This window comes from Mytilus californianus, unplaced genomic scaffold (assembly GCF_021869535.1).
Source record: "Mytilus californianus isolate M0D057914Y unplaced genomic scaffold, xbMytCali1.0.p SCAF_2, whole genome shotgun sequence".
NCBI classification, from domain to species: Eukaryota; Metazoa; Mollusca; class Bivalvia; order Mytilida; family Mytilidae; genus Mytilus; species Mytilus californianus.
This window is the reverse complement of record NW_026262668.1, coordinates 125434326-125555304: the sequence shown is the minus strand read 5'-3', so window position 1 is coordinate 125555304 and position 120979 is coordinate 125434326. Positions and strand designations below refer to the sequence as shown.

General features: G+C 32.4%; 2 protein-coding genes across 4 annotated transcripts; both read left to right on the top strand.

Annotated features, from left to right (window-relative positions):
• The first annotated feature begins 1965 nt into the window (after positions 1–1965).
• LOC127727798 (SCO-spondin-like) lies at positions 1966–28064 on the top strand. The gene is made up of 20 exons (XM_052234913.1): positions 1966–2226; positions 3567–3720; positions 4876–5022; positions 5524–5707; positions 6093–6142; positions 7138–7302; positions 8199–8345; positions 13483–13726; positions 14799–14845; positions 15351–15426; positions 17258–17419; positions 18043–18095; positions 20288–20455; positions 21306–21461; positions 21921–22073; positions 23209–23411; positions 24061–24165; positions 25064–25124; positions 25823–26119; positions 27997–28064. Exons 1-19 carry the CDS (start codon positions 2224–2226, stop codon positions 26113–26115), a joined length of 2571 nt encoding a protein of 856 aa, XP_052090873.1. The 5' UTR covers positions 1966–2223; the 3' UTR covers positions 26116–26119; positions 27997–28064.
• A 33440-nt stretch (positions 28065–61504) lies between these two features.
• On the top strand, positions 61505–120016 carry LOC127730919 (caspase-3-like). Of its 3 annotated transcripts, none has more exons than XM_052239540.1 (9): positions 61505–61622; positions 84426–84567; positions 88001–88181; positions 91363–91469; positions 94785–94958; positions 106894–107113; positions 112994–113185; positions 114657–114766; positions 117479–120016. In XM_052239540.1, the coding sequence occupies exons 2-9, from the start codon at positions 84433–84435 to the stop codon at positions 117611–117613; spliced, it is 1254 nt and encodes a 417-aa protein (XP_052095500.1). In that variant the 5' UTR covers positions 61505–61622; positions 84426–84432; the 3' UTR covers positions 117614–120016. The 3 variants fall into 3 exon arrangements, with proteins under 3 accessions (XP_052095500.1, XP_052095498.1, XP_052095501.1); XM_052239538.1 differs by lacking the exon at positions 61505–61622 and adding an exon at positions 73973–75521; XM_052239541.1 differs by lacking the exon at positions 61505–61622 and adding an exon at positions 73973–75526.
• The last annotated feature ends 963 nt before the right edge of the window (positions 120017–120979 follow it).

The window sequence follows — 120979 nt, the reverse complement described above, 5'->3', positions numbered from 1 at the left end:
TGTTTTAAATCTAGATTTTCTACAAATTATCTTAATTTCAACAGGCAATTTGATGAATTTTATTTCAAAATTTCAGTCATTTTATAAAATGACTAGGTATTTTAGTCATTTTATTTAATGCCTGTCAAGGTTAGGCATTTTATAAAATTGCCTGAAAATTCGGTCACCAAAATTTCGAAAATGCCTGCAACATAATATAAAGATTTACAATACACTCTCGTATATCCTAAACATCATAACTTTTTTCTGATATTTCACTGCAGTTCAAAGAATGACTCTATACCAACTTAACTATTACTTGAAGGAAGAATCAGTTGACCTGCGACCAATTATTTTTTTCTCTCACAAAGTGCTTTTGTATATAGATTTTCGAGGATTTTGCGACGTAGATATAATGCATGAAATTATAGAATCAATGACAGTTTATTTGTTTTTATTACTTTTTATATTGTGATTGCGACTCTTCGGTATTTTAAAAGCAAACATGAATAGTCTTCAATAACCTTGTCCTGGGGTTAAATGTCGATATGGAACAAGCTATAATGTAATTCATATGGTTTGATCCCCACTTCTAAAAGTTAAAGCAATGTTCAACAATAAAGAAAAAAAAGAATGAAAATATTTTTCAGATTTATTCATGATCGTCTAATTTATTTTTGAGTATATGAATATTTTAGGTACAAACGATAATTAAGAGTCCTATCGTTAAAACTTCCGGCTCTTTCATGACGGGTCACGGTTTATGAAAGAAAATATAAAAAAGAAGGCATTCGAAGCTTTTTTAAATGACTTTATTTCATTATTGTTTATACAGCATTGTGATCACCTTTTTTACAAGCAATTGCTGTGTGAGTGCTTAGTCTTTGTTATTTGATAAGAACATGTTTGAATCTTATTTTCCTAATTTACATGCTTTACTAGGTGTGTTTATTCACTTGATAAATCCTGAGCGCGATTAGAGGAAAAACCTTGACTGTTCTCGAAAAACCCGAACAAAAAAACAATGATTTATTCCCGTAGAGTACGTTTTGATTGTATTACAAGTATGTTAGTAAATTGTCCGTACGTATAAGGATAGATATATTTTATAAATGCATTTCCTTTGCGTTTTGCATTCGTATTTGCATAAGAGGGATTATATTCATTGTTTTGAAATAAATCATTTTCATTCTATATTTGACTTTAACGAGGGTCTTGATAGGGATTACAGAAAAGATAATAATGGTCAAAAGTGCAGAATAAAGCGCCAAAAAAATACAAAATAGAGCAAAATAAGCATCAAAAAAATAAAAGAATAGAGAACGATAGTGTGTTAAAATATAAAAAATAGAGAATGATGGACAAAAAATATCTGAAAGAAAAGAGAAAAATGTCCAAAAAAAAAAAAAAGGATTATAGAATGGTAGGGACCCCCACCCATTCTTTTATAACTCAAAATAATTGATGGTTATCAATAAATTTTTATCCATGTCTTACCAGAAAAGGAACTCTGTTTACCAATATTTGAAATCTTATTCACTGGAAAAACATAGACACTTTACCTACTTCACACTTGAAAAGAACAGGATATCTTACCTGCTGTAACCATAAAAAAAAAAACGATAATGTTGTTGTTTTTTGACAAAACTCTGCATGCACTCTTTTTCCTGCTAATATTTGAGCATAAGATTTATAATACTTCAAAATTTCGTCTTTCTAATCGCTAAAATTTGAACATAAGATTTATAATACTTCAAAATTTCGTCTTTCTAATCACATGCTTAAAAAATATAGAAGTAGAAAGATTAAACAATTATTTGAGAAAATTTTCAATAGTACTCAGACAAGTATAGCTAACTAAGTGCAGATATTCTGAATCTTGTTATTAACTTCCGTTTGATCAAAATTGAAACGTGATCAAGTTTATAAACATATTTGATATAATGTTCATAATGAAATGTTTTCTTCTTCGCAGAAATCTGTGAACATACAGAAAAAATTGACGTACATAGTCCCTATGTTGATGTATTTTCATCTGACTCTGCACCTGGAAGTAATCCAGAAAATGGGTTGCTCGGATCAGGATTATCCTGGATACCTAATTCTCCAGATAGTACCATTTCATTCAGCATCAAGAGTGTCAATGATACAGCTGAATTCCATAATTTGGTTTTCAAAGTGAAGAATGCTGAGAAGGTGCTTGTTAGTTTATTCGATGCTGATGGTTTAAATATCACGTCCGAAATGGTATGTACAGTATTAAAAGTCTAAAAGTTCTTCTGTACGTTTATCAACAATAAAATTATCTTTATTGAGAGTTTTATCATTCTAATAGCATATAGGGTGAATTTGACAAAAAACAATCAGAGCATACCCTACACATGCCCATCTATTATCATTTTCTACTATAGATTTTTTTTTTTTTTACTATTTTAGATTATTTTTTTTACTATTTTAGATTATTTTCCTTTATCTAACGTGTTTATGCTCACATCAACACAATTTTATCGAAGAAGCAGTTCGTACGTACAGCCCCTCTACTCATATTTTCGTCTATGATAAAAGTGTGTTTGTATGACCAGAAACTCGTTAAATAAATAAAACAAGCTGAAATAATAACATCTTTTCAGAAAAATCTGTAACACAGGAGATCACGAGGTACTGTGCACACAGCTCGCAAAACGATACCCTTTTACAGCTTACAGGCCATGATTTGGGGATAGCCCAAAATTTTCTAATAAAAAGCAAAATAGAAGGTGAACAATGACATTATATGATTAAGACTCTGTGAAGTGAGAACTTTCCATTAGATTCTGAGTGGTGGTTTAGGAGGAACTGGAAAGCGGATACACAGGAATTCTTTTATCAGTTTTCCGGTTTGTGCAGCTCTGTCCATTTATTGGCATCAATTTCTACCACGTCTTTTGCATAATCAAAGGTTCAGTTTGGCAAAAGAGAAACTAGAGTAATAGGAAATAGGAAATATAAACTAAGTGTAATAATAAAGTAATGTATGATGAAATGCGACATATTCACGGCATTTATTATTATAATATTTCCAGGCTGAAACATGGCATTGTATTGTAGATAAATGTATATATATATAACAGAATAGCGTTCCAATGTCCCTTACCCCTCCCCATCCCTTGCGTTGCATATATGTGATCTGCCCAGCGGATATAACAAACAAAAATGTGTTTGAGAACGCGCTTGCAATGTATTTTTCTACAGAATTTACATTGCTAAGGGATATAACCTCCTGTAAAAATAATTGATCTCGTCCAAGACATTGCCGCTGATATAAACCTTCTATATAATTTTCATTACAAGAAATGTAGGCTCACAATACAATTTTCCGTTTAATCTTCCAAGGAGCATTACTCTGTACAAATAATTGTTTATCACTGACAGTATTGTTGCAGAAATCTTGAGAACTCTATAATATTCACTGTTTGTACATTATCTGTCAGTTATAGAGGATCCGATAATTATATATAATTCCTGGTTGGTTGTTGTCTTGGAACTATATAAATAGTGGTTGAAATTTCATTATTGGTGTATTTGTATATATATCTTGCTTCTTAAAGGTCAACGTAACAAGTGAAGATGTTGGTACAGAAATAAGTCAGGACTTCGATGGGATGCCTGGAGATACAATTGTCTTGAGAATATATCAAAAACCAAATACAACCAGTGATGTAGAATTGTATGATCTATCTGTGGAAACCTGTTTAAAACCAGGTAAACTTTAGTGTCTTAAATGGGGTTGGTGTTAATTGATAACAGTAGTTATAATAAGGATTCCTGATTTTACATTCTTACACCAAGCTATGTTTCCATTGTAACTATCAGTAACAAGATCGTATAGGGTAACAAGCTTCGCCCAATAATTAATACTTGGTGATTTGTTAAAAATATCCAGTGGGTAACGACCAAGTCCCCCCTCATATATTATGAAGTCATGTGTGGATTTGTTTTATTAATTTTCCACCTTTTTCCATACTTTGGTAATAAATGGACTTGGTATTATTTAACATCTACATTAAGGTCTGCAGTTAAAGATTTTAAAACTTGAAAAACTTTCAATGAAATTAGATAGAAGCTTCTAAACAAGAGATTACATCCTGAGCAAGTTTTTAATTTTTTCGTCTGCATTTTTCTGTGCTTTACTAATATTTTTGGCAGTCAACATTACACTTTTACACAGATATCAATATAGTCACAAGCAAGATACAACATGGTTCAATGGAACCCTTTAGGCTGTTTTAGTGTATTTTATTGAACTTTTGTCCAAGTTTTCTCATTCATGTAACAGTGGCAGTCATGTTTGTAGTCAGTTGGGGGTCATCAGTCAAAATTATGAAAGGGCATGTATCATTTATCAGTAAGGTAGGTCTCAGTTTGACCATCCATGACAGGATTATACAGCCGGTTTCTTTTATAGTTTTTGTTTGGTAAATTAGTATTCTTAAAGAGGATGCTAAATTTAGTATTTAAGTTTGGCATCTTTATTGACCATAAAGGATTTTTTTCTCGGAAATCTTAATATAATTGTAACTTGCATGTAAGCCCTTATTTCAACCTGATACTGACGGACGGAATTAATATGGATGAACTCACAGACACAGGCACTTGTCTCTGATATTTTAAAGTATATACGTATGATTACTCAGAGACAAGTACGTGCTTGTGCTCACAGACCAGGACAACAATACATCATCCTAGATGGTCTGAACGGGGTTTACAGATAGAAAATAATAGGCTAAAAGTATAAAGAATAAAGAAAAATAAGGCAAAAAAATACAAAGAGTAGGAATAATGGGATGCTATTGAAAATATAAAGAAAAGAGAATAATGCACAAAAAAATATTTTAGTTAATTTTTTATTTTGTACAGCGTTCCTATTATCAACAATATCACCTGTGACAAGTGTTACTGGTACCTCAATATCAACTGAAATTGGTGCTGCTCCTCCGATATTTACACTGCCCTTTATTACCACACAACCTGCTTCAACAGTAACTACACCATCGTCAATAACAGGTATATAGTATTTCTTTATTCTTTACAAAATAAACTTTATATCTAAAATTTTTTTGTGGAATTATACAGCAACTCCACCACGCAATACAAGATATCTAAATGTCTACAATAGACAATAGTCTATTAATAAACATGATAAAGTTATGATATGAGTGTTTCTAATGATATTGGTTTTTGTTTTGCCTATACATTCACATAGTGATTTGGGTCATAATATATACACAAATACTAATGATTGATATTTTATCCAAAGCCAGTCCAACATTGATGTATCACTGTGTTCTAGTTAGAGAAAAGATTCATTACCTATGTCAAGTCAGCATAACATATACATGTTGACAACTATGTTTTGAGAAATTACTACTTATACATGTATGTATGTATATATGTTAAGTCGTCAGTCAAATAGGTTGACAGCTAAATTGGCACTGGAGCCATTACCTCCAATATGTATATATTTAGTCATCGACATTTGTTGAAAACTATGTTTGGTCATTTCAGTTCCAGCTCCATTATGTGTATTCAGTCAGCAGGCATTTATTGACAACTTTGGATATGCACAAATCAGTTTGATCGGTTATGTGGAGAAAGATGGTCAGCCTGGACTTACCAGTGATAATGAAAAGATTTATGTAAATGATACAATAGAAGCAGGAGTCACTGTCTTTGTTGGTTGTAGTAACTGGTTAGTATAAAATTAAACTATTATGTCCTGTCTTTATGTCCATAGTAACTTATAAGTTAGTCAAAGACAAAAAGAACAGCTGTCTTTGCTTGGAGTAACTGATGCTGGATGGGTGTGGAACAGAAAAAAATATGGCTTGGTTTTACAATTTGAGAGAAATAAATATATGAATGCCAATTACAAAAATACAAAATAAAATTGGTGCATCTTTTTACAATTTAAACAACTATACACAAAACTTTGCCAAATTTCAAAAGTTATTTAGTATTCTGTCAGCAGTCAATTTGGTTACTTTAAATTATAAAGTTTGATATTATTACTGATACATTTTGATATTTGAAATTTTGTTGTTGAAATTACATGTTTCTTTTTTGTTGTATTATAGCACTTGTGAAAGCAATGGTAACATCCTTTGTCAGATTGGAACTTGTGAAAGTATGTATACTTCTTTTACAATCAGTTTTATCAGCTAGTGAAATATTACAAATTAATTATGTTTTTCTGTGTAGTGCGGAAGTTTCCTGTATTTCGTTGCACAATGGTCCATCATGATTAAAGACCTTTATATAGTATATGAAAGTCCTATAATTTAGGCTTCCAAATATTTTCGCATTCATTGAAAATGATGTCAGTAATGTTGATAAATTCATGAAGATTTTTGACATTTTTAGAATTTTGAAATAATGATGTTATTAAATATATTAGGATGTAAACACTTTGTGTTCAGTTGGCTTTTTTATCTTTTGTTGCGATATATAAACTTTAAGTAGACAAAATTACCACTGCAGTATCTGCATTATACTGATGAATTTAAGGAAATATACACAGGTAAAGCTTTCTTGAAGAATTAATTTTTTATGGTTCTTCATGTTTGGTTTCACTTGGTAATTTTATCACTCAGGATTCTTTTTATTATTTTTATATCAATTTGAGTGGTTTTAGGAAAAATTAGATATACAGATTTTGTGGTGTTTACAGATTCAGCATAGAAAATTTGTATGTCGTTAAACACTTAAAATTTGTGGTTACCTTTTACAGTAACATGAGATCCACAAAAGTTAGTTCCCATCAATGATAATGAATCCGTCATAATATTGCAATACATATACGGATTAAATAAATATATTGGTTTGACAGAGCTGGGCATACCAACCTCCAACCTCAGACAACACTTGGTCAAGATTATAGCCAAATGAGGTGAAATTAAACCACTTTGCCTATTGACGCCTTTACTGTTTTAGATTTATTAAAAATACTGACATGTTTTTTTTGTACTTTCTTATATTAGTCTTCTTTCATACATGAAATCCTCCATTCTGGAGAAATCAATCATATCCAGTGATCATGAATTGTTATACTATTTGCAGCATGAAGCTGTCATAATCCCTAGATTTAATGTATCCACCTGAAATGATCTTCTTGCTCTGTAGATTGTTCCTATGCTGATTGGAGTGCATGGACTGATTGTACTAAACCATGTGATAATGGACAACAAACCAGGGAAAGGTTACTTCTCACTGTTACCAATCCAAACATATGTACAGCTCCTGTCAAGGACACACAGGATTGTAATACCTTACCATGCCCAACAACAGGTGAATATACAGGAAACCAGTTCACATTTGATGTTTGTTTATAGTATTTATCCACTTACAAATTTATTCCTTATAAATTTCAGAGATAAAAAAAAAAGTTTTTTGCAATAGCGATTTGTTGGTTTCTTAACAGTTTGCTTAACACATTGGTTTTCACTCATTCTTTCAATTATTTTATGTTTTTTTTTTCTGCCACTGATACTAAAACATATTAAGTGAGAGCCTCTAATAGATATCTGGATAAATTGTACAACCATGTATGGTGTTGACATATCCATAGTTGAACATTTTATATAGTTTTATCCTGCAATTGACCTTTCTACTATACAAATACAGGTTGACTGTAGATAAAATTAAGCAATGAATATATATAGTGGTATGTTTATAATCTCCTGGTATCTTGCTTCTGATGCTAGCAAATTGTTATGTTCATCAAATTACTGTTTACATAACAGTTCAATTTCAGGTCCTCGATCATTGCAGTCCGCGTTTTAGTCATGTCTATTTCATTCAAAACAAATTCAACAATTTGAATGGAAAACAAATATGCGTTTACGTTTAATGTTAAATAACAGCCTGGCTTTTCTCTCTGATTCTAAAGCTTGTCAAATAAATTTGAACTTTTCCTACATTGTAAGAATATTGTATATATAACAAACTGTTTATAAGGAAATGTACATTTTAATCCACTACTTGATCTTAAACTTTGAACAATTTGTGCAGCGTTGGTATCATGCATGTACATGTTAATTACATGTTTTAAACATTTTCAGTGAATTTACATGACTCAGTTAGTCCAAATTTGTTTTCCCTCCTTTCAATACACAATCTGCACATATATCAGATACAATGTATATTCTGTTTTTAATCTTACTTTAAATTGAACATTTTTTCAGTAACAACACCAGTTTGTAGTGCATGGGGAGAATGGTCTACCTGTTTGGCTCCAACAAACTGTACTGAAGGTACAAGAACTCGTGTGAAGACTTGTTCAAGTGGACCAGAGTTTGAATCAGAACCTTGCATTTCAGACTGTACATCTAGTAAGTTAATATTAATGCATATGGTAATTCATTGGTTTATAGTGTGTTTTAATGAATATGGTAATTCATTGGTTTATAATATGTTTTAATTAATAGGGTGATTCATTGGTTTAAAATGTGTTTTAATGAATAAGGTAATTCATTGGTGTATATGAATAAGGTAATTCAATGGTTTATAATGTGTTTTTATGAATAGGATAATTCATTGGTTTATAATATGTTTTAATTAATAGGGTAATTCATTGGTTTATAATGTATTTTAATGAATAAGGTAATTCATTGGTTTATATGAATAAGATAATTCAATGGGTTATAATGTGTTTTTATGAATAGGATAATTCATTGGTTTATAATGTGTTTTTATGAATAGGGTAATTCATTGGTTTATAATGTGTTTTTATGAATAGGGTAATTCATTGGTTTATAATGTGTTTTCAACTCAGCTCACTGACAAATATTTCACAAAGTGCTTCAGACTTAATTTATACAGTTTTAATCTAATTAGAATTAGTTCTCTGCACTTGCTCCTCATTTTCGTTCGGTTGTTTATATGTTGCGCATTAATAAGATTGATTCAGTTTGTGACTTGGCAAAGTTTACAAATGAATACTTTCCAGAACAATTCTTGAATTTTGATGGTTACTTTGTAGGATTAAATATTGTCCGCCATGAAATTATGTCCACCGGACACTTTTTGACAGTAAATGTTGTCCACAGACATGATGTTATTATGAAATATCGTCTATGAAATCGTGTCCACAGATGGGAAAAAGTGTCTTTCATAGAAAGGACGGCATTTCTCGCGAAAAAGTGTCCACTCTCAATACCTACAAAATGCATACATAGCTTCAACTAAAGTTTACTTGCACTTCCTGTTGAGCTTTTCTGGTATAAAATATCAAAATTATAGATAAGGTAGATCGACTTTTTGTCAATTTATTGTTAATCTGTGAATATTTTGTTAAATAGGAGAATGTCGTGCCATAGATAACTAAATAAGAGCTTGTTTCGTTTATTACTCGGACCAATTTAATTTAAAATGGCATCGGAATCACTTTTTCCCCGCAGGTTAGTGCGGCCAGCTCAGAGAGTTTTTGACAAAATGACAGTGAGTTCACCAAAAAGCTAACGTATTTATCAGTATATAAGTGTTTTTCTTACGCATTATAAACGTATAATTACAGTTTTTCCTGTTTCTTTACGAATATGATTTTATTAAGCTGAATAAGTTATAAGTTATGTAAGGTTGAGATCGTCTGGTATAGGTTGTGATATTCTGGAACAATGTTGAGAGCTTCTGTAGAATAAAACTTTCAACTAGCAAATTGTCAATCTGATACGACCGTCAAAATTCACGAACCTTCTGTAAATTTGTTGTCATTTTAACTTGTTATTAGTTTTGTATGATCGAACCCTGTTGGTCTAACACAGATACTAAAGAGTAGTGATTTTTAAAGTCTAGAAAACGAGATGGAAAGTCTAGCGCTGAGTAAATATTTTTAGTATATACCTAAAGATGTAATGTCCAGTGCTGGAGAAGTAAAGTCTAGTGCACAAGATGAAAAGTGTGGCGCTCAAAATGTGAATTAGAAAAACAAAGGATATTGGGTATCTATCCATGACGCAAAATCCGTACATGCACAGCAAAAACACAAAAAAGCAAAGGAACGAGGCAAAACAACTCTCTCCTCACAGGCAAGATTAAGACGACCCCTAGCACCGGCTTGAGCGGTATTCTTTGCAAAAATAATTCGGATAGACTTTGTAAGATGTTTCACCACCTAATTCAGCCTGGTCAAAAAGAACATACTGGAAAGTAGTCCATATTTAAAAACAATATGTAAATATCCAACTATGTAGAATATATCAAATGAAAGGTAAAGGACTTGAGATCCTGGTTGTAGAACACATTTTTACTGATAATTTTGAATAATACAAAAATGTACAAATACATTCTTAAAATTGAGGGGCGTATATTGCCTGTTTCTCAGATATGAAGTATCTTGTTTGTTGTATCCAAAGTTCCAAAATAACGGTATATTGATCTCGCCTCCCCCCATAAATGTTTGAAAGTGAAAACATTAACGTGAATATGATTTCGGACCAAGAATAGTGCATGGTGTGCGTCGTATTATAATTTTTGTACACACACTGGCCTAAAATAGAGAGAATGATGTGGCATACATAAGAGAAGTTAAAAGTCTAGCACTATATATATATCAATTTGAGCGCGGTAGACATAAGGTGGTAATACACAGTTAGGAGTTTGGTTTAGCATTTTGGCCCTTGTTAATGTTTTCAACTATGAAAGTTATTGTGCTATACGATTGACTATTAGATAGCTGAAAAATAATAAAACCTTCGAAGGGGATCTATATGAACATCAAGATTGTGTTTTGCATGTTTATATGCCATTTTCTGTTTAACAGTCAGTTTTTCACATTAGTTCCGGTTATATGTCCATACATTATTGAAGTGTTTTCCGATAAACTTTTTGCGCTCGAACTTTTCAATCCAATTTTATCGAAAAATGAGGTAAAATGCATATGTTTTTATTTGACATCTTGATACATAAATATCAATGGTTTCAGAAATGGTATCACTCAAATGGATTGAAATGTTAATTTGGACCAAATTTTGGGGACATTTGTGACATTTTCATCCCTTTTGGCAATACTTTGTATCAAATAAATGCAGATTGTTGCAATGGTTACTCCAAAAAGAGATTACATTTCACCATTTTAACCTATTGAAGATGCTGTTTTCATACACATGCATATACATGACATTAACAGTAAGCTTTATTAGTTAGAAAGAAAGGTAGTGGTTAAAAATTATATGAGTTTTCCCCTAACTGTGTATTGTTACATAAAGTCAAGCGCTGGGTATGTAAGGTCCAGCGCCAAAGAAGTATAGTTTAGCGCTGGAGAAGCAAAGTCAAGCGATGGAGATGTGCCTAGCTCTGTAGTTCTAAAGTCCAGTCATGAAGATGTAAAACCCAGCGATGTAGTCCAGCGGACAGTAATAGTGGACGACTTCTCCAGCGGTGGAACTTTGCTTCTACAGCTCTGAAAGTATAGATCTTTAGTTCTTGACTTTACATCACCTGCGCCGGACTCACTTTATACGTATGTAGCTTGACTTTATATCGACAGCGATGGGCTTTATATCTTCTGCATTAGATTTTACATGTCCAGCGCTGGAGTTAAAATTTTAAGCGCTAGACTTCCCATTTGAAAACCACTATACGAAAATATTATGAATTTTGGTCGAATCCAACACTTCGATAGTTGAAAGTTTTATTTGACAGACGATCTCAACTTTGGTCCATAATATCACAACCGATGCCAGACAATCTCAATCCGACATACTTTTTAACTTATTCAGCTTAATAAAATCATATTCGTAAAGAAACATGTTATTAAAAGTTTCTATTGATTAAGAAAAACACTTATATACTGATAAATACGTTAGCTTTATTGATGAACTCACTGTCATTTTGTCAAAAACTCTCTGAGCTGGCCGCACTAACCTGCGGGGAAAAAGTGATTCCGATGTCATTTGAAATTATATTGATCCGAGTAATAAACGAGACAAGCTCTTATTTAGTTATCTATGACATGACATTCTCCTATTTAACAAAATATTCACAGATTAACAATAAATTGACGAAAAGTCAACCTACCCTATCTATATTTTTGATATTTTATACCAGAAAAGCTCAACAGGAAGTGCCAGTAAACCTTTTTTTTATCGCTAAACCATTTGGTTAAGATTAGATGGTTTCCAGGCGTGGCTTCAGTTCTTTATCTAAATTAAAGTTTTAAAATTAGCATGGGGGATTTGTCTCTACTAAAACATGGCATATAAACTGGAGTACTGAATTCATAGAAAATGTGATCATCACCATGTGTAATTAAACATAAATGATACAATAAAACAATACTCTCTCTTTTGTTTTTTTTTTATCAATAGTTGTAAAGTACAGTTCATCATTTTTTTATTTTATAGTTGGATGCTTTAAGTCTTCTGATAGTTCTTTTTCTCATTGTCAGTTGAGGCTGGTGGATACTTTTTGTCGACATCTTTATAGCTTAGATAATTGAAAATGCTTTGGAATTCAACACCCTACAATTTTTGTTTATATCAAATTATAACTTGGTTCTTAATTGGTTTGTTTTTGTAATAGAAAATTAAATATATCTAAAACAATTCAGTGACTTTTTTATTATCTGCATTTAAATGACACTTTTTTACTGTGAAAAAGTGTCCTCTTATTGAAAATCAACCTTTACAGGACAGAATTTAATAGTTTTTATCATGAAATTATGTCTAATTGAATGAACACTTTTTCACAGCATCGGACACATTTAAATATACCTCTTCTGTGAAAAAGTGTCCGGGGTGACACTATTTCACAGGACACTTTTATGGCTCACAACTTAAGGGTCATATTGCCCAATATTCTCTGTATGTATATTTGTCATATGCAAAAATTTCAGAATTTGGTAATAATATTATATGAAATCAGATTAATTATGATGTTACTGATAAAATGAAAAATCCCAGTTTTGAAGTTCTTGACTAAATACATTGAATCTAATATCAAGTAACTGAAGATAATTATGCTTATACTGTCTAACATACTTTATATATCATGTGGTTTACTCTCAAGGCTTTAGGTAGCTATTTGAATATCAACATCATGAGGAAATGGCCATTTTTTTTCCTAGTTTGAGATGTCAACATGCTCACAGCGATCTAGCTGTTTCAGAAATCATACAATTTCCTTGTATTTACATATCACTGTCTCTTTGATATACTATAAACCAACTTATGTTCACAAGCAAATCTCGATTTTCTCGAATAGAATGTAAAGTGAATTTCAATTGTCGCAAATAATGAAACTTGGATCTTGCCTTATGTAAATATATCAAGAAAATCAGCAGATCCCGGAAACAAATCTTTAGTTGGCTAGAAAGAACTTAACATGAAATTAAGTTGGTTTACAGTAGTGAAGTCAATTTTCGGATCAGTGCCCATTGTGGGACTGGTCAATTTTCTCAAATCTTAGACTATATAAAGAGTGATTTGAAATAAGTAAACAACTTATCGAATTCCTGCTTTGTTCTTTAAGCACCAGCTTGTGTTGCACCGTATGTTTTACTGAACTGTTCACACTGTCCATCAACCTGTCGTGACTACAGACTACCTGAAACATGTACAGAGCCGGACTACTGTGAACCAGGATGTGGTTGCCCAGAGGGATTTGTGCAGTACAATGATAACTGTATTCCTGCCATAGATTGTCCCTGTTATAATGATGCTGGTGATGTTGTGGCAGAAGGATTCACTTACCTTAAAGCTAAATGTGAACAGTGGTAGGTTTTTTTCAGACAATAATCATATTATGTATTTGAGTCAGAATGAAGATTTAGTAGGTATGTAAATATTTTTTTTTATCTTTGAAGCATGCTTTGACTGCATAAAAAAAATTAATGAACTAGGTAACGACCATGGAGGGGGTTATGGTTTTTTCCTAAAAAAAATATTCTGATCCCCAATTTGATGAAAAAAAAATATTGTGGTCAAGCAGATGACAAAAAAAAATATTCGGAATCCAGACATTCCCCACACCTTATAGTGGTAAATTTTGAAAAAAATAATTCAATTGATAGCGTATAATATATAATCCCTCCTTGAAGTTATATGGTTGCTCTCTTAACAAAAATAATTATATTGTCAAAGATAAGACTGAAAAATATTCAGTAAAAATAGGCAAAAATCTGGGGTTAAAATATTAACATTATGAAGTTTGCTAGAATAAGAACATTTCCTCTATACAAAGTGAACAAGAAACAAGAAAATTGGGAAAGCAATGACACAATTTGTTTATATCTGTTTAATCTTTGTTGAAAAAGTAGAATATTGCACAGAAGTACAATGTTATATTAAGTTACATCACAGATTTCTGTTTTTGGGGCTTTTCTGGAACACTTATCAGAGTTCGAATACGAAACCAAATTGTCTTTTTATTTCTGCCAAAAATTGCAGCTTTAGAAAATTTGTTAGTTGTCTGAAGGCATTTTTTCTCTTAAACATGCACAGTAACATGCCTTTTGTGATTTTTCAAAGAACTCATCTTAAATTGCCCCCAATTTATCTAAAATTCATAAAAATAACAAATACAAAGCGGAATTGTATTGACTCTCCCTAACCAAACTGAAATTTAAATTACACATCAGGTTAATAAATATATATGGTGGTTATTTGAAATAATCAAGCTTTTTCCAGAAAAGTCTAATATAGTGAGAGTATTGTGTTAACCCTGAGGGTGTTTTGTACGGACTGACAATCTGTTCATTGTATAATAACAAATGATATAGTTCAAATGAATAATCCACAGAAACTTTTAATTTATTATCTGACCTTGTTATCATTGTTTCTTTCTAGCCAATGTACCAGTAATGGAACTTTCCACTGCTACAAAATAGCTGACTGTAAGTTGGATTTATTGTTGGATTTGGTATTTTCATTAGCATAATAATCAGTACTTTGTCCATCTGTCCAGAACAAAGGGTTTCGGGATACTTAAGACGGCTTCAACTAATATTTGATACCTAAACAAAAATCAAAAAATCTATTGACCTTTGAATTTTACAATAGTATGGCTACTTCTGTTTAAAAGTTTAACATTTAAAAAATTTACTAATATATAAATCTATGAAGAGTTCGAAAATAATTTTCAATATGGGACTTTTCTGTTAGGATTTCTACTTTTGAGTCTATATTCAGAGTGTTTATTTGTTGTGTGTGAATTTGATACTTCATTATAGTGATAAAGCAGAGGCGAATTTAGGGGGCCCGGGCCCACCCCCCCCCCCCCCCCCTTTTGTGGGAAAAATTTGGTTGATTATATAGGGAATCACTGAAGCATGACTGGAGCGGGCCCCCTCTTATGAAAAATTTCTGGATCCGCCACTGTAAAGAACTTTTAATTTTCAGGTTGTGATTGGTCCGACTGGGGTCCATGGGGAGAATGTAGTGATACATGTGAAACAGGAATACATAGTAGATACAGGTAAGACAATGTAGTGGTTCATGTGAAACAGGAGTTTATTGTAGATACAGTTAAGACAATGTAGTGATAAAGATGAAACAGGAGTACATAGTAGATACAGGTAAGACAATGTAGTGATACATGTGAAACAAGAGTACATAGTAGATACAGTTAAGACAATGTAGTGATACATGTGAAACAAGATTACATAGTAGATACAGTTAAGACAATGTAGTGATACATGTGAAACAAGAGTACATAGTAGATACAGGTAAGACAATGTAGTGATACATGTGAAACAGGAGTACATTGTAGATACAGTTTAGACAATGTAGTGGTACATGTGAAACAGGAGTACATTGTAGATACAGGTAAGACAATGTAGTGGTACATGTGAAACAGGAGTACATAGTAGATACAGTCAAGACAATGTAGTGATACATGTGAAACAGGAGTACATAGTAGATACAGGTAAGACAATCATGGTTAACAAAATAAAAATAAGGAGATATGCCAATGAGACAACTATCCACCAGAGTTCAAATGAAGTGGATGTAAGCAATTACAGGCAACTTTACGGCCTTTAACAATGAGAAATTTCCATATCTATAGTATGCCATAAAAGGCCCCAACATGAAAAATGTTAAACAATTTAAACGAGAAAACCAACGGCCTAATTTATAACAAAACAATTGATCAGAAATAAATTTGAGAGACGTAAACCAATGAAAACCGCTGAACTACAAGCTCCTGAATTGGGACAGGTGTGTGGACGCTAAACCCTTTCCCTTATCTGGGACAATTGTGTAACAGCACAACATGAAAATAGACTCTAAAAATCAGTTGGTACCTCAAAAGATTGGTATGAAGCCAAAACAACTAACATAAAGACGATAAAAATAAAGTATCACAATAAGAGCACTAGCAGTCACTGAAAGCTAGTTCAAAGCCAGTTACAACTAATAAATAAATCATGTTCTCCCAGACGAAATATTATCAGGATTTTTCTTTTTCAACATGTGTAGATTTAATGGTAACAATGATTCTCAACTCAAACTGAAATGATGTCACAAACAAAGAGAAAAGGTTGTTAAAAATGGGAAGGGGGATAGGTTCTTTTTTAATTCTGGACATTCTACCAAATTTACTGATATTTCATGGCTATATATAAACAATGAAAGGGAAACATTTTTAACAAAAATATCAATACCTTATCAAATTCTTAGATTCAACACAAACTTTAAGTTGAAGAAGGTACTGACAAGGGCAATCACAAACTTAAAGTTGAAGAAGGCACTGACAAGGGCAACCACAAACTTGAAGTTGAAGAAGGTACTGGATCTTAGGGCAATCACAAACTTTAAGTTCAAGAAGGCACTGGACCTTAGGGCAATCACAAAATTTAAGTTCAAGAAGGTACTGGCAAGGGCAATCACAAATTTTAAGTTGAAGAAGGTACTAGCAAAAGGTAATCACAAACTTTAAGTTGAAGAAGATACTGGCAACAGCAATCACACACTTTTAGTTGAAGAAAGACTGACAACAACATGGCCACAAGTAAAAAAAGAAACAAACAGTGCACAAGTCACAACAATTTCTTTTACGTAAATCGGATTATACCTCCCCTGCATTATTACATATCATTACTAAATTCTGAGGAAGATGGTTTATCTAAAAGTTGCGATCACTGTGGCTGAGATATATTTTCTGACTTTCTGTATTGCATATTTTTGCGTAGTTGAACTTGGATCAAATAGCCTCATGACTTTAACTATTCATGTATAGCATTATTTTAAGCATTGGAATTTCATAAATATCAAAAACAAACCTATTATTTATTTTGGACCAAAAGGCAGTTGAATGATGGAAACCCTGATTCATGTGGAAGTTATTCACAAACAGAATCCTGTACTCCAATAGTGGTACCTGGAACATGTGTAGACTGTATACATGACAATAAGTTCTACTCTGTGGGTGAAATAATAAGAAGGCAGGCTGATGGCTGTGTTTTGTGGTAAGTTTAATATTTGTAGTTTAGAATGTGGGAGAAATAATCAGAAAATAAGATGGCTGTGTTGTGTTGCAAGTGTTCAACTTTTCTATCTGTTTATTGAATAAATAAAACAACAAATTCCACTCTGTATACACTCACAATATAGTTAGTTACATCATAAATTTAACACACTTTTTTATGCCCCGCTTAAGGTTGTAGGGGCCATTATGGTTTGTACGTTTGTGCTTCTGTCTGTATTGGGTTAAAGTTTTGATGTTATGTAGTTTACCATGAAGTTATGGTCACATCAACTTGAAACTTAGTACACATTAATCATGATGTGAAATGTTTAAAATGTTACTAAATTAAGGTTTTTACTTAGATTTTGTGGTTCTCTAAACATAGAAATGTGATAGTGCATGCAGAGCATGATGTTCTATGGACATATATTCCATTTTTGTTTTTCTTCCTTCAAATATACTTATTTGCTATACTTATTGTACGTTTGAAAAAAAGTACAATAGAACTATTAAAAAAAGAACTTTAAAAAATATGATCAATTGGATGTAGTCTTCTTAAAACATTTACAGATATTGTAGTGGAGTAGATATATATTTATGAAATGTGTTTTTAAATATTTACAGTTACTGTGATTCTACCCACAAGGTGTTCTGTACGAAAGATGAAGTAGCAGTTGGTAAGTCCATATTCAGTTACATTTTAAAGATCTTCAATGAGTACAACAAGAAAAAGCAGTCTCAATCAGCTACTAGTAGCTTCATTTCGTGAAAGGGTTTGAAACTGGGATAAAGTCAGAATGACTACTTTACACCATTACCCATTTATAAACACTGTCACAAGTCTGTTCATTCTACTTATGTCATCCGGAAAAATAAGTAGTAAGTCCAAGCAGATCAGTCAGTTTTTTTATTTTGTCGGTAAAAAAATGTTAAATTTATTTTTCATAAAAGTATGTCAGTAGATGAATGCATGTTGCCTGGTTCTATATAACAAGCACTAAACTATTGATATACATATTTAATTTTATTTTTCATATTCAAACTACACCATTCAACTACATGCACACCTGTAAGAAGGAAGTATGATAAGAACCATTGTATTATCAGTCCACTGATGTATTGCAAACTTTGAGATTTTTTCATCCATTCACAATTATGTTGATCTAAATGATATAAATGAACATTTTGATATAGTCTGTTGAGTTAAGTGCAGAAATGTCAATATGTGAATTCATAAACATGTAATGATTTACAAACCTGACCAAAACCGGTGATTTTACAAACATTTTTTGACTAAAGCTCACATGAGCAATAGCTTTGACTTTGACTTTCATTATCATTTTGGTACAAATGTATAAAACACCTAGTGGCAAAACATCTATTTTGGTAACACTGTTGCTCATATTAATCATATGTTAATATATAAATGGAAATTGAAAAGATTTGAATTGCAAGTGCCAAACAAATGACCTTATCAACCATTCTCCTTTGGGTATATAATATCTTAATTAATACAAAAATGTTTTTTAAGTAGGTGGTGTTATATTTTTTATCATTGCATTGCCTCGTAGGTCTCATGATTGCTGACTGGGTTGCCTCTAGTTTTTAATCAGTTGTGGGTTAAATCTCCAGCCAGGTCAAACCAAAAACATGAAAATTAGTCATTGCTGCATCTCTACTGGTGTTTAACATCCAGTGACAAATATTACATGCATATCAGGACATAATATGTTGATGTGTTATAAATATGTATATAACCTTACTTAGTACAAGACAAAAACTCTAAGCTATATTGTTAATGTCCTTGCTTACAATAAAACAGTCTACAGGAAGACAAGTCATCCTACAAATTCTTACACACATTTTTCTCACTCTGAGCCCGCAAGTTTTTGTTCCAACTCATCGATCTATCAATGATGTTGTAATAATTGAACATAGTATAAGGTTTTAAGAATTCAATATAATAATCACCAGGAATGAAACCCTTAGTTAAAACCTGTTAGCAATACAATATGAAAATACGTATGGGAAATAACTCTTGACAAACTCACTGGATTGAGAGAAAAATGAACAAAAAGAAGTTTTTACTTAAAGGGGCACTAGCTGTCAAAATCATGTTCACCGATTTGACTCAAATTTTCATATTTGATTTATAACAATGTAAAACATTTATCGAAATTATAAAAAGTCTAAAATAAACAATATACCGGGCATAGGCTTGATAATATGTAGCTTCGTTTCGTGTGTATTTTAGTCTAGACGCCATCTAATTAACTGTCGAGTTGACCTCCGATTACCTCCGATTGCCATATAAGCGATATAAACATAAATATATATATAAATAGATAGCAGACTCGTGCATTTGGATTTTTCTAGGTCTGTTTAATTTCATATTATAGATTAAAAATATATGTTTATCATCGTTTTTACCTGTATAAAAATGATTTTTTGTGGATTGAATCACTCAATCAAATGCTATACCTTTGTTTCACTTTCAATGTTGACATTCTTTTCCTTTAAATAATTGAACACGCACAATGCATGCGGTATCCATCTCTAGCTAAGGGGTTAAATTGAAGTTCACATGAATACGGATTCAATGAGGTCGAATTATTCACTTGCGAGTGAATTATTCACCATTAATGCTTCTTAGCTTATTTTGACAAAATAGAACCGTAACGGCTACTAAAAACGATATATTATTTCACTATTTCATTTTCATTAATGATTGAACAAAAAAAAATCCATATTTTATATTTTATATGTATCTCGTAGCTAGTGCCCCTTTAATAAAATCTTAACTTAAATTATGATAGAAGTTCATAATTTTTTCTATTGATTTAACATATCAGTTGTCCTGATATTTTAGTTGATGGTAACTGGTCAGGATGGTCAGAGTGGTCTTCATGCAGTAGTTCATGTGATGGAGGTAACAGACAAAGAACCAGACTTTGTAATGACCCACTTCCACTTTGTGATGGTCTCTCTTGTAATGGAACAAATGTAGAAATGGAGGACTGCAATGCAGATATATCATGTAAGTGTCAATTAATCAAAGTATCATATCTAGCACAGTCTATTCTGAATGTAAGCATCCTTTATTGAAATATGAGATAAAATAAAATTGTAATATTTGTTCTTTGTCTTCTGTTTGGCCATTTGACAACACTATCCCACTGATTTTTTGTTTATTTGCGGTATGGCATGATGGGATTGCTTTTATTTGTCTTTAATATCTCATTTTTTTATGATTTATTTGTGTGCACAAAAATTGTTCTTGAATCCTGAGGATTCGTTTATATTAGTGTTTACCAATTTTCATGGATCAAGGAAAACTTGTATTTTCATAGATATGATTTGATTTAGTGGTTTTTCCTAAAACGTTGTACATCCTTGGCTTTCAAATATTCGGCTTTGAGCGTTCCTGATGAAGGTAAATCCAGAAAAGTGCTTCAGACGCATGAAATTTATAATGTGTTGTTTTGATTTTTTATAAAACATGTATTAATATTAAAAAAGTGTGCTTCGTTGAATATTGTGGTTATCCAATACCCATGAAATCCAAAACAATTGGTATCTCGCGTAGAATAATGATTCTATAGTAAAAGTATAAACATCCTTTACATCGAATAGGAAAAAGACCGCCATTGAATTGAATATAAAAAAAACTAAATTTACAAATCATTTAAATACGTCATTGTCAGTTCAGGGGAAAAGTTTGAAACTGTTGAATTGTTAAAGTGGTCATATTACTTTGTAAGATGTCAGAGGAGGAAAATTATCCGATTAATTTCACATGTCAAATTACAGGTGTTTATTTTACTGGTAAAAATAAACAATATTTCATTGCAACTAATGTAATAAGATGTTATTATCTTTATGTTCAGGTTGTACCACATCAGACTGGAGTGACTGGTCAGATTGCTCGTCTACTTGTGGCCCAGGTGAACAAGCTAAGATACGTACCTTTGTCAACCTAGATGATCAAAATGCCTGTCCAAGCATCAACACAACTGAGATAAGGTCATGTCAAATACAAGATTGTAAGTTTATAGAAATTAGAATACTAGCAAGGAGTCAGTTATCAATATTTGAGTATATAAAATACTCATTTAAATTTCATTGCTGTATCTTGTAGCTGTCTTGTATTCCATAAATACCAAATTTTAACCTTTTCAAAATCAAACTAGACTTTATATCAGCGAAGAAGCAAAGAAATGATATTTTATTTTTCAATTTTGGGACCAAAAGAGCATGGATACATCAGCAATTCAAATGAAAATGATAAACATCTATATATATATATAATTCAATAGATTAAAACATTAAAGAGATCCACAAGAAGTCAAAAGACAATGTTATGTCTAATATGTATAATATAAGAGTACCATCACTGAGGAGATTTAATATGTCACATCAGTCTTTTTTCATTCTAACACTTCTCAAAAAACTAAAAATGTAAAGATAGGTGCACATAAAACATATTAAGTGATATATTTTAGGTGGTTGTTCTTATGGTGAATGGACACCTTGGTCAGAATGTACAGTCAGTTGTGGTATTGGTATCAAGAGGAGAACACAGGATCTAGCAGTAATAAGTGTTAACTGTCCTCTAGTTAATACAGAGAATGAACAATGCTCTCTTGCTGATTGTAGTGAGTATATATAAATATATCTGGGAAACAAGGTTTATGGGTTAATATCAATAGAATTGTGTTTATTAAATACTTATAGGTACATGTATATGCATCCTAATAAGAATATAGAGGTCATCAGAAATTATACTGGAACTTACCATATACTGAGTGGTAGGGATTGAGCCAGTGCAATATGTCACTATTCAAGCTTCTTTTATATATGATAAGGGTTAGAAATTTAGATTAATACATGACCAGGTTGTCTGATTATATCATTATAGTTTTTGAAACTTATCAGATGTTCGGATTGAATTAAGATGCCATTAAAACTACATCTCTAAGTGCATCAGATATTTGTCAGATCTTATTATCTCTCCACGAAAAAGTGTAATATAGCTTTCCCACATAGATTTGTGTTCTTCACATTGATGCACATACACATATAAAATTTTCATTGCAATTATCTCATCAAAGACAAATCAGAGCTTCTTTTTAATTGGTACCAGACATCACATTGGTAAACTAGACCCTTTGACACGTTTTCAGACACTTATCTTCTTCTTGTTTGCAGCATACATTAATGTCTGTATACAGATGCCTATGTAAGGAAGTTTGTCACATTTTTCTAAGCAAGTTCAAATTAGAATGTTTTGATATTTGGTACCAAGCTCTTGTTGTCTTATTGGCAATCATACAAAATCTCCTTATTTTTATATTCATACAGTGAAACCCATTTGTACATGCATTAACCTATCTAATTTATGTTTTCCAATTACAAGAATGTTCTTGTCATTGGTGCCATTATATATAAGAAATTTCAATTGCATTTTTTTCAGCGACTACAAATCATAGCTACTTGATATTTGATATCAAGTTTGGTAATCTAATATGCATGCTTAATATGGACTATCTGTTGTTTGCTTTGTTTTTTGTTTTCACTCAAATTAAGAGCAAGGCATAAATTAGTGAGTAGTGAGCATACACTACATCTTGTTTTATATAGATTACATTGGGAGAAATTATTCAGTTTTTAAGGTTTTGCGTGAATAGTATTATTTTTGTATTTATTAAATTGGACAAGAAAAAAAGGAGTCAGCACCATCTTTTGTGTCAAAAACAACTTTCATTTTCAAATGTATTCCTTTTACTTCAGTATGTGATAAAAATCACACTGAGTGGAGTAACCATACAATGTGTGAGAAGACATGTGCCAATAGATTTAACCCAATCCCCGTAGTAGAGTGCCTAGAAATAGCTGAGGGATGTATATGTGAGGATGATTACTATCTGAACCAGCTAGGGGATTGTGTCAAGGAGGAAAACTGCTCTATTTGCTATACACCAGAACCCAAACAGGTAAGTCAGCTTTTATGTAATAAGAATAGTAAAATTTATAAAAGGTCTGATTAATAGCAACTCAAAATGGATTGTGGAGGTAAATTAGATTGATATAGTTTGCTGTTTCTTTTGAAAACAGTGATTAGTAGTAGAATAATCTATAAATTGAAATTCAATGAATCTGAATTTTAGTATAAAGACTTTAAATGTTGTACTTTGATTAAATCAAATAAATAAAGAGTCTTATTCTGAGCTCAGGAACTGATAACATTATCATTGTTTTTAGGAGGAACAAATGACAATTAAATCTTTGATATGGTATTGTTTGTTATTGTTATACTTGTCCTAGTGATTTTGTTGTCTATATTAAAAATTGTGGTTAATTTATTAATCCTTTACACATTTTGAAAACACTTAATCAAATCCAAATATAACAGCCATAAATAAAGTGTTTTTATTCTGGGTCTAGCTGTTATGCAAATCATTTTAAGATTGTTACTCATTTTTTGGTTCTAATTTGACTTCCCAATTACAATTTTATGCATGTTTAATAAATTCTTTTGATGGATTGTAATTAATTGTCTTCACTTTTTATTTGTTTTTCAAATAATATTTCTTTAGAGCCCCTGTTTCTATTATAATTTAAGTTAAAACATACTATTTCTAGGCAGGAGAAATATGGACCAATCCTAATAATACGTGTGAGAAGTGTGAATGTGTTGATGGCGAGGTGAAGTGTAGCAGGACATGTCAGATACCAGTCTGTAGTAATGTAAGCATGCAAATTATTTAATTGAAAATCTGATCATGCTCATGACAAATAAATTCCTATGAAAGTTCCCTTCAAATTGTTATTATATTATGTTTTGGAGTTTTAGCAGTGCCAACTTTCTTATTTTGTTTTTCTAGTTTGCATGTGAAAGACATGGCTCCAAGAAGTAATACTTATGTTTTGTCTTTTTATTTTTATTTTTAAACTTATTTAATAAAACAAAATTCTATGACTAACTTTATTCGTGTGTTTCTTTGTCCTATATGTTCTCCCATTTATTTGTATTGTGATCCTGTCATGTGATGTTGTCGTTTTGGTGTTGTGTTTGACGTTGCCATAAAAGCGGGAGGTTTGGCATGCCACAAAACCAGGTTCAACCCACCATTTTTTTCTTAAAATGTCCTGTACCAAGTCAGGAAAATGGCCATTGTTATATTATAGTTCGTTTCTGTGTGTGTTACATTTTAATGTTGTGTGTTTGTTGTGTCGTTGTTCTCCTCTTATATTTGATGCGTTTCCCTCAGTTTTAGTTTGTAACCCGGATTTGTTTTTATCTCTATTGATTTATGAGTTTTCGAACAGCGGTATACTACTGTTGCTTTTATTTATAAGGACACTGAAAGCATTCATTGATTTTTATTATGTTGAGTTTGACCATTCTTAACATTTGTTATGGAAATGTTGCCGAACAAAGAAAACAGATTTTTCTATTTCATTGATTTTTTGTCGGTTGTCTTAGAGAAATTCAAAGATTATACCACTGCACTTACACAAAAAAAACTGTCAAAATTAAAAATGATCTAATAATTTAGGATCATATTATACAAATAAACCAATTTAAACGTTGCTTTGATCTGGGTAGCCTCATATTGATACTTATTTTAATTTGCCTTTTTAGGATGAAGAACTTGAATATGATCCAAATGATCCATGCTGTCCTGTCTGCAAACCTGTAAAAAGTAAGTGAATCGAAGATTTTTAGGATATTATCCTTACAATTAATGTTGCATATAAAAATAAGAAGATACGGTATGATTGCCAATGAGACAACTCTCCACGAAAGACCAAATGACATATAAATTAACAACTATAGGTCATCGTATGAACTTCAACAATGAGCAAAACCCATATCAGTCCGCAATAAAAGGCCCCAAAATGACAAATGTTAAACAATTCAAAAGAGAAAACTAACGGGTACATATCCAGGATTTTGAAAAAAGGGGGAGGCTCCTAGCATGACATCATTAGGAGTGGATCTTGTAAAAAGTAAATTTCTTTTATACTTTTCTTAAATGTAGTTATATCTTCAAAAATATAATAAAAATTATTTGTCACTGAGCTTGTTTTCAAGCTATAGGTTATACAAAATTCTCTTATTTTGTAAGGATTATAAAAAATATATAATTTATATGGGACAAGAAAGAATACTAAATGATGTAAATTATGAGATGTTATATCTCTTATAGAATGATTCCAGAAAATAAGAGAAAAAAATTAACGTCACTGTTTACCACATTAAAATTTTATATGTGTTGTATATCTCTTACATCTACTTGTATGCTGCAAATTAATTTTGTGTATACAGTATCTCATAAAGTTAATAGTTATTGCAATCTCCATGTGCTGTTTACTAACATGTACATTGTTGATTTTACAGCTACCTGTACATTACGTACTGATTTCAAAGTTCTACAAAGTGGAGACTGCATTACTACGGAACCAATCTTTATTAAATACTGTTCAGGAGGTTGTGGAAACAGTACTAGTACTCCCATGCTTGTTTTGACTGGACAAGTTTCCGTGAACCAGGGTATTCTCCAGGATTGTAAATGTTGTACTGGGACTGTATTGAAAACAGAAACTGTAGATGTTGTGTGTGGACCACTAAAGACTTCTGCTAAAGCACAAATAGCCATGATGGATTCATGTTCATGCAATTCATGCATTTAGTTTGGTTAGTTTCTTTTCTTATGATGAAGTTTAATGTTTATACAATGTATAAGATTTTAAAATGTACATCTTATAACTTATAAATGTGACCTCTTATTGATGTCATCTGTACAAAAGATGTATAGTGATTATCATGAATTGTTTGATCATTAATAAGACTAGTGTCAATTACAAATGACTGAAGTTTGATTTTTACCGACTTTCACTTTAAACCAACTTGGCAATACAAAGTGTGGGTTACATTATTACAAAGCCAGATAGCCTGCCCTATCACTCAGTGGGAGGTATACATCAATCACATTGTCCTACCATTAGGCTGTCCATCCACAATTTTCATTACATTATTACTTAGCTCCTGTATTATGAAAGGAATTATTTGATATTTGGTATCAAACTTGTTGATGAGGATTTCTCCCATGTAATAACATTAACGGTTCCAATTGTATTGCAACTCTCGCATTTTTAAATTACATATCTTTGTTTAGAGCCTACATTCAATTGAACCTCTGCCATTTGTAAAAATATTTTGTTGGAGTGTACATTCAATTGAACCTCTGCCATTTGTAAAAATATCATGTTTAGAGTCTACAAGTTACATTCAATTGAATCTCTTTCATTTCTATATTAAATATTGTTGTTTAGAGCCTACATCCATTTGAACGTCTGCCAATTGTATAATTATCTTGCTGAAACTTAAGTCTACAATTTAGAAAAGTTATCAATCTATATTTAGAGGCAGTAGGAATTTTATAAGCCAGTCTATTTGTGGTTGTATCATGATATTGGTGTGTCATCATCATTTCTGTATGTCTATGTACACAATTTACATACACTGTTTGCAGTTGTGTAGTGCCTGTAATCCTTAGAGCCTGTACTCCTTAGATCTTATACTCCTTTGACCCTGTACTCCATTTGACAGGGAATAAAACATTACTGATATGCATCCTTCTGTCATTCTCTAGTCTTTATGTTGTCTGGACCTTTTTTGTTCATTATGCCTTGCTATTGAGCTGATGTTTGGTCTATTTATAAGTGTATAATGTTGAGTTAAAGATCAAGGTCATTATTTGTTTCAGATAACCTTTTGTCACAGAATTACAGTGCACAGACTTAGGAAATTTCATAATAAAATGTACTTTCCCTTCTTTTTCCATTTAGTTTGTAGATATTGATTGGCACTCATGTCATTCTGAAACACCTACTGGTAATTTAAGTTTGCCTTAGGCTTAAGAACATTTGTAATTCCCACATGCTGTAGCACATTTATAGTAGGTAAACAGACAGTGTGTTGTTTGTGTTATTACATTGGTAATTGATTTCTTATAGTTTCGCTTAATCATAATAACAAAAATCAAATCAGAACGTTTAAAGGTGTCAGACCACCAATTCAAAATCTCTATCTATTCAACCAAATTTTGCAATTTTCACAGCTTTCCTAACATTTTACCTTAAGTTAACTTTATAGAAACCAGGTATATCCTGCATTGTACATGCATCACGTTTCTACATGCCCATTTCCAACCCATGTTTAAAGTCTTGTAAGAAAGAACTGCCTTTGGGAATACAAGTACTACTAAATATAACCCCTGGTTTTCTGGAAATCTTAAATTAGTATACTATGGAGTGCATTAATCCTCAATTTTTAATGCAAACTCATAAACATGTAAATTTTGGCTCAAAATGGTCTAAATATATTTTTCTTTCATCAAAAGTTTCATTTCTGCAAATTTGTTGGTTAGTTGAAGTAAACAGTGACATCAAAAGCTCTATTTTGTGTCAGAGTAGGGCTGCTTTTACATACGTTCTAAATTGGAGGGAGTGAATCGGTGGTCTGACACCTTTACACTGCCATCATAATTTTTTCTTTTTTTCTATTTCCAGAGACAGCAAGACAAAGATATCCAACAGATAATATAAACATTAATAACATTGATAACATTGTACATAATCTTGACAAATAATAAATTATAAATACATGTAAATTGTGTTAGATCATTTTGCACTGGTGGTATGTATTAAATGTTTGAAGTACATTTATAAGCAACCACACCTCATAGTAATTTGGTAATTATTTTCATTTTGGGAAAGAAATATTAAAGACTGGATTAGACAATCAGCACACTTCCCTGCAGACTTCAATACCATCGTATTGGGTGATGTTAGTATAGAGAGAGGTAACGTCAAGCGAGACAAGGATTGTTTCAGGTGGAAGAGGGTTCAAGGATTCCATTTTCTTAAGAAAGTGTATTGTTTCTTGTATATAGGATGGTATATGTTCTTCATATATGCAAAAAGTGTACAAAACAACACCAATATTGAAAAAAAGGAAACAATAAATATAAGTATCTATAAATATTTCGGATAACAGATATCCTTCATCAGTATGATAAATTAGTATCCAAAGTATGTTGCTATTGATGAGTTTTTAATGACAGAAATGATATCTTTTTCTTGATAAAACGTGGCCTTCCAGGGCTTCGCCCCTTGGAATCGCGTATAAGCGTTCTGTCTTGGACCCGCTGGGGCATGTTACGGCCACCAATATCCTAGCCGAGGTTCGTGCATGCATTTAAAATTTTAAAAATGGCCTAGCTACTGGAATTTATCCTAACAATATTTTCATTCATTATCCAACTAAGGAATTCAACAACATAATAGCTACAATTAAAAGAGTCAAGCATAGGGCATCATCAAATCATTTTTATGAGAAATTGACAAAGAAATTTTGAAATGGGTATAAGACTCCTAAAATAGAATGATGTCACAAATTAAGTTTTACATTGATGATGTTCTGTCACTCAATAACCCACATTTCAATGAGTGCTTACATATCATATATCCCAGTGTACTTGAGATTAAGGATACTACCGAATGTAAGTGATCTGTTTCATATCTTGATCTTTACCTCGATATTGACCCAGTCCTGGACGACTTCAAACTACTGAATCTGACCAACTAGATGATTTCAACTTTTCAATTGTCAACTTCACATTTCTCAGCAGTAACTATACATAATTTATTAGCAGGAGTGTATTACTTATACAAAAACTACTCTAACAGAGTTATGAGGAAGAACGACTGACATCGACACTATAAAGTTTTACGGTCATGCACAATCACGAAATATTGGTTAACGGATACGATGTATCGGTGCCTCAACTCACTAGCGACATGTTTTCGCTTGATTAATTTTTCGATACCAGTATAATTAATTTTTTGTTCTGTAATTTTGCCGATTTTGTCCAATTCCCGATTGTGATATTTTGACTGAGTGTGAATTTGGATGGCGGGTAATACATGCATGGCATGAAACGCTCTCCCTGTCGACGCAACCTGTCTTGTTTTTTTTTGTTGGAATACATGTGATTATCTGGGCCTTTGTTTGTTACCTTGATTTCACTAATTCCTAATCAATTTACTAGATCATTTAAACATCGGTGAACTACTGTCCCCTAAACATAAGTACATGTAAAAATATTTAGCTAAAAACAACGGTTATAGATTGAAATATGTACATGTATATCAAGCTAGCTATAAAATTCAAATCGTGCTGTGCTCGAGGTGCTGTGTTAAGTTGTCATTTACCTTTCTTTTGGGGTAATCATTTACTAATGACTCATGACTGTGGAACTCTCACCATTGTTTAAAATACAATGTATGGGAAAGGTTGTTAAGAGTATCCGGAAACAAAAAGAATATTCTAACAGTGTAATTAACGGTTTTGTAGGAATATGAATATATGTTTCCTATCAAATCCAGAGAAATACACATGTTTAATATAGGTGGAATCAAGAAATCGAAAGCTAGACGACTTTGCATGAACGGGATAAATATATCAACGACGTGTCAAATAAAACAAATTAAAACAGACGTATGTGAACAACATATTTGGTTTTTCTGCTATCTACTGGTGCTGCTGAAGCACACAACAATACATCAAGCAATCGGATCTTATAATTTATTGTATGATTGGTTATCATCCCTGGAATTTTTTTTTACTCTTGACGACGGAACGTTAGAAAAACAACATACAATAAATTATTCATGCTTTGGTAGATCTTGAAAGATTTTTACCAACTCAATCATACATACTAATGTAAAGATCGTTTCAGAAGTTTCTGGAAACAGCAGTGAACTACAACATCTGCTTTTATAATCATTAAAAAAACGGTCGATAATATCGCCTTTGCCTACATCCAATATCTAAGTTTTCACCAAATAAGTAAAGCATTTAGCAACAAGTGCCACCGGCTCGAAAATATGCTGAAAATGTATGAAATTGGAAACAATTTTGTACAGTTATAAAATTTAAATAAAATCTGTTGGATTGGTGCTATGTACTAACTGTTTACAGTACGTTTCAAAGCAACCACACTACGTAGTACTGCTGTCATTATTTTTCATGATAGGAAAGAAATTATTATTGACTTAACATTAAATCCATTTAATCCATTTAATGATGGGGACAATAATACTGATATTCGCACGCGGCTCATCTACAATTAAGATAGCTTGACTTCAACGAATGAACACCACTTTACTTAAAGTCGCACTTCACCAAAAGTTACAATTAATCGGGTGGATTAAAAATGTTGAAAATCGATTGATTTTGTTTATTGATTGAACAATCTGAAATATTTGAAAAAATTAAACGTGAAAAAGGTAAAACTTATAACTTTACACAGATGGAAGAGAAATGAAACAGATCTCCCGGTTAGTACCAGTTCAATAGCCAATGAACATTTTTTCATTGAAAAGATTGACATTGCCATTCAGAAGATCGAATAAAAAAAAGAATATAAGAATAAGAAGATGTGGTATGATTGACAATGAGACAACTCTCCACAAGAGACCAAATGACAATGAAATTAACAACTATAGGTCACCGTACGGCCTTCAACAATGAGCAAAGCCCGTATCGCATAGTCATCTATAAAAGGCCCCGAAATGACAAATGTAAAACAATTCAAACGAGAAAACTAACGGCCTAATTTATTTACAAAATAATGAACGAAAAATAAATACACAGAAACAAACGACAACCACTGAATTACAGGCTCCTGACTTGGGACAGACACATACAGAATGTGGCGGGGTTAAACTAGTTGAAGGCGCCAACCCTCCCTTAACCTGAGACAGTGGTGTAAAAGTACAACATAAGAACAAACTATAAAAATCAGTTATAAAAGGCTTAACTCATCAGATAGATACAAATAGAAGTACATCTAACAAAAAGTTGAAGTGGCAGGGTACTTATTCATCCCCACAACAAAAAGACACTAAGTAGAGATATGATGGTACTCGCTGTTACTGACAGCTAGTTCAAAGCCAATAACAACTAATAAAAAAATCGTTCATCTAAGACTAAAGCTAGTTCAAAAATGACATTGTAATCGTTGTAAAACTAACTTGAAATTTATTTGCAGTGATATTGAAATATGTACTGATGGGACTTATTGACTATAATTTCACTAATTAAAAACAACCGATCCCAACTCGGATAAGAAACAGTGAAGTCATTTCAGTATGTATCTTTTTATTGGTGAAAATGTATAATTTAATTTCTCGCATTTGATACAGGTTATTTAAAAAATAAATTAGCGCAATTGAGTTGTAGCGCAAATGATTACTTTTTTAGTGAAAATACAGAACGCCGCATTATACATCAACTACTCTTTATGATGTCATTTAAATTACCTTCTATCATTTATACAAAAGCTATTGGCGTAAGAAATTGAATTCCCTATGAATTTCTTTGTACAAAGTATGTATCGAAAACCATTCTAATCAATTCAAACTTACAGTTTTCTTCTCAGATATTACCCATGCAAACCGGTTGGCCTTATGTAACGGAGAAACTATATTTTGCGAAAAAGGGTTTTGATGCCATAAATTTGGCATAACTCAGTCCAATATGAAAACATCCCTACTCTATCGTCCATGTTCAAAGGCCTTTATGTTGCTAAACAATTATCAAACCTTTATGCCAAATATGTTACTCTCCCCACAGACAACAACCTAAACTATATCGTTTGTGTTTGTAGATCATAGTTATATTAACTGCTTGATAAAGGAATTAGATATTGCCAATTCACTTCGAACCCCGACTTATACTCCCACGACACGAAAAAGGAAATCCTGAACAATCATAGCTATGTGCATTGAGAATGTCAATCTTCACTTCACTTGATATCCAAATTACAGAAGTGTCTTTACAACTAACGTTATATTGCCGAAAACGCCAAATGTACCAAGGATCCTCTTAAATAATTAACATATATGTTCATCAGCAATCAAATATGGGCTTCAAAGTTACTGTGAAATTACTTACACTAGGGGCGGTATAAATTAGGTATGGGTTCTAAAATGTCTATCCTCTCATCGTAAGATAGTGTAAAAAATGGTTGTCTTACCTGTTGTGCGAAACAGGAATGGCCTAGGCAGATACACAATACTAGTATCTTTTTAAGGAAGGTTTCTGATTCAAATCAACAAAGTTTTCTGAAACTGACATCATCAAAATGTTTGATTTTTTTATGGATAACATAACTGTTACTTTTGAAGGATTTGTTTTTCAACAGACAATTGACTATTCTATTGGAACCAACTGTGCTCTTTTTCTTGTCGACTTGTGCCTTCATTCATATGAGACATAACTCATACAGAAGCTTCCCAATAACAATGAAAAGAAGATGACATTAACATTAACCTTTAACCTCACATTCCTCTTATAGATGATGTCCTTTCACTAAATGAATGTAACTCAAAGCTTGGTTGTTATGACATCATCGAATGTGACTCATCTTCATTTATTTGCAATGACTTATATGACGGATGCAACTAGTAGAGCAGGAATTGTTTACCCTGTCAGAGCTAACCCCTGATTTCACTTCCGGGTTTTTGGTGAGGTTCGTGTGATCAATCTTTAGTTTTAGGTTTAATCTTTTGTTGACTGTTGTTTGTTGATATAATTTCAGGGGTGTTTCTTGTAAACACGATATAATGAACTTTCACAGTTTTTTTATATAAATTTTGTGTATGATGACGTTGTGGTACTTAACGGAATCTTACCATATGGCTAAAAATGCTAAATTTTATAACACGGGAAAGTGAATGGGGAAACAGGAAACTTTGCTAAGAATCAGGTTTCTGATAAAGGATAAAGGATCCGGACTGATTACTATTCCTGCTTTACCTAGTACAGGTAAACAGGCCCTCCTGGGTCATGTCAGAACTTTTGGACATATTTATCTAAGTCCTCTGTTTTCAGGATTGAAATGTCGAATAGGCTATTTGTTCCTTTAAAAAATGGTGTTAAAGAACTGTCAGCAAAAATTATTTCCACTTGGAATTACAATATAGTTTTCATGGCTCATACCTCTGTCCATTCGACTTTCACAAAGAATCAAGTTAAGCTAAAAGCTTCTTCCTGGAACATTTTCAATACAGTTTTGATTTCTGAAATTTTATTTGCTGGATTTTGGAGGTCAGAGAATACTTTTTATTCTCACTGCCACTATCTATGCCTCTCCATTCAGACAACCTCTATTCTCTGAGGCCTTAAGTACCAGCTCAAAAAGTAATTTAAAGGTCAACTTCAGACTGTTCGGTATGTCTCAGACTACAGTCAAGTAACATCGAGTAACATTCAGACCAATTCAGAATGGTAAAGTAAAATCAGACGGTCGAGTACAAATACTGCCCATTTCAAACTTTAACTTGTTTTTAATGCTCTTCATATGTAAATTTAAGTTTGAATTTATTTTCACTAGCCACTAATTCAAATCAGGGATGATATTAAAATATGGATATGTAGTAGGATTGCCAATGAAGATACTATCCACCAGAGTTCCAATGACGTGGATGTAAGCTAAACATTCTTTTCCTTATACATGCATATATATGTCTATAATAGAATTTTGGAAAGAGTGTTGTGAAGTGAAATTCATCTTCTATATATTCATTTTATATATTAGATTAATTCAGCTCAATAGCTAGTTTACTGTTATTTATCTTTATCATGTTTGTTTTGATAAACCCAACGTATAACTATTTGTTTATTTTTGTTTGATTGCTTTTCAACTTCGCAAACGAATGGACTTCTAACAGTTTGACACTGGTTAGTCTTGTATGAAACGCGCGTCTGACACCCTAGATTATTAGCCTGTCGAAATGTTTTCATGTTTCTAAATATTTTGTATGATTTGGATTTCGTTATGTCTTTTTCAAATAAATGCATAAAAAGTATATGTAACCTTCTTAGGTTAAAGGTTAATGTCATCTTCTTTTCATTGTTATTGGGAAACTTATGTATGAGTTATGCCTCAAATGAATAAAGGCACAAGTCGACAAGAAAAAAGAGCACAGTTGGTTCCCATAGAAGTGTCAATTGTTTGTTGAAAAAAAAAATCATTCAAAAGTAATAAATCTATTGTCCATAGAAAAATCAAGCATCTTGATGGTGTAAGTTTCAGAAACAATCCCAAAACAAAATATTTGTATGTGTATCTGCCTAGGCCATTCCTTTTGTACGACAGGTAAGACAACCATACACCGCCCCTATAGTAAGTAGTATCACAGTAACTTTTAAGCCCGGATTTGATTGCCGAGGAAAATAGATGTTAATCGTTTAAAAGAGGATCCTTCTTGTATTTGGCGTACGTTTCCGGCAATATAACGTTGTTTGGGAAAGTGGTATGATCAAAGCCAATGTACTTGTTCTCAGTACCCTTGGTGGAATAAAACTGGTCTCATTCACTAAATCAAGGGTTGACTTTGTATGACCAGAATCTGGAAAGATTTTATACCCTTTGGATTTCTCTTTTACCAAAACCGTGCGAGCCATAAAGTCAGGAAGGGCAAGCACATGACGAGGAGGAGAGGACATAGGAACCTCAGTGAGTTCACGTCTAAAAGAGTAAACTCTACTTCTGAGAGTCTCCCGATAGCTCACCATAGACCCATCATAAAATCCCTGAACGGAAGATTCTTATAGCTGTCACCTTCAGTGGCTCTGGTGCTAGCAATAGGGAGATGGTCTTTCTTTTCAATAAAAGAAAGACTACCTCCCAATTCCAGTTAGCCTTAGCAGTTGCCTGAAATTGGTTCATGGAATGAGCCAATGCCTTTATATATTCTAAAGGACTGACTTGCTCTATAAGGTGGTGCACTATAAGGGTCAAGAGGAGGTATGGCTGGGTTAGGTGGTAGGAAAAGTTATACGGCTACCTAGATCTATTAGAACCATCGCCCTTTAAACCTAAAGGAACTGCAAAACTACTCACCACATTGCTGTCTACATGCCTACTAAAGGTATGAGTGGTCCGAGGACGAGTTTATCTCAGTTGAGACCCAAATGAGTTTTAGGAGCAAGTAAAGGGATTAAAATGACTGGTAACAGCAGGTGCCAGGACCTTCTGGAACCATTCACAGTTTGATCTTGTGCCGCAGCAACCGATATGAGAGACTGCGAGTTGTCAATAAACCCCGTGATATTGCTGCATCACAACTGGAAAAGTGATGAAGGTAAAAGGCAAGCATGCGCCACATAGGTTTGGATTGTCTAGGGGAGGTTTTCTTTGTGTTGTATGTCTTTCCGGTTCATGTGAGCTGCAAGTGGCTGTTATCTAAATTTATGATGGTAATGTATTTATTGTCACTGAATCAGAGGGAGGCAAAGGGTTTTTACAATGAAACATGTGTGTGAAGATATTTTTTTCAAAATGTGTTTTCAATCGAAAAATACTATTAGCAAATTTTGTCTGAAACCTGGGACTAATGCATTGACTATTGGTCCCATCAGAAACGGATTCATATTTTGAATTATGGAAATTTTAATAAAAATGGTTTTATTAATTAATTAAGTATATAGATTTCACATGTCTACGCAGAAAATGTTTACTTTTAGGATTTTTTCTATCAGAATCCTTGATCAAATTGTATGTATGTAAAAACAATAATAGAGTACACTTGGTAAATCCTTAAACTATTTTTCCTATCGAAATCAATAAATTTTATATCAATATATTTATTGAGTTGGAATGGATGTTAGAGCTGAGGATCAGAAAAAAAAATAAGACAATTTGTTTGTTGATAGTTTCTTATTAATGTTTGTAATGTAACGTGTAACGGGCGATTAATGGATCCGTACCCGAATTAATCGGGATTTCAAGTGCTAAACTCAAATTTTTACCTCGACCAGTTGTCCTATAGAAATCAATTAACACGCCCTTAAATGAATACACAATGTAATATATACACAACACAATCACTCAAAGAAAAACACAATGCACGTAAATCAAAATGCAAGGTAAAGTACCTCATTCACAATGCATCCTAACAGAATAAATATACACAATGTCACGATGCAACATGTATCAGGCCTGTATTATTCACACAATGTCACGAGCAAAATACTATGCAACATGCAACATGCACCAGGTAAATATCACTCAAAATGTATGAACACAATAACAAATATATACAATATCCATCAATTTGTAGAATCATCTTGTGGAATGTGCAATTGAGCACAATAACACTAGCACAAATCATTCAAGAAGTATATATAAACACAGCTCAACTCACACACTGACTATCACTATGAGCCCGAACGAATGAATATTCTCCAAACTGGTATGGTTAGACACAGTGCACTTTCACTATGTAATTCTAGGAAGGCTTCACCCTTCCACAATATCACAACTAGCAACACCAGCAAGTATAAACCTTGTACTTGCACTGTACAAAAACTTATTATTATATTTTCACTATATATCACAATCACTATTGTAAATATCCAATAATAAATCCAAACACACTATTTATATCCTTTGGAATTACTTCCGTCCTTCTACTTACCAACTGGAATATTATCAGTGAAGTTTACCCTTCAATGGCCAACACAAAACTGACAGCGTTTGACTGTCTTGAGCTGGTTTATATACTACAGTATGGATTCATTATACTGAAATGGGGTGGTAATGTAAAAATCAAATACATACCAAATATACTTGTGTTTTCAAGTCACAGATGGTGTTAAAAGATATTATAAGTAATAATCGTCTACAGAATTACCTTTCAGACATATAAAACTTAGAATTTATATTCAACATATCTTATTTGCTAAATCTAAATAATTAGACACAAGTAAATCATACTTATAAAGTCTTCTCCATTATACAATGTCATCAATATAATATATATAATAATAATATTATGAGCAGGCATGTAAAACAAATTTACTAGATATCATACAAACTGTAAACATAACATAGAAAAGAAAAAGAAGAAGAAGTATAGATTGAGAAATATTCTGTGATGATGACTTACAACTTAGCAACTATATGTCACAACACAGTATCAACAATGAACAAAACCCATACCGTATATCAAGCTATAAAAGGCCCCAAAATGACAAATGTAAAGCAATTCAAACGAGAAAACTAACGACCTGATTTATGTACAAAACAATTATTGAAAAACAATTATGATATACAGCAACAATCGACAACCACTGAATTACAGGCTCCTGACTTTGGACAGCACAACATAAGAACCAACTATAAAAATCAGTTGATAAAAAGAAAAAAGAAACTAAAAGAAACCATAAAGACACAAAGTACAGATCTGAGAGTACTCGCAGTTACTGAAAGCTTGTTCAAAGACAATAACAACTAATAAAAAATCATGTATATAAGTCTAAAATACTAATCGTTCCAGTATAGCGGCCGAGTGGCCAAGTAGTTCAACTACAGCAATCATTAGCATGTCAATAGTGCCTACGAGGATGTGAGTTCGAGCCTCGCACGTGGTAGGTGCTTTCGGCTCTGATCTTAATTCACTAGGATTGCCAGTTTTCCTGCAGAAAGTCAGTAGTTCTCTCCCGGCACTGCGGCTTCCTCCGCCAATAAAAACTGGCCGCCACGATAAATAGCCAAGAGTGTTGAAAGTGGTGTTAGACACCAACAAACAATTAATCAATCAGTGCCAGTATCAATACCTCGTTAAAAAGGTACTAGAAATCTGTTTGACCTTTTAATAAAACCTTGAACATATTTGAAAATTAGATGTGTTCATTCGAAAGTTCAAAGTCTCCGAACATTAACAGTATCTGAAACAAATTTTACGGAAAGCCCGTTAAATATTGTTCAATAAGGTTTCTCTAAATGTAGTTTATTTTGGATAAACAATAAAGTAATGATAAACATCCTCAGTTTTTGACCCATACTGACAGGAAATCTCAAGCATAATGAATGAGGCGGACTATCGAAATTGAGTTAAAATAATATTCATTTCCCTAGGACCGTTCACGTTAATACGGTACATCTTTACTCTAGAAACTATCTTTTTCAATTCTTTCTTAAATTTAAATGTGGAGTCAATGTTTCGAATTTTTCAGCTCAAGCTTATTCCGATCTCGTATTGTGGATGGAATAAAAAATTCAGTAGAATGGGAAACTCCATCTTCGCTAGCCAAGGATTTCGATCCAGTGGGAAAGTTTACAAAACGGAACAATGATATCTTTAGATTTGACCATTTCCCAATGGATAGCTGGTTGTACTTAGTACACATGGAAGAACAAGGTCACATAGGTACACTGGTGCATTATCTAATCCTTATAACAAAACATCTGTAATTCTCTTCTCTCCTTCTTTCAAATAAAGATTCCCAGCAAACCTCAGAGTACAAAGTTTCAGTTTTAGTGAAAATTGGTAGACCTGTTACAATTCTTGCGGCTTCAAATTTCAAGTTTTTTAATTTATTTGAATAACTTATCCAACACTACCGTGGCATATTCAAAAATTGGTCTAATAAATACTAAGTAGAGTTTTTCTAAATTATTACGAGTCAATCGGATTTAAGTTTACGCAAAACATTAAGTATTTCTTTTCGCTTGAAATCATACTTTGTATTATGATTGTTCCATTTTGCGTCATTTCTAAAGGTAACTTTTGGGTGCTTATGATATGTGTACCTATAGGGAAATTTTTATCATTTAAGGAAAGGTTTTCAAAATCTGGTATCTCAATATTTGAGAAAATCATAATTTCGGTTTATAAGGATTAAATGACGTCAGCCATTTAATTTGGTTGACCAATTACATCGACTTCATTTGAACTTTATTGGATAGTTGTCTCATTGGCATTCATAGAAAGTACATCTCCTTATTTTTTATCGGTCGTCCTACTGTCTGTATCACTCTGCACAGCTCTTAATAAAGTTGCATATCACGGCTTTGTGACGTCAAATAGGTTGACTTGGCCTTAATAACTTTGAACCGGGCATATCACCGACGTCATAATGAATGAACCGACGTTGATAAGTTTGACCCGGTTTGCTTTTGAAACAAAGAAAACACTTGTCTCTATCATGCGAAATACGTAAATACAACCTGATAATAGGTACATATTAATCTATTCTCCAGAATAACTGAATTAAGTGTCATCAGCAAATAGTCCGCGCAGCGGTGTAAGCTTTTCAGCAATACCATTCATATATAAAACAAAGATAACAGGGCCTAGAACAGATTTCTGGGGAACACCTGCTGAAACAGTACAAACGTTATAAACAGAAAAGGAAAACTTTTGTAGTACTATCATGTATATTATCTTCAAACCAATATAATAAGGTTTCATCATTACCATAAACTTTCAGTTTTTATATAAGATCTCTATGTCAAAAGCTGTAGAGAAGTCATAGCTAGAATACAAAACAATGTATTTCTTTTTTTCAAATAATTTAAACTGCAGTTGTATATTTCTTAAAGTTGGTGGACAGTTGGGATGATATCCAGATTGACATTCATAAATTAATGTGTGCAAATAGCCAAAGGGGGTTATAAGGTTTGGTATAATATTCGATACTAACATCAATGTGCATGCATCTATCTACCCTTTTCAATATGAGAAACTGAAAAATCTGATACAAGGTGCTGCTTCACTAACAAATTAATGTGCTAGCCTTCTTACAACACGTATACAAGTGACTGCTTCACTAACAATTTAATTGTGCTAGCCTTCTTACTCCATGCTCACAAAATAATTGTATGTTGAAACTAAATTACATTTTTTTTAAATCTTTAACATAAGAATGATAAATATAATGATATCAAGCTATTAGTAGTTTGTCTTCATATTTTTTAGAGAATTTTATATCATTTTCACTCTTGTGGAATATGTTAATTCTATCTTTTGATACATATATTTGTATAAATCCTAACAGCTGATATTGATCCAATACACAGTAACAATATAAGAGTTTTGATAGTTAAGTCTTTACTTCCTTTCCTAGTCAACATTTATTCCTCAACCAACAACAAAAACAGTTATTTATGAAGTTGCCTTCATCCTCAATTGCTACAAGACTTGGCGCTTCAGTTTTCCAGGAGCTGAAAACCGGGTCTGTTAGCTGTAAAATAAAAAAAAGTTTAACTATAGAAACGCAATGTTAAAGTTTCTAAGTTAATTGATAACAAGCTCAAAAGTTCCTATGTATCATAATATCTGAATTGCATTATTACATTTTTACATGTAACTTTGACACACACACACATATATATATATATAAATATACTTTTTCACTTTTTTGGTCTTTTGGAAAATGTTGTTTGTGCTGTATTAAGACCCCTCTACCAAGAAATTTGTTGTGCATGCACACGTATAAAAATTGCGGTTTTTATCCAACGCAATCATAGGTTTGAACGTTGTTTTCAATTTAGACTTATTTATATTTTTTCGTTTGGGCTTGTATTATATTTGCCTTAGGGTCTATATGATCCGTTCATCCTATTTCGACTCTTTAAAATTCAAGAGTCTATCCAAAATTGAGGTAAATTATATGGCCTTCCAAATACCGTTTCGATTCCTAACACCACTGAAGAGACATTAATTGTCAAAATCCGGATATGGTGTACTAATTTTTGCACCTCATGTTTGCGGTATACCATCTTTTCCGCAAGTTTATTGTTTTCTGTTTGGTATTAAATTAATAGTTAAGATCCATTTTGTTACATCTGGTGATCCGTTTATTTGGCAATCGCCAATGGCAATCAGCAGGGTTTAAGAACATCCGTTGTTCGACCTGCTAGTCAAATGCGTTTTGTTAAAATATACTTTTTCACTTTTTTGGTCTTTTGGAAAATGTTGTTTGTGCTATATTTAGACCCCTCTACCAAGAAATTGTTTTGCATGCACACGTATAAAAAATGCGGTTTTTTTCCAATGCAATCATAGGTTTGAACGTTGTTTTCAATTTAGACTTGTTTATATTTTTTCGTTTGGGCTTGTATTATATTTGCCTTCGGGTTTATATGATCCGTTCATCCTATTACGACTCTTCAAAATTCAAGAGTCGATCCAAAATTGAGGTAAATTATATGGCCTTCCAAATACCGTTTCGATTCCTAACATCACTGAAGAGACATTAATTGTCGAAGTCCGGATATGGTGTACTAATTTTTGCACCTTTTGTTTGCGGTATACCATCATTTTCGCAAGTTTATTGTTTTCTGTTTGGTATTAAATTAATAGTTAAGATCCATTTTGTTACATCTGGTGATCCGTTTATTTGGCAATCGCCAATGGCAGTCAGAAGGGTTTAAGAACATCTGTTGTTTGACCAGCTAATCAAATGCGTTTTGTTAAAATATACTTTTTCACTTTCATATACAGACTTGTATTCTTGATATGCATGCACTTCTTGTCAATCAGTTGGGTTTAAATGCTGGTGCATTGAAAAAAGGTAATCCTGGATAAGATAATATTTGGTCAAACTCCATTTAATGATCATGGCTTTAGCAGTAGCAATTAGGAGAAAATCAAATGAAAAGGGTTTCATAAAAGCAGACCATGCATGCTACTCAAGCAACATAAGAAAAAAGTTTTAGTTACCTTTGATCACTTTGCAAATTTCAATGGTAATCTTCTGACGAACAAGCCACTCGTAGACGTCTTCAAGTGTCGAGTATCTTTCACATTAATCTTAATTACTGATATATATATATGATAAATGCACTTAAAAATAAATTTAGTAAGATGTCAAATTTAATGACTCTAAATTCACAAACAAATATTTAGAATTTCTCTCCATAGTAAGTTAACTGATCTTGGAATAGTAGCAAAACCTCAGTTTGAATATTTACATATAGTGAAAATGCAATTTTGATTTGTTCAAAGCATTTTTCATCACAACTATTTAACAGTTGCCTTGAAATGTGTTTCTTCTTCTTTTCGTGACACTGCTGCATGAATGTTTACCTTCATATTTCATGGAGTTACTTTCAAAATTGTGGATTGGATTTTTCAGGTTTCTTTGCTAGACATTTCAAATCATGCAAGGCACTGTAATTTTTTCAAATCTCATTGCACGCCCATGAGGTCGAATGTTCGTCTTGTTTAGTCTTTACACTGAACGAGAGAAAACCATTTGATTCACTCACTCATTTTTTCACTAACCAGAGCACAAAGTCTGCCATGTTGAGCTTTCCGTTGCATGGATTAACTGATAATAAATGAATAATCTTGACTTTTTACACTATGAATAAAATCCCTTCCAAATTCAGGAGAAGATTTTCCTAACACAGTAGCAGATCAAATACTTACATTTGGTGTGCATGTAACGTACGTGATTGATTTGAAGAAAAAAAATCTCAATCATACTGACGTACTTGAAATCAGACACCAACTATGTACTGGCTTCCGAAGCTGCACAAAACACCTTACAAATATAGATTTATTTCGTCTCCAAGCCATTGTTCCACTACGAAACTGTCTATTTTACTTACAAGTACACTTAGTACAATCAAAAACCTGGTAATAAATTGTTCAAATAAGGCCTTTGAAAATAGTGGAATTAATTACTTTTGGAGTGTCAAAAATTCTTTGGAAGTACTTGATAAATTGCATGCTTATACTGGTGATTTCGAATCTGTTCAAATTTTTGATTTTTCTACCCTATATACCACTTTGCCTCATAATCTTATTAAGAAAAAATTCACACAACTAATTATATGGGCATTTAAAAAGTCAGAATGCGAATATATATGTTCAAACTCTTTTAGGTCATTTTTTAGTAACAACAAACAAAAGAACTATGTCATTGGACCTGCTTTGATACTATAACTGCCCTTGAATTTTTACTAGATAACATTTTTGTTCGCTATGGAGATTCCGTATAGGTTATCGGAATTCCAATGGGGACTAACTGTGCACCACTTATTGTGGACCTGTTTCTGTATTGTTATGAGTTACAATTTATTACAAAAATCAGCAAAGACCCATCGAAACAACATCTGATACAAAAATTTAATAACACTTTTAGATAGTTGGATGATGTATTGGCTCTCAATAATGACGACTTCAGTATGTACACTAAAGAGATTTATCCTGTTGAACTGACTTTAAATAAAGCTAATACTAACAATGAACACTGCCCTTTCCTGGATCTTGATATCTGTATCTTTAACGGGAAGCTTAATACCAAATTTTATGATAAAAGAGATGATTTTTCATTTCCTATTGTTAATTATCTATTTTTAGATGGTGACGTTCCCTTGTCACCATCTTATGGTGTTTATATATCTCAACTGGTTCGATTCGCTCGTGTATGTAACAACGTATTTGATTTTAACGAAAGAAATCTCTGTATTACTGAAAAATTATTACACCAGGGTTTTCGATATCACAAACTAGTCAAAACATTTACTAAATTTTATCATCGGTACAAGGACATTATTCGTAAATATAAATCAACATGCAGACATCTTATACGTTCAGGTATTTCACATCCAATCTTCTATGGTAATATTCTTTACAAAGCATCAAAATGTCGGCATTCACCTCAAAAGCTAACCAAACCTTTAAACAGACTTATTCAGAAGGGATATAGTTACGATACCACTGTCAGGTCATTGAAGATGGCATATTTTGATATTTGATATTCTTTGCATCGGAAATAAACACATTTGTTCTAAAACCAGTTGTTGGCATGATACGGGTTATGTTCTTCTCATATATTTTATGATGGTATGATACTAAACCCCTAACGGGAGGGATTGTCTTGATTTTCATATGATGAAGACATAATCTTTCAATCAGTTTAATTGAGGTCTGGAGCTAGCATGTCAGTAACTGTTAGTAGTCCTTCATCATGTATCATTGTCATTTTTCTTAGTTTCTTTTGTTACCTATTCTGACATCGGACTCGGACTTCTTTTAAACTGAGTTTTACTGTGCGTATTGCTGTGTGTTTGTTTATTTTACATTGGCTAGAGGTATAGGGGGAGGGTTGAGATCTCACAAAACATGTTTAACCCCGCCGCATTTTTGCGCATGTCCCAAGTCAGGAGCCTCTGGCCTTTGTTTGTCTTGTATGTTTTTTAATTTTAGTTCATTTATATGTTTTGGAGTTTAGTATGACGTCCATTTTCACAGAACTAGTAAACTTTTTTATTTAGGGGCCAGCTGAAAACCGCCTCCGGGTGCGGGATTTTTTTCTCGCTGTGTTGAAGACCCATTGGTGGCCTTGGACTGTTCTATGGTCGGGTTGTTGTCTCTTTGACATATTCCCCATTTCCATACTCAATTTAAATTATCTATATTTCTGTTAAAGATTTTTTTAATATTAATATTATGAACGTAAATATTATGAAAGGAAATACAATAATCCAATGTTCTGAAACCTTGTATGGTAATGAAGTGGCACACACAGTTCTACGCTGAGCCTGGATCTTAATTTACAGTTTGTATTCAACGTTCAAAGTAAAATACAACTAATTTAACTTCGTATGAATTAGATGCTTTTGCATTCTAACTTTGGGAAAAATAACTAAAACAAAATAATAAATGAATACTTACAATGAAATTGTGGCTTCTTCTTGTTCGTTGGAAATCGTTTCTGTGATAATGGCTGACCACAGTGCTTCTTTGTGTAAAACGATATGTTTTGATCTTGAGGCTTTGGCGGGATTATAGATTTGATAGATATGATATAATATACATTTTCTAATCCTACACATTAATCCCCTAACATGTTTTGACAATTAACATATTTTGCTAAAGAACATGTGCTCATTTTATGTGTATAGGATTTCAACATTATCCTAAACATATTTAGGTAAAACATTTTACACAATTTTTAGAGTTTAGTGCAACTCCTCAAGCAGTTCTATACAAACTTCTCATGTAACATCAACTCTGAAACTGACACTAGTTTCCTTGTAAAATCAGGAGTAAGACAAGGATGTGTTATGTCATCTGTGCTTTTTATAATTGCCATTGATTGGGTTATGAGAACGACCCTAGCAGAAAGTAACACCGGACTGAGATAGACACTATGAACCACGCTTGAGGATACAGACTATGATGATGATTTAGCACGTTATCGCATTCCGAAGACCATACTAGTATGCAGGAGAAGACCAGAAAGCTAGCAGAAAATGCTAGAATGATTGGAGCAATGCAAAAAATACAAAGTTAATGTACCTCAACACAGAGAGAGTTCCTGTCAAATTTGTAGAAGGGAAACAACTGGATACAGTAAACTCATTTAAATAACTAATTTTCAAAGAAGACCAAGCTTAGACTTTATAACAGCTGTGTGACTATTTGTGCTCCTATATGGCTCAGAGTGCTGGAGAATGACTAAGAAAGACATGAACAGACTCTCCAGTTTCCATAACACCTGTCTGAGGAAGATAAGGAAAATATTCTGGACATACAAAATCCCAAACAAAGACCTATATGAGACCACAAACATCAAGGACATTGAGACTTTGTTGATACAAAAGAGATGGATGTTACCTGTTACCTTTTGTAGATCCCTCCTCTATCAGGAGAACCTGGAATTTCTTCCAGTCATTGTGTTACACTATTTTAACATGTCGTCTGTTTTCTTCCACCAATACCAAAATTAATTTGGTTAATTAGTTAAATATAAAATTAAATTTCAACTTTTGTTATTTCGTTAAAATTTACAAAAAAATAATTTACATCTTTTTACAATTTTTAACTAGTTTTTAACTATGAGTTTGGTAACCCTTAAAGCCTAGGGTGTATCAAGCAGAGCGTTTCTCTTCTCATGTAAGGAATAACACAAGCTTCTGGTTATAGAGTCTACTGAACAAATTTTTGCTTCCCGTAACCGTGAAAACCATTTAAAGTCACTGCATTCCAAAATAAATTATGATATTTTAAAGCTGCTAATACAGATATCAGACTATGCATCCATGCCAATCTTTGGAACCACAATTTCATAAAGTTTTGCTATAAAAAAGTCTCTTACATTTGAGAGAGCGGAGCACACTACAAGAAAATGTTCTAAATCCTCTATTCCTTTCCCACATAGTGGACAGTCTGAAGTATTTTGTCCATTTGAAAATTTTGAACGGTGATACTGTAAAATGTATGTATCCAATAGCATTTTGGCTTTAAAACAGGCTTTGCGTATACACATATGTTCAGTTCAAGCATTTTCGATATAGAGCTGATTACACCAACCTTACAATTTTCGACATTAAGGAACCGCAGAGATGATTTCGATTTCGTTTCGGTCGACATCTTGCAGAACCAGAAGGAACTCACAGACTTCTTAACTTTCTTTTTCCATTTATATTTTGACTCTGGGTTAAGCAAAATCTCAGAGGCACACGATAGGTTATATTGTCTTAAAATTTTATCAGTTCTAATAAACCAGCTTTTTGAATGTTTACCCTTTGTAGATAATTGACGTTTGGCAAGATCATTCTCAACAGAATCACTTCTAGCTATTGTACCAAAAGTTGTTAAAATTTTTGTGTGTAAAAGAGCTGTAATTGGCAACTAACCAAGAAGAAGATATGCTCCAGCATTTGATGCTCTAGTAGAAAGGTTCTGTATTTGTTTTAAAAAGTTATTGCAAAACATTTCCAAACGATGAATGTCTTTAGAATTTAGATTCACGATTTCAAGTCCAAATAACAGGCGTGGTACCACATATGTTGATCATAGTTTACATGAAATCTCTGGGTTAAGTCCATTTAGACCATGTAGACCTGTGCCCATAAAGGCATAAGAAGTCTGTCTCGCAGTTCTTAGACGATTTTCAACAATAGCCCTAGTTGCCTCTACTTCACGGGAGTCTCTGCCAATTCCGATATGTGTATAATTTTCAACACTTTCCAAGGCCTCTGTGCCAATATGAAATTTGTCCATTTGATTCCAGTTTTCACAATCTAAAGATGAGTTCCAAACCATAATTTTTGTTTTTTCCTTACTAATATTATATTCGTTTGTTTTTGCATAATGTGTTGTATAGTTTATCATAGTCTGAAGCTCCCCGGGTTTTTCGGATATTAGAAACAGATCGTCTGCACACATAGGCGTTCCAACATAGACATTTCCAATTTTCTAACCTAGGCTCTCAGTTTCTAGTTTATTAATAAGAAGATTAACGATGGGTTTGTAAAAAGAAGGTGATCATACGCTCCCTTGTCCGACCCCTTGGAGTTCTGAGGACGGTGTAGATAATTTGCCTTCCCAACGGACTGTCGACTTCATATTCGTGTACCAGTCATTCAAAATCTGCCAGCTTTGACCAGAAATTCCACTTTGAAATATCCGTTTTAATAGAGAGACATGCCAAACAACATCAAAAGCTGATGAGGCATCGACAAAGGTAGTATATATAACAAATGACCCAGTTCTTTTGCTGCAATGATCGCTTCAGTAAGCGGGAGTGCTGCAAAGGTAGGATTCACCCGGCTGGGAAGCCTCGTTGTAGTCTACATTGTACCTCCAGCAATTTGGGTTCTTCTAGATTGAGCAGCACTGACTTCATCAGCTTTCCAATGATGGGAGAAACTGTAATTCTTCTATACGATTTTGGTAAGTGTACGGGTTTTCCATGTCCCTTGAAGAGTGGCGAGACAATGCCTTCCTTAAAACACTGTGGAAAACAATTTAATTTAAATGCCTCATTTAACAAACAGATTAGTATTTCAGCGGTCTTATCGCCACCATATTTAAAATGCTCTGCAGAAATTCCAAATTGGTCACTTGCTTTCCCAGTTTTCATTCTTGATATACAGTTTTTGTCGAGCCTGCGAAATTTATTTCGTGAAAGCGAGACATAGCGATCCTAGTTTCCGTCGTCGGCGTCGGCGGCGTCAACATTTAGGTTCAGTTTGTGGTTAAAGTTTTTTTGGACATCAATAACTTTGTCAAACCTACATGGAATTAGATGAAATTTGGACAGAAGCTTGTTTAAGACCAAAATACAGTATCCAGACCAAAATTGTGAAAATATTTATTTTCATTTTTCCGTATTTTACTGATAAATGGACTTAGTTTTTATTTTTTTTACATTTAACAAAAAGATACAGTCTGGGGTTAAAGCTTGTTACACATCAAATACTTTGTCAAACCTTCATAGAATTTTATGAAACTTTTTTATGATTAAGACTCTTTAAGAGATAATGTCTGAAGCACACTTTTGAAAACATTTTTTTTATTTTCAGTATTTTTCTGATAGATGAACTTTTTTTTACAGTTGATATTTACTGACAGTCTTGGATTAAATCTTTTGATATGATATATAAGTTTGTTAACCTTCATGGATTGTTATGAAACTTGGATAGAAGCTAACCTTTAAGACCAAGAATAGCATCTAAAGAGAAAGTTTGAATCTTTTTTAACATTCTGTATTTTACTGATAAATGGACTCACGTTTTTAGTCAGCAATACACTTTTACACTGACAGCAGCAATCGTAGGCGAGACACAGGGTTCCGCGGAACCCCTTACAAATTTTTAATAGTATTTATGTCAAATTCAATACTCTTTTCCTCCTCATTTTCAGATATCTCCTTGAGCAAAATGTGGTCTAGCTCCACTTGTGTGCGATATTGCTCGTTTGTTGACTTTTCTGTCGGAGTTGATAATTCACTAAAACAGTTTGTCCATGCTTCACGAATAAGATCCGGCGTGTCATAGTGATAAGCATCAACGATAAGATAATCCATTTTTCGTTTTCCACTTTGGTTTTGACAGCGAATAATCTTATAAAAGGTGGCATTACCGCCTCAATGAGCACTCATAATGTTTTCATACAGAGAATGTCGTTCTTCTGCGTCTTTGAAGTTGTCTAAGTTCACGTTTTAATACCAAACGTTTTTTTGTTGATAGGATTGTCATTGTCTGAGGGACATCCGTGGATTTTCCATTGACAATGCCGCATCCTTACTTTGTTTACAAAGTTGTTGTAATGCAGAGTTCCAAGTGTGTTTTCTTTTTTCCACAAATATTTTAGGTGCACACTCAAATGCAGTCTTAGTTAATATATCAAATAGTTCTTCACAGCTCATTTCAATAAAAGAGAAAGTACTGTTATCAATGTACAGATGGCTGAGTCGCTGTTTCAGTAATACTTATATTTTCATCTAACTTTTTCCAATTCACTTTTTTCATAGTCATCACTGATTTTTTGAAAACGTTTTTGAAGAAAAGGAACATGCCAGTTTTGCTTAATCTATGCGATGAGGTGTTCAGTGGGTCATTCACTACAACTTTAATTCCAGAAATTCTGTCTATTTGGGTCAGAGATATCAAAATATAGTCAATTCGAGAAGACTGTTTCCCACTATGGTGGTAATAAGTATGAGTTTCTGGATAGTCGTTTGGCAGGGACAGACGTTTCTCATCTGTAAAAGTTTTTAAACCTTTATCTTGACGATAATTAATTCTTTAATCTATTCAAACTAGCATTCATATCACCTAAAAGAATTGTTGATGAGTTGCCATATTTTCCATATTTTCGCCTAATTCGTCAAGAGTACTTTCAAATATGTCAATTGAGTAATTTTGACACGACATATAAACACAACACAAATTAGATAAAATCTAAAATATCAGTACTGAGTAACACAGCACACAATCTATGACTACCTTCTGACAATATTTTGATATGCTTCGCTATTTTGTTTGTCCATAAAATTGCAGTTCCTGCCAACCCTTGTAGTTTAACATAATTTGTAATTGGGTCCATGTCATCCACACTTTTTATAACACAACTCCGGTTATTTTCGGCACATTACCTCTCAAGTTTAAATTTTTCAAAGTTATATAAGAAATGTTCCTGAATGTCAATAATAGAATGATTTTTCATCAGAGATAAAAGATATTCATTGTTTGATGTAATGCATTCAATGTTTAAGGTTGCTAGATTTAGTACATCGTTTTCTATGTTTAAATTTGCGGTGGATGGTTCGACGCTAGGCCTCCCCCTAAAAAAATGATTCGAATTTAAGGTTTCAGAGTTTTTATCCACATTATACAATGAAGGGTTGCTTGGGACGCAAGTTGGATATTCGTTGCTAATAGATGTGTTCTGAGTACGACTGTCTATTTCTAAGGAGTCTATTACGGGTTTTTTTTGCTGACATTGCTGATTTGTTTTGTGTTACTCTCGGTGCCTCTAAATTCGATTCACGCTTAGAAGTTTTCAATCTTATTCCTACAGGTACTCTAGATTGAACTACACTTTTATGGTTTTGTGATAATGAGGTACCAAAATTTTAAACACTTTGTGTTGGAAAATGTTCTGGCCGAGGATGAACTGTATACAAAATATGGTTGTGCGATTGATGTGCCTCTAACAGGCATGAAGTGCTGAGGGAGAATAACTGGTACAGTAGTTGTTCTGCCTATATTAAAGTGCCGAGGCAGGTTTGGTTGGATGTTATGCATATTTTGCTGAGCTAAAGGCACATTGTTATGGTTTGAATGGTAAGAATGTTTAAGCTTGTTGTTTATCCTTTCAATTTCTTGTTTCATATTGACTTTCTCTAATTCCAGCGAGCAGATTCTGGACATAAAATCACACATCCTTTCAGACTGAGTTGTCTGTAATCTCACACATCCTTTCAGACTGAGTAACAGTTGTCCGTAATCTCAGATAATCCATCTGGGTGTCAATCAACTTTTGAGTTTGAATAGTCTGGCTTTGCATAGTCTCATTTGTGAAATTTAGTGGTAACATATAGGTTTCTCGATGGTCTTTTGAGAGATTTGCATTTTTCGTTTTATTGCTTTGAGAATCTAGGTCTTCAACATTTTTGTTCTGTTCAATGAGTAAACGAGTTTTTAATAATATATTTCAGTGTTCTAAGTCAGTGACTGACTTTTTAATGCCAAAATTTTCGATTGGAATAATACCAGCAGTTTTGTCACTGCTCTTTGGTCATATTCTCATTCCTTTAATTCTTTCTCCCACTTTTCTAACCTCTCTTCCTTCTTTTTCAGCTGTTGTTCAAAGTCAGTAAAATCACAGATAGAATTATATGAAGGGACTATTTATGTTGGTGTATTTTGTTGAGTTACCATAAATGTAGATTTAGTTGGTCTTATATTTTATTTAACAACAATTTCTTCAGTGCCATGACTTTTGTATATTATAGTATCATCACCGTCCTTGGCTAATTGCTAATTCAGAGATGATTGAAGATGGCAAGACATAATTATCATCAGAGAATGCATAATCAGAGCTAGTTGTTTGTGATGAATACATAGCTGTAGGATGTTTATTGTTTGGCAAGGAGTTAACATCATGAGTTGCTAATTGTTTATCAAGTGGGGAACACGCAGTAGGTCAACCTGAAGATCTTCCATGAGTTCTTTATAAGACACATCGGAGATTTGCAGTATGTTTGAATTTTGGATCTGTGTTACGCTGTTGTTTTTAGTGTGTAGATCACAACCAGTATCAGGGTCGACTTGTGTCTCTATTTTAAGATCTGCTAGACATTGCACTCCTGATACTTTCATTTATTTCTTTAAGCAGTGGATTACTATCCATAGCTTCTAATGATTTAGGTAAGTCAGTTTTCATTTAAAATTGAGATCCATTTACAAGGATGCGAGAGGTTGTATTATATAGATGATTTTATATAGTTGTCTTTTTTGGTTGACTAATTTAGCCAACAATTTCTTCAACAGTTAGGTCTTTATCTATAGTTTTTGTGACAGAATGTACTTTCTGACATAGAGGTGGCTTGGTCATGTTCTACATAAACCATCTGAAGACATGGCCATGGTAGCCCTAACATGAACACCAGAAGGAAATAGAGAAAAAGAGGAAGACCAAAAAAAAAACGTGGAGGCGCACTATAGAAAATGAAATAAAGGAAAGAGGATATACCTGGGGCACAGTGGAAAGAAAAGCAAACATCAGGCTTATCAAGGACTACTTAAGTAATTATCAATATAATGTGTATTGTTCTCATTTTACCCTTTCGGCAATTAAGAAATATAGAACTTTAAACTACAAAAAGGTCCGAGTTGTCGTATTAATGGTCCGACAAGACTGGAGCCGAGTTCAGACGTATTCAAACTTCAATAACTGTTTTATTTTTCAATGGATTTCCTTCAACTTTATATTTTCTGAAACGAAAAATTCAATATATATATTAATAATGTTTAAAATGAAATTATGAAAAATATTTTTGAGGTGTCAAAACTCGAACCAGAACGGGAATCAAATTACCTGAATTGACCTGAAAATCTCCGGTCAGATTTATTCAAAATGTTTAAATGACATAGAAGTTAACAACTATAGGTCAACAACGAGAACAACCCATACCGCATAGTCAGCTATCAAAGACCCCGAAATGACACTGAAATGTAAAACAACTCAAACGAGTAAACTAACGGAATAAAAGTTAGCAACAATAGGACGGCCTTCAAGAATGTATTTTCAGGTTTATTCATGTCTTTCAATTCTCCGTTCAGGTCCAAGTCTTGTCACCAAAATGATATTTTTCATTTAATAATTTTTTTATTTTTTTTTTTCGTTTTAATAAAATATTCAATTTGTACTTAATACTAAAATCTAGATTCCAAGGACATTCTTTCAGGTCCATTTAGTGGAGTGACAAATCAAGAAAAAGGTGCTTATTTTACGACTTTAATGGACCAGCATAACTGCAGGCTGAAAATGATTTTTTTGCATAGCCAATACATTAATCTTACATTTTTACCCGGTCGTAGCCATTTCCTACGGTGCAGTTTTTCATAAAATTGAAATAAAAATACAAGTTGATTTTTTCATTCAAAATGCAACACGACAAACTTTTTTACTTTTGTTTCTATATAAAGTCATCAAACTCTTGATTTGGCATTTTATGAAGAGTTTAAGTACAAATCTATATTGTTAAACTATAATTTCTTCTATTTTTGCCTTATTTTGTTCGTTTTCACTCAGTTTAAATTAATTTAAGAAATTCAATATGCACTCTGTTATATTTCCACGGAACAACATTTGTAAATTTACATTGCATCGATATCTCCTAATTTTTTTGCGCTAAAAAGTAATAAGACTTCAATTTGTACAGTTATAAGACCTTTTCGGCTCGGTTTTTCTTATAGATTCACGTTTTTATATTATTATATTTTAATATACATTTATAACTCTATGAATTTCCGGATTTATTTCTCCTACCGATACGATGTAGGTTTACTTTTTATTGACGAATCGCTTCAAAAATTTATCATACTATTGTTTGTGTTTTTGTCAATTAAATATGTTAGTATTTATATTTCTGTATCACAGGTTTATTCAACAATGTTTTAAAAAGATTTTGACTTGTAATTTTTGTACAAAAAAGATGTTTTATCGTGTTTTTTCTAAAAGTTAAAAATAGATTTTTTCTAACAATAAAAATTAAATTGGAGCGGGTAAGTGTTATTCCCGGAATATATCTACGTATAGTAGTCCACTAATGCTGACATCTTCACAAGCTTTTTTTTTAATTATATATCCTAGTCTGTTCTGACCAGAAAAATGCCCATGCCTTTAGACTGGACTTTTAGTATGTTCTGCAAGTACAAATCGTAGAAACGCGACATAAATCTACGTTTCACTGAATCTGACGAAGGGCTCCAAAAAATAATAAAATTATCTAAACGACATTAAGAAATAAAGTCACTCCATTTTCACAAGAGTTTAAAACCAAGGCCCTATACTACAGGGCTTGCTTTGTTATTTTTTCAACTTAGCAATCAGAAGAAAGAAGATTTAACGATGAGTTGAATGTTTTACATGTACGAGAAGGCTTCTCATTGCCTGTTTTGTGTTACATAAAATTGAGAATGGAAATGGGGAATATGTCAAAGAGACAACAACCCGGCCAAAGAGCAGATAACAGCCGAAGGCCACCAATGGGTCTTCAACGCAGCGAGAAAATCCCGCACCCGGAGGTGGTCCTCAGTTGGCCCCTAAATAAAAATGTGTACTAGTTCAGTGAAAAGGGACGTCATACTAAACTCAAAAACATATGAATAAACTAAAATTAAAAAAACATACAAGACTAACAAAGGCCAGAGGCTCCTGACTTGGGACAGGCGCAAAAATGCGGCGGGGTTAAACATGTTTTGTGAGATCTCAACCCTCCCCCTATACCTCTAACCAATGTAGAATAAAAAAAAACTTACAATGGTGATGGTATTTACTTCTCAGTGGCGGATCCAAGGGGGGGGGGGGGGTCCGGGGGTTGGAACCCCCCCTTTTTTTGACGATCAATGCATTTGAATGGGGACATATAGTTGGAACCTCCCCTTCATCCTGGGTTGGGAACCCCCCCTTTTATAAATGGCTGGATCCGCCCCTGCTTCTGAACTTCCTGATGGCAAGATGTCTAAAGTCTTAGCAATAGCAGAATGTATAGATAGCAATAGCAGAATGTACCGGTATATAGTTACATTAAGCAACTATTTTTTTCTATACCATTTCATCTAAAATTGGCATTACAACTACACCATGAGTTTGGATAAAAAATAATGTAAATGAAAATCTGAATTCCCCTGGCTTTCGTGCATGATACTCGGAAGTACGAAAATATCTCACCAGCTTAGAAAATTAGGAAATAAGCAAAATCCAAACATTACATATTTACCTAACGGTATTGACGCATTTAACGAAGGTGTTCATATAATATATAAGCGGGAGCTTAATATGTTAACATCAATGCTGAGACAATTAATGGTAAAAATAATTTTCACTCCTAACTTATGGCTGTCTTTCATTAGAAGGCAGACACAAACGATATCATAAGTTCCTTTAAAATTTAACTTAACCTAGACAGATCTTTGGCGTTTGATGATTCTAATAACAAACTTATGACATGCTAACCAAACGACAAGCTAAAAACACTGATTGACCTAGTTTTTCCTATGCTAATGGGGAGATTCAGTTTTGTTTTAAGGAAAAAGTCGATATATCGGACAAGTCTTGGATATTTATTCAACTTATTTCACACAAAACTTAGATCAATACCTATGTCTGCAAAAAAACACTGACAAAATTTGGCCCAATTCGGACCAGTTTTTACAAAAGGCTATCAGAATTCAAATTTGTATATACGTTTCCACCTTATGCTACAGTCATATACACCAAACAAAGCAACACTGTATTATATATACCACTATGAAATGTTTGGATATGTTCAGAAAAATGCTGTGCAAACGTTTGACCAGCAATTGCATGCTGATGCCCAATAAGAAATATGGTTTACGGCAGACGTTTTATAGTCCCACATAAGAATATGAGAATGTCATGGCTATCATCTTATTTTTATGGCAACAGTTATACATGAGGTAAGTTATTAACTTCAGCTGGGATAGATTACATAAGTGTTGACTCTGGAGTTTATGCTCGAAATACAGTAAGCATATTCTTATTTGCGAACAGTTTAATCGTAGTGTCCCAGAATTAATACTGCCTTATGATGCTTTCATATCTCGGGCTCCTTTGTTTGAAGCATTTTTCAATTGTTAGAGAAACGTAAACTGTATAAAAAGCATTGAACCAAAAGTATGGACGGCGTTCCTTAACTGTCGAAGTTCATGTTTGGTCTTATTCAAAAGCACTGAAGGCATTGACGATTTTTTTCTGTTTATAAAGATCGCACATCTGCGTGAAGAACTGAGAACACATACCGTTTTTTTCGAGAGACCTATGTCATCATATTTCCTTCAAGACCTTGTTTTTACATGCACGGATAAAGACCTTGAAATAAAAGTTGTGTATGCAACACACTTCGGCTTTTGCAAGTATTTGATCGTGTTGAGGGTCTGAGGGATGTAGGCATCATCTTACTCCACAAAGCAATTTCGGAAGAAGACGATGATGAAAACAATGTCTGAACAAATTATGTAAAGCTGAGACTACTATAACACATGTGTTATAGTAGTCTCAGTGTAAAGCCAGAAATATTGAAAAATTATTTCATATACATATATTACAGTAGAACTCATGGTTGGTAGTTACATCTTTGACTAAGTTTAATGTTTCAACCCAGGGAAGAACAATGAGAAGCCGGGCTTTCTGAAAATGTTGTGCACTTTGCATTTAAAGGACCCTTGCAGCAATTCTTTCTGAGGGATTCATAGTAGGCTGCTGATGTCAACTCCTGCCCATATAATCTCAATGTTCACAACAGAAAAATATATTTTGACCTATCAGTGCTTCATTTAAACCATTTAAACCATTTTATTCAGTTACTTAGTGAAATATTTGCCGCTTGCAACCGGTATATAATTAAACAAAAACAACATACACAAGAATTGCGGACAGCTCAGCTGGATGGCTTTATCAGCTACCACACAGAGAACCGTAATCATTGAAATTTTTTTAACGTTATTGTCTATGGGGAATTATGACCACTAGCTAAATAAACGAATACTATGTCTATTTTATAAATCTCATATAAAATTAATAAATTATAGAGATCTCACCAATTTTTTAGCTTTGAAATGGTGTAATAAAATCCACTTTATCTTGATATTTACTGTTGTCCCTATCTTGTTGAACGTCGGGTTCTCTTTTGGTTGAGATATGTTAAATTACGAGGTATACATATTTTATAAAAAATCATATTAAATTCATTTTTTATTGTAAATCAAATTAACAAATTATACAGTATGGGCAAATAATTTTCCTATCAAATGGTATAAGAATTCTCATTTTAAAATAATGTTTACTGTTGTCCCTAAGCATTTGAAAGTGAAACTTCATTATTTATGAATACGATGTATATTCATTCAACTAAGATTGACCGTATTCAAAGACAAATTGGTTTTGTTATTTAGTTGAATTCTCATTTTTATGATGCGAACTTCTTTTTAATTACATCCATCATTTTAAATATCTAGTTAGGTTTTAAACAATATATTAATTTCTATTATACCAAGAGTTCTTTAAACATCAAAATTTTAAAAGTAGTGTGGTTTTGTTGACATCTTGAAGAAAAATATGCAAAAAGTGTTTCTTTTTTCTTTTTTTTAAAGGCTCTGTCTAATTAATCTTATTTTGATTTGAGTAATTATATTATTATTATCAAATATTTGAATACACAATTGCATGATGGTATTATTGAAAAAAAATGTCTACGAAATCTGAAAAACTAAATTGAAATAGAAAAGATGACAACGTGCAATTTTTAATGTTATTCAAAACATACAAAATTTTATACAAGTTTTGTATAATGAAAAGGTATAGGGAATATTATTCTTATCATTATAAGAAATGATCAAAGAAGTAAATGCAAGTATTTTGAATGTATACAGTAAGATATCATAGCATCAAAATCATTGTTAGGATATGCTATCTTTATGTTCTCCTTCATACCGTCATTAATCTTATTGTTCAGTACAAGGATTTGTATAGTACTATAAGATAAGATAAGAATTTTATTAATCTAATCAAGAACCCATAAAGGGCATCATTTACAACAATATTAAGCACAATATGATTGGAAAAAAGAAAAACTATATCCTAATATAATACTATCATATATTGGACAGGATCAGAGCCTAACACATCATGTGTCTTACATAACATTAACAATAATTGCATAATAATTTTATATATTTTGTATCCACCTGGATCTTATTTCTAAACACTTAATTATATAATTGCCTAGGCACATAAGAGTTGGTAAATGCTCATTTGTGAACAGCCAGAAATATTTTTTATCCTTGGGTAATTCTTTAAAATTATTACAAAAACTGTTTACTTTATCCCATAATAATTTTCTCTGTTCGTTATATAAAGGACAACTTACTGTGAAATGGGTCTCATCTTCAATAGAATTTGATCCATGTGATAGGCAGTGATGACATAGACGCTGACTTCTCTCTATGTATTTTTTACTATACCTATCTTTCTCAATTTTAAGATCATGTGCACTTATTCTCAATTTACATATAGCTCTTCTTATATTAAAATCTTTAATTGATAAATAAGCCTCCTTTACGAAGTCAGTCTTGAGGTTGAAATAATTTTCTAATTTACTATTACCTTGTGATAAGGTATCAGATCTTTTGACCCCCCAAAATGTTTTACTATACAAATCCTTGTTAGTATATTCATAAAATGTCGTTTAATAATACAAATGACGAAAAACATCGAAGTCCTTTTTAAGAAAAGCTCCATAATTATCGATCTCAGCTAACATATAAACACGAATGTGTCAATATTTACATAGTATATTGTATAAGCGTCCCATGGTGCCACGGCAAATCCTTTCCGGTGCTGTATCACTATTCAATACCATATGTTACTATTTTATCTTATCATTTAAGTATTACATTGAAAATATAGTAGTCCACGCACAAGAGCTTGTTGGGAGACCCCCTTTTTTATTTTTTTGCAGTTGATTAATAATTTCAAAATAGTCTTTTCACATCAACTTTTTTACCTTGTCTAAAGTGTTCAAACTCTTATCAATGCGATTTAACAATAATAATGTATGTATGTTGCCCTCTATTCTTATGTTTAAGAGTATTCTACAATAAGAATATAGGGTAACACATATAAACTAATTTTATAAAGTCAAAAAAAAAATAGAGATACGGCTGAAATATGAACAAATATTTTCAAATAAGATTAATTACAACAAAAAAATAATTATAAAATTAACTAGACAAAGTGATGCCCCGCACTCTGAAGTAACTGTATCATAACAAAGATAATGTAGAACTTTATCTGAGATTTAATTGTGTCTGGGAGACACAAATGATGCCCCCGCAGATGCAAAGTGTTATTTTAAAATAACTTTAACTATCTCCCAAAAGAGCAAATATTAAACCCTGACCACATGCACACCTTCAATATATGTACACAAACCACTAAACTTTAAGGAGAAAGTCTGCGGTTTTATTTACTGATATCTATGTCTAATTAAGGGTAGTGAATTATGTAAATTTTATGTTCCTAGAGGACAGGAAAATATTACAATTTAATCCACAGGTGTTAATGATTTTACGTGTTACCTAGATCAAATAAAATTCAGCATGGAGTATACATCAGGCTTATACAATGTCAATATCGAATACATGTGACCTACCCATATCAAATAAAATCTAAAATTGACAGTAATGTACATCTTGTCATATTTATGATATTGCCTTTCTGTAGCTTTTATTTATATGTTTTATGAGATTTCAACCCTCCCTCTATACCTCTAGCCTATGTAGAATAAACAAAACACAGCAATACGCACAGTAAAACTCAGTTTAAAAGAAGTCCGAGTCCGATGTCAGAATAGATAACAAAAGACACTAAGCAAAATGACAATGATACATGATAAATTAACTAAAGGACTACTAGCAATAACTGACATGCCAGCTCCACACTTCAATTAAACTGATTGAAAGATTATGTCTTCGTCATATTCATAAATTGTCTATCCTTTTCCAGAACCACGTTGAAGAGTTAAATGCTATTTTTTTTTTATATAAAACATAATCTTAGATAATACTCAAGCCTGCTCGATGTTGAAAGGATTTGTATATTGGATTTTTATCTAACTCAATTAAAAAGAAATATACAAGGATAGATCAGTTTGCCTGCGGCTTTAAAATGTTTCTTTAATTGAACTTGTTAAAATCAGAAACACCGATGATAAATTATTTGGACTATCTGAAAGCTTCGGAAAAGGTCGTGTGTAGTATAAACAGGGTTACAAATTTCATACAATAAGAAAATTTACTAGATTAAGAAAAAATTTTTAAAAAAAAGTATTGATCAAGAGATATACATATATTATAAATATAGGAAATATAATAACATGTAAACGTATCTCTTTAGAACCATCGATAACAGAAAATATTCTTTGTACATCATAGGGCATGCAAAACTTTTCTTTTTTTTAATTATTTCTTTTCTATCGGCAATTTCTTCATCATTCATCTGTGTATAGTGTACGCGGGGTTTCTTTCTTAAATCCAACTGCGTTCGGAATTATCGTATAACTGCTAATATCATAAATTACCCTATAGGCATAACGTCAAAGTGACATCTATTGACGGGGTGTTCGTTTATGGGAGTTATCTATTCTTATCTACTGGTCACCAGACGATGAGAGCAAGATGGGAACCAGAATAGAAAAGTAACACGAGTTATCTCGCCTTGAAATGTCCGTAATTCTTGTACATGAATAAACTTCGATTCTTTCTTAAGAAACCGCGTAAAAACCAGAAATATATCTCTAAATGTACATGTAATAACCAAAATATCAATTGAAAGCCATTTCCTGTTTTGTCTTTGCCTTTTTCTTGTTGCCCACCTGAATATCCCTAAAAATGGGCATTTGGTGATTACATTTTTTTTTAAATTGACTCGAAAGTGAACTGCTATTGTTTATTCATTCGTTAAAGGAGTAATGTCTTGCCTATTTCACAATTCAGATATTATTTACTGACTTTTTGTAACCCCTTGTGATTTTTTTGACACTGTTTCAACTTCCGAACTTTGGCCTCAAATTTTACAAATTTGCATCATTTTTCGATTCAACGACCAGGAAAAATTTAAAGTTTAAACATTTCTCTATACGAAAATTCATAATTTAGCCTGCAGTTAGGGTGGTCCATTAAAGTTGGAAATTTGTTGGCTTGGTCACTCCACTAATTCAGGTTTTTAATTCTCCGTTCAGGTCCGAGTTTTGGCACCCAAAACATATTTTTATTATCTAATTTTTCATTTTAACAAAATGTTGAACTTTTATTTTACAAAATCTAAAGTTGAAGGAAATCCATTGAATATCTAAAAGTTTTTGAAGTTTGCATAAGTCCGACCATAGATTTTAAGGTCGATTTGTATAGTATTAATGTATACAAACCCTTGTTCAGGTCTTTTCATTTCTCTGTTCAGGTCTCTTCATTTCTCTGTTCAGGTCCAGGTTTTGGAATCAAAAGTTTGTTTATTAATTGAAACATTTTATTTCTAATAAATTTCTAACTTCCATTAGAATTTCATTGGAAAATAAAGAAGTTATTGTAATTTGAATAAATCGAGTAGTATTATCTTCAGGTCTATTCAGGTTTTTTCATGTCCACGTTCAGGTCTTTAGTGTAACCCTCGATTCATTCTTTCATTCGGAACTGACTAAAACATAAACACTATCATGTATAAAACAAACTGAAACTGAAAGTACATCTACAAAGGATTACAGGAAGAGAGGATACAACAGTTTTAAAGAGGCATGACCAGAATTATAAGATAGTTTCATATTATGTTTAATAGAGTTCAGTTCAGTTTCTTGTATATTCCTCCATTAGTTGTGGAGCACTACCCATAGGGTATAATTGTAGCAACTATATACACCTTAGAACACAAGGAAGCATTTAATTATGTACAGATGACTGAATTTAGGCAATAATAATTACTAAAAATTAATATTATAACTAATTCATAGGATTGTCATCATGAAATTTTAAAAATAATATTCATAATGTGCTGAAGTGTAAGAATAAGTTATGTAAGAACTGGATATATTTACAAATAAGAATTTAGAATTTAAGTGGTCTTAAATTAAATTTTCTTATAATTGTTAGTTAAAGGTGCTATGGGTACATCAGAATTTATAATGAGAAGGTTATTTTATAGGACTTATGTAAAAGGGTTGGGGTTTAGAACAATTCATCATATATACATAAGTTTACCTTCACAGTTTAAAGTTACCTTATTTCGGATCTTATCATTATTCGTTAAAGGTAATTTGATATCTTAAAACTTCTCAAAATTTTTTTTATTTAATTTAGGTCCTAATACGTCATAAAATAGTAAGATGGAAAAGTTGGGAACTATTTTATTTTAAAAAAGTTTATTTATACTGTACTTGTGTTCAAGTTTTTAATCCTGTTTGTGCGCAGCATGTGCATCTCGTAGCACATATTTCTAGCCAGAGTTTCAATGCTTTCATACACAGTTGAGTAACAGTTTATGTCCTTGCTAGTACAGTCCATTATGAGCTGCAGTAAATTCCCTTCTTGTATGATCTTCTTGTATGTTGAGGTATCGATTTCATCCATTGTCTGTTCTATTTTTGAGCAATATTTAGATCTTATTTGCTCCAATTCTTTGCAGCGTAGAATAAAATGTTCCAGATCTTCATTTTCCTGTTCACAGATTGTACATATCGGGTTAACTTTCGGATCGAACTTAGCTCTTTTGGCTTGCAATATGTACGTTTGAGTACTTATTCTTACTTTTATTTCTCCTGCCTTTACATCTTTACTATTGTTTTTTACGCTTTTCCATATATTGTGTGCTTCATTTAATGGATTGTTCTGTATCTCTATGTATTTAAGTGATGTTTTTTCCATTTTTTCATAGTGACATTCATTTTTCCAGTATTCCTTGATCTTTATTCCTACTAGTCATTTCCATTCGATTTTCTTAAGTGGTTTTTAGGCAGTTAAGCTGCCTTATGCGAGCACCCTAGATTTGTGTTCTACCCAATAAATGCTGAAATACGTGCCATTGTTATTATCTAGCTGGATATAATGTTATTTATAACTAATTGAATAGTTTTTTCATACTTTTAATTCTGGATTACAAAAATATGATCAGAAAAAAACTTAAATGATCGTCGAACCACCCAAAAGTTTTGAAGTTGCACATAGGAAGTAGAGCACATTAGGAATCCTTATGTAGTTTATTATCCCCTGTGCTTTTGGCTAAGATGTCAAAGAACAATTGTATGAAATATTTAATCGCCGAAAATCTTTAAAGACAAGTAGTTTAGATTTCCCAAATGGCAAAAGTCGTAGGAATATTGTTTGTCGTCAATACGCGTTACAACTACGTCAGTAGTCTATTAATAAGTTCCACTGTTCATGCTGTTGGCGGCAATTTCAAATTAGAAGACGAAATTTTCGTATCTTTTCAATTTGGAGGCAGGGGTTCAAATAAGCGGTGGTCCGAGGTCCGCGACCTTCCACTTTTGCAATCGGACTCTCGACTTGGTTACTAGCTACGCCCGACGGACCTTTCACTTGAAAGAAAATTAAAAATAACTTTGCAAACCTTTTTACCAAAGTCTCTAAATAAACGATCTCAAAACGTATTTTCATCTTTATTATTCATGACAGCGATGTTCATTTTGTTCAACCGCTAGCTTTATACAGATAATCGCCTACAAGTAATGTGTAAATTCGAGTAAAATCGTATCTGACTGACAAAAACAACATTGAAAAACAATGGATGCCGTGTAGACAATTACAATATCGGGTCCGATTCCGGAAGCGGATAAGGGTAATTCCGGGTTTTGGAGATCAACTACAAAAAAAAATTTCAGGCAGGTGACAAAATACATCTATGCATGGTAAATAAATATAAACACTAGAAATGGAAACCAAAAGATATATGTAATAGAAAGAAAAAGCAAAAAATATTTGATACAGAAACTCAAAATTACTTTTTGACAAATTTTAATGTCAAAATCCAATACAATGTGACAGCTGGGAACAGTATATCTAACAATATATATGTTCCTGGTGACAGTATAAATCTTCTTTATCAGTGATAAATGTTGATAATGCATGTAAGATGCTTTTAAAGTGTAAACATATTACTGCAATTTTTTTCTCAATTTTGAAGGGTCAGTTAACATAGCTGGAAGTTTCTTACTTTGTTTTCGCAAATAGTGCAACTAGATTATATGATACCTGAATGTAAGCAAATCATATGATATATAGGTGGAATCCTTTGGGTCACTCTACCCCCTCCTGTTTGATAACTTTGAAACGGATGAGATCCCCACCCCTAAACCATATATATTCATGTATGGGACTATATAACTAATCAAATGAAATATAGGGGCAAGTCCCTAGGGTTACCCCACCCCTCCTGTTTGAGAACTTGGAAACAGTCGAGATCCCCACCCCTAAACCATATATATTCATGTATGGGACAATATAACTAATCAAATGAAATACAGGGGAGTCCCTGGGGTCACCCCAACCCTCCTGTTTGGGAACTTTGAAATGATCGAGATCCCCACCCCTAAACCAAATATATTCATGTATGGGACAATATAATAAATCAAATGAAATATAGAGGGAGTCCCTGCGGTCACCCCACCCCTCCTGTTTGAGAATTTGGAAACGGTCAAGATCCCAAGACAAGACAAGACAATTTATTTAAACTTAAGCACACGTATGGTGCTACAAGAGGATAACAATTATACATTAACAATTACATATATACTTATACATTTACAAGCAAGACACACAATAAATAAATAAGTGATATCATACAATAAAATTGAAATAAACCATAGTTGGTTGATTTGTTTGCAAAATTCTTAATTGCAACGTGGATATGAAGTTATTGTAACATGCTTTGTATTATGAAAATATTTTTTCAATATGTCTTAGAAACATGCACACTTTTGTTAGCAGTGGCACGTTACAGTGTGATAATAGACCAGTAAGTTTCAATTGGGAAGGATTTTGTGTGTAATATGTAAGTATATATCTTTCTCTTAAAGACATAATTTGTTCATTGGAGCATACAAAAAAATAATGATCCCATAAACCATACATATTCATGTATGTGACAATATAACAAATGAAATGAAATATAGGGGGAGTCCTTGGGGGTCACCCCACCCCTCCTGTTTGAGAACTTGGAAACGGTCAAGATCCACCCCTTAACCATTTATATTCATGTATGGGACAATATAACAAATCATATGAAATATAGGTTGAGTGCTTGGGGCCACTCTACCCCTTCCTGTTTGAGAATTTGAAAACGGTCGAGATCCCCACCCTAAACCATATATATTCATGTATGGGACAATATAACAAATCAAATGAAATATAGGGGCAGCTCCTATGGTCACTGTAAACCATCCTGTTTGAGAACTTGGAAACGGTCGAGATCCTCACCCCGAAACCATATATACTCATGTATGGGACTATATAACAAATCAAATGAAATATAGGGGAGTCCCTGCAGTCACCCCACCCCTCCTGTTTGAGAACTTGGAAACAGTCGAGATCCCGACCTCTAAATTAAACCATATATATTCATGTATGGGACAGCAGAACTTATCAAATGAAATATAGGGAGAGTCCTAAGGTTCACCCTTCCCCCTCCTGTTTGATAACTTGGAAACAGATGAGATCCCCACCCCTAAACCATATATACTCATGTATTTGGCAATATAACAAATCAAATGAAATATAGGGGAAGTCACTGGGGTCACCCCACCCCATCCTGTTTGAAAACTTGATAACGGTCGAGATCCCCACCCCTAAACCATATATATATTCATGTATGGGACAACATAAAAAATCAAACGAAATATAGGGTTAGTCCCTAAGGTCACCCCATCCCCTCTTGTGTGTGTTTTAAGAACTTGTAAAAGTTTGAGATACCAACTCCTAAACCATATTCATTCCTGTTCGTCATTTCAAACAGATTTGAATGACATACAAGGTCAATCTCATAGGCATCACATATGCATATCACTTTACTAGACCTAATCAATATGTACTAGACTTTGCCCAATGTCAGGCGACCATGGGAATGAATAATTATGGCAGCTTTGTTTGGGAGACTTCGTAACAGCATTCTGTTACAATTATTTCTTGTTTATTATAAAATTTTATTGATGCAAAAAATGAGTAGGTTTAAAGAATTTACCTTAATTATATTTTGAATAATTTCTGGTTCTATAAAAAATTTCATTTTAATATGGCTCATTTTAAAGAAAACATATCTTTCAAGCCCAAGAGTGTTTGACCAACTTTATTATAATCACCTGTCATTTTATTCCAAACTTAGACATCATGGACTTGGGGTGAAGGCGGGGGTCATTTACATTTACTATGGGCAGGTCAGTCAGACCTCACCTTTGATCCCCGTAGTAGTAAACATTTGTCTGATTTGTGTCTCATAACTTTTGCACTGTAGAACACAAACTCAGTTTTCTTTCCAGGGAAGCAAGTCCATGCATACTATTACAAGCTCGTACTAAGTCAACTTGAACTACTAACAGTCAACTAATACCAACGTTAACTATCAACTAGAACAACTGCAATCATTTCGAACTTGTACCACTGCAGACACATGACCATTAAAAATATACTTGATATATGCGTTGCTTTTGAAAACCTTGATAAAATATGAATTATTTGCCTTAATAATAAATTCATTAAATGAACATAAATGCACAATATATGAATGTTTAATGTTTGTTCTTTTAAATCTTAAAAAAAATGAAGCAACATAGCCACAGTTTTCATAAGTATGTTTGCCTTGGTTTTTGGTTAACTGCCTACAGCGCTTACAGTGCTTTGATTCTATGTAGTAACTACTAGATTTCAAATTGTATTTTGATAGAGTTTTTTCCACTCTGTTGATAAAGTCTTTTCCTCTTTGGTCTGAGAATGCTATTTGTCGACGCAGAATTTCATATTCTATGGTTCCTGAATTTCGAACAATATTCATGAAGAAGGTAAGTAGATTTTTGTCTAATGTGATGGCAATAGGTTCTGCTCCTACCAGGGTATAGACAGCCATATTTGCTGTATTATTTGGAAGCCCTTGAATTTGTCGGAGGATTTTTCTCTCTGCCAGTTCTAGCATATCCTTTTCTTTTGCAAGTAAGTTCATCACCTCAAGTCCGTAGATGCTTCTTGGTACTGCATATGTTCTCCATAGCTTGAATGCGTCCATGGGTGAGAATCCACTCTGACATGTAAACCGGCTCCGAGAAGGCTGTATATTGTTGCCCTGCCGGTTCTTATTCTTTCAGAGATATTTGCCCGGTTTTGCTCGTTTCTTTTGATACCTAGATGTTTGGTTTCATTGGTTATATTGATGTCATCGTCTTCGAATTGCAGTGTTGTTATGTCAGTGATCTGGAAGGATTTTTTCTCTATGGGCCCAGGGCCCCCCAAAAATAAATTCAATGGGCCATTTTTAGAATTAATGGGCCATGTTGTCAAATGAGTGGGCCATTCGTTTACAATAAAAAAAAAAGTAAAAAAAGGAGCACGTGACTTCCGGTGATGGTGGATGTCTTTTATTTTGGGAGCGGATAAATTTATACTTTTATCGTTGTACAGATATATTTTAGGTGTAAACAGGAATATTACATACACGCACTGTCCTACCTCAATCATATTATTATTGAAGTAAAAACTTTTCAAGGTGACAAACGATTTAAATAGAAATTCAACTTCACTTGAAAGTAGCTGAAAACTACTCACAACGCCGGACGGCGGCCATTAAATATGGCAGCTATTTAATTTGATAGAAGAGTATTTCCAGACAACTATAAGCATATAAACATTTATCTATCTATTTGAAAGTACATTTGACTTTCTTCCAAAATAGTTTATACAATAATTTCCGAAAATCAAGCTAACCAAAAGGTAGTTTAACAAGTATAAAACCACTCAAACATAGCGTGCTTTGTACCTTCATACTTTTTATGAACGGATTGCAGTAATAACCTTGTAACCGCTTCATATAATCATCATAGTCATCATATTAACATTTGCTTTGACACGTACTAGTGAATCTGATATTTCCTGCTTGGCTATGTAGACTAGTGTAGAATAGTGTGATATAACGTAAACTTTTATGTGTATATATATATTGGTTGTGTAAATAACATTTTAACAATATTACTACGAACAGAAATTTTGAATATCTATTTTGTGTTTGCTGTCACTGACAAATCGTATACCTCTACTAAAACTGATATACATACATGTCTATACTGCAAATTAAAAAACAGACAAGCAAACTCATAGCTGAAGAATCCAATCTAGACCCAAATCTTTATCAACCGGAAATATATCTTATCACAGACAGTAAAGGCAACTATATAAAACCTGTGATACCAGGGCGATTTAGATCCTCTATACATATATTCTCTGAAAAAGGTGCGACTATACATTCAAACATAGTCAACACAGCTGTACGAAACATACAAACAGCCACAAATCCTATAGTATTTCTTTGGTTTGGTACATGTGAGATATCAAAAAAAACTGGTAGATTTTCAGACATCATCAATCATCCCTATCAATCTATTGAACAAATATTAACAGAATATAGAACAGTGAAAAACAAAATACTCCTTGCCAATCCATCCGCCACTGTTATAGCAATTGATTGCCCATATTTCTCAATATATATCTGGAATCAATCTAGAGGTTATCAATTCAATACTGAAAGTACAATCCGATACAAAGATACGGATACCAAGTTAAAATCTGCTATCGATTATTTCAACCAACAGTTAACTCATCTCAATAGAAACGCATTGGTGCCACATATTGCCCAAGACCAAGTCATCTCATCAAAACAACGTCGACGCTCCAGAACTCAATATAAAATCAGCTTCAAATCATTATTTGACGGTATACATCCTAAACGTCCTATCTCTCGCCTCTGGCTACACCGATTGGTCAAGTTAGCAAGAAACCTCAGAAACAACCAGTGAACAAGGGAAGCCCTGTTCACTGTCTCTCATGCTCTACCTGTTGCATATATGAAGAGGATATTCCCATGAATAAGTACTACAATCACACAAGTATCTGATTTACAGTAAGATTTTAATATTTGGAATCTTTTAAAGGATCGAAACCCATCACAAAATATTTTAATAGCTGTATAATCCATTTTTACATGAAATATTTTTAGTTCATACAATTTCCGCTGTAATTAACCTATTTTTACCTACAACATACTAATCAAAAACAAAAGGTACAACACTATATGAATAAGGGAAGCCCTGTTCAATACATAGTGTACCATATTGGACAACACGAAGACCACTTAATCTGATATTTCATTTTTAATAAGGATATTACTGGTCACATAGAGACAACATATGAGTAACGAGAATTATTTTATTTCTTAAAATTTTAACATTTTATATCAACAAACGAGCTATTATATATGTGAAAAAGGGAAGCCCTATTCACAAACAACACTCTAAGGATACTTAATCTCTATACAGTGAGCATAGATTTTAATCATTGGTTTAGTTTTAGATATGCTTATAGAATTATTGTAAATATAGATACATTTTAGCGGTTTCACCACAAACACTTTTACCAAATCCGAGAGAGTTTTTCTAAACATCAAGCTAGAAACTCATATAAAGAAAAGGACATATACATAAAACAAACTAAAGAAGGGAAAATGGACTCAATCATGAATGATAGATCTGACATACCTGATATATCAATAGCAAACCACTCACTGAACAAAACAACTAGTTCGGATGTATGTAGACAAAAAACTTTCACTTTAAATTTGGATAAAGCAGTCTCCAAAAAAATTCTGGCTACGAAAAGAGAAGTTCATATTATTTACGAACAAACAAAAGGTGGAGTAGTGGGCACTGCAGATGCAGTTACATTTGAACTCATAAAAAATGCCATCCCTCATTACTTTAATACAACAATAGCAAATAATCGACATGTGAAGGTAACAGAAGATCAGGATACAAGGGGTCTTACTGTTAGTAAGGTAATTAAAGTATATGAGAAAGAACAACATCAATATACTATCACACTATATTACACGAACTGCAAATTTTTGGTCAATGGAAGAGCAGTCCATATCTTCACGAAAGAAGACATACCAGAAATACATAAAATCATAAAAGAGGTAGTCCTAAATGGCAATAAAGTGAATCTAAAATCACTAAACGAGAAACTAGAAAAAGAACTATATAAACTATCTGGTTTAGAACAAACACCTCAAGATGACACAAAGTTACCGACTCAACAAGCTATAATGGACCAACCCTGCAAAATCATACAAGATCAAAATGGTGCTAAATGTAGCAAATGCAAGCGAAATGTACAAACAAGGGCAATTTTTTGCGACAAAGGGCAACACTGGATTCACTATAGATGCATAAAACTGTCTGAATCTGAAATACAAACTGTTGAAAAATTATCTGAAATAGACTATTACACATGTAAGCTATGCTTAACAGATAATCAGACAAACAACATAATGGGATCAAACACAGTAAAGTCCATAGCTAATGCAATTATGGACTCTAATCAATCAGATAAGAATCACAACTGTCATGATAGAATACAGGCTCTATTAGACGAAGAAGTACACAACGTATGCAATATATGCAATAACATTATTGATACACAAGTTATACGTTGCTCAATCTGTACTCAACCATGTCATATTTACTGTGCGTCATATAATGGTTTCGAGTACACGTGTGTAAATTGTGAAATAAACATTGATCCAGATGAACAAACAAAAGTAATGACATTAACGTCTCCAACGCAGGCAAGTGCCTCACATTATACTACAAAAAATCCAGGGTTTGACTTAAGTCAAGAGAACTGTATACTATCAAACCCTATAACGCAGATACCCACAACATGTACCAATGTTTCTGCTCAAGACGACTCCTTACAGTGTAACAACGGGACAATTAGTCAAAACAACTATGTAGATCCTGAGAACATTAATCAAACTACTCAACATCCAAACACAGATGGAGATCTATCCAAGAAAACAAAAGAACTCAAAATGAGTGACTTAAGGCAGAGAGAACAAAAACTAAAGAAAAGAGAGGAAGAACTAAAGATAAGAGAAAAACTAAATGAAGAAATGCAAACGGAAAGAATATGGTTACAATCCTACGTCACAAAACTCGAAATGAAAATTAATGAGTTAGAAAACTCAAATAAAATATTACAGAAAAAATGTGAGCTGATCAATCTTACAGATGATAAACAATATCAACATACTCCTCATGATCATGGCTCCTCAAGCAAATATATTGAACAAACAGTTACGAAGCTACATGAGAAAGTCTCGGGATTTATCCTCAAACAGATGGATACCCAATTTGACAATATTATCAACCAATTTAATGAAAATGTCAATAATACCTGTAACTCGCAGCCAACTAATCAAAGGAAAACAACATGTACTGACAACTCTGATTTACAAAATAGTACACCAATCATCCAAGGATCACCAATGACTGGTTCTGTTCCTACAAGTAACACTGCAGTACCGAGGTCAAAAACAGCGACTACGAGTAATCATTCTAGCTACAATTTACAAACTCAAAATCAAAGCAAACGTTGCACGAAACCCCAAATAGTTAACACTAGTATACCACCGACTCCACTATGGGGACAACCTATATATTTTAATGAACAACAGTCAATACCTATACATCAACCTCTACACAATGGATACATAAACCAAATTCCTCAAACAACTACAATCAACAGAGATCCATACTACAACAATCCCCAGCATTTGTCACAGAATAGCTACATGGAAAGAAAGTCCCATTTGACTGCTCCAAATTCCTTCCATAATATGTTTGATCAACCACCTCAGCAAAACCAGAATCATTTTTTAGGGATACGTCAAAATCAACTATAACTTGCCCAACTCCTATTAAGACGACTCCACAGCAGAGTGAACTACGAATTTTATCTTTTAATTGTAAAAATGTAAAGACTATAGCCCCATTTATTGAGAACATGAGAAATCAAGTAGATATTATATTACTTCAAGAGCATTGGTTATTCGATCATGAGCTTAATCTCTTAGATGAATTAAATTCACATTTTTGTGGCAAAGGAAAGTCGATTAACTCTGGGAAAAACACATGTGATTTATTGATAAAATCAGTCAGGGGATATGGAGGTGTGGCCATAATATGGGACCGCTCAATTGATCAGTATGTAAAACCCATAATTGATGGAAACAATAGAATTCAATGTATTGAACTAGCCCTAAAAAATCCGATTTTATTAGTCTCTGCATATCTGCCAACAAAAGCAGAAAATGACAAATTTGAAGAGTTCAGTGAATGTATAGACCAACTATTTGAGATTATTCAAAAATATGAGCTTACACATAACCTCGTAATTGGAGGAGATTTCAATGAGGATATTTCAAAAATAAATAACTCAAGAAGAGCATTAAAATTGAAAAAATTGATAGATGAATGTAACATGAAAGTAGATTTTAAAGGTCCAACCTTCATCAATGTTAAAGGAGAAGAAATCTCTGAAATCGACTACTTCATATACAAGACAGAAGTCATTCACAAAACCTCAAGATTAACTGATGTAGCATCCAATGTATCTGATCATCATCCGATCATGATCACACTTCCATGTAAATTTTTAAAGAAAGATGACATATTAGAGAGTAATGTACAATCAAGAATTAGATGGGACAAAGTTGATATTAATCAATATACTAATATTATAGCACAAGAAATTCCTATGTTAAAGGAAAAATTACAGAATCAACAAAATTCAGTTACGACCACAATAGAACAAACCATGGAAATGCTTTCAAGTACGGCTAAGAAATGCTCCGCTCAAAAAACGTATGGGAAAAACAAACTGAAATTAAAATTATGGAATCAGGAGATTAAACATACTTTACATCAAAATAAAATAGCATACAAGAATTGGAAAAATGCGGATAGACCGAATGACCCTGAACATCCACTGGTTATAGAAAAAAAGGAAACTAGAAAACTATTTAGAACTGAACTGAGAAAGGAAGAAAATAAGCGCAAACATATAGAAAGAGACAGAATTATAACTGCAAATACGCAGAATAAAAGACTGTTTTACCAACTTATTAAAAAACAAAGAAATAACAAAAACATCTTTATTAATGATTTACATGTATCAGATAAAACATATGAAAATGAGGGGGTGATTAATGGATGGCACAATCATTTTAAAACCCTTGCTGAACCAATCCAGAATAGTACATATGATTCCAAACATCAGAAATTATGTGATGTAGATTATCAAGCAATAAAATACCTATGCAGTCAAACTTCACCTAGAATAGTAACAAAATCAGAACTCCTTGAGGCAATTAAATCTATAAATACAGGAAAATCAGAAGATATCTTTGGTCTGTCAATTGAGCATATTCTAAATGCAGGAGATGACTTCACAGATTATCTACTTTGTCTGGTTAATAACATTATTCATGATAAATTATTACCTGAAATAATTAAATTAGGACTATTATCTCCTATATTTAAAAACAAAGGAAGTAAGAATGACACTAAGAACTATAGAGGAATTGTTGTGTTACCCATTCTATGTAAAATCATTGAATATATCGCCAGAATAGACTTTAGACCAATATTACTTGAAAAACAATCCCCACTACAAAGAGGATTTACACCAAATACTTCCCCATTAAATGCAGCAATTATATTTGAAGAAATATACAGAGAGTACACCGACTGTAATAGTCCTTTTTACATTGCGCTACTCGATGCTAAGTCGGCATTTGATGTCGTCATCATAAATATGCTGATGAGAAAGTTATTTTTACTAGATATAGACCCAGCAACTTGGTCCATAATTGACGAACTTCATAAAAATACAAGCTGTAGTATCAAATGGAAGAATCAACTATCCCAGGAATTCAAAGTATATCAAGGGGTCAAACAAGGTGGATTGTTAAGTGCTGACCTGTATAAACTATACATAGAAGACTTGCTATCATTATATGAAAACTCAACACTAGGCTGTAAGATAGGTAACATCAATATCAATGCTGTTGCATGCGCAGATGACATTGCACTACTCAGTGATAATCCTTATGACCTACAAATTTTGGTTAACCATGCCTTACAATACAGTCAACTCCATCATTATACTCTACAACCTCAAAAAAGTGTCATTATCCAAGTAGAGAACAAAGCAAAGAAAACAGCTAATCATAATTGGAATTTTAATCTTGATAACAAAGAAATGCCAAATTTGGACAAATCCACACATTTAGGAATAATTCGTTCAACAACTAAGTCAAAATCAGATAATCACAATATAGAACAAAATATCACAAAAGCTCGCAGAACAGCATACAGTTTACTATCAGCCGGTTTTCATGGGAATAACGGTCTAGATCCGATAACATCTGTATCAATATATAAGACATACATCCAACCTGTCTTAACGTACGGTCTAGAAGTAGTACTTCCGAACTCAACAAATATGCAAAAATTAGAGCTGTTTCAAAAAACAATATTGAAGAAAATTTTGTCATTACCTCCAAATACCCCAGATCCAGCAATCTACGTTATCTCAGGTTTACTTCCTATAGAAGCACAAATTGACACAAAAAGTCTAACCTTATTTAATAACATATGCAGACAAAATGATAGATCAAAAGAAAAACAACTTGCATATAGACAGCTGCTTATCAAACCAGACAATAGCAATAGTTGGTATATAGCCATCAAGAAATTATTATATAAATATGACTTTTCTGATATCATTCAATTCCTTGATAATCCACCGAAGAAACTTGAATGGAAAAATATCATACAGAAAAAAGTAGATCTGTATTGGATCCATAAAATAATTCAAAACAGTAGATCATATCCAACGTTGACATATTTAAATTGTGATATATTTTTACCAAGAAAAAATCATCCAATTATTGATCTCAATATTGACAACAATCCGTCAAAAGGTGCGCTATCGATTGCGATTAAACTTAAATTAGTCACTGGAACTTTTATGACACAAATCAAACGTGCTAGCTTTACAAAAAGTGAATCTCCTTTATGTAAACTCTGTGACGATGAAGATGAAGATATTGAACATCTACTATTAAAATGTAAGGTTCTAGAACCTATAAGAAGTCCCTTCATAAATCAAATTGAAGATAATATACTTAAAGATGCGTCCATTTCCTTTTACAAATTGTCTGCAAATACTCAGACACAATTAATTATGGACTGTACTAAACTTAGACATCAGAAACCAGATTTATTATTGGATAGAAAAACAGAACAACTATGTGAACTAATTTCCAGAAAGTTGTGCTATGCACTGCATAGTATAAGAGCTAGAACCATAAGTATGCAGAAGAAACACTCAAAATAAGTGTATACTGATTGAGTATTAACTGATTCAACAGAACTAGTGACAGCAATTAAACAAACAATTGCGGACCTGTATATAAACTGTATATATATATTTGTATGATATTCTGGATGGTGGAGGGTCGTATGTACTAATGCACTCTACTAAGAGGTTGTCCTGAAGGACGGAGAAAGATTCAGCGGTAAGGTAAGGTAAGGTATATTTCACTGTACTTACAAGTATGATTCTAATTAATATCATGGATATTGTTCCTGTGATTTTGTAATTTCAATTTCAATGAATATACAATAACTTCTTCCAAGCCGGGCAATATTTACGATAACCTTTATTTACAATGTTAAAACTGGTACTGTTCCCTTGTTCATGTTCATGTTTTTTTTTACATTAAATTTGGGTCTTCGTCGATACCATACTTATTCCAGACGTTCCGTATTAGAGGACGTTTCTGGCATTTTCTCTGCACTTGTATTATTATTACTTCATCACGATGACAAGAATAGCAGTAGAGAGCAACGTTAATTGATAAGGCACAACAACAATTCGCTGAAGGCATGTTTACAAAATGTCAAAACGAGCCAAAGACCAAAAAAATTGACAAGGACAGTTAAGCCCCTTTTATGGAGACAAATACTATGCTATTCATAAAAAAGCTTTTGGATTTTTCAATCGAAACAATAGCAAGCTTACTTAAAAGATTATAATTAGAGAAGAATTCTCGCCTGTACTAGCCAATTTTCACAAATTTAAAGTTGTTTATAAAAAATTATATCATGAATGATGGTTAATTACGTTTTTTGGGTAATCAGTCATACCGCATGTTGCTATTATTGCCATAGGAAAACACCCGAGACGTCCCAAAAATATATAGGTGCTCCTATCATTGGAGTAAACACTACACAGTTGTGTACTCACACATGGCGGCATGAAATACTATCGGAAATCCATTTGACGATATCTCAACGTTTCAAAACGAAGTGAAAAATATCATGCGCCACGCGGGCGCTTACATTTGTCACTCTATGCGCCATTTCTGGTCGATAAGCGCAATTGGCACAAGGCGCACGTCCTTCCCGATCACTGTTATGTTTGAGCCTTTTGCATTATATAAAACCGCTTCAGATTTAGTTGGATTGATTTTAACTAGATCTCTGCTTGTATGGTGCTGTACTATGTCTATTATTCCTTGTGCGTCTGCAGTACTATTTGCCAGGACAGCAATGTCATCGGCACATGTGGGTGCAGGGACTTGTATATTACCAATACATACTCCAAGTCCACTTTTTAAAATGCTATCCAGTATGTACGTTGTTGTAGCATTTATATAGCGTTGTAGATAGTTTTGCACCTTGTTGAATTCCTTGTAACACCATTACATCTTCTGTACATTAATATACAATATTTTCATTTATTTATAATTAATTTTCACAATTCAAAACATGTTAAGGTTCATCATAACAAATGGACAAAAATGGCTGTATTTACACCTCAAAAACTACTCGGAGTACAGACTCTCCTGTGCAGTTGGAAAAGTTTTAAGGCCTGGCATCCACTAGATATATAAAAGTTACATGCATTTTGTGTTTCAGAAAGATAAAATCTTTTTTGGATTTTGATGGGCATTTGTTTTAAAACTATATTAACTCGCGTGCTCTTATACATAAACTCATATGAGGATAACGAAATCAGAGATCTATATTTTAATTAGATTGATGTTGTTACAAGCCTCTTTTTGTAGATAATATTTAACTTCATGTCAATTGTAGGCCAATTTATGCTCAATAAGGCATATAAGTTTGTAAGATAGATTGATTAACCTGTTTTTAATTGTCTATTTGTTTTCATAACTTTGATGGACAACCCTCCCCATTTACACCGTTTGCAGTCTTTCTTATTTCTATAAAGCATAGATATACTCAGATCTGCTAATTAAATTCATTAAACGTTAATATTACACCAGTTTTGGAACTAAGTACAATTTTATGTGCTTCCACACTCACCAAAAGAAAACTGGATATTTTGCCAGAAAATCATTATGAACACCTTCTATCAAAAGACAGAAAAATAACATTTTGGAAGGACAACTTATACATGTTAATATCTAAAAAAACATCTCAAGAGATCACTTGTATTGAATCTTATGAAAAAAATCCTAATTTGGAAATTTTAATAGGTCAAGGTCACTGTTGTTTAACAGCTGAATGAAAATTGTAAATGTGCACCCTATAAGTACAAATGTCAATCTCGAACCATATTTGGCAACATAAATATCAAATTAGTCCTAAATAAAGAAACTATAGTTATGATCCTTTGAATTATTCAAATTTATTTTGCTTTAAACGCATATATGTAGGGGCGACCAGGTGTCTAAACGTGACTCTGCGTTTTCCTTGAAATTTTAGCTTTGACCTTTGACCCAAATTTAAGAAAATCGTGACCATTTTAGACTATGACGACATCACTATTTCGATGAGGCTTGTTCTCCTCTTTTCAATGATATCAAATGCAACCGTGTGTTATTCCGTTTACCCAAATCAATAAAATTCGTTGACTGGGCACCCTACTATAAGAGACTAAACAATTTGTGTTTTCATATGACAGTGGTATACTACTGTTGCCTTTATTTATAATATGCCATTTATATGCACACCGTTCAGCAAGGCTAAATATATTTATATGTACCTAAAACAGTCACATTCTATACATGTATATCAACAGATGAAGTATCCAGGAAAAAAAGTAAAATCTACAGAACGTCCGAAAAACTCAACTTTAGAAAATGAACAATTTAAATATGTTACAGGCAACCATTTCTTAAAAACTGCATAGTAAGCATGGACTATTATCAAATTGTTCTAACAATGTGGAGAAATAAAACAAAACATTTGTTATTTGATTTTTACGGATGCAAAGTTAAGCATGGATGCAACTTAGGTACTCTTCATCACAGAATCTTGGGTCATCTGGAGGAAGGTTCAAATACATTTTTCTATGATTCAGTATGGATTCAAATTTAATTTGTGTGAACCTTTATTGTAAATAAGGATACATCTTCAAAATAAATGCAGAATGGAAACTTTTGTGTGTTTCTTAAATAGACATGGTTGAACAAAACTGTCATGGTGGTGTCTGTAAAACTTTCTTATAGGTCATACATCAAACATTAAAACCCTCTGGTTAGGTTGTTGCAATAGCTTTCTTGTCAGTGGCAACCCTGAAATAATTGTCTATGAAGGAAAGTATGATTGTAAAGAATGAAACATTATCCCAAATGCAGAGGTGCTGCTTGAATGTTGCTACATAGGAATGGAAGTTAGGGGAAATTAAAGTTGTAATGTTTAAGTTCTTAACTAAACCTTATATTGTCATATTACATGTATTATAGATGTAGGTCAAAATAGGAAGCAGACTTAATTGTATCTGTGGCATCCTTAATGAAAATATCAGCCGTCTTGATCGTGTTGATGTTATTTAAAAAACTTAATAAATAAATCAAAATGGTTTTATAACAAAGTATTATATGTCCCTACCTAGAATTAGATATACAAATATATAGACTATGTTATCTGAGTTACCTTCCTTTATCAAGAATTTACTATAGTATCAATTAAAAAATTGTTTGTATTCTAAATGGTAAACAAAAGTTATTACAATACAATACCTTATTGATAGATTATTAAGTCTGGGATTTTTTTTAACACAAATCACTTAAAACAGATACTTGATTTTCACTTTTGCTGTTCAGGAGGTGTACGTGGTCCTTGATAGGTTGGAAAATGCACTTTCTGTTGTGCATTAAGAATAGCTTATGAACTGTTCAGCTAATCCTTTTTCAATTTTAATATTTTGTTATTTATGACAAAATGCTACCGGTAGTCAAGTTTGATATTGACAATTTTCACTTTTACTGTTCAGGACATTTGATCCTTGATAGATCATGAAGATTGGAAATGGAAAATATGCACAGAACGTAGCAGGTCAAATAAGCTTGAAATCTCCATACATTAGCAAGTATAGACTACATCAATTTCATTTGTACCATCTGCTCTCTAAGTTCAACTGTGGTTACCTTCAAAATACAAAAAACCTGGTTTGCTGTCTATTTGACAAGCTTATTTCTTGTTTTATACAGTTTTTGTCGAGCCTTCGACTTTTGTCGAAAAAGCGAGACATAGCGATCCTACATTCCGTCGGCGTCGTCGTCGTTGTCGTCGGCGGCGTCCACAAATATTCACTCTGTGGTTAAAGTTTTTGAAATTTTAATAACTTTCTTAAACTATCCTGGATTTCTACCAAACTTGGACAGAAGCTTGTTTATGATCATAAGATAATATTCAAAAGTAAATTTTGTAAAAAAAAAATTCCATTTTTTCCATATTTTACTTATAAATGGACTTAGTTTTTCTGCCAGGAAACATTACATTCACTCTGTGGTTAAAGTTTTTGAAATTTTAATAACTTTCTTAAACTATCCTGGATTTGTACCAAACTTGGACAGAAGCTTGTTTGTGATCATAAGATAGTATCCAGAAGTAAATTTTGTAAAAAAAAAAATTCCATTTTTTCCGTATTTTACTTATAAATGGACTTAGTTTTTCTGCCAGGAAACATTACATTCACTCTGTGGTTAAAGTTTTTGAAATTTTAATTACTTTCTTAAACTATCCTGGATTTGTACCAAACTTGGAAAGAAGCTTGTTTGTGATCATAAGATAGTATCTAGAAGTAAATTTTGTAAAAAAAAAATTCCATTTTTTCCGTATTTTACTTATAAATGGACTTAGTTTTTCTGCCAGTTAACATTACATTCACTCTGTGGTTAAAGTTTTTAAAATTTTAACAACTTTCTTAAACTATCCTGGATTTGTACCAAACTTGGACAGAAGCTTGTTTATGATTAAAAGCTAGTATCTAAAAGGAAATTTTGTTCAAATTTTTTCCGTATTTTACTTATAAATGGACTTAGTTTTTCTTCCAGTTACATAACAGTTTAAGTTTTTATTTAAAACATTTATTAGATTCATAAACTATCCTGGATTTTTACCAAACTTGGACAGAAGCTACTTACAATCAAAAGATAGTATAGAGAGGAATATTTTTATTAATTTTTTTCCTCATTTTTGTTGAGCCTGTGATAAACAGCAGAAGTAGGCGAGACACTAGGTTCCGCGGAACCCTTACGAATTTTGTTAATACATTATGAAATTTGTATCGCTATCCAGTTATTATTCCGCTACCTGGCTACTAGACGTTAGGATTGCACTCTGTTTGTCCGTCTGTTTACCACACTTTTTTCTTTGTGCATGAAGATATTGATTTGATTTTTGGTATATATTTTTATCATAACCAGTTACAGATCAAGTTAGAATTTTGTTCCGGAATTGTTAGAAATCACACTGTCGATCTGTCTATTAATCTTGTTGATACAACTCCTTTAGTGATACTTTATTTACAAGAAAAACTTTTCATATATTTTAGAATAAACAGATTTAGTGTTCAAGGCTCTGTGTTGAAGGCCTTACTTTGATGTATAATGGTTTACTTTTACAAATTGTGACTTGGATGGAGAGTTGTCTCATTGGCACTCATACCACATCTTCTTATATCTATTCAATATTTGCAGAAGGAGATATTTGGACTTAGTTTTTGTCTCACCTGCTAAGTAAGTCGCAGTATGTGAGACATAGGTATTACTATCCAGCGGCGGCAGCAGCATAAACTATTTGTATAAAGCTTTATATTTCAGAAGGTAGAAGACCTGGATGCTTCATACCTTGTATGCAGATACCTTATGTTAAGAAGTTTCCGTCTGTCATATGCTTATTGTCCTTGACCTCATTTTCATGGTTCAGTGTCTGCTTGAAAAAAAAATATGTTTTTTTTTGTCATGTGAATTTCTCACTTATTATGAGTAATACATGTAGGATAACTATATTTGGTATATGGGGGCCTTGCTGTCAGACAGGGTTAACCTGACCTCGACCTCAAGTGATGGATCAGTGATCAAGGTTAAAGTTACTTGATTAGGTCCTCTCTCAGATACTACAAGCAGCAGGTCAACTATATGTGGTGTATGGAATGATTATACATGTCAGACTGGCAGGTTTCATCTGACCTTGACCTCATTTCCATGGTTCATTGGTTAACATTGAGTTTTTGTGTTTTGGTCTGTTTTTCAAATACCATAAGCAATGGATCAGCTATAATTAGTTTATGGAATAATTGTAAGGTATATATGTCTGTGTGACAGTTTTTATCTGACCTTGACCTCATTGTCATGGATCTTTAAAGATGTTAAGTTTATGTGATACGTGTAGTAAAACCTTTATCTTTAAGACTTTCAACATAAAATCAATGGTCAGTAAAACAGGCGAGACATTTCAGCGTGTGCACTCTTGTTTTGAATATAGAAAATATTACAAATTAAAGATTAAGTTAGCATCTTGTTCCAGCATTTGTCAAGTACAATGAATTTTCAACCGATAGGGAACTATGTATTACCATGCGATACTCTCAGAATGCTTGTTAGTCCCCTACCAACAGAGTGTAAGCGGACTTTAGGTTTGCACTCCATCCGTCTGTCTGTCTGTTTGTCCATCCGTCAGTCCGGCAAATCAGTTTTCCACACTTTTTTTCTTCGTGCTTGAAGATATTGATTTGATATTTGGTGTATTGTTTTATCATGACAAGTTACAGATTAAGTTCAAATTTTGTTTTGGTCTGATGATTTTGTGCAGAGTTATGGTCCTTGGACTTAGAAAATTCACTTAAATAATCAGTTTTCCACAATTTTTTTCCTCATGCTTGAAGATATTGATTTGATAATTGGTATATAGTTTTATCTTGACAAGTAACAGATCAAGTTGGAATTTTGTTCCGGTCTGATGATTTTGTGCAGAATTATGGTCCTTGGACTTAGAAAATTCACTTAAATAATCAGTTTTCCATAATTTTTTTCCTCATGCTTGAAGATATTGATTTGATAATTAATATATAGTTTTATCTTGACAAGTAACAGATCAAGTTGGAATTTTGTTCCGGTCTGATGATTTTGTGCAGAGTTATGGTCCTTGGACTTAGAAAATTCACTTTAATAATCAGTTTTCCACACTTTTTTTCCTCATGCTTGAAGATATTGATTTGATAATTGGTATATAGTTTTATCGTGACAAGTAACAGATCAAGTTGGAATTTTGTTCCGGTCTGATGATTTTGTGCAGAGTTATGGTCCTTGGACTTAGAAAATTCACTTAAATAATCAGTTTTCCACATTTTTTTCGTCATGCTTGAAGATATTGACTTGATATTTGTTATAATGTTTACATCATGACAAATTATAGATCAAGTTAGTTTTTTGTTCCAGTACAATGAATTTTTAACACGGTAGCCAGGGGACTATGTATTGCCATGCAATACTTTCAGAATGCTTTTTAATATGTTAATACTATTATGGCCCTACAATTGTTGAAAAATACCTGTATATTTTTGCATGGCATAAGGTCATGCTTTTCTCAGGCTGATTATGAGATATTTACACATTATCTGTTGGCGATTTATGATACTGGTTGATATTTTAGCATCGGGAGAAAGTTTTGGAAAACATGGTCAATTTTTTTTTAATAGTTGAAATTGGGCTTTAAACTAGCTTTCAGTAACTATGAGTCTACATTAACGTAAAATCAAGGAGATAATTAGTAAAGTTGCTACATTTTCATTAATGGGATGACACAATTATTGTTTTAGCTATCCTAAATAGTAAATCAACATCCATGAAAAATAAGGATATCAAAGTGTCTGCTAGTATCGTTTGTATCGCTTGGTAGTACCACGTATCGAATATCAAAATGCTATGCACCAGTGAGCTCTAATCATCACTCCTTTGTTAATGGGTAACTGGTAAATGTGTTTTCTTTATGATTACCAAAGACTGTTGTTTGATCTGGTTTGACTTAGTAAATTCTTAATTAGATGAATTTACCTAATTAGGAAATTATCTATTATTTATGGTATACAGTTCCTTGGACAACTATCTAGTCCTAGATAATAGTGTAGAACTTTATACATCCATTAGGCAATGACCAACAAAACTTAAAATGTGCTTAATTGTGTTTCCATTTTGTAGATTTTTTTCCCAGCGAATACTTGAGTACTGCTAGGTACAACTAAAGAGTACCGGTACTCAATTAGTAATTCTTCACCAAATTGGCATCTCAAATGAAAAACATCAAATTTGGTGGAATTTCAGACAAAAGTTAGACTTTGAATTTCTCGTTGAAATAAAATTAAAGACAAATCTAATACTAAAATCATTGATTATTTGAACAAATTTGAGTAAATTACTGTGTCACACTCGCATAAATCAGGTCAGTTGACAGGTATGTGCTTGTTGTTTTTCGGGCTTCAAATACTGATTTGCAAGCCAACATTTGGAGTGAAACTTGTAAAAAAAGTCTATACATTTGTCATATATGAAGTTCCATAGGAAAAAAAGTCTATACATTTATCATATATGAAGCTCCATAAGGGGGGGGGGGGGGGGGGGGGGGGGGGGGGGGGGGGGGGGGGGGCTGGCCCCTTGCCCCCCCTAATTCCTCCCCTGTACATAACTACCCCATGTAAGGAGGAGTCCCCATCACTCACAAACATGGCAACCTGCCACATTCCTTATGTGCCGGTCCCAAGCTGGGAGCAATATATATAATCCAACGGTTGTCATTTGTCTCTTTCTGTCAAAAGAAAACAATAATCAATAGATGATGTCAATATTACACGTTTAAGTGGAATTAAGAGGATATTTGATTGTTGATCATTTATCTGAAAGAACAGTGCAATGTTATCAAAGTTTTGATGACAAAAATTTGCTTATTTTGTTGTGCAAGGATAAAAAGAGATAGGAAATTTTGAAAAGCTGAAAAGAAAGAGGAAGTATGGGTTGAGTATCAATAAGACAGCATTGTGTGACATCTTTTATCTCTATGTTGCAGCCAGTGTCTCACTGATATTTAATATCGCCAGACACCTTGCTTTATATTTGATACTTATATATATTTTAATCTTGCATATCCTTCATATGATTTTTGTCATGTATTTTAGGTTATAAATGGCTGTAGATCCCAGAAAAGCTTTGATAAAGAACAGGGTAGCCATTGTCCGTGACTTAGATAATGGAGATGATGTTGCAGATTACTTGTATACTGTCAAGTTATTTACTGAAGATATGAGAGATACTGTTCTGGTTAGTATTCATTCATTATGGTATTAGGTGATAGAAATATTATTTATTGCTATTTTGTGTATTTTTCCTTTGATTTTTTTTTGTGATAATTTTTCATATCATGCTACTTGCTTGATATTGAAAATTATCTTCAGAAAGTAAGGGCGCACATGACGATGTCAATGTAAACATCAACGAAGTCATAGGCAAAATAGCGATAAACGGATTATCAATGGTCTTTCAAACTCGAGGATGTTTCTCAGCCACATCTCATCTTAGGGCTGTCGCCGATCAATGAGATTGTAGCTGAGACACAGTCTCGTTTGAAAAACCATTGATAATCTATAAGTCTCTCAGTTAGATGTATTGACAATGATATTATTATTTAATTCCCACACAACAGTGTTGGTGGTATACAGAAATGAACTTAGCCACCTGTCCAGTTGTCATACAGACAGATAACATGCTAAACAGGGGCATCTTGGATAGAATCCATGACAATATACTATAAGATGAATGTCACTATCCATTTTTTCACCAGATGCACAAATTTCAACACTAGTTTATGGTATGATGATGCTATGTTGGGTGGTTCAGCTGTTTATTTTATGGTGATGTTGATTTTTTAACCAGTTTACAGTATGTTGATGCTTGATGGTTAACCAGTTTATAGTATGGTGATATTTGGTGGTTAACAAGTTTATTGTGCATAGGAGTTAAGTGGAAAACCAGTTAACAGTATGGTTAATGTTGGGTGGTTTGCCAGTTTACAGTATGGTGATATTGGGTGATGAACAAGTTAACAGTATGGTGATGTTTGATGGTTTATCAGTTTACAGTATAGTGATGTGGGGTGGTTAACCAGTTTACAGTACTATGGTGTTGGGTGGTTTGTCAGTTTATAGTATGGTTGATGTTGGGTGGTTAACCAGTTAATAGTATGTAGATGTTTGATGGTTAACTAGATTACAGTATAGAGATATTGGGTGGTTAACCAGTTAACAGTATGGTTATGGTAATATTTTGTGTTGAACCAGTTTACAGTATGGTATGCTGGTTGTCTAAGAAGTTTACAGTATGGTGATATTGGGTGATTTACCAGTTTATAGTTTGGTGATGTTAAGGTGGTACATAACACTACAGGGAGATAACTCCGTAAAAATCAGTTGAACGTTTTAATTACGTTCTATTGGTAGGTAAATATTAAGCTTCTCAATGATCAAAATTAGTGTTTGTCAAACTGCTATATATCCAATGAAATAAGTTACTATTATAAAAAGTTGGTCACATTTATAAGAAATACAGATAAAGAGTTCTTAGAATAACGCACTTATATTGACTTGAAATGGCATTATTTTCGGGGGATGACAAAGTGTGTCTGTTGTCTGTTTTGGACCCTTAATGACCGCCCTGCTTTCCCTTAATGTACAGAACATGAGTGCAAGTATGGAAATTATGAAGTTTAAAGTGATATAATGGAATAGGTAAATATTCATATAAGTTGGTCACAATTATATGAAATAAATACAGAGTTATTAAGAAAAAGGCACTTTTACAGACTAAAAATGGCATAAAGGGGGGATGACAAAGTTTGCTGGTTGTCGGTTTTGGTTGGTACAAAAATTCTAAATCTTAAACAGTGTTACCTAGTAATGTTCCTTGAATTATATGCACTTTTTCAGGGAAATTAAACGACACAATTTTTCTACATCTTTGATTTCTTTAAAAAAAATTGATCTTTAGCCATTTCAATTTGAGGTATTTTCTTGTACAATATTCTATTTTCAGCTCAAGATTTGGCTAAAACTTTTAAAATAGCCTTAAATTTCAGGTTAATTAGCTGAAACTGATTCCACTCCAACGAAATAATGTTAATTGTTAAGCAATTTTATTATTTTTTACTCCCAAAAAAGTAAAATGGCCATTAACCACTCTTTAAGCCTTGTATGGTTATATCTTTGATTTAAGGGGGGTTTTAAACTGAAAATGTGCGGAAACCCTTGGTTAGAATTCCAAGAATTTTTGATATTTTGCAGGTTATATCATTATGTTTCACCATAAAAAAAATCAAAGAAATTAAACGACAGCAAATTTTTGGTGTCACCTGTTGGGTACCACCTTAAGTGGTTAACCAGCTTATAGTATGGTGCTGTTTTATTAAGTGGTTATGCAGATTGCAGGCATGGAAAAGTGGGTAGCTATTTTTGAGTTTTTTACTATTATCTTTGAAACAGAATGATTGCCTACATATTGAAGTTGTGTACCTGTTATTATGGATTTGTGTGAGGAATACTTTCCTATATTTCAAGACTTGAGAACTGGCTTATTTATCAGTAAGATTTATGAAAAACAGTACCAATTTTGTGTAATAAACACCTACAGTTTTCAACACCCAGATCTTTAAACTTAATTGACAGATTGTACATGTGGTTAAGTTGTGCCTTTTATACTCTTCAAAACAAAGGAGTAGGGGCAATAAGGCCCTTATTTGGCCCAAGTATTACTGCAAATTTAAAAGTTATCATACATATTCTTAAATTTGTCTTAACCAGACTAAGGTACAAAGTTTTCAGAAAATAAACAAAAATTTCACATTAAACAAGCTACCATGGCAACATACCATGACGAAATTTGTATATTTTGTAAAATTTCTTGAATTTCCTTGTTTTTCATCAAATTCTAAGTATATAGATTGGCAAAGTATGTGCCAACCAGGAAACAACTTTATATTTGGTGAGATTATGTCAATAGTTATAATAAAGCTTCTCTTAAATCATTTTGTTGTTTCTTGGCTGCGCATGATGTTTCCGTAATGGAAATAACAATGGAAAATTGCACAAATTCTGTATTTTTCATCATTTTGATGAAAACGGTACATATTATGGCGTAATTATGACGTCATCAAATAAACTATCTTATGTTTTTCATTTATATTTCTTCACTCTATGTGTTTCTAAACATTAGGTGCCAATTTGAAATAGTTGTCAAACATTTTATTTTCTTAGGCCAAAACCAGGCCTTAATGCCCCTACTGCTTTGGAATGAAACTCATTAGTGGCATAGCTTGGCCCTTTTTTCTATTTAGGCAAATGATTTTAATCTTGGGAATCAATGCCTTACATTCCTTAGTGTGGAATGGATGATTAATGGCAAATCCACTTGGGCAAACCAGCGTGCAAATAGTTTTCAGCATTTCTACATTTTTATAGCAGGGGTTCGAATACGGCTGAGAGAAGAACAAAAATTTGCTAATGCAAAATTTGTAGATCTAACATTGTTGGGCTAAATTTAAGACAATTTAAATGTAAATTGTGGTGTAAGCTCTGTATAGCCACACATTATTAGATGGAGATCATCTGTCGTAAAGTTGTAACATATTAAGTCGTACATATATATATGTCTGTCTGTCGATCAAAGCATTATTTTAATATGTTATGTATTGTATTTTAAATAGCAAGAACCTGAAAAAGAAAAGAAAAATCGTTTAATACTTGATACACTTGGCCGCAGGGGCCAAAAGGCAGCAAAAGGTCTTCATGATGCATTCCTTGAGACTGAAAACAATGAATTAGCAAAACTGCTTGCACCTTACATCAGAGTGATTGAAAGTGAAGAAAACAGATTCAGTCCTAAAGGTTACATAGCATATTCTATACAATAAGTGCAGTAAATATTTTTTGTCCCCCGCGTAACATGTTGCGGGGGACATGGAAATACCAGGCGTCCGTCCGGTCTTGTTAGTGCTCTCACAGGTACAATTCATGCCAGATTTTTTTAAAAATTATACTAAAGGTTAATATCAGCAATATCTCAGAAAAATTCTATAATGGTGGCCGATCGACTTTTTTATACAACCACAAATAATTTTTGCGGTCGTATATTGGTATCACGTCGTGGTCGTCGTCGTCTGAAGACACTTGGTTTCCGGACAATAACTTTAGTATTAGTTAATAGAAATCTATGAAATTTAAATACAAGGTTTGAAACCACAAAAGGAAGGTTGGGATTGATTTTGGGGGTTATGGTCCTAACAGTTTAGGAATTAGGGGCCAAATAAGCATTTTTCTAGTTTTCAGACAATAACTTGTGGAACGGTGTATGGATCTCTCTGAAATTGTACAACAAGTTTCCATACCTCAAAGGGATGGTTAGAATTGGCTTTCGAGGTTAATGGCTCAAACCGTTTAGGAATTAGGGGCAAAAAAGGGGGAAAAACAAGGGTTTCCTTGTTAATGGACAATCACTTTTAAGTACAATGTTAAATTTGGGTTTCCTCCCTTACACTGCTTTAAAATTATGTATAAAGAAATTTTTTTAGACATGATTATGTATGTCATTTTCTATTTTAATACTTTTATGATGTATTTATATTGGTAATTATGGTTGCAAACTCCATTGGAAATTTGAATTGAGATAATGACCATATCTTGAGGGAAATATTTTTTTTTTGAAAAACGGGAGGTGTTAAAACGAAAGAAATTGTAGGGGGGGGGACAATATTTTTTTCTCATTACAGATTTCAGAAATTAAAAAGAAAATTTCTTCAAATGTTTTTTTTTTTTTGTGAAAAAAAATTGCATAGTGTATTACACAACAGCAAAAAATTGAATTTAAATTCAAATCATATAACCAATTCTAAGTTCTTTGACTACAGTTATTCTGTGTCAGAAACCTATTATGTGTCAAACATTTAATTTCAATCCAAATTTAGACCTGTATCAAGCAGGAATATTGTGTCCATTTTTTGCCCCAACTGTTCAGGTTTGGACCTCTGTGGTCGTATCCAGCTGCGCTGGGTGAAGCAATTTATTTAAAAGAGTTATGCCCCTTGGAAATATTAAATTTATTAAAAATGGCCTCGTTAGCACTCCAAAAAAAAAAGTGTTTTATTTAGTTATTGCCCTTGTACCTTGGTTAGATAAAATATGTGCAATGCGGGGGACATCGGAAATCTGTTCTTTTATCTTTCATAGAAATATTATTTTTATATCATTAATTTTGGGAAATTTTGCTACCAACAAAATACAAATCTTTAGAACAAAACTATAAAGATTTGGACCAATAAAAAAAGTGCTTCCGTTATTAGGGTAAATTTATGTAATCTTAGAGTAAAGATTGCATTCATGAAATCTATGAGTAAAGATTGCAGGAATACAATCTAAACCTATATGTGGCTGGCTGAATAGTGATCAGTTTTCCAGACTATCACTACTTTTGAGAGAATCGACAGAGTGCATTGGGCACAACATTCTATACAATCAAGAAATTATCAATGAAATATATACTCAGATATTCAAATTCAAAATGATGTGTATGTGTTTGACCATACTTGTCAAGAAAATTATATTATTTGTGCATGGTGCATGAATCCAGCAAAAAACAATTGATGTCATTGTTAAAGTCAGGTTTGAAATTGGAGTTATCTTCCTTTGTCCATCATTGCAGTTTAACTAATTTCAATGCTTTTTTACAATTCAATGTTTAGTTCCCACTGCACAATGAACACAATCTTTACCATTCATTGCCTCCTATTACAATAAATCACATTCCATAAAATATTTTATCACAATCAAAGCAAACTTTCTTTGAAAGTTAAAGAATTAGTGGGATGTGGTGTCAATAGACTAAAATGTTTAGCACAATGATAGAGTTTGATCCCAAAGAGTCCTTAATTGTATTGTTGATAACCAAAACTTATGGTAAACTTCCTTAACCGAAAACTTTAACCTGATATGTGACAGATCTAGATAGAGGGATGCATAGACTAGAAAACATTATGCCCCTCTACTTTTGTAGGCTGGGTATGAATGTATACAAAAGGACTTGGTTCACTTTAGGCCAAATATGGCCTTGAATTTCAACTTTATCATAAAATTTAAAAATTGGCATAATTTGGTTCTTAAATGGATTTATTCCAAAAGTCTTACTTATTTGTTGAAATAAATCTCTTCTTAAGAGTACATTCTTGACTTCCAAATTAGCACATTTTGGATATATTGTCAAAGTACGATGATTTTGTGCATTTTTCGGACCTATAAGCTTGAAGAAATCCTTGGCCGCAACCTTTGATCCAAAATGTTCTGTAACCAAAAGTTGCCAATGATGATATTGAATCTCTTGACACTAAAACTTTCTGGATCATGGGTGGCATCTAAAGTAAATTATCCTGAAAAGTGTTAAGAATTATTGAAAATTTGACCAAAACTGATGCTACAACACAAATAATGCATACTTAAGGAGACAGCAGTTCGTCATTTCTAATGTGATGTGCCAAAATAAAGTTATTTTGTATAAATAGTATAAATAATATCGCAACTATTTCTATGTGAAATTTGTAGTATTTTGTCCTGATCATCAAAATCATCAAAATATTAGGGCCAATTTTAACCATTCGTGAACCTACTCCTTTCAAAACATGCCAATAAGTTGTCATATATTTTTGAAATTTCAATCCGGTTTCAAAGTGAAACAATACAATAGTGTGCAGGTTTACTCAGTAATGTTATCAGAAATATTTCACAAAGTCACCAAAATTAATATTGTTTAACTAGTATGATATATTTTGTATTCTTTCGAACAATGTTCCTTGATAAAAATAAGCACTTCTGATTTGTGTGTCAGTAGGTGTAAGCTCAAGGAAAACAACATAAATACATGGTTTCAGAGATTATATTTATATTGTAAACTGTCATTTCCTGATTTGCGTTTAAGTGAAAAGTTACTGTTGAATTCATTTACAACTAAAATAGATTGTTGTCAATCAAGCACCATCAAGTTGTATAAATGATTAGTTCTTGAACTATATTTGTATTTTAGAATGGCCCCCTATAAATGAAGAACAAAATAAGATGCAGAAAGATTCAGTTAGAAGAATTACAGATTTAAAAAGTCCATCATACATTCATGAGTACACTGATAAACAGGTATTTATATAGTACAGCTTATAATTTTTTATTATAAATAGATAAATGAAATTTCAGAAAGGCAATTTTCAGCCAGTTTCATGTTTGCACACATGTCAGTTTGTTAAAAAGAAGACAGAATAACAACATATTTAATAATATACAAAACAACATACATTTGGTATGTGCATGTCCCAAGTCAGGAGCCTATAATACATTTGTTGTTTTTGGTTGTCTGTCATATTTGTTTTTTGTTTTTTGTTTGGGGAAGAAGACTTTTAAGTCTTCTGAAATCCTATACTTCTGGCTGTATAGTATGCCTGTGTGAGTTATTGAATAAAATTTGGTACAAGATGTGTATTGATGTCAAAGTTGATTCCCACACTTTTTAGCTCTACTGGTTCGGAGGGCCGTCGTCGTAGTCGTTGTCCGTCATCTGAATCTTTTACAAAGATCATCTCCTCTAAAACTACTGGGCAAAATTTAACCAATTCTTGCCACAATTATCAATGGGGTATCTAGTTTGAAAAATATATCCAATGACCCCACCTCCCAACGAACATGGCGGACATGGTTAAAAATAGAACATAAGGGAAAATGCTATTTTTCTATTATCTTGGAAACCCCTATAGATAGAGAAAATCCGACAGACGAAAAAATGTTTACAATGATCACATCTACCTATTGACTATTGACATCAAAACTGTCAGACAACTTATTGGAGTTATTGCCCTTTAATAATGATTTTTATACTTTTTTTGTGTTTTTTGCATAAAGCGGAAAAAATATAATAGATAATATTATAGATAGATAGAAACTGAAATTAGCAAAAAATATTAGTAAGACAAGATCTACAAATAAGTCGTCTGAATTGTCGAAATCGTCCGAGGACTCCTAATGAGAGTAATTCCCCTTTAATGACGATTTTGATGGATTTTTTTGTGTTTTTGCCTAAATTAGCAAAAATGATCAGCAATACAAGATCTACAAATAATTCAGATGGTTGAAATTGTCTGACAACCCCTTTTTGGAGTTTTTTTCCCTTTCATGACGAATTTGACCAATTTTTTGTGTTTTTGCCTAATATCTGAAAAACTATAATAGCAAAAATAATCAGCAAGACAAGATCTACTAATAAGTCTACGGGCTGAAATCTTCATCTCGCTCCTTATTGGAGTTATTGCTCTTTAATGACTAGTTTTACACATTTTTAGTGTTCTGTCTCTTATTTTTAACTATTACAGATAGATAGCAACTTTAAATAGCAAAAATTAAAAACAAGACAAAATCTACAAAAAAGCCAAATTTTTGGGAAATTGTTAGTTGACTCTTAATAGGAGTGATTGTCATCAAATGACAATATTTTTGTACCCTCTTTTAGCTTACCTGGCCTAAAAGGGCCAAGTGAGCTTTTCTCATCACTTGGTATCCGTTTTCTGTCGTCGTCTATTAACTTTTACAAAAATCTTTTCTTCTGAAACTATTGGACCAAATATAACCAAACTTGGCCAAAATCATCATTAGGGTATCTAGTTTAAATAATGTGTACGATGATCCCGCCTGCCAACCAAGATGGTCGACATGGCAAAAAATAGAACATGGGGTAAAATGTAAATTTTGTCTAATATTTTGAAAACCTGATAAATTGAGAAAATCTGAAAGCGGCAAAAATGTTCAGAATGTTGAGCTCTACCAATTGTCTAATCACGTTAAAACTGTTAGGGGACTTCTTATAGGAGTTATTGCCCTTAAATGACAAATTTCACCATTTTTGTTTCATTTTTGCCTTTTATCTTGAAAACTATAATGGATACAGAGAAACTTTAAATTGCAAAAAATTATTAGCAAGACAAGATCTACAAATAAGTCTCATGGTCGAAATCGTCAGTCAACTCCTTATTAGAGCTTTTGCCCTTTGATGATGTTTTTACCAATTTTTTTGTATTTTTGCCTTATATCTTAAAAAATATAGTAGATAGATAAAAACTTAAATTAGTAGGCAAAAATGATCAGCAAGACAAGATCTACAATTAAGACTATATGGAGGAAATTGTCCAATGACTTACCTTATTGGAGTTATTGCCTTTTAATGTAAATTTTTACCATTTTTTTGCGTTTTGCCTTGTATGATAAAAATTATAATAGATAAATAGAAACTTTTAATAACAAAAATGATCAGCAAGGCAAGATCTACAAACAAGTAAAATTTTGCAGATATGGTTAGTAGATTGCCACTCTTTATTGGAGTGATTGCACTTAAATAAGGATTTTTTTTTACCCTCTTTTGTGTATCGATCAAAAACTAAAGAAGAGAGAGAAACTAAACAGACAAAAGGATCAGCAATACAAGATCAACTTAAAAGAGATTTTTGTCATGAATTCTATTCTCGTCTACAATGAGAGTGTCCCAAATGAGAGTGTCCTTTGTTCAATGAATATGTACAAAGACCTAAGTGAGCAACACAGGCTCAGAGCCTCTAGTTTGTGTTTTGGGCAAAAACTAAAGAAGATAGAGAGAAACTGTAAACAGAACATATGATCAGCAATTCAAGATCAACAAAAAGAGATTTTTGTCTTGAATTTTATTCTTAGTCCACAATGTTGGAGAGTGTCCATTGTTGAAGATGCACATAGACCTAGGTGATCGTCAATGGCTCTTTAGAGCCTCCAGTTGTATTTATTCAACATCTCTCTTTAACTATATGTCATTGTGGGTTTTTTTTTGCAGTATTCACTTCTGAAAGCTTTTATGTTTTTTTAAAAGATGTTTAAAATGTTTTGTGCTATATTGATCCCAAAGAGTCCTTAATTGTATTGTTGTTAAAAATTATTGGAGTAATTTTTGGTTTTCCAAGTTCTGACATTCAGTATGATCTCCTGCTCAGGACATTTTCCTTAATATCAGTGTAATAACCTTATCAGCCTTCTTAGGCAAGAAGAATTTTAATTTCAAGTGTCATATGGTAAATGCTTACAAGAAGATCACAAAATATGACAGATGAGAGCTAAAAAAAGTAGGACATGAAGGCTGTTTTATATGCTCCTCATCAAGGACTAACATATTTATAACAGTATAAGAATGTCCCTCTGTTTCTCAAGCATTTTATTTTGATTACTCTGAGTAATACTTTAGTACTTAAGTATTTTAATTGGCAATCCTTATTTATACCGGGGTATATAAAGATATTCTTTTGAAAAAAATTTTGTATTAATATTGTGAAAATTATTGTTTTATATAAAATATATTTTCTAGTATTAAATTAGCTGTCTAAATGCTTTTGTCCTGAGAGGATTAGTTTATTTGGAAAATGATGAAAGTACTTCATAATATTTCAGGTGTATGAGATAAGAAATAAAACCAGAGGCAAAGTTTTTATAATAAATAATGTGAAATTTCAAGTTAACAAGTTAAGTCACAGGCATGGATCTGAAGTGGATGCTGAAAATATTAAGAGTCTGTTTACAGAATTGCACTTTGATGTTGTTCAGAAAGACAATTTGACAGGACAGGTATTACAGTATTTTTTTGAATTATGTCTTAATGTATTATACCAAAAAAATTGATTGTCTATTTATGTATGTCATTTTTGTCTCTCCTTTGAAGAAATTCCTAGGATGCAAAACATAGGGAATACAATCCAGCCATGGTAGCATAAACTAAAATGGATGTTTCATACCTTGTATGCAGATGCCTTATGTTATAAAATCATATGTCTGTTGTCCCTGACCTCATTTTCACGGTTCAGCGACTGCTTGAAATTTTTTTTTTTTATGTCATGTGAATTTCTCACTTATTTTGTGTAATATGATAAATATATTTGGTACAAGGGTTTCTTGTAAGGTCTTCCAGACAGGGTTAACCTGACCTCCACATAATTTCATGGATCACTGATTAAGGTTAAAGGTACATGAGTATGTCAATATCTCAGGTACTATAACCAGTGGGTTAACTATATGTGGTGTATGAATAATTGTAAGGTGTACATGTCAATCTGGTAGGTTTCATCTGACTCATAGTTCATTGGTCAATGTCAAGTTTCTATAGTTTGATCCTCATCTCAGATACTATTAAAAATAGGTCAACTATATTTGGCACATGGAATGATTGTAAGGTATACATGTTTGTCTGGCAAGTATCATTTGACCTTGACATCATTTTCATGGTTCAATGGTCAATGATAACTTTTCTTGGTTAATTCTGTTTCTCAGATACTATAAGCAATAGGTCAACTATATTTGGTGCATTGAATAATTGTTAGGTGTATATGTCTGTCTGGCATGTATCATCTGACCATGACCTCATTATCATGGTTTATAGGTAAATGTTAAATTTCATGGTTTGGTCTATTTTTTGGATACTATAAGCAATACGTTAACTATATTTGGTGTATTGAATGATTTGAAGATGTAAATTTTTGTCTGGATAGGTTTATATGACCTTGACCTCATTGTCATGAATCATTGATTATTTTGAGGTTATGTGATACTTGTAGTTAAACTTTCATATTTAAGACTTTCAACTTAAAAATTTATCATAGTCAGTAAATCTGGCAAGACCTTTCAGTGTGTGCACTCTTGTAAATTATACTTTATAAGAGGAGCGAAAGATACCAGAGGAACATTCAAACTCATAAATCGAAAATAAACTGACAACGCCATGGCTAAAAAAGAAAAGGACAAACAGACAAACAATAGTACACAAAACACAACATAAAAAACTAAAGACTAAGCAACACAAACCCCACCAAAAACTGGGGGTGATCTCAGGTGCTCCGGAAGTGTAAGCAGATCCTGCTCCACATAGTAAATTTCCATTAACACATATGGGCAATTATTTGGTATTTGAACCGTTTGCAATAACAATAGAAAAGTGATAAATTTGTGTATTTAGGTGAGCGAAGTTGTTACTCCACCTTAAAATGGCATTATTTTTATCTAAATATCGATATCTTCTACTTTCCTCTAGAGAGAATTTGAAATAAACAAATTATAAAGATTATGCAGCCGCTTTTGTGTGTCGTTTTTTATCGTTTTTTTTTGCTTCCGAAGTGCGTAACGCTGCCCGATTTAAAGATGATTGTCGCCTGCAAAATCATAACTTTTGCTTTCAAATAATGAAGAACATCAACTATTAGTCAGAAGAAATTGCCGAGAACTGTAAGTATTTCTGTAGCAGGTGTAAGAAAAGTAGCGTTACTTTGGTTTTCAATTTCATAACGCCATTTTTAGCTGGTATAATCTGCTTTGTTGTAATTGTATTCTTCACAACAATATGCAAATATGAACTCTCACGAGATGTTCAAACAGGTAAATCAGTGATTATTTACATTCTAGTTTTGTTCTTCGTAATAATTAAGTTAGAAAAAGACATTATCGTTAAGCCTTACATTTCACACGAAACAGAAGTCTAGTTATTTACTTTTTAGTTCACCTGGCTCGAAGGGCCAAGTGAGCTTTTCTCATCACTTGGCGTCCGTCGTCTGTCATCCTTCGTCTTCGTCTGTTGTCATCCGTTGTTGTCATTAACTTTTTACATTTTGAACTTCTAGAGAACCACTGAATGAAATGAAACCAAACATGGCATGAATGTTCCTTATGAGGTGCTGACCAAATGTTGTTACTTTGTAGCCAATCCATTATCCAAGATGACTGCCAGCGGGGGACTTCATTTAACATAGGACCCTATGGACAATTCATACAAATGTTTTCTTTTAGAGAACCACTGAATGGAATGAAACCAAACATGGCATGAATGTTCCTTATGAGATGCTGACCAAGAGTTGTTACTTTGAAGCCTATCCATCATCCAAGATGGCTGGTAGCGGGGGGACTTCGTTTAACATAGGACCCTACGGACAATACATACAAATGTCTTCTTTTAGAGAACCACTGAATGGTATGAAACCAAACATGGCATGAATGTTCTTTATGAGGTGCTGACCAAGTGTTGTTACTTTGAAGCCGATCCATCATTCAAGATGGCCGCCAGAGAGGGACTTAGTTTAACATAGGACCTTATGGGAAATACATACAAATGTCTTCTTTTAGAGAACCACTCAATGGAATGAAATAAAACATGGCATGAATGTTCCTTATGAGGTGCTGACAAAGTGTTGTAAATTTGTAGGCGATCAATCATCCAAAATGGCCGTCAGCGGGGACTTAGTTTAACATAGGACCCTATGGGAAATACATATAAATGTTTTCTTTTAGAGAAATACTCAATGGAATGAAACCAAACATGGCATGAATGTTCCTAATGAGGTGCTGACCAAGTGTTGTTACTTTGTAGCCAATTAATCATCCAAGATGGCTGCCAGTGGGGAACTTAGTTTAACAAAGGACCCTATGTGAAATACATACAAAAGTCTTCTTTTGAAGAACCACTGAATGGAATGAAACCAAACATGGTATGAATGTTTCTTTTGAGGTGCTGACCAAGTGTTGTTACTTTGCAGCTGATTTATCATTGTCCCTATAAAGTCATTTTCTACAATTTCAATGAATTTATTGGCAATTTCTGTAAACTTTACAAAAGTCTTCTGCTTTTGATTAAATTACGGGGCCAATATATATTAAACCAAATTTGGCCTCAATCATTATTAGGGTATCTGTTATGATTTTAATATATTTTTACATGATTTCCAAAACCAAAGTAGAATCAGGTGAGCGACACAGGCTCTTGAGAATCTCTAGTTTTTATTAAAATTGTTTTTGTCGTTAAGTCCAAATCATTTCCAGTCATATATGAAACATGTGGCTAACGTGATTAAGCGTTTACGGCCGGATACATATGAAATATTAGGTCTAAACATTGTTTTTGTTTCCAACGGGATAGTAGCAAGCATATTCTGTAGACCCTTTTCATATTATTTAAAAAAGGAAAATACAATTTTCAAAGAGATTGTGCTGGGTGTCTATTATCTTTCCTACGTGCATAATGTTACATACGATCTCGAATGAAAATAAATTCCCAATGACTTGACGAAATCGATTTCAGATTTGAGGGACGTTAACACACTTTGGATTTCTGGATAACAAAGAAAAGGGTCCATGGAAAATTCAATAGACATTATGTCTCTTATCATTCTGCCGATGCTTGTTGAATTGATAATGCCTCAGCAGTAAATTGTACTTGATAATTTAGGTATGTTGATGTACCGTTACACTTGGAATGTACAAGGTTGGTATCTTTGTCACAATTTTTTTTTTAGTTTTAATCATGTTCTGCAAACACTTTTCAGAAATGCAATAATATTGTCAAAGGAGAAGTAAACTTATACCATCTACATGGTGTACAGGTCACAAATATTGCATGATGCCTATTTTAAGATTTTAATTCCAAGTCAAAAGTTTTTTACTTTACTGGATTAATAGGAATTTGACATTGGAATTAATTGTATAAAACTGGAATTTCAAAACCAATAAATACATTTTTTGGCTAAAACATCAAGATACAACGATTACGGTTTCCTGTATCAATACAGAAAACGTGTAAATTTCTGAATAAATTGCACTCAATTTTTCAAAACAAACACATATTTAGGAGTTTTTTAGTAATACTGTTACATTTAAGACTGATTTTAACCAGAGATGCAAATCTAAATGCATAAGTATGCCAGTAGTAAATCAATACATGGAAACCGCCAATGTTGTTTCCAGTTCAGTTGTATGCATCACAAGTTCATAGCTTTTCCTTCTTTGGTGCGTATTGATTTCAAAAAGTGTTATTTCCCTTCTGGTAAGTAGTGCTGGTTCACCGCCTGCATGGGCAATATGTCAAAACACTTTTCTTTTCAACTTAAAAGTAAAATTTTGCTTTGAAAATATGTTCACCTATATCAAATTTGTCATAAAACATTGCATGAAATAACATGTCACTTTAATGTTGACATGTAAAATAAGCCTTTTACAGTTGCTGAAAGGAACTTTTGACTTGAGATTGGTCATAATTTGTATCGAATGATAAGAAGTTACGATCAAACTTAGGACTTGTGACTTTTAGAGAAACGAGCCAAATAACAACTTTCCTATTTCCTGCTTTCTTATTTTTAATCAGATTTATATATTTGTGGTCACAAATTTGGGAAAGAAATTTAGTTAAATAAATCATGCTCTTCATTTGGTAAATGAGGTTTTCTGTTATGTTTCTGTAACCCATGGTTCCTGTAATTTTCCAGCAGTTGTAATGAATGGGTGTTAACAATTATAGGCTTTCATTGAATTTCTATACACCCGCAAAATAAAGTGTTTTGTATATGGAATCTTGTCTGCAATCTTTAAATACACTATATTCGACACCTCAAACAGGGATAAAGGTAAACAATTCTAAATTATGTTTGTGTCTCTAATTTTGATATTCTTTTTATGATCGTCTATACCATTTGCAATTTGGTATGCAGCTACAGCATGTTTGGTTGTTGCAGTTGGGTCACTTTCTGTTATATAATTAGGTGGGGGCCTATACTATGAACACATATCTTCTACCTCAATATGAAATTTATTGTATCTAGCATATTATTAAGACAAACTGTTGTAACAACAATGAATAAGGTATTTAAAGTTTTTCTTTCTTGTCCATACTAAGATTTGAACCTACATCTGTCAAGCTGTAGAGTAAACCACCTTAATACTACAGTCCTTTTGAAATATGAAAAAATAGTTACCGGTATACATGTATTAAAGTTTTCATTTCTAATTATTTGCTTCTTACTACTATTGTCATCTATGATACATGTACCTTGTACATAGGCAAAGCACATGCAAATTTATTAAATGGTTGATGTTTATTATGAAGTTTTGTAGTCAATAAGTCCTCTAGTGTTATTGAATTTGAATCTTTGAATTTTGTATCATCTTCAGATCATAGTTCAGTTTTTTTGTATATCATAGATAATAAGCTATGCCACCAGCCATTATCATTATTGTTGAATTCTCATTGCAGGTCACAAAAGTTAAAGATCCATAGCTGTGGTTTCAATTCTACAAAAAGCAAGGGACAGGGTGGAAGTTACAAGATACCACTTACTGTGGATAAAATGGACATCACTCACATATTGGATCTTCCAAAACATTAACATGTTTGTTGGATCACGCTTTTTGTTTTGTGTCCAATAAAATTTAGAAATTTAAAATGTCTTGCATCTTTCCAAATGAATCAAAAGTGAGAGCTGAGAAAGTGCCACCCAACACCCCCATACATTCACTTCTGGAACAGCCCTTATAGAAAAGTACATTATAAAAGATAAGTAGCACTAGCTAGATCTCCCAGTTTTCACAGTGCTTGAATTTTCTGGTTAGTGACGCATAAGCACAAAGTGTAATTGTAAACCATGCAATTGTGTTACAGAGCTAGCTAGCACACTGCATTGGGTTTCTAAGGGTTGGTAGGTACATGTGCTACATATAAAAGTGTATAAGAATAATAACAAAATTAAAGCAAGAGAATTAAATACATTGGAAGTCAAGTCAGTAGATGTAATTTGGTACCCAAAAATAATTACTCTGGTGACATCATAAAGTGTCCAAGTTTCTACACTTAAATGCGGCCAAGCTTAGCGAAAGGTAGTGCGACGTAATCAGTCAAACAAACTTTATTAGATTGACTCGTAAAGGAACGATCGTTTTCATTGGTCAATTCAAACCTTCGACCTCACACCTGTGAAAATAGAACACGCATACTATAAGTTGAATGGACTGATCAGTATTCACGTAACCGGTCAAGGTTGTTGTAACCTTCCATCGTCGTATTCACGTACATGATTGTGTTCTTGATTATCCCATAGCAATTCTAGCTTTTATATACATGTGCATGTAAAATTCATTGAATTTATAATTTTGTGCAATAGTAAAATTTTAAACTTTAAAAACTTAACAGGTTTCACATCGAAATGTTTAATTCAACTGTCTCCTCTCAGTTGGTTCTGGATTAAGAAATCTACCATTTTATTTTGATGGGAGTGGGAGGGGGGGGGGGCTTGGATGAAATATTTTGTTCTTTTTTTTTAGTTGTAATCTCTGTCCTGCCTTTTTATTTTTGATTCAGCCATGCTGGATCTATGCGATCACTCTGGTTTTGGAGATGGTTTAGAATACTAAATTAAAGACATATCATGAAACTAATTATGTGTTTTTATGAATTGCAGAAACTTTCTACACCATTTTAATAATCAACTGCCAACTTTTGACATGTTATTTGCCCTTAAATTAAGAAAAGATTGGTCGATTAACCCTTTTATTTAAGATATACACTTGCATATAGTTCCTTTGTAAATCAAAATTTATAATGATTAACTATTTATGAATTAATTTGAAAAGTATTTGTACATCAATTGAATCAGTTGATAACAATTTGGAAAGTATTATATTATTATATTATGCTTGTGTAAGTTTTTGTTCTATGAAATTTGGGTCAACATGTGTATTGATATATCTAAGTTGATTCCCACACTTTTTTGAAATGGTATTACTCCAATTCTTTCCATAGGCAAGTAAGAGTCAGTATGACTATCAACTGTCAAGATTTTCAAATAATTACACTCAAAGGTGTAAGTATTAATTGGAAACAACCCCAGTCTTAATTCACCAAAGTTAATATCTCATGACCTGTTATATAATTAAATAGACACAATTTATTACACACCTAACTGAATGCACACATTCTTGACCTCAATAGAATACCTACAAATGTATTATTTTGATCTAAACAACATTAAAATATTCTGTTTATTTGCTAGCTAGCTGAATGATTAATCAAATGTGTTTTTTTTAAATGAAAAGATAAAAAAATGAAAAAAATATGTATACAAAATGCAAGCAAATTTTATTTCACTTGTAAAACAGTGTCATTATCATCTGTCACATAAGTCAATAATCAAGTTCTTATTAATTAGTTACAATTATCAGAAATTTGGTTGAAACAATAAACAAAATTGCATAACTCTTACCTGAGCTTTTTCTGCCATAAAATTTATTTGTTTGTTCTACATTTATATCCCATTATATTGCTATTTAACAGTAATTGGAAATAACTCAGCATTAAGTATTTGTTCATTTAATTTGAATACAGGAAATGTATTTTTTTCTGATTGAAGAATGGACACCAATTTAGATAAAAAATAGTTATTATTTTTTTTTAATTTTTGTTGTTGAGAAATTGGATTTTTAATGCCTCTTTCTGGAATTTGTTAAGCCAGTTATTATTAATGGCATATAAAAAGATATATTACTTGTTTGACAATTTCCCTTTCCATTCTTGTCAATACTATTAAATTGCAAATATTTATAAAAAAATCTGACAGAGTCTAAAATTGAAATATACAATATTTGTACCAATATTTGCATCAATATTGCGAAATTCCCTACCTTTGGACAATAACATAGAAATTTTACAGTAAGATTGGAAATGAAAAGAGAAAAATATTGAAAAAAGTATGGTCAGAAAGAATATCAGACTAGCTATGAATATGGCTGGATCACAACATCGACGATGCTTTGAATAAGTCTATTTGGTCCTGCCTTTTTTTTATTAGTTTGTCCGCCGGGATTTTTTTTACATAAATCGTCATCCGGCCTTTTTTGCCAAGTTGCTCATCCTGCCTTTTCATATCTTTCACAACTTTAAGGTATTTGACTAAGAATAGTGTGATTTTTTTCTGATTCATTTTACTTAATTTTGAGAAAAAATCCCGAAGTTTTAAGTAAATTCAGAACATGTAACCAACCATACTTTGTTTAGAGAAAAATGGAGATGGCAAACCATGGTACAGTGGAAGGAAATGTACTTTATAAACTCCAGCGATATACTTAATGAATTTTATAATTAACTGTTTTTCTATTCTCGGTTGAAAAACTAACGAAAATTATATATTGTAAATATTTATATAGTTACATAGAAGACAATCAGTTTTTAAAGTCATATGAAACCTCAAATTTAAAAAAAAATTGATGCATATGTTTTTTATAACTAAATGGATAGTTTTCACTATAAAACCTATGTACATATACTTTTTTCTGAAGAAAATTCTATGATTTGTCCACATTCAGATAAAGTTTACTTTTTTTAATTGCTTGCTTCCAGGAAGCAATTCGCCGACATATTTTCCGTATGCAAAGTGACCTTAGCGTGACTTGTCTTGTAAAAATCTGGTGCAATATGCATGGATCTCTCATTGAAATAAACTATTATCTGATTGTACATGTTTTACACGTGCTCAATATCCATGCTTCTTTGTTGATTGTTTACTATAAGGTGACAATCGGAAAACCTCGGCTTCAAAACACGACAAATAATTAGCCGCCATATTTTTACATTATAACAGACATATAGAAAAAAAAATTGACGATTATACGATATATTTGCGTAAAAAATGATAACATTATGCACAGAAGACTAAGTTTATGATAAATACATGCATTGGTTCAATAATTGAATAAACATTATTTTTCACAAGTCACTCATTTCAGCGTGTTTATTCATTAAATGTATTGATAAAAAGGTGGGTCCCTTCTTGTACATGCATTCAGTCATCCTTATTAATAATTTCTTAATATTTCGTTTATCAGACGGTTTATCTTACATGTATGATTTTGTATTTCATTTTAAATACGCATGCATACTACACGTCACTTTGGCGGATAGTTCAACAATGTTATGCAAATCACTATTCTTACGGTATGAAATTAAAAGATAAGTTTTCAGCCAATTAAAATCGAAAACAGTACATTTATTTTGTTCCTTATAAACTACGATATTTCTCACAAGTATTTATTTATTTTTTTAGTTCCACACATACAAAAGAAAAAATCTTCGCCGATGTAACATTTCAATCCTTTTTACACCAACATGCCTTCACTGAATTCATTTGAATTTCGTGGTGACCATGATAGTACATTGCATACTATGTCTTCATTCACGTGTACAATTGATACGATTATTGTTGTTTTGTTACTATATTTCGGGGACAATATTTGCTCCGTTTATGATACGTAATTTCTGAATGACCAAACGCTTAGCTACTGTGTAACGTTCTGTATGTTCGTTTTATAGCATGAAAACACTAAAAGAGGAATGTGCAACCCATCATAAATTATTGTAATTATTGTAATGGATCAGTGTTATGAGATCCTTATTATAAGTAACTACGACATTGAAAGAAATTAAAAGTGGTTCCTTAATCATCCGTATATAAGCGGCACATGCATTTTATTTTATCCTTATATTTTTCATAATGCGGTACAAGATAATTATGTTGCTGCAGTATAATATTTCGACACAACTATTTGAAATTCACAAAACATTTATTTAATTCTTCTGACCAAAGATTTGTAAACTATACATTGTCAAATCCTTGTTTTTACGTTCGTAGTAACATAGTACATTCCATAGTCAGTCACCTGTGTCAATTCACGTGCACACTACGATTGTTGTTGTATTTGAATCTTTCGGCCAATGAAATGAGACGTTACAAGTTGTTTGTTTGTGATACGCCAGAATATTATCAATGAACTACCAAACGCTAAAGTTGACTGCATTTCAGTGTATATTTTCATAGTTTTCATTGTCTATTGGAAGAAAATGATCAAAAACAGTCCTAAATTTGCAAAACACAGTTACAAGTAACATTATCAAGAAAAAGTTTACTGTTCAGATTATTTTAAGCAGATTTTGCAATAAAATAAAACTATAAAAATGCTTTCTGTTTCTTATGGTTTCCTGTCGGGTTTGAAAAAACCTTAATTCAACATTGATAATAGATTTTAAATATTAACATGAAGCAAGTTACACCAGTAATGGTGTTCATTTATGTCTTTTGAAATAAATTGTGCAAAATAAAGAAAATAAAGTTTGGCTTCCTGCTTGGTTTCCTGTCACGAAAGCGGTGAATCAAAATGGATTAATTTTTTCTCGAAAACCCACTTGTTCCATTAATACTATTCTCACGCCAACGCAACCCACAGAATAAAAGTTAAAGTTTTAGAACTTAAAAAAAAGGATACAAAAAGAAACCAAAGTTTGAATACCAAATCATTGCCCATATTCCAAATTGATACATGTATTTATTATTATACGTATCTAATTGCATCATTACAGAGAAACAGATTCTGGTACAATTCATGTGCAAAGCTACAGGATTTCATTCACATGTGAAATTATTAGTTTTTATTTGACTTGGAATTTACTGTATTTTGTATTTTGTTGTAGCCAATGTAATTATTAAAGAATAACTAATAATAAAAATTGTAGATACCTACATATATTCAACAAGCTAGAGAAAGAACAACACATAATTCATGACTTACCTTTTTGTTTCTGGTGGTTATTTGTTTGTACTATCTCACAGCTAACTAAAATTTTAATTTTGATAGCTCAGATTTTCTGTAAAGACAATTGCCATCACAAATTCAAATGAACAGGTTATAATAGACTTCCAAATGCAATGCAAGAAATCATAAAGTTAAATAAGTTCAAAAGGTATTCTTTTTACATTTTTTTAAAATATTGGAAACCTTTCAAACTTGACTGACTTTATGATTTCATGCTATGAATTTCAGAGTCTGACAAGCCCACGAACAATCAACATGTCAACTATGTCTAAATATAGCAACTATGTCTAAATATAGCAACTATGTCTAAATATAGCAAAATATAATGGACCAGTTGCAACCACAGTTTGAGCAAATGATTCATTTGTTTTCACCTTTCAGAATTATGGTTGCTGACCCAAACCCTATCAACTTACCTCCACCGTTTTTGAAAATAGAAAACTGAACAATATAATACATAAAAACAATTCTGAAAAATCATATGAATGATAATTAATTGCTGTCAAGTTTGGTTTGTTAATAATTTTCTTTGAGAATAATGGTTGATGACTCCATCAGCTTTCAAACATGGCATACTACATCTCTAGATTAGATAACAAGATAAAAAATTCAATTAAAAACTTCATGTAAAAAGTAAAATCACAAAAATAAAAGATCATGCTACCAAAATTTAATAAAATAATAGATTAAGAACCTTCTTTAAGAATTGTGGTTGATGATTCCATCTACATTTGTACCTGAAAAAATCAATAAAACTTTCTAAAACTTCTTATGAAGGACCATTTGCTTCCTAGCTTAGGTTCAATTGATACTAATTTTATTCCAATCAGGATGAAAACAATACACTCCTCCTGCTACATAGTCTCTAAGTGCAATGAGAATTTCTAATCAATTAGGGGCCGGCTTATTGGATAGGTTAAATAGGGTTGATGACAATGGGCATTCATTCAGGTGAGTGATGGAGGGGCTTAAGAAATTCTGGTTTGAATTTTGTAAATTTTACTGAAATTTAGTACTTTGTGGTTAAATATATTAAATAGCTAGAAATGTTAGTTTGAAAATACTTCAGAAGGTTTTTACTTAAACAAGTTGAACACAGCAATGATAATTAAAATTCCAGGAGATGTTAAAATTTCTGAAAGAAGAGAGAGATAAAGTTAATTGGAATACTATGGAATGTTTAATACTTGTTATAATGAGTCATGGTGAAACTACAGGGATATTTGGCACAGATGGTCAAATTGTTGAACTAAAGAAAATAACAGAAATGTTTGAATCATCACAATGCTCTGGACTAAATGAAAAACCAAGACTTGTCTTTGTACAAGCATGTCGTGGAGGTAACTATTTAAATATTATATGTCAGATATTTTTATCATTTCAGTTTTGAATCTCAAGAAGACAAAATCACAATTTGAGTCTTAGGATAATACTTATGTACAATTATGATTTCTGGTTATTTCTAGTAAGAGGACATAGTTTTAGAAAACATTATCATATATGGTAAACATGCCCTTAAATGACAAATTTTACCATTTATTATCATTTTTGCCTACTATCTTGAAAACTATAATAGATACAGAGAAACTTTAAGATGATCAGCAAGACAAGTTCTACAAATAGGTCAACATGGTCGAAATTGTCAATTGACTCCTTATTAGAGTTATTGCCCTTTGATGATGATTTTGACCAATTTTTAGCGTTTTTGCCTTTTATCTTAAAATTATAATAGACAGATAGAAACTTAGCTAGGCAAAAATGATCAGCAAAACAAGATCTACAATGAAGACAATATGGAGGAAATGGTCAGACGACTCCTTATTGGAGTTATTGCTCTGTAAAGATGATTTTCACATTTTTTTTGCGTTTTGTCATGTATGATAGAAAATTATAATAGATGAAGAAAGACTTTAAATCACAAAAATGATCAGCAAGTCAAGATCTACTAACAAGTCAAATTTTGCCGATAAAGTTAAGTAGACTGTGGCTCTTTATAGGAGTGATTGCCCTTAAATGAGGATTTTTTTAATCTAAAGAAGATAGAGAGACACTAAACAGGCTAAATGATGAACAAAACAGATTTTTGTCATGAATTCTATTCTTGTCTACAGTGTTGGAGAGAGTCCTTTGTTGAATATGCACATAGACTAAGGTGAGCGACACAGGCTCTTTGGAACCTAGTTTTTATTAAATTTTACTGTTTTTGGTTATTTTCTTTAATAATATAATAGATAGAGAGAAAGTATAAATGGCAATAAATGTTCAGCTAAGTAAGATCTACAAATAGGTCAACATGATCAAAATAGTCAATTGACCCCTTGAGGAGTTATTACCCTTAAAACATTTTTTTTTTACATTTTTTGTGAAAGTCCAATTACTTTTTAAAAAAATCTTCTTCTCTGAAACTACTTTGCCAAATACTTAAACTTTTAATTAATGTTCCTTAGGTTATCTAGTTTATAGATTGTATTCTGGGATTTGATTCATTCAAAAACATGGCGGCAGTTTCTAAAAATAGAACATAAGAGTCAAATGAAGTATTTGGCTTTCATCTCAAAAACTAAAGCAGTAAGAGCAAAACTGACATAGGTGAAAGTGTTAAACAGGTTTAGATCTACCTGTCAAGTAATCTTCAGACCAATAGGACAACTTATTGTTGGGTTACTGTGTGTCCAGAAATAGTTGATTTTTAGGAAATTTTACAGTTTTGGGTTATGTATTATCTTTAATATTATTAAAGAAAGAGAGAAAGTGTAAATGACAAAATTGTTCAGCAAAGTAAGATCTACAAATCAGTCAAATGCCTGAAACTGAAATTACAGCCAGGTGAGCGATATCAGGCTCTCATGCGCCTCTTGTTACATTGCACATGCACTAAAAACATTGATGACTTTATAATTGCTATAGTGGCTACCTAACATGTTATTCTCCCATGGAGAGGTAAATAATCCTGTATTCAATCTTTCTCTCCAATCTTCTCATTCAGTTTTTGCTTTCTAAATGTGTAATAGTCTATTTTATAGAAACCATAAATGCAAGTCAAGTTCATAATTAGCTTATTACTGGTATATCTGGTGACACTTCATAATTTATACGGTACAATGTATATATAATGTATATGTATGGAACACCACAGCTGTCTTATGTGGAACTCTGATATGACTTTATGTTGTTTTATTATTACTTGATGATATTTTGTCTTTACTCAATATGGAATAGTCATCACTTAATGATATTTCGATATTACACGATATGGTTTCGTATTGACTTGATATAGTTTTGTCATTATTTAATATGGTTTTGTCATTACTCGATGTGGTTTCACCATTATTTAATGTGGTTGTGTCATTAGTCAATGTGGTTTTAACACTACTTGATGTGAATGTGACTTAACGTTATGTAGTTGTTTCATTACATGATGTGGTTTTGTTAATGATGATTTGCCTATTCTTTATATGGTTTTAACATTACGTATTGATGTTTCAAAATTTGACGATTTTACACTACATGATGTGTTTGTTTCATTATTTGATGTGGTCCTGTCATTCTTTGATGTGGTTATCCCATTACTTGATGAGGTAAAATCACGTGACCAATTCGGAAAAACCTGTTCTATTTTTAGATAGATTTCCATGTTGTATGTGCCTTTGATGAGTGTGGCCATCCATCGAATTAGAGTTCAAATTTAAGTTCGGGTTACTGTTTGAGTTAATCTTTGAGTTAGTCTTCGATTTCGAATTCAACACATTATTAGAATTAAAGTTATAGTTAGCATTGAGTTTCGAGTGGGACTTCGAGTTTGAGTCACATTTAACTGAGGTAGAGTTCTAGTTACAACATTAAATTTGAGTCACTTTTTGAGGTAGAGTTTGAGTAAGATTCGAATTTAAGTCATTTAGATTAATTAAGATTTTGAGTTGAAATTCGAAATATCTTATATGAGTTCGTAATTAAATTTTCTATCACGGAACAAGGACTTTTGCATCGGGCTTCCGAAAAGAGGGCTCTGGGGTATGCGTACAAAAGATAAACAATGTTACAGTATACAAAACACAACATAGAAGTTGAAATAAAATTAGATGTGGTGTGATTGACAATGAGACAACTATCCATCAGAGTTTAAATGCAGTGGATGTAAGAAATCATATATAGGCAACCGTACAGCCTTCAACACACCGTATAGTCAGCTACAAAAGGCCACCATGCAACATGTGAAAAAATTCAAACGAAAAAACAAACGGTCTTATTTATAAATAAACAATCTACAAAAAAAAATGACACACATTTATACGACGACAACAATTGAACTTCATGCTCCTGACTTGGGGCAGGTACATAAAGAAAGTGCACGTGGCGGAGTTTAACAGGTATGTGAGCACTAAATCCTAACCTTACATCGGACTGTTACAGTTGTGTAACATCACAACACGAGAAAAAAATGTAAACTAGACAAAGTGATGCCCCCACACTCAACTCATTTAACCGCTTATACCCCCAAAATGACAAAAAAAAGTTCAATTATCTCCCAAAAGAGCAAAAGATAATAAAAATAAAAACCCTGACCACATGCACACCTTCAATATATGTACAAACAGACAGTAAAGAGAAAACTTCCTAGGATTAAAACTGTAGGAGGAGTTATGCGGAATAACTATATACCCATAATGGGACGGACAGACGGATGGACGGACAGGGGAAAAACAATATGCCCCCCCCCCCCCCCTCCCCCCAACTTTCAGTTGCGATGGCATACAAAACAGTCTCATTTGGCTGTTTCAATAGATCGGTATGACTGGGTAATATAAATCCATCGGGGTGATCTCGGATGCTCCAGAAAGGCACCCGTCGTGTTATTCGAGAAAGTACAAACCCAGTGATTTCGTTTTATTTGGTAGTTTACATTCAAGGAAAAGATGATGGTTTATTTGGTTACGACCACTGGAACATGTCCGTCGTCACATATGAAACAGATACCGGTATTCCAAAATGTTTATTTTTCAATTAGTGCAAGGTAGATCAGGGAATTCAATTCATTACAAATAAAAGATTGATATTCGTATAAGTTCTAATGATCATTTACGCTAAAAAAATTCGGAGAATTCTTATTTTATAGTATTGATGCTTTATCGCTTAGTCCGAGCCCCCCTCCCCCGTTTCCCTGTAACTTTAGTGTGAGTTGATTTGAAGTGTTTCATTTGTTAACAATAAAATTCAAGTCTTTTGATTTGTGTCGAGCCTGCGACATCAATGTAGCGGCAGTGAGACACAACAAACCTATATTTCGTCATCGATAGTGGCGTCGGCGTATTCATCTCCATTTTTTTTATTTCTATTGAGTTTAACCTTTCATTATACATGTTACTAAACATGTATGCCATGTATATTACTTTTAGAATATCATACTGGATTTGTTTACTTCGACTATTGTATTTGTATTTATATTGTATGTTTCTCTGTAAACTTGTATTTAGTTTTTAGAGAATAAAGTATCTATCTATCTATCTATAGATCGTTAGGTTTCTAGTTTTTTACATTTTTCATTTCGGTACCTTTTATAGCTTACTATAGGGTATGGGTTTTGCTCATTGTTGAAAACCATACAGTTTTGTTTTAGTTAAATAAAACCGAATTAGACTGTTTTGACATGATAAATTTGTAAACCTCCATGAAGTGTTTCAAAACTTGTATAGGAGTTATTCCTCAATTTCAAGAAAAAGCATCTACAGAAAAACTTTTTTTTTTTTTTTTTTTTTACCGATAAATGTATAGATAAATGAACAGCCGATCAACATGACGCTTTTACACTTACAGCAGCAATATCAGGCGAGACGCAGGGTTCCGTGGAATATTTTTCAAATTTATTACAAAAATACTGCTTCCGTTTGAGAACTTAGGATAAAAACAACAGGACCAAGTGGTTTGGGAATATCCCAATTATGTCCGAAATACTGTAAACCTTTTAATACTTTTTTTCTTATTATTGTCTGCCGTTCCCCTTTTTCATACCAAATAACTCTGAACAACCACTCGAACTTTAATTTGAACTTTAACTCAATTGATAGTGATACCCATCCAAAGCACATTAAACAAACGATATATTGAAATCTGTTTAAAAATAGAACATATTTTTTTCCGAATTGGTCACGTGGTTTTACCTCATCAAGTAATGGGATAACCACATCAAAGAATGACGGGGCCACATCAAATAATGAAACAAACACATCATGTAGTGTAAAACCGTCAAATTTTGAAACATCGTTGCACAATGTTAAAACCATATAAAGAATAGGCAAATCATCATTACGAAATAACAAAACCACATCATGTAATGAAACAACTACATAACGTTAAGTCACATTCACATCAAGTAATGTTAAAAACACATTGACTTATGACACAACCACATTAAATAATGGTGAAACCACATCGAGTAATGACAAAACCATATTGAGTAATGACAAAACTATATCAAGTCAATACGAAACCATATCATGTAATATCGAAATAACATTAAGTAATGACTATTCCATATTGAGTTATATCAAAACATCATTACGTAATGTCAAAACCATATTAAGTAAAGACAAAATTTTTTCTTGTGTAACACAAATAATTAAAGTACCCTTTATTGGTCAATGTTCTCCTGAAGTCATTAATGGAGTGATCACAGTGAGCAGAATTCAATGACTTCAATATTCAGGTTAAAACTGGAATGGCAAGACCTATATCAATGGAAACTTGTTTCTATGTATTATTTATATTATCTCCCTTTAATTTATCTTACTAGTTTAAATAAACAGCAAATGTTTATCTATTTATAAGCAAGTAATTGAAAATATTTGGATTTGGTTTTGTCTCTAGAAATAAACATAAATATATTTGGATTGCTTTCAGGAAATGTTAAAATGAAAGGGAAGTCATTTTGCTTGCACAGACTTTCACATAACAGAACTGTTAGTTACTTCCAGGACCACTGGAAAACTGGCTGCCCTAAATGACATGATAAACTATGAAAAAAAGTTTAATATTAAAAAAAACAGTCAGATTTTAACCTCATTTCTTTGTTGAATTAATGCTTTACAAGATCCCATATTATTTATGCAAAGCTGTTTACTAAAAGTCTTTTTATGTTTCATTAAAAGGGAGTTGAAGCCTGCTATTGTGCTCAAATGTTTTTTCATATTTTTTAAATGAAAATTCTTTGATGATCTGTTTTCCAGAAAATACTGAATCTGACCATACAGGCACTGGAATCCAGGTGTCTGATAAAGATGGTGTTTCAGAAGGAATACAGGCCATTTCTTTAGAAACAGAACAGACAGATGCTGTTGCACAGGCGCACAATGAAGATTCAACAAAGAGAACTGTTCATTCTGCTGCAGATTTTCTGATAGCTTATGCTACTCCTGAAGGTAACAAAAGAAATCTAATTTACATAGTTTTTTATTGTTTGTCTGCAGAGTTATTAAAATGGTGTGGGCAAATCTTAGGTTCATACTGAAATAGATAGGTCTCGATTTACCCAAATTGAGCAAGAGTTACATCCTCTTAATGCCATGTTGGATGTCTAAGTGTGTAAATTTTTTCATTTTTTTCAGCCTTGCTTAATTCATCACTACGATCTTGTAGAGATCTTTTATCAGACTTGTGTGTATCCCATGTTTCAAATTGGTAGTCAAATAAGAAAATCATCTGTTTATCCCTCCAATATGCAGCCAAGGGAAATAACTCAAACTCAAATTATGTCATTTGAATCTAATCTATTTGAATTGATTTCATGTCTTCTTGTGATTATGAGTAACTTATTAATTATAAGTTGTCTCTGTTTTGATTTTTTTTTGTTTATTTGTTTTTGGTACGTTTTTAGTTTGTTTTAGTTTTTTTATAGCCGGCAACATAAGTCATAGAAGATTTTTTTTAAAGTTATGTTACTCTCAGTTTGATAACTTTTTCGAGGCCATGATTCTGTAATGAGGATTACCCAAATTGCATCCATGCTTAAATTCACATTCATAAAAATCGATTAACGATGTTTTGTTTTATTTCTCCAAATATCTAGAACATTTGACAAAAGTCCATGCTTAATATTCATTTTTTCAGAAATGGATGCCTGTAACATATTTTAATTGCTCATTTTTAATAGTTGAACTTTTGTGGACGTCGCATAGCGACAATTCCATAGATTTTATTTTTTCCAGTGGATACTTCATCTGTTGATATATACTTTGAATGTTTTGTGTATATTTAAATATATTTAGCTGTGAAAAACGTGCATAATGTCAAATCATAAAAATACAAATTGTTTAGTCTCTAAGAGACTGCTATGTTTGCTAAATAGGTGCAATTTGGATACTGTGGTGGTAGATATGGCAACTGTTATTTTAGATTAAAAAAAAAATATATAAATACTTTGATTAAATATGATTTTCTATGCCCCTTTTAACAAGATTGGAGAAATTTGGCAACTATGAATAATTTTCAAAATTACATCCAATGTGAAATATGATTTAAGATATTTCACTAAAAAATCCATAAACATATAAGAGCTATACTAATTTTAAACATTATCTGTTTAAACCATCACAAGGGTGTTTATCTTCAGATTTCAGTTGTGCATCCTAGTTTGACATTTTTGGTATTCATATTAAGTCAATTTTATCCATAGATGACCAGTGGGGGATTCAATAATACATGATGTGGGAATGCATGAATCATCAGAAATACATCACACCAAACTTAACCATATTAACCACCAACACCTGGCTCCTCATTAAGCTTATAGCCTAAAGGTAACGTAAAACTTTAATAATACATACAATTCTAAATGTTAATCAGCAGTATACGTTAAATTTCCTTTAGAAATACTTTATATTTTTCTTACAGGTACTCCAGCTTACAGAAATATACATGTTGGGTCATGGTTCTTAAATGCTATTGTATGGACATTCAAATATCATGCCCATCAAGAGGAAATTCAGCATATGTTATTAAAAGTATGTTTTTATTTTACCTACTGGTTTTCTAATTAACCTTTACATGGTTAATTCATAATGATATATATTTGATATTTCTTCAGTGTGGCCTTCATATTCACTTTGGTCAAGGTAGTTTTTGATGAAGTTGAAATCCAATCAACTTGAAACTTAGTACACATGTTCCCTATGATATGATCTTTCCAATTTTAATGCCAAATTAGAGTTGTGACCCCAATTTCACTGTCCACAGAACATAGAAAATGATAGTGTGAGTGGGGCATCTGTGTACTATGAACACATTCTTGTTATCAATGTTTTGTCTAATATCTGAAAAACTATAATAGATTGATAGACACTTAATATAGCAAAAATTATCAGCAAGACAAGATTTACAAACAAGTCCAATTTTGCCGAAATCGTTATCAGACTCTTTATTTTTACTATTTGTTTGTGTTATGGGCAAAAAATAAAGACGATAGAGAGAAACTGAAAACAGAAAAAGTGATCAGCAATACAAGATCAACAAAAAAGGGATTTTTTCATTAAATTCTATTCTCGTCTACAATTTTTGAGAGAGTTAATTATAGAAGATGCACATAGACCTAGATGAGCGACAAAGGCTCTTTATAGCCTCTAGTTTTCTGTACATAAAACACAAGTTTTATTATGTACCCTCTCTGGTGTGTCTGAAACGGTAACAGGTTCAGGTTATCTAATAGAATACTCATATTTCTGATTAGAGTCATTCTAATCATTTCTTTGAAGTTTTGAGACAGAACAGGTATACTTGTTTGAACTCAAATAGATATAGGAAGATGTGGTATGAGTGCCAATGAGACAACTCTCCATCCAAGTTACAATTCACATTTTTCAGGAGTAAGGGAAATAACAAGAGTAATTAACAAGGCATGTTTTTTATACCGAATTCTGCTAGAGGCATGCAATTACGTATACTTCTCCTTACCTCAATTAAAATCTTCTGCCTCTTTCTTGAACTGGAGGTTAAGCAACCAACCAACTATCAATCAATCTTTCTTGAACTATGGCCAATATGATGTCTTATAAAACATGCTGATGTTGATTGGATATTAAAGATATATACACCATTATTTTTCCTCTGTACCTTCCACTTAAATGAAATAACAACCATGTTTTATAATCTCAGCTTGCTTCCCTGAGGTTTCAATTTTTAGATATATAACTCTTGATTTGATGAAAGGTTACACATTTCTATGACCAAAACGAGCAAATTGTCAAAGAAGTTTTAAACGTCATATAGAAATCAAAAAGATTTCTCGTGGTATAATCTCAACACATATAAAACACACATTGCCATCATCATCATCTTTGTCGTTCTTCTATTATCACCTTTTCTTAAATATTTCAGTTCAGCTTCATAATATAAATATTGTATATATTTGTATTCAGCAGATGTTTTTTTTAATGTTTTATTGTTATAAATTACATTGTCTTACAGAGAAGACTACATAAATTGTTTTACTCGTGTCTAATCTGTTTTGTTTTGAGCAAACAACATTACCAGATGTTGTTAAACTAATTTAACAATCAATTATCCAAGTAAAAGAAAACACAGATATATGACATACGACAACTGACAACTACTGATGAGGTTTCTGACTCTGGACAGGCATATGAATATGTTTCCTTTTGAAACTACTTTTTGGCGATTGTAAAATACTTATTGGCAGTCATAACCCTCTCCATATAAATGTAAATTAACAACATATACATGTACATAAAAGAACACACAAAAAAATGAGTACAGAAAAAGCACTTAACTCTTATTACTGTATAATAGGTAATAAAAACACAAAATTGATAACAAATTATACACCCTTCTTGAAAAAAAAACCCACCCAATAAAAACCAGTACAGAAAAAGCACTGAACTAAAATAACGGTGTAATAGATAAAAAAAAACACACACAACATTACTAACAAACTATTCAGTATTGAAGAATGGTTACTGTCCAAGTTTCTGAAAGTAAGGTCAAAGTATTTATAAACTGCCAATTAGAAATGTTCTGTCTTACACTTAATATTGGTTGCTGTACTTAAAGAAAAAAATCCTACAGCAACACGATAAACTATACAGGAAAACATGATCTTTTGTAAACAAGAAACAAAGGAAACATTTTAGTATCACTTCCAAGTATAAATTAGTTGTTGATATTTGTCCCAAAATTATATTAGACAGAGTGATTGACCAACAACAGTATGAATATAACCTTGATCAAATAAATCTATTCTGGTATATAGACAATATGTCTATTCAGCCAAAGGGACAACTTTATAGGACACATTTCAAATAAAATAAGTGTTCATTAATACAACAAGAAAACAGTATGGTCAATGCAGTAATCATTTATCTATTGTTTGGAACAAAAATATATTGCAGACTTGAACAACAAAATTGATTACTATCAACATAGGACAATGTTTTGAAAAATAAAAAATAAAAATAATGGAAAAATTTGAGCGATTTAAAGCACTGTTTTAAATTTGTACCATCAATTGCATGCAGTTATCCACCATAATTTGAAAGTCTTTTTAATAGCATTTTTTACATTTCTATAGTAATGATTATGTCTTTCCAAGTTAAAAGATTTTTATGTTGTAATCTGTTTTAGAACAAACTTAGATATCTTCTAAATTGTAACCAATCTGACTGCATTTTTTTTTTGTGAATATAATAGGAATTTTTTTGTAGGTTAATGAATTAGTGTCACAAGGAAGGACAATGGCAGGAAATTTGACTGTGTCAGAAGTAAAAAGCAATTTGAGGAAAAAATTTTACTTCTTCCCAGGTGTATATGATGATCCACCTAAATTCATTGACAGTTAGAACTGTAGAAAATTAATGAAGTCTGACCATTAACAGAAGGATCTTTTAAAAAAGAAAGAGAAAAGCTCTTTCTAAAAAAAAAAAAAGCTTATCACCTTAATAGTGAATTTCAAATGTACATTTACCATTTGGTTTGAAGTAATTAATGAAAGGAACAAGAAAAATGGATTTCAAGAGTATATGGCTGAAGAAGACAGGTCTGAAATGATGTTTAGATATTTCAAATGTATGCAATATAGTTAGCATAAATGGCTGGTTTTTTATACACTTGTGTTTTTTTTTTTTTTTAATAGCTTGATGTATCAATATTTCTGTTAAGAACTTCTAAAGTATTATATAATTTGATAAAAGATTTTACATATAAAATTGTTTGTAAGCATGATTAAAATAAGATAATGTACTTATGTTAGTACAATGTTTTAAAAAAGACGTGACTGATTGCTTTTTGAATCTTGAAATAGCTACATGTAAAAGCAGATTTTATAGGTTTTTTTCTTCTTTATTTGTTTGTTAAAGTATCTTGTTTTATTTTCATGTTGCTGATTTCTTTTAGCTAAAAATTGATATTTCATTACAGCATTAGTATATTTTTGTATTGCAAAGGCCGAAAATGTCTCATATATATGTCTTAAAGTCATGAGTCTAATATAGTTTTAATATTATACATTGCATATGATAAGGTATATAAAATTGTGACAATATAATAAACTATTTACTTATACTGCCTATAAGTTTTAGAAACAATGATGTACAGACAATTCATCCTTTGTGTTGTGTTTTTTGGGGCAAGTATGTTTTTTTGTAGGGACAAACAATTATTTATCAACTGAAAACTTAATTTATAATTCAGGTTATTTTTTTTAGTTACATGTAGAAAAAAAATGCTTTCTTTAAGTCAACTTTTTAGCTCAACTGACTCAAAGGGCCAAATGAGTTTTTTTCATCACTTAGTGTCCTTTGTCCATAGTCATCTGTTAATTTTTACAAAAATCATCTCCTCTGAAAATACCGAACAAAATTTAACAAAACTTTGCCACAATTATCATTGGAGTATCTAATATTAAAAATATGAACCAACCTGGCTGACATAGCTAAAAATAGAACATATGGGTGAAAAGTATTGTCTATTATCTTCAAATTAACCATGAATAGAGAACATCTGACAGGGCATAAATGTTCAGAAAGTTGAGATCTACCTACTGTTAATTTGCATCAAAACTGTCAGATGATTTCTTTTGGGAGTTATTGCCTTTAAATGACAAATTTTACCATTTGAATTTTTCAATTTTGCCTACTGTGGATTCATTTATTTTCGTGGGTACCAATTTTCGTGGATTGAGGAAAACTTGCATATTCGTGGATATTTGATTTCGTGGTTTTCTAAAAGTCTGCATATAATCATACAGCAAATTTGCAATTCGTTGAACTTTTAAATTCGTGGTTTCCCTGTACCCACGAAATCCACGAAAATTGGTATCCATCGAATAATAATGAATCCACAGTACTATCTTAAGAACTATAAATAAATTGAGAAATGTTAGATAACAAAAATTATCAGCAAGACAATATCTTCGACTTAGCCATCATTACCAAATATTTAGACGACTCCTTATTGGATTTATAGCCCTTTAATGAAGAGTTTTACCAACTTTTTGAATTTTTGCCCAATATCTTAAAAACTATAATTGATAGATGGAAGCTGTAGAATAGCAAAATTTATCAGCAATATAAGATCTACAAATTAATCTAATGGCCAAAACTGTCAGCTGACTTCTGATTAGAGTTATTGCTCTTTAATGACGATTTTTATCTCAATTTGACGAAGTGGAAAAGGCGGGACTTAGGCATGCTGTTTCCAGTGGCAGCGATGTCAACAATGTAATTAGTTTGTGATGAGGTCAGTTTATGGGGAACCACTAGTGGTAGGTCAATCATATTTAATATGTAGTTGTATCTCATTTCCATAGAAATTATTTGGTCCCACCCCCTCAGTCATGGTCTATTGACTTTGAATTTTTGCTTAGTTTACATTTATAAGTTTGTGATTAGGTCAGTGTAAGAGGAACCATTAGTCGTTTGTCAATGATATTTGGTATGCAAATGTATTGGCATTTGCAAGTCTCATTTCCATGGATATAATATGACCCCACCTCCTCATCATGGTTTACATGTTAAAGTTTGATTCGATCAGTTTCAAGGGAATGACTTCTGATAAGTCCATGGTATTTGGTATGAATTTTTATAAGCATTGACATTTCTCATTTTCATGGAGTTTATTTGGCTCGGCTTTGTTAGTTATAGTTTCATTGACTTTGAATGATATGCATAGTTTACATGCTTGAATATTGCCATTTTAATTCAACATTTGCATTATACTATCAAAATTACAAAATGCTAGACATATCTCTGTGTCAACAGTTTATTACCAATTTTTAGTGTTTTTGCCTATTATCTTGAAAACTATAATAGATAAATAGACACTTCAAATAACAAAATTGATAAGCAAGACAAGATCTAGAAATTATGAGATTGTTAGTAGACTCTTTATGAGAGTGTGTGCACTTAAATGAGGATTTCGTTTTTACCTTTTTTTGTGTTTTGGGCAAAAAATAAAGAAGATAGACACTGTAACCAGAAAAATTATCAGTAATACATGATCAACAAAAAAAAAGAGATTTTTGTCATGCATTCTATTCTAGTCTACAATGTTGGAGAGAGTCTATGGAACGCCTTAGCTGCCTTATGATAACGATAATCATATCATTAAGGGTTGAGATATAACATGAAGCAAATTTTCTCTATTATTACGACATTTGACTATACTACTCTGTCAATTTGCTATATCACTAAGATAAATTTATATACTGTTGTTTTTAATGATAGTCTAATGGTCTTTATAATTTTTGGTGAAATTTTGATTTTTCTTTCTAGAGTTATGGACTTTTTTCAATAAAAAAGGAGGGAGGCAATTTTTCACATGCCATATTCACCTCAAATTTATTAAATTCTACGTAAACAAAAACAACTTGCGCCTTCTTTTATATTCCTTGGTCAGCATTACTGTTATATCAGTACGTCTTTATAGTTTACAGATGTATCATTATGATATAGTAATCTGTCAGAATAGCATAGTGAGGTGATAAGATAGTATGAAAAAGTAACATATTATATCAAGATGTCTTTATAGTATACTGTAATGTGCAGGGTGTACCCCCCCTGACATATTTTTAAATTATTGGAAATCCACATTTCCTTTTATTTTTCATGTTTTGCCAATTTACAAGTCCTTGTTGATAATGTTTGGCTAAGGACCTTTGTTATGTTAAAATATTTGGTAATTTTGCTTGTTGCAAGCCAGGAAATAGT

Bases quoted from the DNA above. Each gene is read 5' to 3' on its own strand.
- LOC127727798 (XM_052234913.1), top strand. The intron at 13,727-14,798 runs GTAGGTTTTTTT...GTTTCTTTCTAG, and splicing joins AAAGCTAAATGTGAACAGTG to CCAATGTACCAGTAATGGAA. The intron at 17,420-18,042 runs GTAAGTTTAATA...AAATATTTACAG, and splicing joins GCTGATGGCTGTGTTTTGTG to TTACTGTGATTCTACCCACA.
- LOC127730919 (XM_052239540.1), top strand. From the start codon at position 84,433: ATGGCTGTAGATCCCAGAAAAGCTTTGATAAAGAACAGGGTAGCCATT. The intron at 88,182-91,362 runs GTTACATAGCAT...TTTGTATTTTAG, and splicing joins AAACAGATTCAGTCCTAAAG to AATGGCCCCCTATAAATGAA. The intron at 114,767-117,478 runs GTATGTTTTTAT...ATTTTTTTGTAG, and splicing joins TTCAGCATATGTTATTAAAA to GTTAATGAATTAGTGTCACA.